Source organism: Setaria viridis, chromosome 3 (assembly GCF_005286985.2).
Source record: "Setaria viridis chromosome 3, Setaria_viridis_v4.0, whole genome shotgun sequence".
Lineage (NCBI taxonomy): Eukaryota > Viridiplantae > Streptophyta > Magnoliopsida > Poales > Poaceae > Setaria > Setaria viridis.
In genome coordinates, this window is record NC_048265.2 from 47,624,031 (window position 1) to 47,748,045 (window position 124,015).

A 124,015-nucleotide genomic window follows, 5' to 3' on the forward strand; every position below is an offset into this window, starting at 1 on the left:
CAGCAGAGAAGTCGTGACTTGATGATTGCATGGTGTGTTAAAGCTGATGTAGCATTCAATAAGTTTAATGATGAAGGCTTTGAGCCTTGGATGGAGTCATTGCAACCTGCATTTAGCTGCATAGGGTGACAAATGATTCGTAATGAATGTTATTTGGTGATCAAGACAGCTTGTGATCTTCTGCAAATAACAAGGCAGCTTGTGATCTTCTGTAAGAAAGCGGAAAGCGTGACATGTTATTTGGTGGTGAGCATCTTCTTGTTATATGTTGTGCTCATATACTCAACATTCTTATCCAAGATGGTATGAACATTTCTAGTGCTGTGATAGAGTTGATAAGAGACCTGATTAGGCCCATTAACTCATCACCATCGCGCATCCAGGATTTCAATGAGATAGCTCAAAGGGAATGTCTTGCTGGAAAGGCTGGTTTAGTCTTTGATGTTCCTAACCATTGGAACTCAACCCATGCCATGATTATAGAGGCAGTAAAGTATAAGATTGTCTTGAAGCGATATGCTAAAGCAAATCAACAACCATTTCCAACTGAAGATGAGTTTAGAAAAGTTGAGTCCATTGGTGAGTTCCTTGGAGTTTTTGAAGAAACTACCAGGACGTTCTCAGCTAATAGATATGCTACTTCCCACATGTTCCTGGATAATGTGCTTTGTATCCACCAAACTCTAAATAGTCCAAAATGGCACAAGGATCGGGTTATCACAGATTTGGCAAAAGCAACGGAGAGGAAATCTGATAAGTATTGGGATGGAAATTACAATATGGTCCTTGTTATTTGCAGCATACTTGATCCAAGAACAAAAGTTGACTTCCTACACTTCTTTTATGAGAAGGTATGCAGGAGCTTTATTGACATTGACTTGAGCAAAAATTGGACTAAAGAGTGACTTCGTAAGTATTTCAGAAAGTATGAAGATGTTATTAGACAAAATGATACAAATGTAGTATCATAAACTGGTGCGTCCAGGAGCATGGTGAACCATTCTCCAGTGCTAGCGCTTGAAAAAAGAAGACTGGAACAAGAATTTGCTAAATATAGGCATCAGAGGAGAGGGACTTGGATTGAAAAATCAGAACTTGATGCATATCTAGAAGAGCCACCAGTGAGGATAGATGAAAATTTTGAAATTTTGACTTGGTGAAAGACAAACTCCAACAAGTACCCTGTGCTGTCAACAATGGCATGCGATTTCTTAGCAATTCTACTCAGCACAGTTTCTTCTGAATCAACATTCAGCTTGAGTGGTCGGATTCTTAGTGACAGTCGAAGCTCAATGACGCTAGAAACTCTTGAAGCTTTGGTCTGCTGCAAAGATTGGTTGTATAAATATATCACTACTGAAGGTAATTTTTACTAATTGAGATTTCCTTAGTTCTTGTTTCAGTCGTATCTTTGCATCTGCACCCACCTGACATAATGATCCTTATCTGTGTGCACCCATCTTTTTGAATATTGCTTCATCTAATTCCTTTTCGATCATATAATTATCTGTCAATTAATTAGGAGTGATGCACTGCTACTGAAGAAGTGACATCCTAGTACCAAAAGTTCTTTTGTCAAGATGGATTGGATTTTTGGATTTGTGTTAATGAGTTTGTAAATTCCCACCATAATCACCTTGACTAGGTGTATAATCACAACCCTTAATTACTGTGTGCATGATTCTTATTGTAAATTTATCCTTAGCAGTACAAATTTGGTACATGTAGTATTATATTATGTTCTCACGTTGAACCCACGGTTTACCCGCATAAAATGGGGCGGGGAGGGGCGGGTTAATTAAATGGCATTTTTGGGTAGGGGCGGGTCCGCGTCGATTCCTGTTAATTGCGATGAGGGGTGGGTCCACCCCCATTAGCAGGCCTAGCTCGAGGTGCGCCCCGTTTGCCCTCCTCCCCATTGGCATGGGGAGCGGCAGGGAAGGGTACCTACCCCAGGGTCATTGGAGGCCCGAGGCAGCATGCAAGGCGTGCCCGAGGCCGTCGCAAGGGGCAGCCTTGCCTCTAGATGGGCCAAGCTTGGGCGCGGCAGCTAAAGCTTAGAATCCACAACCAAAAAATAGGAAAAAAGTACCAAATCATCCACTGCATGATCCAAAAGGTAATATTTGGACATTTGTATTTATTTCCTAATTTCTAGTACAATATCATGCTATTTTTGAATTTTATTGTATTAAAGTGGCTTTTTGTAGGTCAAGAAGTGGTTCAAATCAGCTTGAGCTCGTTCCTATGCTTAGTGAGCAAAAAATTGCTCTGGTGAAGGCAAAAGTCAAAAGGAAAAGGAAGCAACCGGAGCAATCATTTGACAGTCGAGCAATATGCACAAGAAGCAAAAAATGGGAAGACCCAGCTAGCCCTACAATGAGCACAAGAAGTAGAAGAAGAAGACTTAGCTTATGATTAGCGTATGCCTTTCTTTTGAATCAAATTTAATGTATCTGAACCTATTGTAATGTTGACTTGGTTGTGTATCCGTGAACTTGATTGTAAGGTAAGCATATGAGCCTAATGTACTATTTGAACCTATCACCTTTTTTGCACCGTTCATGCTGAAATCCAATGTACCGTTTAAATTATGTGTACCGTATGGGACATGCAATATATTACTAGAACCGGAACGTGACTGCTTGGAATTCATCATATTCCACTAGATAAAATAAGGGGCAAAAATGTCTTTTCGAGTCAGACTTAATATCAAAGGTAACATAAGTGCCAAGAAAGGAAACAATGAAAAAATTAGGTATCAATTGGGGAAGACAAAAATTTTCAATACCATATAGGAACCAAGTTTTTTTTTCCAATACTATATAGGAAATTATCTCAAAACTAATCCTATCACACCACCACACTTACCCGCAAGTTTGGCTCTTGCTCCTCGTTCTCCCATAGTCCCATGGCAAAATGCCTAATAAGCAGGATAGCATGGTACTTCGCAGGCAATCAAGGTACACGATACAAGGTATTCATACTTTTGGTTCAAAAAAGCTCATTTTGGATACATAGATTAGAAGTAAATCTGATTATCACGGATGTCTATACTTGAAACCACATTTTGGATAACTTGAGCTAACCACTTATTATGGCGCGGCCTATTCTGGGTGTACATGCTATTCATTTCGATTGATTTTGATGCTGCCATCTCTTATTAGGGTTGCCATCCACAATGGTAACATTAATTTAGATTTGGTGCGAAACAATTGATTACGCTATCATGAGAAAATATTTGAGCACTTCTACTTCGATCATGATATTAATAGTATTTAGAGTGAAACCCTCAACTACTTGATAAGAAATATTCGATACCCTGTAATGCCCCTCCTTCCGGATCAATAGAGAACTAGCCCAATGTGGACGTATTTCCTTCCATGAAAAAAAGAAAATGACCAGTGTAAGAATAGGAGGCACAAAAATAGTTTGTGGTTTACACAAAATGACATCGAATAAGAACTACTCTATCTGTCCCAAATTACTATTCGTTTTGACTTTTCTAGATATATAGTTTTTGACATACACCTAGTAATTTAGGATGGAGAAAGTACAAAAGAAGATATACCTGCAATGGAATTCTTTCAACAACCTCCACGGATACTATACTTACCATGTTGGTACAGTGCGCGTACCGTGTGTACGCCCAGCATTCTGGAAAAAGGAACGCCGCCATGACCAGCCCAACCTCTCAGGAGTCAAGTCCTCGACACGCTACAAGTCCAGCTCCATTGCTGGCTGGCTGGCTGCCACACGAGAGCTAGGTCCATGATGGCTCACCAACCTTCCAAAACCCTCTCACCTCTCAGGCACTCTCTCAGCCAACTCAGCACAAAGCCCTCCCCTGCCGCCAGCGCGGTGGACCGCGTCCACGGGCGGCCCGTGCACCCGCCCCGCCCGACCACGAAAACGAAACCAACCGGAGCCCGCCGGCGCGAAAACTCCAAAAAGGAAAAAAAAAGGGAGAGCCAAGGGAGCGAAAGGAACTCGCGCGCAGGAGGAAATGGCGCCAAGCTCGCGCGCGCCAATCTCCCGCCTTCTTCTCCCTCTATTTCCCCACCCCGCGCTCCTCCGCCCCCCCAATCCTCCCAGTCCCCCCCATCCAACCCTACCCTAGCCTACCTCGGCTCAGCCACCAGCGCCAGATCTGCCTACCCCCATGGCCTCCGACGCCTCCGCCCCCGTCCCCGTCCCCGCCGCCGCCGCAGCCGTGCCCAAGCGCCGCGGCAGCTACAACTGCGGCCGGTGCGGGCTCCCCAAGAAGGGCCACGTCTGCTCCGTCCCCGGGGCCGGCGGCAAGGCGGGGGAGGCCCCCCCGCCGCCGCCGCCGCAGCAGCAGCAGAACAAGCCCCGGCGCGCTCTGCAGTTCGACGACCCGGCGGCGGAGGGGGAGGCGGAGGCGGTGGTGGTGGTGCTGGACGCGGCGCCGGTAGCGATGGCGGCGGCGCCGCTGCTCCCGCCTCCGCCGGCGGCGGCGGGGAGGAAGAGGCCGAGGGTGGAGGCGGCGGCGGCGGTGGACGTGGAGGGGGAAGGGGAGGAGGCGGCGGACTCGGACTCTGGGTGGGTCGAGCTCGGCGCGGGGCGGCGCGCGCCCGGGGAGGTGGTGCTGGAGGTGCTGCGTCGGATGGCCCCCCGCGGCGTGGCGGCGGCGGCCGGGGTCAGCCGCGGCTGGCGGGAGTGCGCGCGACGCGTGTGGCGAGGGGCCGAGGAGGTCCGGCTCCGCGCCGCCTCCGTCAGGCCCGTCGGCGCGCTCATGGCGCGGTGCCCGTCGCTGGCGAGGCTCGTGCTCCGAATGGACAGGTGAGGAAACGGATGACCAACACGAACGATGACACTGACGGATCCGCCCGATCGGCGGCGCCTCCGAGATCGATGAGTTGATCTCCGGATGGTGCTCGCTATCCTGGATCGGGGCACATGACGGCATGGAACTTGATGCTGATAACCTTGCTCGATCGAAATGGGAGGGAGACTAACGAACGAACACGGAAATTCTCACTGAATTCACCTTAGCCTGACTGACTGAAGTAGTGGAAGTGGAATTGCTCAGTGTTCTACTGGGGTGGTTTCTGATTGCAGATGTGTGATCTGATCTGGTGCCGTGAGATCTCTCTAGATCCTTGATGGGTGCTTGGTTAGATTCTGAATACACATCGTGCAGCAAGATCAAGTCGTTAATGGAAATCTATCTATGCTTGCTGAGAGCGATCTAAGTATCGATCTGATCTGACTATATGAACTTCATTCTTGCTGGATGCGGTTTTCTTGGGGGAGTTTCTAATTCTAGCCATGGTGCTGTGAGATCCGGTTTGATCTGAGAGTAGGAAGCACAGATCTGTTAGCTCGTGTAGCTTTGATGCAGAATTAGTGCGTGGTTGATGCAGAAATGCCACTTGGCCTTTTGAGCAGCTAGGAAATAAGGCTGAAAAATCAGTAGTGACGGTAAAAGGGACCTGAATAGATTGTATGGCCAGGAGATGCAGAATTTAGTTTAGCATTAGGGACAATTTTCTTGATCTGGTGATTTAAGAGGAACTTTGCGGCTTTATGCAAATCAAGAGCATCATTTGGCAGATCTAGTATTCTATCTGTTAGGGTTGACCAAAATGCAGATGTGTGCCTGCTTGCTCGATTACAATTCAAGCAAAAGTGAAATCCTAACTTTGCTTTGGGCCTTTTGACAGTGAATAGGTAGTCTAGATCTAGTTCTTTTGGTGCTTGACTAAGCTTAGAAATTCTATGTTTCAGTCTCTTGATTGTGAGAGTTATGCTCTAACCAGTTGTTCTATGTTTCAGTCTCTTGATTGTGAGAGTTATGCTCTAAACCAGTTGTTCTATGTTTCAGTCTCTTGATTGTGAGAGTTATGCTCTAACCAGTTGTTCTATGTTTCAGTCTCTTGATTGTGAGAGTTATGCTCTAAACCAGTTGTTCTGTTTGTACATTTTTTGCAGCGATGTTGATGCCACAATGATCGCATGCGTGGCATTTTCCTGCCCTAATTTACAAACCCTGGATATTAGCATGGCTAATAGTGCAGTCAACAGGATATCTGGGTATGCTGAAAACTCCTGATACTAAATCTGTTTTGAGTTTCATCTTTCTATATATTTTGTTCTCTTGCACATAATTCTGTATGATTTGCACAGCTGCACCTTGAATGGAATATGAGAGTTTATGATTAGTATCTAGTATATACGCCTTTGCCGATGTGCAGTACCAAGCTTTGTGCTACTGCCTGGAGATATGTAATTTCAGAGTGTTGCTTCTTGTTGCTTTAAGTGTGTTTGCTGTTTATTGTCACCATAAGTCATCTGAAAAACCATCTGCATATCAGTAATGTTAAATTAACAGTTGAGGTTTGGGCGATCTAACTGACATGTGCTATTCTGTGCAGGGATGAGCTATCTAGGTTTGTTTCAGAGAAGCGATCGCTCTCAGTTCTTAAATTAGATGGCTGTAGCAGTCTCGGTTTTCTGAATATTAGCTCTTCAAGCCTTTCAACCCTTTGGCTATCAGGTCTTTGTTCCCTTACCAAAGCGGTAAGTAGAAGCACTCCTGCAATTATTGTCTGTGCAATTCTCTGATCTTATCTTGCATAAATTCATTGGGTTATTCACTTGTCAGGTCATGAACTGCCCTAATTTGAATGAGCTCTCACTGGACTTTCCCAAACAAAATAATGATTCTACCGATCTGGTTGCTCTAATGGATAGTCTGGGCCGGACCTGCCCAAACTTGAGAAACATGCACATCTCATCGATTCGCTTATGCAATGAAGCTGTGTTTGCTCTAGAGAGTGCTAATCTCAGGTACCCAAAGTTCTTAACATGTTGCCATGATCCTTGTTTTTTGAACCTATGATATATAGATCTTGATGTGACTCCAGTTTAATGACCTATTAATCCTTCTTTTTTTATCATTTCACCAGGGGCCTGTGCATGCTGTCTTTGGTTCTCGGTTCAAAAATAACAGATGCAGCTGTTGCATCTATTGTTCGTTCTTATGCAAGCTTGGAGTTGCTTGATTTAAGCGGGTAAGAACCAATGTTTGATGACCAAATGTTTGCACGACCAAACTGCTCATTTTGTATTCTGTTGGAAAGTTACTTCATGTATCTGATTTGGCATGCTTACATGTCCAGGTCTAGCATTACTGACAATGGGCTTGGGATGATCTGCAATGCATTCCCTAACACCCTAACCCGCCTCCTCATGGCTTTGTGCCCAAACATCACTTCATGTAAGCTTTCCACATAGCTGTGTTCTTTGGACTCAGTTATTTCAAAATTCATTATTTCAATGCTCGTAACAGCAAATATGCTAACTGTTCTCTGAATGTGCAGCTGGGGTCCAGGTGGCTGCAGCACAATTGCCACTCCTTCGACTCATGGACTGTGGCAGGAGCATATGTGCTAAACCCCAGCCTGAAGATGGGAGATCATACTTCGGCGATCTAACTGGGGGGATCAAATTCTGCTCTAAATTGCCTACCCAGAAAAAGCAGCAGCCTAGTTACCAGAAGCTGATCATAAAGCACAGCAGTCTGAAGAAACTCAGCCTCTGGGGCTGCTCAGCGATCGAGGTAATTGTCAAAAAGCTGTACATGATTGTTAATGCATCGTTGTTCTGGTTCATGCGTGTAGTAAAGCAGTGTGCTCATTACCACTTTCATGTGTGACAGGCCCTGTATGTGAATTGCCCGGAGCTGGTTGATCTGAACCTCAACTCCTGCACGAATCTCCACCCAGGTGCGTTCAGGATGTGATGCTCCCCTTGTTTCTTTCTTTCAGGGTTTTGAAATGCAGGCAGTAGCTGGTACAAGAAGTACCAATCAGCTGTACCAAGCATTGACATCCTTCTGAAAACCCTGTTTCAGAACGGCTCCTGATCCAGTGCCCGAAGCTGAAAGACGTGCACGTCAATGGGTGCCGTGACATGCTGATCGGCGCGATCAGGAACCAGGTCCTGAACGAGTTCGCGGCGGCAGAGCCCCGGCTGCCCTGCAAGCGGCTGGCGGATGGGTCGAAGCGCGTGCACGTCCCCCACTTCATGATAGAACAGGTAATTGTCACTCACTGCACTTGCAGAGACCCTCTGATCTGACCAAACCTTCAGCTAGAAATTCACCACCACTCTGTTTTTTCTGTCTGCAGTTGGAGGAGCAGGAGAAATGGGGCAGGCCGCGAAAGAGCCAGTGCACCGTTCACCTCACGTAGGTGGTTCAGCCAGCCGGCGATCCTCGCCGGCGGTCGTCTCCGTGGGAGAAGCAGCGTAGAGCAAGCCTCTGCCTCCCTAGACTTTGTATGTTCCATCTAGTGTGTATTCGTTGTTGTAGTACTATTATTCATGCTGTCGAATTCTCTCGCGTGTTAAACCTGTGGAGTCTGTAGAACAATAACTGTGTGCAAGCAGGCCCTGCTGTACTCTCAAACCATTTTGTCCATCCTGGACAATAATTGCTATGCTTTCCATCACCAGATTGCTTGCAATCCTGGCCTGTTTGTGTCTGAGCTAGAACAGATTTACAGTCAGGCCCTCCTAAACTGTGTTTTTTGTCAGAGTACGCGTCAGTCAATATGCTGCAAGCAAGAGGGCTAATCTGCACGGATTCAGTTCCTGCGGGAGCTTCGGTTTCTCTGTAATTGCGTTGCCAATCACCCTTCGATTCCGTCTAAAATAAAAAGAAAGGAAATTTCACACTCCGATTCGGTTTCGGCGGCGGCGCACCCTGCACGTCCTTATCAGTTGATCCTGCTAGATCGAGGGAGCCAGAGAAGGGAGGGAGCACCGGAGCAGCCATGGAGTTGCTGTCGAGTTCCATGGCGTCCACGGCGGCGCAGGCGCAGGTGCAGGAGCGGCTGCTCCGGCCGCCGTCGTGTTGCCGGCCTGGCCCTGGCGCGGCGGGTAAGAGATCTGTCGATCCCCGCCGCCATCTCTCTCGCTCCAATCCCCCTACTAGTAGGACTGTAGGGTAATTTTACTGCCTTCCGCAATCCGCCTCTGCTTCGACTTCATCCGAGGAATTTGCAAGTGTGGCCTGTGGGCTGGAATTGAACAGATTCGGAATTCCTGACATGCTGAATCCTGCAGCATTTCGACCTCTGATTTTATTGGGATTGCGTGATTGCGTCTCCTTTCTCCAAGTGCCCGTAGTACCTCCTAGCGTTCAATGCAAGTTTCTTGCTCCTAGTTGAATGTCTTCTCCTTGTGGAGTATTCCCCAAAGCTGAGCTCCGGCGCGCTTACCTTATCTTCTTTTGTGGTTGCGCCGCTTAGCTTAAAAGCATGATCTTGCTGCCTCTGCAGGCTTCGTGACTTGTAGGAGTTATGTTGTCAGAAGCAAACTGAAGATGAGGGCTGTGCCTCCAATCCGTGCCAGTTTCCAGCCTGCATTTCTTCAGCAGCCAAGCTTTCAAGACGCAAACATGAAGAAACGATATGTGAGCTGCTTTTTTTCGTCCTGTGTGCAGTTTGCTATCATGTTTGTTCATTATGCCTGACTCTAGCATTGCATTTCAGGTTCCTTGCTATCAGAGACAGAAAGCTCCACAGATCGAAGCCAGGTAAGCTGATTTTGTAATGGGGAAAAATGTTCATTGCCACTGCATTATTAGTCTACTTGTTTACTAACGTACAATGGTGGCCCTGGCCTTGCACTTTTCTTGGTGCTCTGGGGGTTTCGCTAGATGTTGTGTGAAAATCGTTCTCTCATTAGTCATTACTAATTCAGCTATAACACTAGTCATTTACGATGAAATATTGGACCACTCCAGGTGAACTGGGAAAATTTGTCGCAGCATGAAATAAAACTTAGGATTGTTAGTTTACCATTGTCTTCTGCACAATAGCATAAGTGATTCTAACTTTTGTCACAGTAGTTCAGTATCCTATTAGTTGACGGAATAGCCTCCTCACTTTTGAGTTGGTAATGCCATATTTCACCCATGTTCCTGTAGCGAATTTGATCATTTTGTTTCGATGCAGAAATTCCCAGAAGAATATGCTGAATAGCTGACTTTTCAGAAGAAGTGATATTTATAAAATGCTAGAAAATTAGCTGATGCTATGAAAAATAAATAAATGGTTTCTTTATTTTTTTTCATCAGCCCCTGCAAATTTATTCTTTTCTTTTGGACCAGTGATTCAAACTGGATCATATCTAGCAGACTAGCAATGCTTTGGACATGTCTCTGTTTCCATGATAAGCTTGCAAATTGTTTCTTGTCATTAGTTTCTTTGGTTAGGCCTGTTTTGGGGAAACTTGTCTTAAGGATTATATCGCCAATTGCTTGATCTTCTCAACTTTGATCATTAGTAGGTGAACTATACTCTTCGGTAATTAGCATACTGATCTATGTTGATTCTAAACTTGAAGGTCGATGGAGGAGGTATATGACACTTTGGCTGAACACCTTCTTTCTGTCTTGAAGAATATTGAACACCTTGACTCAAAGTAAGCCTTTTCCTATTGGTGCTGTTTTGGGACATTAATTATCAGGCAATCATGTTCTTCTATCGCAAATGTGCAACGATCAAAGCTGGTTTATGCTGTTGGTTTTGAATGTATTGGACATGTTAGTTCTTGAACATCGTCAGCCGACTTTATAATCTATTTACTATTCGCTCTTGATTTTTTTTGGGAAAATAATAAATAAGTTACAAACAAGCAATGGCTTCTGTGGTCCAACCTTTTTTTTTGGTCAGGAATAGTAAACTGTTAATTTACTTCCAATAGAATTTTATAGCCTTTTTCTGTCAGAGATCCTTCAGTCACCTAGCTTGGGAACAAATAGATCTGTTTAGCATAAGAAGAACATTAAAATAATACATTTATTTAATGGCTATTTAAAGCATAGAAAGGAGCTTTCTCATCATAGATTTTTTTGGGTCTTTTCTTTTTTTCTTTCTTATCTTTTCACCCAGTGCTACATTTGGAAATTGACATGTTAATGAATTTTTAGACATTGCTTGCGCATTTTATTAAGAAATTTTCTTTATTAATATTCTGCTAAACCACATGATTCTACCTCTCTTGGCAGATACATTGTTGGTCTAGCTGGCCCACCTGGTGCAGGCAAGTCCACAGTTGCCTCTGAAGTTGTTCGACGTGTTAATATGCTTTGGTCCCATGCAAAGGGCAGTGGAGCACTGCTTCCTACCGAGGAAATTGCTGCAATGCTTCCAATGGATGGTTTCCACCTTTATCGTGCACAGCTTGATGCAATGGAGGTTTGTTATCTTTTAGGTAACCCATGCCTGAATTTCAGTTGCTTTCTCAAATTGTTAACACTCTTGTGCCTGCAGAATCCAAAAGAAGCACATGCAAGAAGAGGAGGTGTGTAATGTTCTCTGTTTGGTCGTTTCATTGAACTTTATTTACATAAATACTAACATTATAGTTATTAATTTTAGCTCCGTGGACATTCAATCCATCACTTTTTCTGAAATGTCTACAGACCCTAAGAACAGAGGTATCTACCAACATCCTGCAATATGAGTTCTTGAGTGCACATAGTATTTGGTCTGATCCTTAACATCTTGCTTTGTAGGGTTCAGTTTATGCTCCATCATTTGATCATGGTGTTGGTGACCCAGTTGAGAACGACATATTTGTAAAGCCACAGTAAGTTAACTTCACAGACTCAAATGTGCACTCTGCTTGAGCTGTTCATACATTTGGTCAAAGGTGCTGGACACACTTTTCTAAAATATTTTCGATCAACTTAATATTAGCATCTCCTAACATTGGAGTTTATGCAATAGCCATTCTTTATCACATGATCATATTAACTACTGCTAATTTCCCATTTTACTCATGAATGGTTACGCTAAGCTCCTTGTTGTAGTTTTCTTCCCCCTGTTCCTGTGTATAGCTTCCTGTCAGATTGTACCCTGTCTGTCATGTTAATTCTTCCATGTGTAATGGCTGCATTCCTGCTGTCCTGCATAAAACCCGTCTTCCTTAAATGCTCCAGTTACTTTAAGTACAGGTGTTACACATGCTGGTTGCTAATTACCATGATTTTGGCAGGCACAAAATAGTGATTGTAGAAGGGAATTATCTATTATTGGAAGAAGATGTCTGGAGGGAAATTAGAGGCTTGTTTGACGAGAAATGGTGAGTATGCAGGATAAGTCGCACTAATACATTTCTTTTTTATCTCCCTTCGCCATCTCAAAGAAGAAGAAACAGTATTTTAGACTTTGGAATGAAAAATAGTGGATTCTAATGGCCAAAATTACGTTCTTATGTTCATTGACATTTTTTTTATACTCTTAGGTTCATTGACATTGACATTGATGTCTCCATGCAAAGAGTGCTCAAGAGACATATAGCAACAGGTCCGCCTTATTGCTTGCCGTTTCCTCCTTACCATTCCAGTATTTCCAGCTGGATTTTATTATGCATCCTATTCATTTTTTGTTTCGTTTCTCTTGCCAGGAAAAGAGCCAGATGTAGCAGCATGGCGGGTAATTTTCTTTCACATGAACCATTTGTCCTAACCACACGTACATGCATACATGAATTCAAATAAAACCTCACTGCAGTTCCTTTCAAGAAGGCTGTCTTACGTCCTTTGAACTTTTTCTTTATTTTGACTTCTGTCACCATTTGCCTGGAATTGCACGGTCATATGGTTTTTCCAGAAAAGATGTAAACACTGATACACTATCAATTTTGTCCATGCACAGTTTCTGTATATTGTTAGTTCTTATTGTCTTATTTGTCTTGTGAATCAGATCTCATACAACGACCGGCCGAATGCAGAGCTTATCATGGAATCAAGAAAGGATGCTGATCTTGTAATCAGATCGGTGGACTTCTCAAGCTAGACTCCATTTCTTTGATAGGAAATAGGATTATGGCTCTAGTAATGTTGAGATGAAGGCACCAATAGGTTCTTTCCGTGGAGAATGGAAATTCTTGTACATATAAATAAGCTGAATGTTCATTTCCAACTTTCCATGGTGATTATGTGCATGCAATAAGATATTCCTTCATGATGTACAGTCGAAGGATTATTGAATAATTTATTTGGCATTCTTTTTAACAGAACCACTCTTCAAATTTATGTCCAATATCATTTTGTTATCCTTTTATAAGAGAATGAGTTCTGTTATTGCATTGAATGAGCGAAATGTCCAGAATTACAGGCCTAAGCTAGTCACTCATCATTTCAAAATTTAACATCCGTGTTTCCACTTTATGTTTTAATTCCACCTGGGAGTAAAAATGCTTGTAGATATTAATGTTCTAATAAAATAAAACGAGGGGTAAATATTCGTTAAAATTTTAGTTTACAAATGACCATTGTTCTGAAAGTTATATTCGCAATTCCATGGTGAACACTCCATGTACAAAACATGCTGTAACCTTGGGAGACAAGTTACCAGTAGTCCATCAAAAGATGCTGCATCGATTTTCGGCAGAAAAAAAGAATGTTTATCCGTAGCTATCAACATCTGTGTAGTGGACAATTTCTTGGTACAAGCAGCAGCTCAGATTGTCTTGAAATAAAGCTGGACAAGGAGCAGGCACTTGAAAAGACTCAAAGCTGGCCTGCCATCATTGTTAGGGGACATGATCTCCAAAGCCAAATATGTTTTGCTTAATTAAACACATGCAAAAGCACCTTTAGTTGGGAGACACTCATTGCTACTAGGAAGGTGCAGCTGAAAGTTCCCAAAAATCATGGCAACAACTTCCAGCACTTCAATGCAAGGCCTCTCTCTCTCTCTCTCTCTCTCTCTCTCTCTCTCTCTCTCTCTCTCTCTCTCTCTCTCTCTCTCTCTCTCTAGAAAAACAGAGAAAACAACAGCTCAACTTTGGGCAGCAGCCAACCTTGCATTTGCATCCTTTATCATTCAGGACATGGGGCACAATGTACCAAACACTGGCATGTACAGAATAGCACTCCCAGCAGACAGCAAAAGATGCAGCCAAAGTGTGATGCCTTATAATAGTAGTGAGAAGCTGGGAAATTTTGCAGTGGTTGATGCATATGTGTACATATAAAAACACAGTGCCCCATCACTGTGCACATGCCATGCTCCTGTCTCATAGTTGGCTCAACATATAAAAACACACAGGGACAGGTATGCACAACTGTGCAATGTCTATCCACCACAAAGCAAAGCATCTCCAAATCTCTGACCATGGAATTTATCTATCCTCTTGTGATTCCATTGACACCAAGTCACCAAGATAACTAAAGAATAGCAAAAAAAGAAAGAAAGAAAGATAGGCTCATACAATACATTTTTTAACAGCTTGCAACAATTATTTGTTCCATTGACACACCATGGCAATATAATTAAACAACTTTTGGTGGACAAGATGCAAAAGGGCCCATTCATTAGAAGCAGGGTGCCTTTGCATTTTGTGCCCAAAAAGGAAAAAAAAAGAACAGGTAGAGCAAAAAGACATTGTTATAGGACAGGTACATGTTCATGGCTTCTCTCTTTTGTATATGACAAGATGAGACTTGAACACTGACTGACTGACTGGCTGGCTGACTGACTCACTGGAACTGATAGCACAGTTGACACACCAAAATGACTTCACTGATCAGGAGGTACAGGCTTGGAGAACAGGGACGAGTATGATACAGAGACGAGCAGAGCTGCAAAGCTACAGAGACTTTGGTTCTTGCATCTGGTGACCCATGTGTTCAGCTTCTGTTCTTGCATTTCTCCATGGCCCTTGGTGCTGAAAAAAAGATAACCAATGAGTTGCTGCACTGTGATTTCACCTTCCAAAGTTGCTACTAATCCCAGAACTACAAATCAAGCCAAGAAAAAGATGAAAAAAAATCAGATTAATATGCAGTACTAGGACTAACCGAGGCCAATGGCTTCTGATCCCTTCATGATCCGAAGGCGCTTGCACGATTCGACGAACATCCTGAAATGAAATGGAATTTCCAGAATAACCAGGAAGCTTAGAGGCGAACACATCACAGAATTTTCAGAACAGGGAAGAATTAATGCATGGATGGAGAAGTAGTTTAGTGCTTACTCCCATGGGACGTCGCCGACGAGCATCCAGTCGCCGTCCTTGTCCTCGTAGGTTGGCACGTACTCGGAGCCGTTGAGCAGATCCACCAGCTTGCTCTCGTTCATGCCGTTCATCCCTTGAGACCCACAGCTTCCTGAATCATCATCGCAAGACAGAAAAAAAAAGAATCACAAATTAAATACTGATGATCTGTAACTGCAACCAACTGACGAGTCTACACTTTGGACACTAAATTTTATTGCAACTATTAATGGTTTTTCAGGGAAGAGAAATCTGTGGTTGTTGCTGAGCCGCATCATAAGTGTCTATTTGATCCTTTTCTCTCTAAGATATATGCACGCCGATGAACACGTGGATTAGTTTAGACATGGAGGTCCAAGAACAGCACATGGCAATGATGGGCCAACTGCTCCTGGAGAGCTAAACTACTGAAGCGTGCACACATGATCATGAGCTACATGTACAGCAGGCAGCTAGCAGCTAGATGGCTGGAGATGAGAAGAGATTCTGGATCAATTGGTGATCTGTGTGTTGGGAGGGACAAGGGCATTATGCCAGCCAGGGCAGACACCTACCGAGGATGCAAATCATGGAGTGCACCACTGGCGAAACCACATGGTGACCACCACCGCACATGCGAATGCCAATGCAATCATACACCCAAAGTTCCAACCCAACCGTGCAAAATTATGGAGTGCATTGGTGATCATAAGTTACTTTCCTGTATGTGTAGAGTTTCATTCATGAGCCAACAACATTGTTCGCGTAGAAATAAGTAAGCTGGCGAGAAAAGGCGGGCAATACATGATACTTCAACATGTCGCATAAACAAGAAAGATTTACTTACTTTAATGTATTTTCTAGCAAAGACCATGTTATGGTTTGGTACTCTTTTTTTATGGTGAACTTTGGAAAAAAGAAGAGAAAATGAATGAATCCATGCATGATGAGTACTGATGTGGTATGTACCAATGGTGAAGGAGCTGAACATCTTCTCGAGCGCCTTGGACAGCTCCTGGTAGCTCTTGTACATCTTGAGGTCAACCTTGCGCAGGTACGGCGCGCCGTCCAAGCTCACCTTCACGAAAGCGGCGCCGCCGCTGGCTGCCGGCGAGGACTTGTCGCCGTCGGCGGCGTCCTTGCTGCCGGCGCCCTTCTCGGACTGCACGGACATGATGTTCTTCCGGAACGAGCGCACCGGCGGCCATCCAACCACCTGAGCCCTGCACGCAGCCAAATTACCAAGTGAACATCTGCTTAATTTCTGTCAAAAACAACGCTAATAACTTTGTCATGGAGGTTAAAATCTTAAAACACACACTGACACGCACTAGATTCCCAGTCCATTAATCTACTGCAAATTGCATATGCAACCGAAATATTCTCTCCCTTTTTGCCTTCTACTTTTCACTGCACCCATTTTGTTTTCTACTTTGGAGCAAACATTTACATGTGTATAGAACTATAGATCATCAGCTCATCCAGTGGTCCATGGTACTATTGGGAGGAGAGGTGTCAATTGTTTTCATGGAAAAGGGGGAACCTTTTGTAGGGGCACATGGAGTGTGTACTACCACCTTCCAATTTGCTACCTTTCTCCCTTTTAAAAAAAAATCTTAAACGTGTTCATGTAAAATTTGTACATTTAATATTTTCACATAGATGTATATAGTTCTGAAATTAATATACCGTCCTTAATCACTTTGTTACTCAACACATATATTTGAAAAATGGTAACATAAAATATATTTGAAAAATGATAATAACAAAGAAAGGGGCACGAGTCAGGCAGATCTAGAATGGTGATCCGTGAACGGTGAACCCAATGTAGCTTAGGACCATGCTGCATGGATGTATAGTCCTTGGCAGGCAATGCAAGGGCAGTATGGGCAATAAAATAACAAAAGAAAACTTTGTTTCTACCGTGCCATCAATTCTAAGCCTCGACCGATCAGGATCAACAGGCGAGTGATGTGGAAAATGATGTTGATGTGGACAAAAATGACACTGTGCCAGAAAGAGAGAGAGAGAGAGAAACTAAAGAGAGAAAGGCAGGCGTGGCTTTCTTTTATCGTGTCGGCACTAGGCGCTGTCTCCCGGTGCCCCACACGTAACATGCCGCTGTCCCTCGCTCCTAGTTCATGTCCAGCCGGTGCATCGTGTTCTTCGATCAACTATAAACAAATCTGCCCTAGATCCAGCTAGTTTTCCCCCTCTAAATTTCCATGCAAAGTTTGTGTTTTTTTGCTGTGCAAAGATCTTTAGAGTTTGCTAGCTCTTGATGCATTTTTAGAGCATCACTAGACTACTGCATGTTTTTGTTTTAGATCTCAGCAAATGGAGCATCTACTGTTTCAAAAGTTTGATTTTTGCACGATTTGTAACTATAACAAATGTCTATTATCTTTTCTCGTAAAGGTTGAAGCATTTCCTTGTTCAAGGACATGAAAAATGTTTGCATTTACGACATGGCCTTGCACGGACATATGAGACAATCATGACGGCAGAAAAAAGAGTCGTGTGATGATTCAGGCTGTTGCTTCATGTAATCCCCCAGAGAGAGTCTGGTTGACTACGAGATTATTAGCTAGGGTTAAATTTGCTCAAAAGCTAGTTAGCTCTACATCATGGCATGGAGATCGTTAAGCTAAGCATGCACGTACGGAGATCAAGCAGGGAAGAAGGAAGCTAAGCTCGAGGAGTGAGTGAGTGACACGACGTACTTGGGGGCGCGCGGCTTCTCGGCGGGGTCGGGCTGGGCGGCGGCGGTGACGACGCTGCTCTGGCTTGGGGACCTCTTCATCTTCCCGGCAGGCGAGGACTCCTCCGCCGCCGCATCGACCTCCTCGTCCTCCGCCACGACGGCCGCGGCCGCCGGCTCCAGCTTCAGCTTGAGGTCGATGGTCTCGGCGAAGCCCCTCTTGCCGGAGGCGCTCCTTGTCCCCTCGCCGTCTCCCCCTCCGCCGCCTCCGCCGCCGCCGGGCAGGCCTAGCCGGAGCTCCGTCTCCTCGAACCCCAGGTCCGCCGCCATTGTTGCCGCAGCCACCTTGCTTGCTTGCTAGTTTCTTCCTCGGCTAGCTCCCGGCTTCTTGCTTGCTGGCTGTGGCTGGCTGGCTGGCTTCTTGCTTGTTGGTTGCTTTGAGAGGGTGGTAGGAGGCTGCTTTTCAATTGCAATGTAAAGGCATGCAAATGCAATGGAAGGGAAGTAGATAAAGAGGAAGGGAGCTAACGAGGGGCCACGAGTAATAATGCCAGCAGGGTGTGGGTGTGTAGAATAATAGGGCCATCATAATGCATGGCTGCAAAATTTTGCAAATACCACCTGCAAAAAACAAAAAAATTTCTTTGTGAACCTTGTAGGGTGGTTTGTGTCTTTGTGGTGTAAGGTCACTCGTATTTTTTCCATAATATTTTTCACGAACGTGCTTTACCATGTATTGCATTAAGATAAAAAGCAATATGGCCGGCATATAACCTTAGTAGACAGAGGCTATTAAAGCAGTTATATAGTTTTTCCCTAATAAAGACGGGTAGTAGTGTATTATCTAGCAGTGCTGGATATACTTGCATGCGTGTAAAAGATGGGCTTAAGAATGTAATAAATCTTAATGGATAGGGGGCGTAGGGCAATTTCGAGAGGGGTTCTAGAGTTAGTTGCTTGTTTAGTTTACAACACGGGTTTAGGCATTTTTTTTGCGGGCATTGATGAGTATGTGTGGACCACTTTGTAAAAAAAGCAGCGATTGAGCATTACAATTTGCACTAGCATTCCCCCCCCCCCATGGTTGCGAATTCAGACCAAATAATTCCACTTCATTTTAGCCTATATCTTTTGCATTACCATCAATAAATATGATTATCCAATTTTCTCTCTCTAATATATAAAGCCGCTACTGTATTATCCATGTAAAAAAAATGTCCATTTGAATCTACTTGGTTTTTTTTTAGAGTCCAACATACACACAAAAGGAAATTATTGTTGCTTTAGACATAAAACACATTGTGAATCCACTTGTGGGTTGTGGCACATTTCTTCCTAGTTCCTAGGCATGCATATAGCTACACTATGAGCTTTATGCAGCCACAACAACCAATGAGTTCTTCTATGCTTAACCCACTTCCAATTTTTCTTCGCATCACCAGTTTTGAGCGGTGGCATAAGTCACTAAAACGCATTGATAATTTTTAATGAAGTACGGTAAAACACGTTAAAAAACCCCTAGTCATTTCTAATTTTTAAAAGAAAAATATCACCACATGCATCCATAATTCAGGTGGGAAAAATTTAGGCTTCCCAATCAGTTTGCTATTTTCTTTTTCACAGCACTGGAGCACTAAACAGTTGGATAATTGGTCGTGAGAGGGATGTGTGCAATTTGGTCCAAATCATTGCGATCCTGGGGGCATGCAGCCGCGAGAGGACATGAAAAGGGGGTCTGGTCCGGTCCAGTCACCAGCTGGAAGCCACACGCGTGAAAATGACCATGCGGTGGGGCCCAACTTACCCCGGGTGGCTTCCAATTGGCCGGCTGGTTCCACATGATTTTTTCCTTTAATTTTCTTTTAACACGCACACATAGGCATATGCATCCACTGCATGCTGCTTCTCTTTCCTTTTTGAGGGGTTGCCAAAAAGCGTCCATTCATTTTGTATGGGAATAGCACCTACACGTAGCCTTGTCAACTTGGTTAGTTCGTAAATTGTTTTGTCATTACTCCACCAAAATTTACTAGAGGTCTAAATGCACTTTCATCATCGAAATCATCAAAGTTTGTAAAATTTTATGAAACTTAAATTTTTTTGATCAAATGTTCTCTCAATGTTGGAAGATTTTAGTATTTAGAAAGATTATATGTTAAGTATGTTACACAATTGGTATTCACAAATTGCTCAATAGCTCAATGGTTTGGTTGTTACGAGATGACGGAGAGTTCACAAAGTTAAGCACAATACTTGTCGTGACCACCTACCATAAAAAGAAAGATTTCCACCATTGACCTCCTTTCACAAAAAGAAAGATTTCCACCTCCTAATTCAAAATTTATGATTTTTCTTATCAAAATTCATGAATTTTTTATCAACTTTAATTTTACAGAAATTATGAACCTTTTTCAGTTTTCACTGGCACAATGCATTAGCTTCTCTTCATTCACTAGCATTCGCCATATTTTTTGGAAAAGCCCCAACCTATTTTTATACTTTTTTTTCATTTCAAACCTATTTAATTCGCTCCCACGTGGAATTGAACATGGACCTGCTAGATGCTACTTAGATGCTCTACCCATTAAATTAGAGACCTTTCCACCGGCATTCACCCTGTTGACAGTTATATAGCAGACTATAGCCACCTTGAAATATGCTTCCAGTGCTCTTTGTACCGAGTTATTAGAGATAACATTGAACCAAAACTAAAGGGAAGAATCTAGAACTGCACTAGGCACTATTATGTCACAACGACTATTAGATGGACCGAGGGGCATGTGCCCCTCCACTTTTTGATACACACATTATTAATTAATCCTTTGTATTTTGCAACATAAAAATGCCACGAACTACAGCTATACGATGAGTGCATTCTGGGACTAATGGTGCCACAGATAGTAATGCGATGGTGCGATGGTCCATGGCACCGATGACGATGCAACCATGGTCCGTTTGTGAGAGATCAACGCCGTTCAATTTTTTAAATGTTCTCTTCAGATACTAAATATACTTAAACAAACTCTTTAATTATGTATTTGCCTTACATTTTAAAAATATTTTTAGTTGTAGACTACTGTATAGTTGGTAACGACCAATGCTAGCTATTGATTTTCTTCTCCAATTATTTCTTTTCGCAAGAACAAAGATTACCATATATTTGCAAAATGTATTTTTCCCTTGCGAAACACACTACAGAAATAGATGCTATATATATATTTTAAGTACTTCCAAAATGCTAGACAGATAGGATGAACTATGGACATGTCAATGGAAGTGTCTCTTACCGCAAAAAATAGTTCCAATAATTTATCAAATAATTTTCTAAAAATACGAACGAACGTTCATACTGAGTTAGAAACTTAAACTCGGATCAATATATTTTACTATAAAGAACCTAATCGACTAAGTTAGGCTTAATTCGCGATGTTGATGTATTTCTTAACCTTGTTTTGCTAAGATACTAGAAATAGATACGCTATGAATTGTTCTCACGGGTGGGTGGGGCCGGGTTTTCATGTACACATGTGACGATGCTCTGGCCGGTGGGCCCCCACGGACGGCGGCCATGTGAGCCTGCCGGCGTGTCCCCCGTCCTCCCCCAGCTCCGGCGCTCCAGCTTTCCTTCTCCGCTATGGCAGCGCGCACGTACGCCCACCAACGTCCGAGGCCCTGTCTCCATGCCAAGTGGACCCGAGTTCGTTACCGCCGTCCAGCCGCAAACGTGCACGAATCTCAACGTGTGATCAGACTGCCGGCGGCGGCGGAGTGCCGTCGACCACTGCGCCGCCATTGACACGCAGCTTCCATCTTCCATGCACGTACGCGTGCCTTCGTGGCGAAACGACATGGAATGAGCTGGCTCATGGGAAAATCTGTGGTAGGGTCGGTGAAATCGAAAGGAAGGAATTGTACGTGCAGGTCAGCAGCATGCACGGACCGTGCACATGCATGAGATCAAATCGAGGACACCACACGTGCGAGCTTGATGTGACACCTACACCTTTTAGTTCGTTGCTAACCCAGCTAAGCTAGTGCGTCATGCATGTGTATTAGATAGCTGATCGGCGAACTACTCGATCTGACGGCGATGGTACCTTAACCACGTACGTATACCGTACAGGACACACATATAGTATAATGTTTATTACTGAGGATTGGGTATTGCTTAGTTTTCTTACGATGATAAAACTGCCTATCCGAGTTCGAGGTTCAAGCTCTGATCGAGTTCGAGCAGCTAGCTTAATTAGCTTGGCTGCTCTAACTTGAATGTGCTACAGTGGCGCTCCCCTGGAGTGTGCCATACTCCACGTTCGACCAATCTTGTCGTCGAACGAGCGCTAGCTACTAGCTACCCAACTACAGCCCTAATTAATGACGCACATTTGTTTTATTTTTTTTAAAAATATTTTGATTCTCGTATCTCTGACTGCATGTATGTGTGTCGTTTGATGTCATTAAATCGATTTGCAGGGGCGCCCCGTTTCTTTATAGGGGCGGACGAAATTGCCACCCGTACCTATAAAATAGGGTTGTTACTGTAGCATACAGCCCGTTCCTGAAAAACCATTTGTAGGGGCAGGCCACGGAACGACCCGCCCCTTGAAATGGGGGCGATTTCCAGGGGTGGGCGATGGGGTGACCGGCCCCTTAAAATCACAATTTGCAGGGGCGGGTAATCCCATCACCATCCTGGAAATAGCCCCATTTTCAAGGGTGGGTGACGGCATCATCCGCTCTCGAAAATTATTTTTTAGGGGCGGGTGATGACGTGACCCATCCCTATAAATGGGTACAATCCTTGATGCATGAATGCGCCATGGACATCCTCAGCAGAACATTTGGCATAGTGCCTCACTGCCTTCCTGAATATGACTATGGTAGAAAATAAGCTCACAAAAATATAAACCGTAACTCACGAAATAAGTGTCATTATAAACTAACGGATAAGTCATGTCACGACTAAACATAACCACAACCAAATGATAGATCCCACATAACAGATAAGACATGTCATATTACATATGAAGTTCATAGATCACAACTCAACATAACCAAATGACAAATTCCACACAACAGAAATAGAACCAAGTTTCATTGACAAATAGCACTACTACACTATCCATTTCTTCACTTAGCATTAGCTACTCCTGAGGTAAAGATCCCAAGCATGACACCTATAATCAAGGTCACAACAGCATTAATGGCAGCCATATTGTATCCATCCCCAGCAGCCTTGTTTTTCTTGGCCACAACAGCCTTGTTTTTCTTCCCCAGAAGATGCTTCAACTCTCCCACTTCCAACTTCAGTTCATTAATATACCCTTTCATTTCTCCACACTGGATTTTCAATTCACACATCTCCATCTTCATATCACAATTTGCCAGCTTTATCTGACTTATCTCATTCAACAAACCAGTGCTTGCTGACGGTTGAGGAGGCTAAAATCCAGCACTTGATTGAGTTACTGTTGTTCCTAGAGCAGTTCTTGCCAATTGATAGTTTGGAGGCACCAAATGGGGAAATTTTTCCTTCAAATAGTTTGAGTACTGAGGCTCAAACTAGTATTAGTCACATGTTCTAGGATCTCCCTACATCAACAACACAAATGCAAGTCAACCCTATGGTTCCAACACGGTTGATTCCATGATGTTAGGGTTGCAATCTTACCTTAATGTTGTTGGGGCACTCGTAGAAGATGTATCCTCCATTGCTCCTGAGCCAAATCACCCTGATTTTGCACTTATGGCAGTCGACGAGGGGGAGTGGCATGAACTGGTTGCGGCTTGGTACCGACGATAGGCAGCTGCTCAACATGACCTTCACTTGCTTGTTCTCGATGGATGTGGAGGAGCTAGAGGACGACGAGAAGGTCGACAGCTTGCCTTGCCTCCCTTGTCCTCCTCTACGGCGGCGGAAGCTATGGCGGTGTGCGGCGACAGTGGAAGCTTGGCGTTGTGGCGGCGTTGTGCCCACGCGGAAAGAGGCGCCGTGGGAATTAGCACAAGAAGATAAATACGTTAGCCTCCATGAGTTAGCCTTCATGAGTGGGAGAATCAAGAGTACCGCAAGACCGGCCTTCGTGAGTGGCAGAAAATCATGTTGTCAATATGCACTCTAATGATGTGTATATATGGTTCTATTTCCTTATTATTATTTCGTATGCTTAAATTGAATTTACGTAACATATATTCTATGTCGATCACTATAGCTTCTTCTATTCGGTCGCACACTAGACTATTAGAGTGAAATTAGCAGAACCAAAAGTTTTAAAAACTGGCTAGCAACAGTTTCGACAAATTCAAATTCAATCGCTGATTTTTTTGACGGGAACGACATTTCACCCGCCCCTGAAGACACCGTTACTAGGAGCGGATGATGGTGTCACCCGCCTCTAGAAATGTATTTGCAGGGGCGGGTGATGGCGTCACCCGCCTCTGGAAACGGCTTTATAGGGTGGGCCTTTTACCTGCTCCTGCAAATAGTTATTTGTAGCTGCGAAAGCTAAGAGCGAGTAGCGTGCCCGCCCCTGCAAAGGCTATTTCAACCACCCGTCGAAACCGTTTTTTATAGTGTGTGCCACGTATATGCGAACTGTTAGTGTGTTAATTGGGACTTTTAATAGCAAACCTTATTATGCAAAAATATCTCCATGCAAGAGAGCGTATTCTTGGAGGAAATTAAAGGAAGCCGGAATGCTTGAACTCGTTGCCTCTGACGAACTAGGGCGGATCGAGAAGGAAAACAGGCAGGCCGGAGGTTGAAGAAGCACTTTGACCGTTGGGTTTTGAGTCTTTTGACCTTGTTGCTGGCTACAAAAATGGAGAGCGCCGAGGAAGCAAGAAATACACTACACTAGTGGTTACACAGACAGAGGCAGACCCATTATTAACCAACAACCATGCATCAATTATGGCCAACAAATTTACAACAAATCCATGGCCCATGCATGCATGTTAGCATGTACTCTACACGCCAGTGCCAGAATCAAGATTTGAGCAGTGATCAGAAGTTGAGAACAGTGAGCAGGCAGGCCGGGGGGACCATGGAAATGGCGAGAGGTTGAAGAAGTGTCGTTGCTGATCGATGAACCCGTTCATGCACCTGTCACGTACGTACGGCCACGCATCCGTGTCAGCTGAAGCTCCAGCGTGTCTCCGCCGCTGACCTGCGTGATGAGAACGACCGGTCAGTCCATGCTGGCGATGCATGCATATGCATGGGGTCTCCTGCCAGCCCATGAAGTGGCCCATCTTTTCTAGAACCTGCTGCCACTTGTTGTTGCCTCCCAGATCTCCGGTTCTGACATGCATGGCGGCACCACAAGATTTGCATTTGTCATGGGAGGCAGTACGTATTATCCAGAAAGATGTCTATATATAAATCTCATACTACATAAAGAATCGAGGCAATGTAGAGAGCTACGGAAAAACCACGGCAACTTGGCTTGTGAGGGGGAAAAAAAAATAACTGAAGCACTTGGCAAATGGGGAAATTTCCACAATTGGGCGAGAGCCTTGACAGTGGAATTGTAGAATGGAGGTGGAAGGCCTATGGGTCATCAAGTTCTTATTTTTCTTGCAACCATAAGTACGCGTGGAGCTGTTTTCCCCCGGCCGGAATTTGCAGGTCAGACGAAAGATCCAGCAGATGGGTCGATAGCTGTGTGCGCCTCGATCTACTGAAACATCTCAGCTTGGAGATTCACGCACACCATGCGTGCGCACCAGCACCAGGCACCACGTAACGCCCGCTGGCCGGCCTCAAAAGCTTGCACTACGAGCACGTACGCTGCCTGTACGTACGTGTGGGTACACACGTCCGTACAACGTGCATGTACGTCGACGATCGACACGCCCCAGCTGTGCACGGGCCTCACTCTGTCACTCACGAATGCATTCAGTCACTGTCTGGCCAAGTGCGATGAACCGTCACCGGCCGATGGACACGTAATGCGTAGGTACATCTACACCGTGATGCATGATGAGTTCGCCGGCCGGCCGGGCTTTCAATTTGTTTTAGCTGGCGTTTGAACCCGTGTCACCCGGCGCCACGGCAGGAGAGGAGGAGGCCGCGCTCAATTACTTGCTGCGAGAGGTCAGGGAAAGGCCCCGGTGCACTGCACCTGGCCACCCTCTCTGATAGTCTCACCTCTTCAATTCTCTCACCTGTCCGAAGAAAACGTACTGTAAGTCTGTAACCACGCATGCAAATGTGCGCCTGAAAAAAAAAACCTGTTAATGCATGCACGGTTCCTTCTCCCTACGCGAGTGCATGCATGCATGCGCGCGCGCGTGTGCATTGTTAATCTCGCTCTCTGCAGCCTTGCGACCTCCACATGCATGCATGCATGCCAGCGTGCAGTGAGAATGAACGCCACGTGTCGTCCGTGTACGTGCCTGAGCTAGCTGGCTCGTGGGTGCTGGTCTAGATTCTAGAAGCAGGAGTACGGTCCTGGGCCCAGCAGCCATAGTTCGATAATGGACGATCTCGGGAGTTTGCCCGCCTGCAATGGCGTACGTATACTCCATGGCAACACCGGAACCGACCCAATACACACCCGATCAAGTCTGTTAGTGTTGCGAATCGTATAGATGCATACTCTTAAATTCTCGAGATCGATGAAATCACCACTGACGTCTTGCTGTCAACCGGCACGTTGTCTACCACTGAACGAATAACGCCGGTTAAATCATGAAATAAATTCAGAAAAATGCGAGCGCCAATGTCGATCGAGGACTCGAACTCTAGTGGGAGGTTCCACCATAAGGACTCGAACCCGATCAAGTCTGTTAGTTAGCTGTGTACATTTAAAAAATTGAAATGAAATTAGAACATTCATTTCTCTTCCGTCCCTGATCTGTCACCCCTGCTGAGTTCTTGACAACATCTACTTCGATCTCAGCTTGGAGTATTTTTCCTTCACCCGCCAGAACACTTATCTTCCTTAGGCTCAAACATGGCAAACATATGTGATAGAGTTTTGGGAAAAAAACACAAAATCCGTCGACAGAAAAATATCATTTCTCAAATAATGTTTTTTCCTTCATTGTTTTATCTTTGCATTATGTCATTGTCATCTTATATCATTTTACGTACAGGTGTCATCTTATGTCATTGTCATGCTAATCTTCTCCGTGTGGTTCCAACTCAACGTCGTTCAAGTCTCCGTGCACACGGAGAACTTCTTTAATTTCCTGTACGCGTGTGTGTGGGCATCCAGCCGTGCACACACACACGCTCACCCAATGTCTCTGTCGTCGTTGTATCCTAGCTACTGCCTTTAATTTCCAAGTAATTGCGACACTTACGTGCAATCGTGCGCACTGACACTGACGCCAAGCTACAAGCTAGCTGGCTACACATAGCTAGCTGTAACAGGAGTCCAGCACTCCGTCCATCTCGACAGGAACTCCTGAACAGTACGAAAGTGCTACATATATTATCCGTCCGTTCGTTCGTATTATCTGTCCGTTCGTTCGTATGATCTAAGAGGTTTACTCCCTCTGTCCCTTTTTATCTGTCTCTAGAAAACCGTATTTCCCTCATAAATCCGCTTCCCGAGCGACAAATAATAAGGGACGGAGGGAGTAGATACTAAATAAGCAGTGGTTCGTATTCGGAACCGTACTGCATCTGAATAGTACATCTGAATCCGGATGCTCAAAGTTATGCGAATAGGATGAATATTAATGTTCGATACATCTTGACACTATTCGTATCCAAACTCGATCCGAGAAAAAAAACTATTTGCATCCGTTCATATCTGATCCATTTTCATGCGGACTCATAGCACAACATAGACGCAAGCACGAGCTACCTAGCTAGCTTATAGTATATACGATCGAGTAGCTATAGCTAGCCCTAGCCCCCCTAGCTACGTACAGTACATGTACATTCTTGCGATGTCTCACCATGCACGCTTTGCATTGCTTCCTTCTCCATAGGCCGATCGATGGATGGATAGCGACGTGCATGGACGCATCTATTGCAGATGTGCGGATGACACGATCCCGTGCATCGTTGTTGTTGGCACGTACGTGTACCACGCCCATCTTCACCTGTCGTCTAGTTCGGATCGCCGTCGTCAATGCTTTCCGATCCCAGCAGCACAGTGTGGGGGTGCGCGTGCGTTGGAGTGGCGACCATGGATCCATCGATGGATCGATCTGTACCTTTCAAGCCACTGTTCGCCATGTCTACTGGTTCAGAGTCTGTCTCAGCAGTGCCATGTTTTCGGATTACCGACCAATCTCGGATGCTTCCTTGAACTGTGTATATAGAGATCATCCGATCGGTGATACAAGTCTGTTAGTTAGGATATTGACACGGGTCTCTATAATATTATAGCCATTTTAACGACCAATATTTATAAAATATATTGTCTTAAATGAAAATAATTTCCATATGCTATGTCAAATATTTTTTAAACTGAATCTAGTAATTGTTGACGATTTATAGAGAACTTTAGATATGTATGTAGTCAAAGGATGTGAGATTTTCAAGTACACTACCATGCATTCTCCGGATGTGGGTGGTTGTTACAACACAAAGCATCGCTCTGTTACAGCACGACACAGAGCAAACCAGACCATGAAGAAAACAATTGGTTTAAGTACATGTAAGAAGGAAGACATCAAGTACATGCACGAGAAGTTTTCTAATGAGGTTTTGCACCAACACCGCTGAGCACGAATATTTAGTCGGTGCAGTGCATCATGCAACGCATATGTGTATGTGCATCAGGTCAGGTCAAGCGAGCATGCAGCGGCAGCAAACAGTCAAACATGCTGCCACCGCCCTAATTCCCCGCCTCAAAACTCGATCAAACTAAAAAGATTCTGCCACATTTTAAAACCCCCAACCCATTGTACTTAACCACTGCTAATAATCAACAATTAAGCATCATCATCATCTCTCTCTCTCTCTCTCTCTCTCTCTCTCTCTCTCTCTACACCAATGCGATCGACCTCCACTCCGGAATCCAAGAAACTTGATGATCGATGAGTGGGCGACATGGCCGGTACTTGCCATCATTATATTGATTGATCAAATACTTTTTGGCGTCTGAGGCAGAGGCTCAAAGCTCAAACCCACCTACAACAACTACAACTAGTGTGTTGTTTGGTTCAGAATCAGGCACCGGCACACTCGTTTTTTCGCCGCGAATTCGATCCAAAAAGATTCTTTGCTGGAGCATTATTCTAACTCGGTCGTCAGTGTAGGAGGTTGCAGGAACACAAGGTATCTTCTGATCGCGATAGTCAAACGGACAATGCATGCAATGGTGGTCGAAATTTCGGTGCAATTGATCTGATCATGGGGGGGTGTAGCGGTATGGCAGGGAATCCAATTTTGGTTCTACTACTGCGGCACATTTAGCTAGGGATACTGAGCATATTGTATTTGCACAGAAGACGTAATGTACGCATGTTTAAACTTATTTGAAATGGATTTGAATTGCACAGATGAGATGTAATGTAATGTAATGAAATGATCTTGGTCCAGTCCAACAAGACAAAGATGAACAATAAACTACTGGAAAGCAGACAATATTTCCAGAGTTTTCCGGGTCTGGATCGGACCACACCGTAGTATGATATCCCATCACCAGACTAAGCAGCATACACATAGTTTACCCAAAAGGAGGGGGACCATCATGCCCCTACCAGAGAGGAAAAAAAAAAGAGAGCAGCTTTATAATCTGGTGGTTAGCTAAAGGAACAGCACTACCAGCTTGCAAGCTTAACAACGCTTTCCCAAACAGTTTCCAAAGAAAATAAAAAGCATCGTTAACCGCTTAACGATGCTTTCGCGAGGTCGGGTTTCGGGCTAAACTAAACAAACCACCACTCCACTAGGCCTGCCCGCGGGCCCCACCACCAACCAAAAGAAGCAAGCAAGAGGCTCAAGAAAGGAGGAACAGGGAGTAGTGGAGAGGGATAGAGATTGGGGGGGAGATATGAGAGAGGGAGAGAGATGAGAGAGAGGGAAGGATTGAACAAGAAATGGGATAGACAAGCATGCATATGCTACTACACGCTCCATGTTACATTGTTCCTTTGCATATCCTATTGGGAGATGGCAGTATTGTATGCGCCAAAAGATGCTCCCCCGAGATCTCTCATGATAGCATGCATCCTAATCATGGCAAACCGCACACCTTGTTTACTTTGATTTGGTTCCTAATATAATTCTTTGGTGCTAGTTAATAATCATCCTTCTAGTACATGGATCCGGGTAGTGCCGCTCGCCGTCCTCGGCCCGCCCGCCCGCGCCCGGACTCTAGCTGGCTAGGGTTCTCCATTTACCACTGGCTCAGTAGCAGCATCCAGACTGCTAATAGCTCCTCAATTGAAGAAGAGGGCATGAAGGATAAGCTTCAGTGCAGTGCATTACATATTAGCTACTGATTGTTTAACGGATCGGATCCTGCGATGCAGACGAACCAGAACCCGGTAACCCGGTAGCAGTACATGGATGATGGACTAGACGTGTTGGTTGTGGCATAGGAGCGAGACCCGTGACCCGACGAATCAATCTGTGGTGTGGTGTGGGCAGTGGGTCGGCCCGGGCTGTCGCGGGTCGGCCCGGCAGGCCGCCCATGGCTGCACCCTGCCCCGCAACCACCCCAGCTGTTTCTTGAACCCTCCTCCTCCTCTGGCACGTACGTGTGCTTCACACCCCTGCCCGTGCGACCGATGTGGCCTGGCTCGCACGGCCACACGCCCCCCCGCCATGGCCGCTCCTCTATAAAGCTTCACACCACCCCCACACACGAGCCCATCTCAAGTCACAGCATCAGCTCACACAACTCAGCTTCAACGACTCATCGAGCTAGAAAAAGATAAGGGCGCAGCTCAAACAGCTTCGTCTTCATCCATCGTCGAAAGCTTGTTGGAGGAGGGAGGGAGGTTTACGGTCGAGGAGGAACTAGGAAGAGATGGAGGTCGTGGCCGCCGACGTCGACAGCTGCCTGAAGGCGACGGAGCTGAGGCTTGGCCTGCCGGGCACCGAGGAGAAGGCGCTGCCGACGCCGCCGTCGACTCCCAGAGGCAAGAAGCGCGAGGGGAACACCGGCGCCGAGGAGGCCGCCAAGAAGCGCGATAGCGAGACCGCGCCGCCGGCCGCCAAGTGAGTGACTGACCATACACGCTTCTTCTTCGTCTTCTTCTTCGGCCGGCCAGTGTTCTAACGTGCTTTGAAATTAACTCGTCGTGTGCAGGGCTCAGGTGGTGGGATGGCCGCCGGTGAGGTCCTACAGGAAGAGCTGCTTCCAGCAGTCAAGCAGCAGCGCCACCAAGACCAAGCCGGCGCCGGCGCCGGAGGAGAAGGCCCCGCCCGCCGCCGGTGCTGGCAGCGCGCTGTTTGTCAAGGTGAGCATGGACGGAGCCCCTTACCTGAGGAAGGTGGACCTCAAGATGTACAAGGGCTACCGCGAGCTCAGGGAGGCCCTGGAGGCCATGTTCCTCGGCTTCTCCGGCGGCGCCGCCGACGCACCGGCCGTCAACCCCTCCGACTTCGCCGTCACCTACGAGGACAAGGACGGCGACCTCATGCTCGTCGGAGACGTGCCCTTCGAGTAAGTGCTCTTGCAAATCGACACACCTCGCTCCTCTGTTCTCCTCCATCTGCTGCTCAGATTTCATATGCAGATGATTAAGATTTTCAAGGTATTTCGAAATTGTGTCTGATGATGTTTGGTTCTTTTGTGTCTCTGCAGCATGTTCATCAGCACCTGCAAGAGGTTGAGGATCATGAAGGGATCCGAGGCAAGAGGCCTGGGGTCAGTGAAGAACAACTGAGGTTGCAAGATGCATGTGTCTTGTGCGTGAGCAGATTCTTTTGTTCTTTTTGGGTTGGAATCTCCAAGGCATGGACAAGTGTTTTACCATGCATCTCCCCTTGTCTGGCTCGATCTTCAACTAACACAACATCATATCATGGGATGAAGAGAGGCAAAAGATTGCAACATCGAGAAGAGAAGTGGGAGCATGGAAGGAGGAGAGGGAGCTTTGTGCATCAAAGAGCATGCATGCGTGGATGTGTGGTCACTTTGTTTCTATTTTCTTCTTCTTTTTCACTACTACTAGGTGTTAGCAACACAAAAGGAGTGGAGGTTCGAGTTGACATCTCCATGTGTGTTTGTACAAAGCCAAAGATCATCACTTTTAAGTTATATCTACCAGTGCTTGGTTACTACTACTGTAAGCGCAGGGGAAAACAGGGCTGTTTTCTGTTTTCCCCTCTCTGATGAGTTTATCTATCGACAATATTTCCCTTTTGGTTGTGCAATGCAAGAACAACAGCCTTTGCTTGTTGAATGCAAGAAACCATAGATTCAGTCCATCAGTTCACTATATTCTTAATCCAATAATCCTTTCATAGACATCAATCTCAACCACAAAGTTAACCCCTTTGCTAATGTTACTAGAAGTGTGAACAAAAAAACTATGCAACTTGCAACGCAAACACGCTAGTTCTTCCTCCTCATTCAGCTAGCAACCTTTTGGGAGCATGTGCAAGGAAGATTTTACATGCTTATATGCATGCTCAAGGATGGGCAGCAGCACAAGATCCAGTCCAGTCTTGCTTCACCATTCCACTTGGCACCTGTCAAGTGGCAAAATAAGCCACCAAGTTGGCCGGCACAGCCAGAGCTGGCCGGTCAAGCCTCAAACAGAAACCCCAGCTCTGGCAAGAGCTGAATCTGGGCGCCTTGCCCTTGCACACTTGCAGCGCCCAATTCATCCAGATTTCAGCGGTAACATGCGGCTGTCCATGGCCTCGCCGACAGGGTACATGTGGCGCACATGAGCGCGACGATTGCGGCCAAGACCAGACGAGGAGGGCATCCAAGGCAGCAGCACAGAGATGAGTTGGGCCTTCCAGCTCCAGGGCGTTTTCACGGCTAGCTTGCCTAATCTTCTGGGACGCCGGTTCAGCCGGCTTGCCGGCCGGCCGGCCGGCCACCGGAGAGCATAGCGCCTGGAGATCGATGCGGTGGGCCCCCCATGACGGAGCAGCATCGGCGAAATGAATGGAGGGATGCAGGGTCCCTGTCTGCTGAAGATTTTCCTTTGCGTTTCCCCTGCAATGAGGTTGCATGATTGGGGTCAGTCAGTCAGTCTTCTGTTAGGTCCAACCAGAGCTTGGTGCTAGTGCATTCATTCATTGTGCTTCAGGGATAGTGTCTGTGTGTATGTGTGCAAGAACAGGCTGGCCTGGCTGGTTGATGCGAGAGGCTTTTCGGTCTCGATCGCCTCTATTTGTGTGTGGTGTTGCTGGGTGTGGCAAATAGGATATGTTCTGGGCGACTTGCTGACTCAGGGATGCATGGCTCTGATGAGCCTGAAGCCCTGAACTGACCATGCAACTTCTGAAGACAAAGGAAATTCAGATCCGCAGACATCTTGAAGTACTGAAGTCTACCCAACATCTCTTTTAAGTTTTTAGCGCGCTTTGTATCGTTCAAATTGATTCTACCATAAGATCAGACTAAACAACACGGGCCCTGGACCCCTGATTTCAAATCGTAACTATATATAAATGGGTAACAATAACAGGTGAAATAGCAGAAGGAATTGTTCTAGTTGAAAAGCCTTAAAAATTTGAACATTGGGGGTTATCTATAGAATACAGGTATATTTATAAGCAAATAATAGGGGACTTATAAAGAAGGAAAACATACTGTTCTGAGTACAGGGCTTGTCTTGATCAGAGTTCTCATATGTTCTCCTTGCTAAAGGATGATTTTTTACTCCCATGCTGCCATCAGAGCTTCAAGTGGCCACCATCTCCCGGCTCTTTCTTCAGTTCAGTTTCAAATTCTGTCTGAATTTACGAGTTACGGGGATGGCACATATACCAGAATAACTTGGTCACACAGAAAAATGGTAGATATATGAAGACACAATTTGAAATTGGCTGCTTTAAGAGACGGTCAGACTGCTAATCTCCAGTATATGAAACAGCACATATGCAAATTAGGAAAAAGAGCACCGTGCTTATTTCATTGCCTGCAGGATGACTAATTCGTATATGAATCCATTTGCCAATTACTAATGTCGACGTAATAGTATACTGTGTAAAAGTACAAGTTTAAAATCTAATTTGTAGGCCATGACCAAGCTATATATGGGGAAGACAAGAAACAAAGCCACAAACCTGACAACTAGCACCGCAAGATCTTTATGATCTCCCATAAAAAAATTAAATGGTACACCATTTTGTTACGATTTTGACGTGAAGTGGGTCTACTTGAAGAGCTCTTTGATAAATAGCCACTGACATGGTAAAATGTTGAACAGCAAAGACTTGCCCAACTCTAACAAATTTGCTCATGAGAAAATGAGTTTAAAACTGACTAGACTCCGTTGCGCCACCAGAATTCCATCACCAACCAAACAGAACTCCCAGTCCCAGCACAACCATTTTGGCAACCGGCTATTTTGGGCTACCGAATCAATAATATCCCAAGAGCTATATATGTGCAAGACAGAGTACAGACCATTAGACCAATTCAAAAGGTCTACATTATCTCCAAAAGGTATTCATATGGACCGTCCATAAAAAAAGGCACTAAACTTGTGGCAAACGTAGTTTTGACGCCGTGCCCAAATTTGTGATGGGCCTAACCATCTAGGTGGTTGTGCTGGGATTCCTCTAATTCTGAATATTCTAATCTGTGAATGGAAGTGAAAAGCATGGATCACCCAAAGGAGACCAACTGAAACGGGCAAGGCATGGAATTCCCATCACTGAACGCTAACGTAACCAAAGCTTTCAGCACCTAGTAGTGCAAATGTGCCCCTCCATGGATTCAATGGGCATTACGAGAACTGCATAAGAACGGGTTAAAAACAATGCAGTTGAAGAAATAAACAATTAACCATGCAATAGCTCGATCTCAAATCATCAATTCCGCATGAATTATGGTAATCGAGCACCCACCGGAATTCTAAGCCTATCTCAAATCATCAATTCACAGCTGGATCTCATACTTGTAGCATGCTTGAAATGCAACAGGATGAGCACGGAAATTCGAAACCCGGTGGATACAATCCGAGCGAGCGATCACGTGCGTGCGTACCTTCCGGAAGCCCTCATCTCCAGAGCGGACGGAAAGAGCAGCTACTTGTATCCTGCCGAAGTCGCGAGCGGCAGGCGCAACGACGCGGAGTTGGTGGCGGCTGCGGCGAGGTCGAAGGCGCCGTCGACGAGAGAGGATGCGGCGGGCAGGGGTGGAGTGGGCCTCTTAGTTTTTCGGGCTCTGTCTTGGCGGCCCAGTGAACAAATGAGAGACATCTGCGTCTGTGTAATGGCCTGCTTGGTTTGAGGCCTTCCCCGCCTTTGCAGAATTACAAGATTTGAGCTGGAAATTTGTAGTATGATATTGATGATATAGTTGATATGAATGAGTTGGGGAACAAGCCAATTAGCCACATGTATGACATGTGACACAATTTAATTGGGTATGCGTTCAATTATCGTGATGAATCTAAACCTTGAAATGCATGTCTCTCCCAAATCTTGAGTTCAATTTGGATAATAAACCGCCATGTTATTTAGAACAAATATAGCATATACAAATATGTGTGCAAATATATAATATCGTAATCTTGTAAAACATTACTAGAGTAGAATTTGGAATAGAAAAAGGTAAATGATAAAACAAAAAATAAAAACAAAAACAACCAATACGTGTTACGATCTCTTTCACAAGATAGAAACATGGCTTTTCCACAAGATAGAAACATGGTTCCTTGCCAACGCACAAAGCTCGGGTTGCTTTAAATCAAGTTTGGGTTTCCTCTCATTAAAATGAAATAAAAGAAAGTTCATTTTGGCCCACACTTGACTAAGACCCGTACAAAGTCGTGGCAACCATCTAAGCAGTAGCGTAGCCGGCGGGCATAGGGGCCAAGGCCCCCCTCCACAAGCCATGCAAATTTTCATTAAAATTTTTAAATTTTAAATAAATTTTGAAATTTTAACACCCCTATAAATAAGGTAAATTTTGGATTCCTGCATTTGCCGCTGCATCCAGATAAGACAAAATTAGTAAAACATTCTTTTTGAAAAGGAACATTATCAACAAAGGCTAATCCAACTCACCAAGTTGTCGACCCACACCGGGCATTGACGCATTGTACATTGGCGCGGTGATTTTGCCAGTCATGCATCCACAACAGGTACGCCACTAGCACGTCCGAATCCAGGATTCCTGATAAACCTAGCTACTCCGAGGCATCAGCATCACTGAAATTCCGAGGACAAATGGCAGGAGCAGATGCATGAACCCGGCCACAACAACGTCCATGGGATCTTTTGATAGCGGGATAGGGGCGGCCGACGTGTCCACGAAAATATCAGCCCTCAATCCGACCACTATTTTTCCCCACAGCGTCTCCCTGTCTGCTGTCTGCTGCTGACCTGGTAGGCTTGGTAGCCAAGAGAAAGATACGGCGGGGCCCGCGCAAAAAATCCACATTTCGTGGACCGAAACGCCCCTAGCCCCTTGGGCCCCGGCCCAGTGGCTGGCCTGCAATTATGCTACTTGGAGAATGAAATAAAGGAACTGATGTTGAGAGGTGGTCTGCTTGACTTGTCAGCCTGAAAAATCTGTGGATGAACTGGTGACTGAAAGAGGCCGTTTTAGGTGAGAGGCTGCTGAGAATGCATTTTGTCTTGTGTGGTTGTCTAAATCTAAAAGGAGGGGCATGCATAAAGCTAAGTTTGATTAAAATTTACCAAAATTCTAGACAAGTTTCGGGTTAAGGTTGTAGTTTGCTACTCTGCCAAGGTATGACAGAGACACCTCGACTTTGCAAGCCTGGAATCTGCGTACTGCTGAAAGAAGCCTTTTTAGGTGAGAGACTTTTGAGGATGCATTTGGTTGTGTGGTTCTAAAAGCAGAGCAGGGGATGAGCACAAACCTCTAGATGAAAACCTGCTTCTATCTCCTCGGATCACAGCAGATGCTTTCTCTTCCTCGACTGGTACAAAATGAGAATCAAAACCAAAGGGCATTTCCGGAAAAGTCCCACGGTGTCGCCACTCGCCCACTGGCGCCCCAGCAACGCTGCCGGTATAAACGCGGCCTCCCCTCCGGTGTCCACCATTGCTCAGGTTGCTCCCAGCTCCCTTCCTTCCCCCTCAGGCCCTCACCGAGGTACGAGGTGCGAGAAAGAAAGCGACTTTCCTCCGAGCATGGCGGGCGGCTGCGCCGAAGACGACGTGGTGGAGGTGAGCTGCGGCGGGGGCGGCCGCGACCCCGGCGCCTACGCGGCGGTGCTCAAGAGGAGGCTCGACCTGTACTGCGCCGCCGTCGCCAAATCCATGGTACGGTTTCTACTCTGCTAAAGATTGGCTCCCTTTGGTCTTCTGCTTGTGTGTTTGGCGTTTCAATTTCAGCTGTAGTCTGATTTGGAGTCAGTATGGTAGAATCTGCAAGTTCTAGCATTTCAGTTATTTCCCACCTCCGTTTCAGGGATAGGAATTTCATTGTAAATTCTAACTTTTGGGAAATCTTACAAAGAAAAATAAAATCGGTTGCTTCATTCGAGGACTTGAAAAAGATCTTAGCTTGGTTGGTCGGCATACTTGTCAACGCAATCCTACACTGTCAGTGATACGCCGGGGCCACATTAGAAATTCTCAGTAGCTTGTGGCACCTAGGAGTACTCGTAACATATGTTTTTTTTTTAAAAAAAATCCTCTGCCTATGAGAAACAGAGGAGGCACTGCGCACGCCCATTTCTTATGGCTTGTGGTGAACAATCTGACCAAGATCGGAGCACCGCCATTGTCATAGTAGATTCGTAGTACTGTGCAATGGCGAAATGCAAACGTTGCCACTTCACATGGAAACTGTATCAGATATTAGTTTCCGATCTGATCTAAAGGTAATAAAGGAGTCTTGTAGTGCTGACACTGACATGTAGGATAATAGATTTGGTCTATGGGGAATGTGCTAGGAGGGTGTCTGTCTTGGACACTCTACATACACAGCGTTGGGATATTCTGATGGAAAGTCATTTACCAAAGTTGATTGATGAGTCTGATGTGTCGGACATGAGCCGATAGGATCTTTCCTTTTGTTTCTTTTTAGATTTTTTTTAAAGAGCATGTCCTCTTTGTTTTTTCTGTCTGAAAGGGATAGGAAGCATTATATGTTTTATGAGAATGAATTTGTACATTGCTTTTCTTGAGTAAGTTATTCAGTAATTAGTACCAGAAGCAAGTCGATCGGTTTCCTTTTTTTTTCCAGAAGTATCCACTTTTATTTGGATATTGTAAAAGAACATGATGCATGCCTTTTTCTATGATCCTCAAACTCGCGCACAAATTGCACGCGTATTTCCCATTTTGGTAATATAGTTAAGGGGTGGTCTTGGCACCCTTTAATATTGACATTGCAACCAATGGTTCCTAAAAACTGCAAGCTGTGTATGTATTGTAAAGGGGTGGCCTTGGGCACCCTTTAATAATGACCATTGCAACCAATGTTTCCCCCGAACTGCAAGTTATAAATATATCATTTTTCCTTACTATGTGGGTAAGGATGTGCAGTACTAGTGGCTTTCCGGAGCTTAACAGTGATAGAAACCTCGTGTACTGGCTGCACCAAGCCCCTTGCCGCTTTGTTGCTGTGATGTTTATGTAAGTCCATTTTTTCAGGAAGCTAAATCACAAGAATCTTCGTTGGGCTACCCCAACACACAAGCTTCAAATACTTCACAATTGATTTCTCAAGCTTCCTTTGATGGTATTTATGACCTTTTCACAATTGCATACATGTCAGTCTATGAAGCAACTAGGGCAAAATGTTTATGCCAAAAGGGCCTGGCAGGAAGATTTTGGAGGCAGTAGAGCCTTAGGTTGAGGAAATGTGGTCCGCCATGAGGTCTAATGCCAAAGTGTGTTAGAAGTCGAATCCTATTCAATTCAACATTCACCCTGTTGAACATTCTAATAGAACATTAGATACCAAACTTCAGTTGTCCTAGTACACTTGATTCTCAGCCTTGGTTCAAGTACGCTGAACCATCAGCTAGAGGATAGTCTTCTGTGATAATTACATACAGAAGATGAAGATCTGATCTCACCAGAAGTTTCAGTACAATAGGTTAACTAATGCCCAAGGAATCAGAGAGGTGAGTAGAAATGTCAATTCTGGATTAGCTTTGTGGTGGGTTGACGTCCATATGGTGTTTGATTAATTGTCCCGGAGAAATGATCTTAAACTATGAGTAATGCTGGTGAGGTCAGATATAATGTTGAGACATGAATAGTCTGATCTGCTTCAGTTATACTGAACACTGACATCAACTCTGTTAGTGAGTTGCGCTGGGCATCCAACAGCAGTGTGCAGATATGCTGCATTGTGGTTTGGAAAGCATAGACCATATTGAATCATTGCCATTGTATTTTACATATCTTACTGTACTGTTTTGGTTCTTTATTTCCGCACACAGATGATGGAGATGGGGCAGACCTAGTTACAAACTCAAACATCATAGACTATGATGATTTTCGAGGCAAGCCAGCTAACAGTGGCACATCAAAGGAACAATCAGATGATGATGGCGATCTTGAGGAGAATACTGACCCTACCAATACAAAGAAGATGAGGAGGTAACATAGATTGTTGCGTTGCACAAGTTTCTTGAGGAGAATATATAGATCATGCTAAATAGAAAACATTTCTTGATTTTGTTGCAAGTGAGAGATTGATTTACCTTGTTAGAAGGCAACATACTTCCATTTTCCTGTTCCCTTCATCTACCATTCACTGCCTTTGAAGTCAGGAAGGATCCAATCACATCAAGCTCTGTCCAATTGTCCATACCCACAAAAAATTTTATAAATTGCTTTACTACTAAATTTAATCCTTATATTCATGGACAAGTTAGTAATTCAGTTCAACGTAAACGGATCCAGGAATCCCATACTTTTTTTGCAATTAGTTTCCTTTTAGTTTAAATTGGTTGCCTTTACCTTGATTCCACATGAAACCTGTCATGTATTGGAAGCTTAAAATACCACTTCGTTGATGAACTTACTCAATTAAGTTTCAATGTGATCAGAATGCTTTCAAATCGAGAATCAGCTAGGCGATCAAGAAAGAGGAAGCAAGAACACCTGACCGATCTTGAATCACAGGTTTCAAATTTGTGACAGATGAATACCCAAGTTAATATCCAACTGAAGTGAAGATAATCATGCTAATTACTACATCATTTTCTAGGTTTCCAGGTTAACATCTGAGAATGCATCTTTGCTAAAGCGCTTGGCTGATATGACTCAGAAATACAAGGATGCAACCCTTGACAATAGAAATCTTATAGTTGATGTTGAGACTATGAGGAGAAAGGTTGGTTCATCTTAACTGCATCACACATTTTTGTTATTGTTTTCTGTAAACTTGAAAGGTTGGTTCATCTTAACTGCATCACACATTTTTGTTATTGTTTGCTGTAAACTTTTAACTGCATCAATTTGCATATTATCATACTATTGTTCTCCAGAGGGAGCATTAGTTGCAGCTATTTGTACTAAGGCTCTGCACAGAGACTAGATCAATGTTTACATTTCTTTGGATGGCTAAAAGGTGGAGAGAAAGTAATATGAAATTGAACAGTTCTTTGTTTTAGATAATCTGTAGCTTCAGCTTTATTTCACAATGAGTTTTAACTGTACCACAAATAGGCACAACCGTATTTCCATTTGATTTTCTGATTTTCTACATATGAGAATATAATAATTTTGTTTCTTTCTTTTTCCTGTAGCAGTTTTATTTGAGATATTTGTTTTCTTGTATTAGTTTGATTTTTAAGAATAACAGTGTTCTCTTACAGGTGTGAGGAGTTGTAAAATGAAACAAAATATTAAAAGTGCCCATACCATGTCGCAGTGCTCCAAGTGTGTGTCCCATTAGACCTGCGGTGTTTCCCTTGTGGAAGGGCTGTTCTATCTCGAGAACATCGATACCGCACATGAGGAGTCCAAACAGGATACTACCATACAAACATTTCATAATGCTTGTGTGTGAGTATGTGCAACTCTGTATTGTTGCATCATGAGTAAAGGTGTTTTTGAATTTCAAAGTGTTCATGTTTAAGGGCTTTAACATATTCATGTAAACTAACTGCAAAATTGTCTTATCCTATAACTGTCTCAATCATGTTTTATAAAACAAAAATCTTCACGAAAATCTAAGTAATTAACAAAACCGCACATGATCATATAATAAAAGAAACATGTCTTTACAATTTTATATTGCTATCCCTTTTACATATACACTTATTTTCTATGGAACTTTATGTTTGCTAATAAGCATTGTACAAAACTCCATTGCAATAGATTTCTAGTTGAGTTACGAGTGAGCCACAACTGCCTTCATATTCCCCTACCCAAAGGCTGTAGAAATAGACATAATTGGTTTCCTTCTAATTTATTTTGATAGCAAAGTATTGTTTTCAGGTGAACATAGCAGAGGAAGCTGTCAGGAGACTAACTGGAACAACCCTCCTATTACCCACCACATCTGACAAGCCCGCGAGTAGCATGCGCTTGACTTCATGTGCATCTGATGCAGCTTCTGCTTCTGTCGCCATTGAAGACAGCATGGAACATTTTCTCCGGGCGCCATTTCAAGACAGTCAGACCAAGCTCGACCTCCCAAATGCAGAAATTCCTTTGGCCAGTGGAGAGATAGGCACCAAGCTGGCTCCTATGCGACGTGTCGCTAGCTTGGAGAACCTGCAGAAGAGGATGCATGGAGATTCATTACATTCTGAGACTGCATCAACGTTCTCATCAGATCCTGAATCTTTTGCTCATAGGTAACATGGGTTATAAAGATTGCTCTCTGATGAGCTTGCCTTTTAATGTTCTAGCGAGCTAAGTTTTGTGTTATGAAGCTTGCAGCACCCACATCTGGGTGAGATCCATACTGCGACATGTACACTATCTTAAGGTTAAAGGACATGTGTTGTGAATCGGAGGAGTAGTAACCTCGGATATATGAATACATCATACTAGATGAAATTCTGCAATATATTTACTTGCACATGGTTGTTTTTGTCACGTATGATCGCACCTAAAATGGGATACACGCCTATGATTGCTCGACCCTTTATTTACTGGATCACCAATCCAGATTAAGCTGATAAGCATCTGCTTCAGATGACTCCATGGTTAACCGTACAAATTATAAAACAAACTGTACCAGCGCGTGACCTATTTTAAAGGCTTACTTGACGACCGCGTCAGTGCAAAAAGGGTGCTCGCGGTATCTCAGAGAAGCTTGTACTATCATCATCCATCCTGTTGCCTGATGACACATTATCGCAATGGGGAAATAAGACAATTAATTATTGGAGCTTTCATTTTTGCTAAGCTAAAACGTGATACTATGAGAATAAAACGTGATACTATAACGGAATAGCACAGAAGGGATTATGAGTGACTCGTTTTGTAGATGAGAAGAGGAGAAACATATCTAGGAAAACAGAGTACAGGTTGCGACTTGCCTTCAGTCTTCAGATAGAATCTTTAGCAGTCGCATGGAATTGGAACACTGCCTCTCTAGTTCTTGTCCTTGGCAGGGACTCTGTTTATGTATGGTTGCTTCGATTCAGCCTGACTTGCTCTGCAACATTACCACATGCGCTTGTGAAGAAAACGGCACAAGTCAAGAACAACTTGACAAACTAAAACATGCATAGGGAGGGATCCATTGACCCATGACAAATTTAGTTGTGCATAAAGAATAACTCAGATAAGGCAATGAAGCATGGACTTTGACATACAAGAACATCTAGCTACCCACCCAAAATCTAGAGAGGTGGCATGCAAACATATGTACAAAAGAGAATCGTATTTTTTAATTATTGAATTCCAGATCATCAAATGAAGCCATATGCAGCTAGATGTATAATGCAGAGAAAAATTGTGGCTGTTGAGGCAAATGAACGTCAATTCTTCGAGGGTGGCAAGGTGCTGAAGTCGATCCCACTTATCAGGAGAAAAATTGTGGCTTGTGATTCGAGCAGAAAAAGGAAGAGTGGAAGATGAAAGCTGCCCAAATCCATGTACTGGCAGCACCTCATCGCTTCTGTCCAAATGCCAATACATACTTATGGGGGGATATGGCAGGAACTTCAACTTTGGGCAGTATGCTACTTCCAACCGGTGCAAATTAGGGATTAAGAACTCATGATCTTCATCACCTGACCGTGTTGTCCACCACTCATCCAAGTTCCCCAATGAGCTTAACTTAATAACTCTTAAGTTTTCGCAGCTTCCTTCCTCTCCATAGAATTCCTTTCCGATTTTCCTGATGTTGGGAATGTATTGCACAGATAATAGCCTGAGATTTTGTAGTCTCCCAAAAGGAGGGAGAGAATCACATGCTGAACTTTTGAGTTCAATGGAGATGAGATATGGAAGATAGGAGGAGATGTCAAGCATCCAGTTAGGGAAGTTCCTGTTCATATACCTATGTAGTTCAAATATTTCAAGAGTCCGGGGAGGTATAAGATTCTCCAATACCTCGGCATCTCTCTTACCCTCTGTACTATCTGGATGGTTCCAGGTAAGGATTAGCTCCCGAAGTTTTGGATTATCTCACAATTTAGCTCTCTCTGCATCTTCTGGACGCTTGACATTAAGAAGGTCTCTAATTTCTAGGCGGTGACATGTCAGTTTCCCAAGACTCACTGTACTGCTACACGATCCATAATTCACCTCGTGTACATCATATACAGTATGTACTGTCCTGTCATCCAACCCCAGAAGCCTCAAAGTGGAAGGATCGAGCTGGTGAATACTTTTTTCAGTGTTAACTTCAAACTGGGTGAGACTAGTCATTTTGGTAACGCCAGTTGGCAAGTAACGAAGACTATGCAAAGCATTCATGTACAGTACTTGAAGCTTCAGGTTACAAAATGATGAGGGGAGATCTTCCAACCTTACACAATACGATAAATGTTGGCAATAGCCAAGGTGAGTTCCTAGAACTCCTAGAACACAGCACTATCTGGAGGTAGAAGAAGGGGATGAGAGAACAGCACACACACGCACAAACACTTTGCACAGGTTCAATTGGTGCTGCTGAGCTGATTTTGAGTTGCAGCTGCTCATCTACTCTTTATAGAGCACAAAGTCAAACTAGAGTACACAATGGTACGGTGAAGCTACCAACTACACTACCAACTACTAGTACTATATATGACAGGGCATATTGCCCTACTACTCATGGCACTGCAGTGGCCACTATTGGCCAAGGAGCTTACCTGCTCCATTGATTTTCAGCAAAAGGAAGAGTGAAACAAGAGCTAAGGAATTATCCAACAATCCTTCCCCTAATTGTGATGCTCTTCAACCCCAATCTTATTCCTCAGCTCCTGGAGCCGAAGACGCCCAAGTGGCTTAGTGAGGATGTCCCCGAGCTTTCGAGCAATCTCGACATACTCGAGCTTTATGTGTCCTCCATTGACACAGTCACGGATGAAGTGGAATTTGGTGTCGATATGTTTGCTGCGGTCATGGAGGATAGGGTTCTTTGCCAATGCAATGGCGAACTTGTTATCCACCAAAAGAACCGGCATGTGGAGCTCCTCTCCCATGAGCTCCCGCAGCAGCCGCCCCAGCCAAATCCCCTGGCAGCATGCGGTGGCGGCCGCTATGTGCTCTGCCTCGTAGGTAGATAGCGTCACAACCTTCTGCTTCTAGGATTGTCAGGAAATTGGGCACTATCCGAGGAAGAAGATGATCCCTGTCGTGCTGTGCCGGCAGCATGTAGTGGCGACCGCTATGTGCTCTGACTCGCAGGTAGATAGCGCCACAACCTTCTGCTTCTAGGATTGTCAGGAAATTGGGTATAGATAGCGCCACAACCTTCTGCTTCTAGGATTGTCAGGAAATTGGGTACGATCCAAGGAAGAAGATGATCCCGTCGTGCTGCGCCACCCGTCAACATCCCCTGCCATGTCACTGTCACTGAACCCGGTCAGCTCTAGCCGTGCTCCTTCGTGCCTAGGATAGGTGATCCCATACTCAATCGTCTCGGCGATGTAGCGGAGAAGGTGCTTGATCGCGGCTTGATCTGCAAGAAAGTGAAAATGATTAAAAAAATCAATCGTATCTGCAAGCGAGCCAAACGGCAGCGCAAGCTCCCACCACGTCGCGAGGTAGCCAGGGGTTCAGGCATCAATTGGAGGCATGCAGATTTGAGGTAGGCACGCGAGAGGGAGGCAAGACTCACCTTCTCCCCCACACCCGTAGCTAGCCGAGCGCCGCTGGATGCGCATCATGAGGGCCACCTTGACATGCCGGTAGAGAGTCGCGCACAGGTGGATGGTTTGGTTGCTTGGCTTGCGAAACCAAGACGGCGAGGGTCTTTCCAGCAGAGCATTGAGTTCTGTGAGCATGCTGTATTTTGTAGAACGGAACAAAACAAAGCGAACGGCCATCACCAAACAATAGCCGAGTTTTACGCCTGCCTTGCAGAAAAGAGGACAGCAGATTCTTTATCTTCGTATCAGTAAATGTGTCTCCTAACAAATTCCATGTAAAATGGTTACTCTTTGTACAAAAATTGTCATACGTGACCACGACTGAACGTAGCTGGCTCATATCCTTGTAACCTATATTGTTAACAAAGCGTTGTTTTCAGGTAGCGAGGAAGCTGTCAGGAGACTAGCTGGCGCAACACTTCTGTTATCCACCGCATCTGAAAAGCCCGGGAGTGCCATGCTCTTGGCTTCTTGTGCATGATCTGATTCACTTCTGATGCAGATTGGAGGACCTGCAGAAGAGAATCCATGGAGGTTTAGTACATGATACCGCACCAACATTCGAATATCCTGAAGCTACTGCCGATAGGTAACATAATCTGTAAAGATAACTCTATGATGAGCAGAGTTGTAACGTTTAAAATTGCAAATCTTGACTCTTTTGCACTTCTTAGGCTTATTGATGCTAAGAAACATGAATGCACACTTCTTTAGGCTTGTGTTAACATTGGCATGGAGCTCGTTTTGCTACCTCTCTCTTTGCTATGACTAAATTTGTATCAGCAAAATAGGTTGAGACTGTAGTTGAAGATGTGCATGAACAAAAAGACATTTTTATTTGTGAAATTGTTCCTATGTAATCGCGAATATTATTTCAACTTGGATTAGGAGAAGAAGATGGATACCTAGAGGCTCATGAGTCAATTTTAGTCCGTAGCAAGAGGCACTGTCACCTCAGATACACACAAAGATAATCCTAAATGAATCTATATAACATATTTATATGGTTTCATTTTCTCACTTAACCACATGCTGCACTCATAATGGGATACACACCATCCTACGACAGGTTGATCCTTTACCGGATCACATGGATACTGGATTTGCACTTAAATCTTCGTAAATGCACAACACTGAAAAGGATAGTGAATAATTTGACTTACCTTGAGATGAAATGCCTAGAAGCCGTCAGAATCGAGTGAAGCAGAACTATGCATCTATAGTTCTTTTCATGGGAAGAGAAAGGTTCATGTATAGCCCCCTCAGCCACGCCAATCCATCTTAGGAAGATAAGAATCTGCATCAGGTTCATATATTTTGTCTAGTATCCCTATGGTGGAAAATTTTCTAATATGATACATCACTGCAATAAAGAAATAAGTAAGATTTTAAGTAGAGCTTTCATTCATTTAGCTCATGATTATTTTTCTTTTTTGAGGCATAGTAAGTGAAGTTGACAATACAGAATATGCCTCAAATAAAATAGAAGAGATTATGAAAGGCCTTTCTTACACGGGATAAGATGAGACTGAGTCACTAAGTACATATTGTGACTTGCCTTTAGTCTTCAGATGAAACCTTTAGTAGCTGCAGGGACCGAAACATTTTGCTTCCCTACTTCTTGTCGAGGCTGACTTGGTTCATATATGGTAAATTTGGGTCCGTTTGATTTGCTCTACACAACTCTTTCACTCTGCAATTCGCGCTCTGATTCCTTCAGGTCTTGTTCCAGTTGGCTCAGTGAGTCTGATTCTGATTGCGAGTCTGATTTTGGTTCGCTCAAGTTTGCTTGTGAATCACTCTAAAAATTTTGGCACCACGTATTAATCAGTTCTTGTGTTGAAAATTGCACAAGTTGAGATCAAATTAACTAAGAACTCATATTTAAGAAAGTTTGTAGATAAAACATAACTCAAATAAATCAAGAAAGCAGAGGCTTGAGATATATAAAGTATGTACTCAAAATGAGTAAATGTAACACCCCGTCCTCCAAAGCCGCACCGCCCAACCCTTTCGAGGGGCGGGCACGCGTACACATAGCACCCTGCTTACACTTTCGTCCTCGCTTCGTGTAAAAGGGTTAACCCGAAGGTGCTATAGCTGGTTGACGAAAGCTTATAAGTTGCCTCCACCCTTGCTAAACTAGCAATGTGGTACTAAACATGCGCACCTGCGCTAATGGGCCACACTGGGCCAACCAAATTGGGCCGGGTGTCACATTCACCCTCCCTCAAATAACCCGACGTCCTCGTCGGTCCAACTCACCCATGCATGGGAAAATGTCAAGGAACGTTCCCTCTAAGCGCACGACCGTACGTCCAGTGCCGGCGCAATATGCCATGCCGTGTCCCATCTCAGGCCCACACGCGCCATGCGCCATATGCCCGCACACTGACCCGTACGCGCAACCGCGAGGGTCGGCTCTGATACCATTTGTAACACCCCGTCCTCCAAAGCCGCACCGCCCAACCCTTCCGAGGGGCGGGCACACGTACACATAGCACCCTACTTACACTTTCGTCCTCGCTTCGTGTAAAAGGGTTAACCCGAAGGTGCTATGGTTGGTTGACGAAGGCTTATAAGTTGCCTCCACCCTTGCTAAACTAGCAATGTGGTACTAAACATGCGCACCTGCGCTAATTGGCCACACTGGGTCAACCAAATTTGGCCGGGTGTCACAGTAAAGAAAGAAGAGACTTGAGATATATAAAACATGTACATGTAAAAAAAAAATGTACCGGTCATGTACGCCAAAGGTATCGAAGAGAAACAATTTATTTCTTTTTTCCAATCAATGAGTTCCAAGATCAACTGAAGGCAATGTAGTTATAGATGTATAAAGCAGAGATTTACTTGGCTTTTGGGAGTTTTCTTACCTCTGATCTTTCTATGGGTTGTCCGGAAAAAAGGTAAGCTTCCAGCGGATGACCAAGTCGGACATCTGGGATGTGAGAAATCTTGTGGGCATCCTCCCCCTTGCACCTCTCAATCAGTCTTGGACAGCTCCAAATTTCCAGTGTCTTCAAGGTGGTAAGGTTCCGTATGCTTGCAGGCAAAGATGTCAAGTTGGGGCAGTCATAGATGACCAATTGTTTAAGGGTAGTGAGCTGCCCCAACCATTCCGGCAGCATCTCCAGGTTGGCTAATGACATCCTCAGATATCTGAGAGAGGGGAAGCATGGACTGGCCTCCGGGAAGGTCGAGAAGCTGCCAGAGTCCATGACCCATAGTTCCTCGAGGGTGGTAAGGTGCTGAAGCCGACCCCATTTATCATGAGAGAAATCGGTGCTCTGGATTTCAGCACGAAAAGGAAGAGTGGAAGATGAAATCCATCCAAATCCATGTACTGGCAACACCTCATCGCTGCCGTGCAATTCCCAATACATACTTTTGGGGGGACATGGCAGGAACTTCAACCTTGGGCAGGAGTGTACTTCCAAACGGTGCAGATTTGGGATTAAGAACTCGTCGTCTTCATCACCTGACCGTGTTGTCCACCACTCGTCCAAGTTCGATAAGCCTTTTAACTGAATAATTCTTAACTTTTTGCAGGTTCCTTCCTCTCCATAGAATTCCTTTCCAATTTTCCTGATGTTGGGAATGAGCTCCATATGCAATAACCTGACATTTGGCAGCCTCCCCAATGGAGGAAGAGAATCGCATGCTTCTAAACCACGGAGATGGATGGAGGTGAGATAAGGAAGATATGAGGAAATGTCAACCATCCAATTAGGGAAGTTCCTGCTCATATAGCCACGTAGTTCAAATCCCTCAAGAGTCCGAGGAGGTACAAGGTTCTCCAACACCTCTGCATCTCTCCTATTCTCTGTACCTCTTGCATCATACCAGGTAAGGATTAGCTCGCGAAGATCTGGATTATCTCGCAGCTTAGCTACCTCAGCATCTTCTGGACGCTTGACATTATGAAGGCCTTCAATTTGTAGGCGTTGGCAAGTCAACTCCCCAAGACTCACTATACTGCTACACCATCCATAATCCTCCTCCTGTACATCATGTACATTGTGTACTATCGTTTCTTGCAACTTCAGACGGCTCAAAATGCAAGGAGCCTTCATATTATTTATAAAGTAGCTTGCAGTGCTAACTTCAAATAAAGTGAGACTAGACATGTTGCCAATACCATCCGGCATGTCCCAGAGACTCTGCAACGAATTCATGTACAGTGTTTGAAGCTTCAGGTTACAAAATGTGGAAGGATGCTTTTCAAACCTTATACAATAAGATAAATTGAGATGCTTCAACTTTGACAAATCACCAAATGACTCAGGCAACGTTTTCAGCTTAGAACAACTTGATAGGTTTAGATAATGAAGCTCAGAAAGGCTACCAAAGCATTCAGGGAGTTCTTTGAGATCGTGGCAGTCTGAAAGATCTAGGTCTTTTAAATGCTTCAGTTGGCAAAAGGACTTTGGTAACACTTGTTGTTTATAGCAATCAGAAAGGTTTAAGAACTTGAGTTTGTCAAGATTTCCAAAATCTTCTGGCAGGCTTTGTAGTTGATGGCAATTTGATAGGTTTAGACGTTCTAAAGACTTGAGGCTAACACTGTTAGGTAGTTTGACTAATTTGGAACAATTTGACAAGTTTAGGAATAAGAGTTTTGGAAGGCTACCAAACTCATCAGGGAGATTTTGAAGCGCACAACAGCCAGACATGTATAGGTGCCGTAAGCTTTTAAGCTTGTGAATTGATTTAGGCAACTCTTTCAGCTTAGAACACTTCGATAGTTTGAGGAACGATAGTGTAGAGAGCTCCCCAAATGACATGGGTAACTTGTTAAGGTTGGTATTGCTAGATAGGTCCAAATAGCAAAGGTTAAGAAGGCAGCCTATACTATCAGGCAAGGTTTCAAGTTCACAGTTGGACAGAAGTAGAGTTTGCATATTTTGAAGTTTATGTAAAGATTTTGGAAGTGCTGTGATTGGCAAGCCCGTGGCATCCAAGTACCTTAGAAGCAGTAGATGTTGAATGGAGGATGGTAGCAATATGCTGCTTGGGACAGGTTTCCCGTTGATGGAACATCCACTTATGTCCAAGACACGCAAATACTTGGATTTGGAGAATGACTTATCTTGGAGTTGCAATTTACTGCACTTTGTAAAGTGGAGAGATCTAATTTTTTCTGGAAATTCTTTGAGACTAATAGACTGCTTCTGATAATTGATGAGCTGCATATGTCGGCTATAATGATTTTCAAGGTTACTCTGAGTCATTTGTTCTGAAGCATCTATAGAAATTAACTCTTTGTCAAGTATTATCTGCGCAAGATCATACACCAAGTCATGCATGGTCACTTTGATGGGAGCTTCGGCATCCCCTGGGGCACTCTGCAGACAAAACAACTTTTACTGCTAAATAGTGAAATAAAATCCATCATTATCAAATTGTATTAAACCTCGTGCAAATTCACAAATAAACAAAGAAATAATTTGTCCCATCCATCCTAATGGCTTAACTAGCTGACTCCAATTGTTGGCTTAATAGAGGCAGCCCGCTAAGCTCAAGCACCCTTATGCTAAGCATGGAAACAAATCCCAATTTGTTCTCTTACCCCACTTAGAACTTTTTCGGTTGAATGTGATTTAGAGGGATTTGAGGGCAAGTCAAAATCTCCCTCATTCCCCTTCCAATCCCCTCAATCCCTTAGGAAGGGGATTAACCAAACAAGGCCTAATGAAGTTGTTGATCCTCATCTTCCCAAAAACATGGAGACAATTCTACGTGGAACGAGGATACAAATATGCATGGCAAGTCGAGACGACCTGCACAAGTTGCTTTTGTTTACGGTTTTTCTTTCCTCTTTGGCGCAAGGTAATGTTGATTGGCAGCGTGTCGGTGGCTATAATAAAATTTTTATGGTGTGTGCCCTCTCGACATGGAGAAGGGTCAGATCACGGGAGCATAAACAAGCACAGAGATCTGTCAATGCATATGTGGCGAGGAAATGAATTAGCTTACACATGTGGTAGGCTCAGCAAGGATAGTCAGTTGCAGGCTAGCTAAGATGTTCGATGATTGGCAAAAGTTTCGATGATGACGGAGAGTTGAGCAATGAATCTGATAGTCTACGGTAAGGTGGATAGTGTGGAGATTGGCAAGTCACATCGATCATATAGGTGTATAGTGAAAGTGTGGTGTGCACACAGCGAAGCTACTAGCGCGACATGGCGTAGCATGTGAATGAGGAGACGTATCGTTCGGCAGACTAGACCTTAGGTCGGTGTTGCACCTTATTGGCAACGAGCAGATGCCATAGTAGTGTTCAGTGGTGCCATGAAAGTCAACTGTTCAATAGGTGCTTAGGAGCGACGGAATTAGGTGTTAGGCTGACATGGTCGACGTGTGGAGTAGATCATTGGTGGTCTACCTTTGATGGATAGATTTGGCCAGACAGTTCTCAAAACACACTGCACATAATTTAGAATGGCTAGCAGACAATTTACTTGGAGGGTAAGATACCATGGTGCACAACGGAGCGACCAGTGGTGACAAGCTAGTCAGAATGTGGGTAAGAGGCGATGACATGATCAGCGATGGCGACATAGGAGTGTGAAGGTTGATTTCTTCTCTATAGCATGGCAACACGCGACACAAGCTCAAGATGCAGGTTTGAATGGGAGGAGTTTGCATGCTTCCAAATTAGTAAGGTTGCTGATCAATTCAAATTGCATGTGCGGGGTTCTAAACTTTGGATCAAGGGGATGAAGAAGCTTCAAGGGCTAAAGTGGAATTAAGTATAGACTGTGATGTGGTACCGAAGTAATCTAGTTGGCCAGGGCTGCAGGAGACTACAACGTAAGAGATCAGGCATAGTATGGTAGGAAAAAGGATGAACAAGGCTAATGCGGGCACGTGTCAATTCCAATATGTGACTCACGGTTAGTTGGAGCATGGCTAATGCAGTCAGGAGTTTTGTTCCTTTTGACTCTTGTAGCATAAACTTTGATTAACTTTGTGGACGATGTTGAAATAACTTCAAATTAGAGAAAACAATTAGACACTACTGGAAACTCAAATTCCCTTGTGGTTGACAAAACCGATATGGAAATACAAAATACTGATAGGAAAAAGCACAAAACATCCCCAGTAGTGAGAAAGTTACAGATCTCATCAAAATATATAATTTTTATATAAAGTTTGTCTCAGAATATGTATGAAAAAGTATTTTTTTTAAATAAGCTAGAATTCAAATTACAAATACTGAAATAGTATTGATGCCGACACATAATTAGAGTTGGCATATGCTTAATTTTTTTTTTGACACATAGACTACTTGGGGGACTTATCCTAGGTACCTGTGCCAGTGATAACACTCGAGAGACTTATCCATGCATGCTAGCTTCTATTATAGCCAACATCGATGACCTATTCCTGCCGGCACTTGCACTGACACAGATAAGTCAACATGGGAATGTTTTTCTGGTAGTGAGTGTTAGTTAATTTTTAACCATGTACAATATTTTTTACAGTTCAAAGTTAGATTGAAGAACATGCCACCATACCACTCAATTCATAGCTATGTCCAAACAATGAACCATTCGTAATCATGGAGGTTAACAACATTCCAGCAGAGATGATTACACTAACCTGAGAAGACTTGGAAATTTGAAGAAAAGACATTCCCAACAAATAGTTGATACAATGATGGCCATCAATTGGTTGAATGTATCCAAGGGCTCTCCATTGATGGATGAGGTGGTCAATAGCAATTGCAAAGCCCTTTGGAAAAACTGCACAATATGTGAAGCACAACTTGAATTTCAACGGCATGTAGTAATAGCTCATCATCAGACGCTCCAAAGGCTCTTGTAGATTAATGTCTTCTTCCAAACCCAAAACAATCTTCTTGTCTCTTATATCTTCCCATGCCTCCGTGGACTTATATTGCGATATCAAATATCCAAGAGATCGTGCTAGTAGAGGTAGACCAGCACACTTCTTGGCGATTTGTCTTCCAATTGCTTCTAATCCACTTTGATCCTCATCTCGCCTGAATGCCATTTGTCGCATCACATTCCAACAGTCATCCTCTGATAAAAGGCTCAAATTGATCTGGTCACTCTTGCACACAGGGCGGATTATTCCTTGATCCGCTAGAGCACCAACATCCAATTTATCCACTACATGTTGCATTCGTGTAGTTAATATGATCTTGCTTCCCTTTCTACCATGTCGTAGAATTTGCTTCAATTTTTCTAAATTATCACCACCATCCTCCCACATATCGTCCAAGACAATCAGATACTTTTTTGTTAGAGAGCATAGTTTTCAATATTTCTATAATGGATTGCAGATCACCATCTTTTGGGGGGATATACCTTTCATTTGACTCATTACTAGTACTTCTATGCACTGTTGTTAAGATTATTTCACCAATTCTTTGCAGATCAAGCTTCTTAGACACATATACCCATACTCTTACATCAAAGGTTGTGGTTCTCTTGTCTGAAAAACAAGCTTGGGCCAATGTTGTCTTCCCCATGCCACCAAGTCCAACAATAGGAATGATTGAGATAACCTCCTCAGCTTCACTTTTCAATAACATCTTAATTATCTTTTCCTTTTCGGTGTCTCTTCCGACCATTCCAATGTCTATGTCCCCATTGGTGGATGCAATGGTAGCTTGATTGGTACCCAGCACAGCCCACATTGGGGTGTCTTCAGGCACCAGATGAAGGGCCTGACCCCCTTTCTCTATGTTGTTTAAAGCTTCCTTTACCTTCTTCATTTTGTGAGCTATTTTGAACCGCAGCAGGAGTGGATTGTAGGATGAGAATAATAGCTTAAACTGTAAGAGAAAAAGAAAATTCATAAGTAAAATTTAGTTTTATATATTTTTTACTATGTATTGTAGTAGTTTACAATACTCCTATGCTTATTACCTGTTAGACAAAACAAATCTGGATGCAAAGACAAACCTATTTGTGTTAGAAATAAATTATATTATGTTTGTTGGTATCTATGATATGACAAGTATAAATAGAGTAATGGCCTCCCACAACAAGGAATCAACTATTTGGTTTGCACCAAATTAAATTAACATGGACAATTAGAAAAGAAACTGATAGTGCAATCTATGTAGTATTATTACCTAAGAAACTCAACTTCAAGCTTGATACAAGTTATTCAAAAGACAAAGAATTTTATGTAAAACCTGATGTTCAACCAATTGAGAATATGTTTGTATGAAATTTTTAATAGAGCAAAAAATTCAACCTTCGAGGTAAGCTTAAACAATGCGCAATTTTAAATGCTCTTATTATGGCTAATTTAGTAGCTTCTAATTTGGGAAAGAACTGTCTGGGGAGAGGGATGTGCCCTAGCTTTGCTCTCAAGTTTGGTAAAACTATAAGCCTAGCTAGCTAGCGACTTTTGTCCATGCAAACCTGTTGATCTTAGGGATATTCTTCTAGAGAATCAATGAAGTTCACCACAACACTCTATCATTAAAATCTTGCGCTGTTCCTTATCCCTGTTTTTTTTCTAATTGCATGACTGTGTATGAACTATATCTATTTACTCGATCAACCACCAAGGTGGGTAATTTATAGCATCTTTTGATTCTTAGTTGGGAACTACTTCAGCTTGCTGTGAAAGGATGCGTCATTCGGTAGCCTCTTCAACCCCTTGCCTAGCTATCTCACTCGTGAGAGCAAGATTTTCCTTGCTTGCCACAGTGATGTCATTGTTGGTTTGTTATGAGTTGTGTGTCCAGCCCTCACCATCAAACTGTCAGAGGAGTGTTAACCTACCCGTCAAACTGTCACGTGAGTGTATACCTTGCAAGGGCTTCGATGCGGGCTAGCGGAAACTACATCAAATCTCTGGTACCTCCAAAAAAAGTTGTAGCAACGAGTTTGAAATATCTACCTCTCGCACTCTAGACTTATTTATTGCCCTTTAATTTCTTCATCTCTAGGAAGACTATCTAGTTTGAAGGATTAGAACCTACAGATGATGTAAAACTTTTGTTGCAGTAAAGTTGAAACACTAGAGAATTTTCAATAATGAGGAAATCGAAATTACAAGAATGGGGTTCATTGATATTCCTTGTATAGTAGATAATATCACACATACATAAACTGAAGCTGGTTGAGATACTGAGCAAGGAACCAGACATGAAATGTTCTTTTGACCTTGTTTTCCAAAACATGTGCCAAGATATTATGTGATGTCAAAAAAAAATTAAGTATTCTTTTCAAATTATCGAGGGATATTGTTCTCCTTCTCAATTTTGTTATCAAGTGGTCAAGGATCTTCGTATTGAATTTGGACATTTTCTGAGAGGGAGACAAATTAAAATACAAGAATCCCGAAACAATTTTTCCAAAAAAAAAACCATCAGCCAATTTATTAATAACCCTTTAAGATTGCCTCAGTTAATTTGAAAAAAATATTAGATATTTGAGAAAATGATGAAGAGTAATAACTATCGGACATTCATATTAAACACTTTAGAAAATCATGGAAATCTTATAATGATACACTTAAATGGCTTGGGATCACACTGGATAAAGCTCAGCTCTGTAACTGAGTTGCATCCTCTTGGTTTAGGGATTGTTTGAGTTTGGTAACAAGCACATTCAAATGATTCGGCTATATATAGGTGCGTGATTGGTTTGCTTTGATTAAACAAGATAATAGAAGTCTCTTGCTTCTTTGCTCTCTCGCTCTCACTCCTCTCCCAATGGTTGTGCAGTATGCCTCCATTGTGATGCTGGGGTTCAATGCCCATCCACTGATCTCCCACCGCTTATTAGGCTCTATCATGAAAGAATGGGATGTTCTCTAGCTTCTATTGGGTTTCGAATGGAGAGTATAACGGTGGATGAAAGAGGAAGATGGAAGATAGGGGTCTCCCACCGACCGCGCCACCAATGCCATTTTATATACTTGCTATTTTATCAACATGGATAGCATCTTCATATTAGATACTTGCTATTTTATACGAGTGATACATGTCATTATAGTTAGCACTATGGATAACATCTTGAAATAGTCCGGTTATAACATTATATATATATATATATATATATATATATATATATATATATATATCAACATGTAACAAAGTGTAAGGACACTGGAGTGTGATATCTAGTATTTTATAGTACCGTTTATTGCTCCCAGTGGTTCTCTCTCCACCTTATGAGCAAAGATCTTGTGTTGACTAACTTAGTCCTTCCATCTAAAAAAAAGTTATTCTAGGAATTTTAGAACGGATTAACAAAGATGTACAATTTTATTTGCCCCTATTTATTAGCGATATTTAGACCTAATTGAATGTCGTATATGTATACATGGAATATTAAATGGGATAACAATGATAATAATTGTGGGACAAATTTTGAATCACGGAATGACTTGTTTTAAGAACGGAGGGAGTAGAGCTAGCTGAGATGATTGATTAAGATGGTTAAAAGTGTGCCAGAATTAGTATGTGATTACGAACTGAGCGTAGCTCAACTGGTAAGTTTTCTTGTGGTGGAACCTGTTCAGGTTCGAGTCCTCGACTGGTGCTCATAGGGTTAGGTTACGAGCGTGTGTTCATAGAGGCAAGTGTGTGTACGTGTATGTGAGTTGTGATTCGAAAAAAAGAATCAGTATGTGATTATGGTATCTACATTTAAAGACTTGTACGTTATGCAAATTAAGAAATTTAGCTAACATAAACGATTGTAATATAGTACTACTAGGTCGTGCTCCTTTCTTTTCACCTAAAATCTATTTCGTTGCTTTTAATTTAGGGCTAGCGAGGTCTTCCTATTCAATTTATTTAAGGAACTAATTTGGCTATTTGCATTCCTATGGGTCCACCCTCACTTTGGTGGAAAAAAGAGAGTATTAAAGTTTAACATCAGTACCTTGGATTGGCTCTTCTTAATGAGTTCAATAGCCTCGAACTCATCCAGCAAGTCCTCAACGTCGTAGGCAGCGGACTTGAAATCCTTCATCAGAACTTGAACGATCTCTCGTCCTCTCCGTCCTTCATCCTGGCTCGCCCTCCGGTCGGCATCACGCATCAGTGCTTTCATCTTGACCATGGTCCAACTCAAGGCGTCCACATCGTCCTTGAAGCTCCACATCAGGGTGGCCTCGTCCCAGACAAGCCCGGCAAGCTTGCCGGCGATCAGCTCGGCAACGGCAGTTGCCATCTTGCGGCCGCTGCCAACCAGATGCACTCACAATGGATGCAGGATGGTGGTGGCCGCTGCAGTTTGTGTGGGCGCTTGTTCGGTGGAAGACTGGTGTTCTTGATCTCAATTTCCCGCGCGTCCTGCATATGTATGTAAGGTTGTCTTTTCCACCTGGGAACGGCTTCGCATCGATACCTTGAGTGGAGTGCATTACACTGCAGCACTTGAATCTTCATCAGTACGCTAAATCATGGGAAGCAGCAAGCATAATTAGATCCTTGGGCAAAGTATAGATTATAGTGCACTTTAAGGAAAAGAAGGGATCGTGGTTTTCTGATGGCTTGTGCCGGAGTCCAAGATCGATCCTCCCTATCTATATATGCACACTTTGAAAAGACGAGGGAATCAAGAAAGCTCCAGTCTTTTTAGAAGGCTAAAGTGAACCTGCCCTGCACAGCAAGGCTACGCCAAGAACCAAGAGAAACAAATTATCTAAAGCTCAAATGTATCGCAATAATGATCTGCCAGACGATAGCTGCAGAGGCATTTCATCGAACAGGAGCTGGGCGACCCAAGCGACCCATTCTCGCAAGCTCGCAGCGGGTTCATGCAATAGGACGAGACGGCAGATTCCAGACAGGCCGGGACATGCGAGAGGCCGCCGCCGGAAGGTCAAGAGTCGAGACCCACGTCCAATTGGCCGCCGCGGCTGGCGGGCGCCGGGGACAGTTAACGTGCGCACATGAGTGATGAGTCGAACAGTTTCATCAGGAGACGTGTAACACCTAATTTTCATCATTTGTGAGTTAACAAAAATTAATTAGAATTTCTCTAGAATTTTTTTGAGTTCATTTAAGGCCTTATGGTTTCTTTGTGAATTTATTAGGCATTAATTTTTTTTTCTAAAATTAACTTAATGAACCATAGGTTTACGTGTGTTGCATTCATGTTGGTTGCATTTCTTATTCCTTGAGTGTGGAAAAGTTTAAAATTGCATTTAGACGATGATTAGGTTCCTCTCGAGATTACTCTAACTGATATGCAACTTCTCCTCTTCTTTCCAATACCTTGAATGGGCCAATGTAGCGAGGTGCAACTTGCCTTTGACCTTGAATCTCCGTAATCCTCTTATAGGTGACACCTTCAAATATAAATAATCACCTACTTCAACGGTCAATTCCCTACAACGGGTATCAGCATAGCTCTTTTTCCTTGATCGTGCAGTTCTCAAATTATGTGTGTTGCATTCATGCTGGTTGCACTTCTTATTCCTTGAGTGTGAAAAACTTTAAAATTGCATTCAGACGATGATTAGGTTTCACTGTGATTTTTTCCAGATTTTTCCCAAATTTATTCTCATTTTCCTAGAGCTTAATCTAATTTTTGGATGGTTCTACAAGTCCTTCCAGGAGCTCCAAGTATTTTATTTGGATTCCTCGTTTCTCAAATCATTACCAGGAATTTTCCTGAATTTTTTGAAATTTTCGGAGTAGTTTTTTGATTTAATTACGATTTCCGGATTTTCTGGAATTGTTTTCCAATCCGAAATTAATTTCCAAAATTATAAAAGGAGGAAAATAAATCTGAACTCCAACCGGCCTATAAATACTTTCCGGTGATGTTCTTGAGGTCCTCTTTCCGATCTTTACAGGGTGTAGTTATATAGTGATCTTTTCAGGATGAATCTTGAAAAAATAGGGAATGCTTTCATAAAAATCCGGAGGAATGAGATCATAATTGCAGCAAAAACTCTTTCGGTTGGAAGAATATTGGCGCGGGACCTGTGACAAAAGAAGAGAATTTTGGAACATAATATTATACATTTATACTCCAAAATTGGGAGGCATATGGTTACGCTGGTTTTTTACCGGAGTCAACCATCGTGGATAAGGTTCTATAGCTGATGAAGGAGAGAGAAAGAGACCGTTGGTAACTTTACGTTGACCAAGACCAGCCACAATTGACAAGGGTTATAGAAGCCGATAGAAGACTTGATAGGGCTAGTCCTATGCAAATCGACTCCACCAAATAAAGGAAAATATGGATATTTATATTTAGTAGTTTTTAGAAATAGTTGTAATAGTTCATGTCGTATTCGACTAGGATTTTAGCTTGCTCCAAGTATAAATATAAACTCATCTGCCTTGTAATGAATAATGATCAATCAATTAATACAACCTTTTGCCTACCACTTAGCGTGCTGACGTCAAGGGCCCGACGGTTAGCAATATGTGGGGCAGGAGTAAAGATAAACATATATAAAGTAGTAAAAACATGCAAGATCTACCAACCGATACAATCTAATAACTGTGAACATTTAAACAAGGCAAGGGAGCCGATGAAGGCAACCTAACCAGATCTAAGGCGTTCGATAACTGTGAGTGCTTAGGAACAACCAAAGAGCCGATAAAGACAACCTAGATAGATCTAAGCAAACTCGATAACTATTAGCAACCGTCGAAGACAAGCAGAATATTAGACAAAGCCTAGAAATTTCTACTTACAATCTAAGATAACTTGATAACTAGCTACACAACTGAATATTAGAATATAAGACTTAACTTAGAAAGTTATGATAGAGGCTGTAATGACTGGGTGATGGTACTTGCAAGCTTACTTGACATTGAAGCTGATGCAGCTGTGCGGGCAGGAAGGAACTCGACGAATCTACTCAACTCCTACTCCTAGGATTTTTGCGGCATGGCGCCAAAAGGTTGCATTGATTGATTGATCATTGCTCGTTACAAGGCTCACGGGTTAATATTTATACCCTGGAGCAACCTAAAATCCTAGTCAAATACGACATGAACTATTACAGCTATTTCTAAAAACTACTAAAGATAAATCTCAACGTTTTCCCTTATTTGGTGGAGTCGATTTCGCCTCGGACTGAGCCCATCAAGTCTTCTACCGGCTTGTGGAACCCTGGTCAACTACGGCTGGTCTTGGTCAACGCGAAGTTACCGACAGTCTCTTTCTATCTCCTTCATCTGCTATAGAACCTTATCCACAGCGGTTGAATCTGATCAAAAACCGGCGTCAGCAGTAGTAGTTATGTTAGGCTATGGCCCTGTTTGGCATGGCTCCACTCCACAACTCCTGCGACTCCAGTAAATAATCCAGCCAAACACCTCAACTCCGAAACTCCATGGAGCTGCCAACTCCATGGAGCTGTAGTGCAAATAGGGGTGGAGTTTTGGAGCACCTCTTTTGCTGCTACAAAACCCCCTCTTTTGAACCTCCTCGTGGAGTTGGTGGGTAATTACCCACCAATGCCACTGATTACACAAAAAAAACGATTCGTTCTTTTCTGTTTCTCCCCCACCCGCGCCTCTGTTTCTCCCCCACCCGCGCCTCCGTTTCTTGCCGCGCCGCCCGCGCCTCCGTTTCTTGCCGCGCCGCCCGCTAGGTTTCCGGCGACCCTAGCCCCGCCGCTGCCCTACCTCCGCCGGCGGCTGGAGGCCCACCGCCGCCCGCCCTAGCCCCTTCGCCGGCCCCATTTCCCCGCCTGCCCGTCAAGCTCCGTCGTCCACCACTTTTCCGCGGTCACCCGCGCGCCACAGCCGCCCTACCCGCCGCCGGTGGCCGGAGGCCCGCCGCCGCCCGCTCTAGCCCCTTCGTCGGCCCCTTTCCCCGCCCTAGCCCCTTCGCCGGCCCCCTTTACCCGCCCGCCTGCCGAGCCCTGCCGTCTGCCGCTGGCGCGCAGTCACCCGCGCGCCACAGCCGCCCAACCCCCCGCCGGCGACCGAAGGCCCACCACCGCCGTCAAAAGAGATCCACTGACGGCCGCCTAAGCTCCGCCGTCCTCCACATCAGGAGGAGATCCCCGCTGTCCGCCCGCTCAGGAGGAGTTCCGCCAGCCACAGGTATGGCAGAATTTTTTTTTTCATTAACTGAAAATCATGTCAAACCAATGTAGAACTCGGTCGTGTTATTGGAATTGGAGTACACATTTGATTGTGCCTTTGCATCAGGAGTTTCGCCGCCATCCACCTCTACTGTGAAGTGCAATTTTTATAAGCACGAGTGAATCCTGAGAAAGTAAGGTATAGTAGTGCTAATAGTAGCATATATTTGCAGATTTGGCATTTAATTCATGCAAGAATACAAGTATCTATGGAGATCTTCACAACCAGTACATTAATTTTTTTTGTACAATTCAATGCCACAGCTAGAGATAGACATGTATGGTCTGCTGTAGCTAAAAAGATGCCATTTTATTAAGTGCTGGAAAACGACGATCTAGAGAAAGAGAGGTTCATAAAGTAGTGCTACTATCTGTATATCTTTATAGGTACGGCATTCAGTTCATGCAAATAAATATGCATATATCAGCAAGATTTTGTAAGCCAACCATCACATTCGATTTTTTCCCCTACAATTCATTGACATACACGGTCTGCTATATTGCTATAGCTAGGCTGATGTCCTTTAAGTGCTGAAAATAGGATTCATAGAGTAGTGCTATTATTTGAATACATTCACAAGCCTAATATTCGATTCACTCAAATAAAGAAACGTATATCTATGAAGAGTTTGCAAACCAAACCATTATGTTCATTTTTTATACACAATTCATTACCGATTTTCCACTGCTACAGATAGAAATAAATGAATGGTCTGCTATATAGCTACAGTATATTTGTCATAATAATGTCAAGTGCATGGTAAAATGAATGGTCTGCTATATAGCTACACTATATTCGAAGGTGATTGATTATGATTATGCTTGTGGGTTGTGCAAGGGCTGGGGACTGGCGCCGTGATCCTGTTCGCATTGAGCGGGAAGCACTCGCGCGTGCTGGTGTTCAGCGAGGATCTCTTCTTCATATACCTGCTGCCACCGATCATATTTATGCAGGGTATGGTGTTTATGCTGCGATTGTTTCCTCTGTGCCCATAAACGAAAATAAGATAGAAAGAGCACAGCAATTAATAAGAAGTTGAGTTGGGAGACATACTGGTGGTTGAGGAAACTGTGGTACATTGTTTTTTTTTTTTGTGATTTATATCTGTTTCCGGTTGCTTCACTCACATGTTTGATCACAGGAAATACATATACAATGGGTTAAAGGATTGGTGCATAAGCGAGAAGCTGAGGCTAGAATAAAAGAGATTGAAGCGGAGAAGAGTAAACCATTTGCTCGAACAAGGTACTCGGCAGATGGTGCCACTTGTGTTTTTCTCAATTCTTTCTATTTTTCTCAATTCTTTGTGTAATTATGTGTGTTTCTGTCCACTGATAACTGATAAATGAGGCTTGATATGTAGCTATCCTATCCTTTCTAGAGTTCAATGATATACTCGAGTGATGTGTGTATGAAATTGATATACTCTATTGCTGTGTGTAAGAAATTGATATACTCTATTGTTGTGTGTGTATGAAATTGATATACTCGAGGTCTTCTAATATGAAATTTGTGAGTTCGATAGATGCCTGAAATTGATTGGAATTCGGAGAACACTCGAGTGCTGTGTGTGTTGTTTGCCGAACAAGTTGAAAAAGGAAATCGACCAAACACACACTTGAATGCACTTGGTTATGCTGAGGTTGAGAAGGGGTTCAAGGAAAGGACTAGAATTGTGGCTACCAAGGGTCAAATCAAGAACAAATGGGACAAGTTGAAGGAAGATTTCAAAGCATGGAAGAAACTAATGCTAAGGCAAACAGGGACTGGTTGGGATCCTATAAAGAAGACTATTGCTATGGATGATGAATGGTGGAAAAAAGCTAGAGCTGTAAGTTGGTTAAAAAATTTTGTTATATTTTTTTGCATATGTCAAACTTGTTGGTAATACTTATAATAATATTATGTGCTTATTTCAGGACATTCCGGGTTGTGGCAAGTTCAAAAAGAAGGGCCTTGAGAATGAAGATGAATTAGCCAAGTGTTTTGCTGACATTACTACTATTGGTATTGATCATTGGTCTTCTCATGTTGTGAATGTTGAAGCAACCGAAAATGTTGATGTGACACAAGATGAGGCAACCAATTTTGAGCCAGAAGGTGATGATTTCATTCCTGAAACACAAGAGAAGGATATTGGTATTTCTCCTTCACCTGCGAGTGGCAAGAGACTGGCAAGGCCTGTTGACAGGAGTGGTAAAAAAGCGAAGTCTGGAAATGCACTCCTAATTCAAGAAGCAGTAACAAGTATGACAAGTTCAGCCAATGAATATGTTTCGAAGAGACATGAAAAATATTCTATTGAGGAAGTGATGGAGGTTGTGGTTGCTTGTGGGGCCGGCTATGATAGCAATGAACATTACATGGCGTCTGAACTGTTTGTGAAGAAGGAGCAAAGGGAGATGTTCATGACCTTGCCTACTAATGAGATTAGGTTCAATTGGCTTAGGAGGAAGTACAATGATAAATATGAAAAATAGAAATTGGCTTAGTGAGAGTGATGTCATTTGTGTATGCTACTATTTTATTTTTGTCGCATGTGTGGTACATTTTATTTTATTGCATTTTATTTATGTATGACAGTTGTATCTTACATTTCATTTATGTCAATGTTCACAGATGTCTTCAAGTGAGTCTGATGAATCTAGTGATTCTGATGGTGAATATTTCTTTAAAATGGTTGAGAGCTGTGGTAAGCTAGCACAAAGTTATCATGACTCATATATGGATAAGGCGCCGTCGAGATTTATGTTTTCACAACAAAGTGGAATGGGATGGCTGATGGAGACGGTAAACACTCCAGGGGAGTGCCATCGAATGCTTCGGATGAATGAGGTTATTTTTCAGGATCTTCATGATGTGTTGGTTGAGAGGTACGGATTAAAACGATCCAAGCACGTGAATACTTATGAAATGTTGGCCATTTTCCTATTCACATGTGGTGGGTGTGAGTCAAATAGAAGAGGATAAAATAAGTTCAAACACTCAGGTGAAACCATTAGTAAAAAATTTCATGAAGTTCTAAATTGTGTGGTTGCCATGGCACAAGATTTCTTGAGACCAACAGATCCTAATTTTCGCAATGTGCACAAGAGGATTAGGAATGACAAGAGAGCATACCCACAATTTAAGGATTGCATTGGTGCACTTGATGGAACCCATATTCGTGTGTATTTATCACCTGAAGAACAAGTGAGATATATTGGTAAGACTGGAATTGCAACTCAAAATGTGCTTGCTGTTTGTGATTTTGATATGCGCTTCACCTATGTGGCTGCGGGTCAACCGGGATCTTTGCATGACACTAGTGTATTGTACCATGCATTGGAAGCAGATGTAAATGTCTTCCCACATCCTCCTCAAGGTAAAGATTTTTCCTTATGTTCCTTTTCATATTTGTATGCACAAACTTATCTTATTTTACATATGTGTAGGAAAGTACTATGTTGTAGATGCGGGCTATCCTAATCGTCCGGGGTATCTGGCTCCATACAAGGGTGAAAGGTACCACTTACCCGAGTGGCATCGAGGTATGGAACCAAATACTCCAAAAGAGAAGTTCAACCGTATACACTCATCTGTTCGTAATGTTATTGAGCGATCATTTGGAGTATTAAAAATGAAATGGCAAATCCTTTACAAGATGCCCGGTTATTCAATGGTCACACAAAAGAAGATTGTTGCTGTTACTATGGTTCTACACAATTTCATACGTGAACATGCTAGCGTTGATGTGGACTTTGCTAATTTTGATAGAGATCCTACCTACATGCCTACTATTCCGGAAAGATACAACAAGTATGCCGTGTCTCAACATGCCTCCGATGGATCAACTTCGGAATCAAGCTTTGTGACTATGGACACCTTTCGTGATAGTATGGCTACATCAATTGCCCTAACATGGAATTAGTGCAATGATTATTGTAACGACCTTATTTTGGAACTATGAATTTATTTCAAAATTTTAAATTTTTGGAACATGTAATTTATTATTATTTTGGACTTCAATGCATGTACTTTCATTTTATATTTGTGATAAGTAGTTCAAGTCGAACCAGGGGCAAGAAAGACAATCTACCCTCAAACTCCTCTTTTCTGGAGCTAGGGACACCCTCCCAGCCAAACACCCTCACTAGACAACTCCAACTCCACCCAGAGCTGGCTCCACCGGGAGTTCTGGAGTGGAGCAGCTCCATCCAGAGTTGGAGTCATGCCAAACAGGGCCTATATAACACATAGAACGAATGGTGTTGTGATGATATAACCTATAGATGTGCTAATGGACCATTTTCTTGCCGTGCCGTGCCACCCGTCGTGCCAAGATTCACGCCCCTCATATTCGTGCCGTGCCAGCATAGCCCAAAATTTATCATGTCGTGCTTATACTTTGGGCCATACTATAATGTCATGCTTCGAGGGACCTACAAATAGCACGACCGCTGCACAAGCATGCCAGCATAAGCTTGAGCGGCGGCCATGACGGTGGTGGCCGTCAAAGTCACAACCCTTAGCTGAGGCGGTGGCAGGCCGGTCTGCCCATGTAGCTATGTTTCTTTTCCGTTGACGATCTTATTTTTTCACAAAATATATAGAAAATAGACACGTACACGTGCACAAACCTGACCCTATAAAAATACACGCATGCAAATATATCATATGAGCATATCCCAGAAGCGGAACAGGCAGATCTTAATATTAACGAAGTTATCATAAGCATCAACAGCACACCGCTCCTATCACTGAAAAAATATATTGCTAACTTCTAAAGAAATATAAAAGTCCGAGCACTCGTGCTGGAGCTAGGGACTCGAACCGTTTCACCGCGCGAAAGTAACCTAACCAAATGAGTTGTACTTTAGTAATTTGAAAAGAAAACTATTAGGCAGCGTTAATGCACACCAATAATCTGCGCCGAGAAGAACTGAACACCTGCAAATAAACGACCAACTGATCGGCAATGAAGCGGCAGCGGCGGCTAGGTTTTCGTCCCTTGTGCTGCTGCTCGCTCGCTGGAGCGACTAGATGCATGGCCATAGAAGCCGGACAACCACTTGCATAACCTGGCCCCATGCTCGCCCAAGTTGCGTGTATGGTTTATCTCTACTGTTCCTTGTTCAACGCTCCCATCATACAGCTGGTGTACAAAACTTCCGCTGGAAACATTGGCGCCAGTACTACGACCCATTAATTGTGGCAGCCACTGATTTTAGTTGGCATCATCGATCTTGGACGTGCAAATGGATATCGATCAAATGCAAGATCTTCAGCTACGGGCGAGAGCTACGTTCAAGCAAACCAGCAAAAACCTGGAACAGTGCCGCCTGCATGCATGATAATGCAAGGACTAAATAATAATGACTAGTTATTTAATCCTTTAAAATGAAAACAAGATGTATCTCGTTACTACTATGAGCTTAATTTGCAAAGAATGCACAAGGCGTGGCCTGAGAGATAGTCCATCCGTCCCAAATTGCCGGTTGTTTTAGCATTTTTATATTCATAGCTAGTATTTAGACATAATATACATCTAGCTATGAACCTAGAAATGCAAGAATAACCTATAATTTAGGACGGATGGATTAATTTTTTAACCTTAATAATAAATCCAAATCCTTACCCCCGCAAAAGGAATCCCACATCCGTGAGTGTCTGCTTGACAAAGATTATGCATTCAACTAGGCCCAACCCAGCCCGTTAAAGTGCTTTGTCATTGTAGCGCCCTCAGTTGTGCGTAATTAGGCCCGCCCAAAGGCATGAGTTGCCTATTGGAGTGTGTCGTCCTTGGATAAGCTCCCATCAATTTTTTGCTGCTTATTTCAGTCTCTGATTACATTAAGGGTGAGTGTGGTGTAAGTTAGGACTTCGTTTTACCTTGTTTGACTATGTGTCTAATAGTTTAGTAGTTTATCAACATCCAAGCTTGAATCTGGGGCGGGACACTGCAAGGTGGGTAGTTTATCCGGGGCATCCTCTAGCTACTTCAAAAGATGCTGGTAGTTTAAAAGACACTGGGAAAATGGCATTTATATAGTTGGTATCTTCATGGAGAATGAACAGTGTAAATGGATTCAGTTAAACAATCGGTTTGTACAGGCAACTCTCTAGGTTTGTTATACTAACCGTAGTACAATAGATGAACAAAGTATAAAGTCCTCTCGTGATATGCTATCAAGGCATCATATATTTCACATTATCTCTTGTGGAATTAAAATGATGCCATTGATAGCATTGTATGTCACAGTAATGGTGACGAAAGGGACTGTTTGCACATTCAAGAGGCATAATAATAATATATACACAAACAAGATACAATATGTTATAGCAAACAAGACTTGTACAAACACTACTAGCAACCATTTAAGATCCAAACAATAAACCTAGAGGCCTTTTATTTTGTAGGACGCCACAGCCTCAAATGCACAAGGTCATGCATACTTGTATAGTGCGTGAATGATTAAAGACCATGTCGATATCCAAAGCGTGAGGATAATATAGAGGTGGCCGTTATACTTATATGCCTTTTATGGCAATATACGTAGATTGAACATATATAGCAAGTTAATAGGCTCGTCCAGCCTTCTTAACGAAGGCCAGATCACCGTACGGCATGAAGTGGCACACCGGCGAGCCACCGGGGCGGGTGTTCAGTATCTCGAAAGCCGGGTGCGCCGGGTTCCAGCTGGAGGTGTCGACGTGGCAGAACGCCAGCATGGAAGCCGCCGGCCGGCCGCCGCCGCGGAGGCCGCTAAGCGAGACCACGTAGGCTCTGTACCCCATCGTCCCTGCAATGTGGCACTGGTAGACGGCGTACGGGAACGGCACCTTGTGGCAGGACACGTAGCGTTCGCCGTCCAGCGGGGCGACACCCTGGACCACGTACGGCTGACGTGGCAGCCCCCCGCGGGGGAGCTCCGACGTGGCCGCCCACACGCCCTGCTGGCCGCCGTCGTTGACAACGGTGCCAAGCATGTCCATGGCGCTACGCACGGTGCTCTCCAGGGACGTGGTGCAGGACTTGACCTCGCCCGCGACAGGCGGCTCCTGGCACCTGCTCAGGGTGTCCCTCACCTGGGTTGCCTCGGCGGAGCCCGCCGGGATGTTGAAGGTGGCGAGGACGTCGCCTAGGTTTCCGAAGGGGACCTTCTCGGCGACGCCGTGGGGGAGGATAGCTGTCTCTGCCTCCGCCGGGAAGGAGAGCGTCATGGCGCTGCCAGGACGCAGCTGCGCCTCGTGGAAGAAGATGCCGGTCTCCGCGACGGTCAGTGGATTGCAAGCGGAGTTGAACATTATGCATACACTGATACTGGGCGGTGCAGAGTAGTGCTCCACAAGTGGCGAGTGGTCAATGCCTTCAGGTTCAGGAAAACAAATTATTAGAGCAATGATGATTAGGGAAATTTTTTTCATGTCCTTTTGTCAACACATGGCGACCAATTACAATACGTCAATATACCATTCTTGACAAGATCTGCAATGGCGTCTGGCATCGTCGTGCCCGGGAGGGCCTTCTGCCAGAACTGTGCCGCCAGAGTGTTAGTGGTGGCAGGGTGACCGAGCACCACGGCGGCGCCGGCGGAAACCACCACAATCAGGAGGAGTGTTGATGGATGCATGCTTGAATTTGGTATTGGTCGTCTTGGCTTGTTCTAAGCTCTGGTTGCGTGGTTCTTGGCTCCGGATCGTCTGGTATAAATAGCCCTTGCTGTTCCTCTGAGTAGGTGGCCCCACAAGACCAAGGCTTGCACCATGTGATATTCTTCTATTTTCGTTTATCCTCTGCATTGGTTGAAGATGTTTATTTTTTTATCCTTGAAAGATTTCAAGAAATAATTACGACAGCATCTATCTAATTTAGTAATACTTTATTTCTTCCTTGACCAGTATATATGCGTTATTGGGAGACCAAGAAGTAATTTAATGAGTATATAGTACAGGGATAAAACAAATGGTACTCACAAGATTTCGCCGTATAGCACAAGATGAGTATATGGTAAGGGATTGTCCATTTTCAGTTCTGTTTAAACTACTTTGTTTTCTTCTTCTTTTTTCTCCAATCCTAAAAACATGGTATGGGTTATAGGTTCCAACCTGGGAGGACAATTTCCACCGAAGGAACATGAGCAACTAATCTACGCTTGGTTCATAGATCACTTTATCTCCGAATGGGCTGTTATTCCAGACAAAATTTTAATTTGAAGAGAATAAGCATACACACATATAACATCTTTTCTTATTTTTTTTGTCTTTAGGTGTTCTCAACTATATATATATAGAGTTTCAACATCCAAAACTATATTGAGATATAAAATTTGATTGAGAAAAGGACAATGCAATACCATCGGCTTAGACAAAAACATAATTTAGAAAGGACACCTATCCTGCCCATTATCTCCTAATGTGCAAAGAAAGCAATTATTATTCCAATTCTTACTATCACAGCAATGATGAAAGCACGCACGTAACATCACACACACTCAGCACGAACCTAACACTATGGATATATTTTTTACACGAATATAACACTAGATATGTTTTTAATAGAAAGCTCATATTTGCACCTTGACTGAAAAAGTGGCTTTGTAATATTATAGTTTGTCTAGGTGTCATAATAAAGGTAATAGAGAATAAAACTAGTGGACAGAATTGGTTAGAGTACTACTCAGAGGAATAGATACCTCATATGCTTTTTCTTTAGAAAAAGGAACATATGCCCCATAATAGCCTTTTTTATGGGCAATTTGGTGCACTCGCAATGATCTAATATTTTAGAAAAAACGGTTTTACCTCATTATGCAGGCTACCTTCAGGGGGACGTATTGGTTGCGCCTTTGGGCACTGTTGCAGCGTGAGGACACATAAGATACCGTCAGTTTGGCAAGCAGGGCATTGGAGATTGTTGCTTTGGATATTTTTGGTAAGAATGGATGGAGAAGCAATAATATATTTTGCTTTTAATTTTATCTCCTGATTTTTGTGTGCTCTTTTTCCCTTATTTTTCATAAGCTGAGCGCAGCTGCGAGTTTGTAAAACCAGAACGTTGTGTGCTCTTTTGCGTAGGAAGGAACACTTCCATTTTCTAAAGCTAGTTAGTAGGTACAGTACCTTTTGCAATATCCTTTAGCTTAGTGAGGCTGATCTCATTTCTGAAATGAGAAGGCAGGGTTTCGTAAAAAAGGGGGAAGGGAAAGAAAGAGAGAGAAGGCAGGGCACCAGCCATTTTGCCTAAAAAGAGTATGACCATAGCCGTTGTTTGTTACCTGCGCATGCATGTATTCTGCTACTATAATATGATACCACAAATATAAACCCAGTTAAAATTGTTGCAAGTCAAAACCTCGTAAACTTTGATCATCTGCGCTGAAGCAGTTTCAGTGACCCAAGTGAGTGCTGCTTCGCACCTCTGCTACAAAAATACTACTATGCATGGTTGGAAAGAAAAGCAATGTAAGTGCTGAAAAAGAAAATGGAACTTTAAAAGAAAAGAATTAGGAGAAACAACCCTTGAAAAAAGAAAGGCAATAAAAGTTATAGTTGAAGAAAGTAGGCAAAGTCCTCAACGGAGGCTGCATATTTGTCGTGACATGCCATTCATAAAGATAAGCAAGATACTCCCCTATTCGTATTCATGATCAATGGTGAATCTGCCTTATAGCACCAGGATCGACTGTGTTGAAGTATAAATGAACCGTCTTCATTTCCCTATAAATTAAATTTTTTCTTTGAAATAATTAATTGTTCGGTGCATGCAATTCAATATAGCATACCAAGATTAGAGATCTCGAGTTTGAATATTGGCACGATAAATAAAATAATTGCAACCAACTCATATTTCCATGTTGAGACCCGAGGGAGCATGAATTGACTATTTTCGCGTATCAGCTTAAGTTTTTTTTTATTGAACGGGTGAGTGCATGCAACTTAATAAATAGACCTGATGAAATGTGTTAAACCCAATAGGAAAATATTGTTCATCTATATGGCTGACACAGTTATCTAATGGAGCTGCCTCAATGTTTTCCCTTTCTGACTGTGCCCATGTGACCATTTCTCATGAAATTTCTGCATTGCAATCAGGGTTTCACATTTCTCTTGTCTGAACTCTCAATATACTTGCTCCTTCCCTGACCTCCTGTTCATAAAAATTGTAGGTTTGTAAAAGCAATATGTTGCTAAAAGAAGTTTGTAAATGCAAACCGCAAAGTGCATAGACTTCAGGAGGAGCATCTTCAGACCGTAGCTAATTACTTGCTGCTACGAATTCAGCAAGGACAGAATAGTCGACCGATACGACATCATGATGGGCGCATCTGTTCCTTAATTTTTGTTAATAGGACCAGTTGATCCTGCACTTTGTGGTATATGCATGGAGCATGTTCCAACAGAAAGTGAGGATAGTAATGGAGCATGGTCAAGCGCAGATACGCTAGTTTAATTGAAATGAAAAGAGATAAAGGAGAGGACACCGTGTTTTTGGATTTTCGCTAGAATAGAACATGCAGGCAGTTTGGCCCATATAGGTTTCATGGAAGTGTGCTACTTACTCCAGGCCAGCCCGTTAGTTCTTCTGTTGGGGATCGCGGAAGCTGCATATGTGTCACCTCCAAGGCTCCGAACATCGATGGAGTAGACGAAGGTTTGGTGGTAGTCGGAGGTGTTTAGTGATTCCTTTTCAGCCATAGCCTTCGATTACACTTATCGTGGACCTTGGGGACTTGAACCACCTTCACTCGGCAACCAAATTGATCAGTTGAGGAGGCTGTTGAGACACGAAATGATCAAGGAACGGGACCTGGAGGACTTGTAGCGCTCATCGCCTTCTCGTGTGGCCACGACTATATATGCAACAGATGATGGCCTTGAGCAATAAGGTTATCGATGAGATCCCTGATGGTGTGAAACGCCGCCGAGCTGGGCGTGTGCAAGGTACTCGTGAACACGGTGCCCACGAAGGGCTGCAAGCAGTTGCGAATCTCGATGAGCAACTATGCCCATTGCGACAGCCTCGTCAACACGCACAACACGGCTCTCACAAAGAATCTGAATGCACGCATATATATTCAATTAATTACATGTATGCATGACCACCCTCGGTCAAAATTAAACCTCCTGATTAATAAATTTTGGCCGCAATTACGTACACGCCGTGATGTGCCGCTCCAGTACTGGAAAAGGCAACCAAAAGGAAAGAAATCAATCAGCAGAATACGGCGGTGTCGACTGAAAAATGAAAACACATATTGTGGATATGCTTAATGGTCGGATGACGGAGCGTTGGACAGGGAGGAGGATGGCAAAGGCAAAGTGCAGTGCAGCCTGTGTCCTCCCAACCCGGAGCTAGCGTTTCTTCTACTAGGACTACATGCAACCCACATGTACAAGCCGGATGGAAGGCCGTCATGGATCGGAACAGCCCATCCTTAGATTTCTTAGTGAGTGCTCTGAAATATTGTGAGGGCGGTACTCTAGTCTATTGTATTCATGCATGGGGCCATGCATGCATGGGAATTTATATAGATAGTTATTTGAAAAAGGATGAACATAAGCCACATTCCCTTGTTATTTCTGCACACCAAATTAAGATCACATAGGATGTGGATCGTGAGGGATAGTGGTTCTTAATTAGGTTCCTTAATTAGCTTGTTCTTCCATGCATCACCGAATTATCAAGGGTGTGGTGTGGTATGCTTCTCTATCCTTTGTTGACGACATGAAGCCCAAGTTTCGGTGACTACGTGCGTGTGATCGAGTCGACGACGACTTTGTCGGGATGGCGGTTGGCCCGTCCTACGTATCGCTCGGCGGTGGAGGAATGCAGTGCGGGTGGCAGCGGATGCTGGCAGTGTTGTGTTGTTGTGGCGGCCGATGGTGGGTCTTTTGAGTTGTAGAGTTTGTGGTGGTTGAGTGGTGCGCGGCACTGAGCAGTGTTGCAGTGTGGGGATGTTGCATTAATTAGTTGTAATGTTGTTGTTTCTGTGCTCAATCTTGTTGTTCTTCTTCTGTTTAATATAATCACAGCTCTCCTATCTAGCTAGTATGAGGTCGCAAAATGTGAGGGTAATTATCAAGCATGTTATGTTTGGACAGCACCAATGTTGGGGGAACATGTAAAAGCACTAATTATTATACATCCATACTAGGTATCTCTATAAATCACCAGTTTTCACCTTAAGCTTACAATTAAGGCAAGCTGAGCTCTCCCATGGCTGACAGTGGGTGTTTGTACTCTGAAAAATGAGAAGAGTTCTGAGCATGCCTTCAGGCACTTGAAGTCTAAACATTCTTTTATGTATAGCGGAATAGCAGTTTGCAACCACAAGTGATCCAAGGCTTTAACTTCATAATTTATTCACAGTGTGCATGGAAGCCTTCTGACGTTACACGAGGATGGCAGTTGTACTAGTACATACTCATAACTGTTGTGGAAGCAGCTGCAGCTTGTCTTCTTGATCAACACAAACTACTGTAGTAATTTAAAAAGAAACACAGAAAGAATGGTAGTTCGAGAGTCTAAATGATCAACAATGATCTTGATCTTTAATGCTTTTTTAGCTGTATGGGAGGAAGTTTGATCGAACCTACCAAATTTATAAAATAAAGGAGAAGTGCATGAAAGGCAGTGTATAGCATTGAACAAAATGCATGAAAACGGGGAAATATGGCATGCCCATCATATGTCATGCATGAAGCTTGGCATGCCCATCATATATCATAGATGAACTTGGAATCCTATATAAAGAGCAGAGTAAGTATTTATCCAATTCAAGTATTAGCCTCAAATCCACATGAATGCTGTAAATTTTGTCATGTGGTACTGAATACTTATACCATCTCTACGGTATACTACACAATATGTCACAGTGAGAAACTGGAGGAAAACAAATCAAATGAGCTTGTGAAGTGTGAGGAAAATTAACCCATCAGCTTGCTTTCGGAACTCAGAGTATGAGCAGAACATTTAGGGTGCGTTTGGGAGCCTGGGCTGCCTCAGCCGGGCACGTGAGCCAGGCTCCAACCAGACGGGCTAGGTCCATGAGGTGCAGAGATGTTAATTGGCAAATCTACAACCCATGGTGCTGGCTGGGCTGGGAGGTGGGCCCTCCCTAACAAACCCAAACTGCCATCTAAAGATGGCGTTTGGTAGCGGGAGAGGTTCCCTCATCACGCGCAGGCGCTGGTGAAGGTTACCCCTCCTCCTCAGGCACCCAGAAACATACTGAACAAATGATGTACACTTAAATTGAATTAATTCACAACTAAATAGGGATGTCAACGGTACAAATGTAAACCAGATTTACATGGGAACGTATTTACATCAACTTCATAAGGTAATTAGCATCCAACATAATATAATTAGGGCCTTTCTTGCATTACAGTTGCAAGTAAAATGGAGCAGGGAGGACAATAGTCACTAGCAGAAGCCAACATGGATCAAGAGAGCAAGGAGAACCACAATGACAACAAATTTAATATCAAAGCATGAGCACCAAGCCATGAATCTACAATGTGAACAAGAAATTGGTCAGGATTGAGAAAAAAATGGGAACCAATTTATCAGAATTGCATAAAACCAAGTAATCATCACCTCACAATGGCTCAGGCTCTAAATAAGCAGAAGAACATGAGAAGGTTCCCATATGCCTTAGCAGCCAATAACATCCCCAAGCCTCATTGCCACCAAGGAAAAGCATTAACATGGGCAACAGAAGTAAACTCAAGTTAGGAAAATCAGATAAGAGTGAACAAAAGCCTCAGACATAACCCATTTGATCAGTCATCATCGGCAAATAACTGATGCATGGCTCAGATCAAGTGTAGTACTTGCCTAAGAAATAGGATAAAGGTAGGAGTTGCCTCCTAGGCAGTCAGAGGAACCCTTAATCGCATCACTAGGAGCTAACATCTGCTAGGGTCCTAAGGGGTGCGTTTGGTAGCCGGTGTGAGCATCGTCATCATCATCGCAATCCACAGAAACAAGACTAGTGTAAAGCAAATGAAGAAGGCAGCAACATAAGAGACAAGTGGGTTCTTCTTTAGGCTCAGCTCAGGTGCCGATGCACGCACCAAGGAGCTGCCTAATAGTGAGGCAATTGAGGCAAGGTATACCTTGTTTGCCTCAGTATGTAGGCAGCATCTTGCGGCATGCATGCTACCACCTTTACATCATCGCCACTCGAAATCATATAAGGCATCAGAGAGGGTTGCTTGTGTCCTACTAAAAGGTCATACTCGCCAAGCTCGAGTGGATGTTCATCATATCACCATACAGCAACTTAATCAAGGTCCACATCAAGCTTGGGGAATACAACCTAAGCTCAACACTCGCGACCCTTTCATCATCCGCATACATAATTGAGAAATTCAAATCAGAAGACAAGAAAAACAGAGGCCTCACACATGGAAATCAGATGCATCACCTTTCTCTCATCATGCCTCAAACACTAGCATTGTGCCAACTGCATTTGGATAAGAAAAACCACAAGGTTAAAAGAGGAATGTGATGGGTATGAGCATCCCCTAAGCTCATCATCCCCAAATATGCAAATAAGAATTCACAACAGCCAACATGAATGCCTTAGTACAAGTGCATCACAGGCATGAAAATATGTATGTTGAGCCTCAGATTACTAGTGAAATCTCCAATTTCCATACAGACAGGTGGACTCAAAAGTGGTAGTAGAAGAGCAAAAAGAAAGAGTAGAACAGAGGTAATTAAGCTGAAAAGACACCAAACAAAGAACAGACCAAAAGATAGGAAATCAACAGAGGTAACAAGGAAGAACATGATCACAAGTTAAATAGCAAAATAAAGAATAGGAGGAACATGTCAACATGGCAAATAAGGAGGTAAAGAACAGCAACAGAATGCAAACCAATAAAAACTTAAGACTAAAGCAGAACAGCAACATGTCCACATGGCAAAATACTTAAGTAAAGCAAACTTGCATGTAATGTAAACAGGCATACATGGCATCACATCACAAGCATCACAGGTATAGCAGTACTAGATCCATCATATTACAATACTTACCATGCAGTTTCTTAGCAAATAGTTAGTACCAAAGTTCTTAACCTTGCCATGCTGCCATAAAACTTAATTAGTACATGTGAATCAAAAACCACCACAAAAGGATAGGTGCAAGTGAGGCTACACCGTAACAGGTCAGACCTACGTATACAGAGATATGTGAAAAAAGAAGAGAGTGGTCAGGGATGGAGACATGCTTAACTGTTTTCCTTGAGCTAGAAGGCACCAGCAGCTACCACATGGTCATTAGTAGTGCTTTCCCAGCTAGGTCCTGAGCCAGAGGGTGTGGTGGCTATCGCCCATCTTGACAAATGCATTGCCCTAGGACTTGTTGTATAGGAGATGGTTAAAAGTAACGATGAGGGCCTCCTCGGAGAAGCCAGGGGTCAGCATGTCATGTTGGTAAGGACAAGTACCTCCTCCTCGGACATAGCAGCCCTGTTCCTCTTGCTTCCAGCGCAACATGCAAAGGCCTTTGAACCCTCTCCAGAGGCAACAGCCTTAGTGACTATCTTCTGATCCACCTGCTGCTCAATCAAAGTCAGGTCTACCAGCTGCTGCTTGTCCACCTTCTTCTCTGTTGTCCCCCCAAACCCAGAGAACACCCCTAGCGCCTCTCCAGAACCCATAGCCCAGCGTCCTGTTGCCATGCCCCCTCCAAAGATGATTTCCATCTATGCGTAGAGCTCACTAGGCTTGTTGAGCAGCTCAACGTCTTAGGATGATCCTACAAAACAGATAGCAAAAAATAACAATTGACAGCAGTTAGCAAATGAAATTTATGACAAGTACTGACAAAAAAATAATTTATGATGAAACCACTCACCTTGCAATGGCCTAGGTAGTACTCCTTCTCAAGAATTATGCTACATGTGTCACTATCCCAGAGAGCACCACTGAGGTCCCTGAGGTTGCACACCCTACCCGACCTCTGCCGCCACTTACGCAGGTGGTTGTACACCTGAGTGGCAGTGACATGCTCCCCAGCCCAGTCCCGCAGGGCCTTGGCCACCTTTTTCACATGAACCTCCTTGAATCCCTTCTCATGCCTCACACCAGTGCCAATCAGCTCACACATGTGCCGCAGCACAAACCCGGAGGTGGCAGCGGTCCACCTTATACAAGGACAAGGAAGACCTCCACCAGCACCACCCCCTGTCCAAGACCACCACCACCAGCAGCACCAGCACCACCCCCAGCCCCTGAGCACCACCACCACCACCCCCCAGGGCCTGAGCAATAGCACCAAGAGCACCAGCACCACCAGCAGCACCCATAGCAGGAACACTAGCACCCACACCACACCACCAACACCCTGACCCAAGCCAGATGCAGCTCCAACAACAACCTGACCAGCACTGCCAACCCAGCAGTAGTAGAACCAAAGAACATGTCCTCCTCAGCCATTGGCCTAGGTAACCAATAGCACAGATGGAAATTGCGACAATTAATTATAGCACACATGATGGGTTATGTCATTCCAGCCCTTTATTTCCCAAGGAAACATTAAATTTGCAGATTCGAGGATGTAAACAACAGCAGATGTAGAGTAAAACAGCAGTGGAAGCAAATGTTCAGGAAATAACAGCCAACTAGAAACATGAAAAGCAAGATGAAAGCAAATAATATTTAGTACAATATTTGTCTCAGCTAGTTGCCGCATTCATCACATCACTGCCACACCATGGTTCCTTACAGTTCCACTACACCACACAGGAAACTAAACCCTAGATGACCCCTTGTTCTGCCATATAGCCAAAGCCCACTCATCCCTCTAAATAGCCCAGGCACGTGCTTCCTGTGACATTGCAGCTTGTGTGAGTGCAGGCTGTGATTGTGTAGGAGGTGGTGAGAAATCCTCACCTGAACAACTTCGTCTACCCCGAAACCCAAAATCCAGTTATGCAGAATGCAACAAGCAATTACAACTTTAACTTGTGAGGGATATGGATGATAAGTCTTATTATCTAGCATGCGAAATCTGCACTTAAGTGCCCCAAAAGCCCTCTCAATTGTGGTGCGGAGGGATGAGTGCCTAAGGTTGAAGAGTTCCTTAGCGTTGCTTGGAGATCTCCTACCCTTAGAACAGTAATGGAACTTAAGACTTCCTATGGTCTGGCATAATACAATAGGATGGGCAATACAGGGATCATAGTCACGGCTGCTACAAAATTAGCCTCCCGGTGGCTCCTCCTAAACATCATCGACAAAGAAAGAAACCTCTCATCCAATTGAGTAGACACCAGAGGGATCATAGCCCATGCTGCTAGTGGAACTAGCCATCCATAGGCTCCTCCACAATATCATGGAGCAGATAAACTCCAAATCCAGTTGAACAGGTCCATCAGGGATCACAGCCATGGGTGCTACTCAAGGTAGCCTTCCAGAGGCTCCTCCTCAACAACATCCAACACATCAAATTAAAAAATGCCAAAACGTATCATCATGACGGCTGCTACAGAAAGATAGCCTCCCAAAGGCTCAGTGCACATAACATAACTTGCAATAGGGACACATTCATGCCAACAACTCCACATCCACACATTATCTACAGAAAACATGTTAACAGATGATATAAACTTCACCAAATTGAACAACAGGTGCAACAGATCATTAATAAGTGAATGTATGAACTGTAAATAACAAGAAACATGAGAGATCTACAAGTACACATGCATATCCGATGAGAACACCAATCTAAGTGTGAAAGGAAACCCTATCGTCAGTTCAGTTTCCCCAGAACCCAACCCGCACCACCGGCATGTACATCACCAACTAATTAACCAAAATAGATCGAAGAATAATACGAACAGATCGTAAATAAGTTCATGTAACAACACAGCATGAAAGATGTACAAGTACATATGCATATCCGGCGAGAATACCCAACTAATCGCGCAAGAAAACCCTAGGCAAACAACCCCTTCCCTAGAACCCTACCCGTGGCAGATGTAGTCCATTTCCAGGAAACAAAACTCAACAGATCGAATAACAATACAAAAGATCCATCGGAGGAGCCCAAATCCCATCACCTAAATAGAGGAAATGACATCTTAAGTAGATGAGGGGAGCAGATCCGGGACTTACCTCGGCAAAGACGAAGATGACCGTCATGGGGAAGATGAGGAAGTAGCGTGTGCCAGCGGAGGACCCGAGGGACGACTCGAACAATAAGTAGACGAGGCAGATCCGCTCGGTAAAGCGGAAGAAGTAGATCACGACCGGGACGAAGAGGTTGATGTACTAGTTGGGGATGAAGAGGAAGTAGATCTGCTCAGTGACGAAGACAAAGCACGGATCCAGGGTTGGTTGGTGGACCCTGAGGTCGCTGGTGAAGAAGACCCCACGTTCGCTAGTGAAGGCGACCACGGGCACCTCTAGATCAGCCGCCCCGCCACCAGCCGCACCGTCGCCTCTGCCCTAACTCGTCAGGATGAGGGGAGAGGAGTGGAGGAGTCGAGTGGGAACGAGAGAGAGGAGAGCGGAGGAGTCGCGAGTGGAGGCGGCACATCTGGAGCAGGAGAGGGCAGGCAGCCGGGAAACCTCCACTATATATTGGCGGGAGGTAACCCTAGCCGGCCCAAAAACTGGTGCCAAGGCCCGCTCGTCTCCCGTCTTTCCCTCCGCGTACGCAAGTAGGCACCCGCGCCAACCTGCAAGGTGAGAAACGGCCGAAATTGGCGTTCCTCGCGGTGCAGCCTCGCAGGCCGCATTTGCACCTAGCGGACCTGGCCCATGACCCTCTCCAGCCTACCGAACAGGGCCGGTTGCATCCCGCAGGCTTGGCTGAAGGCTCGTCCAGCCTACCAAACGCACCCTTAGGTACTAATTATTACACACTCATTTGGGTTCAATCCACGAACCATCTATGCTCTGCCACAATATGAAGTTTGTTTTTGCCTGGTGTTTACAGAGAAGTGAACTATCATCTTTTTTCAAAAAAACAACATACTCAGTGTGGTACTGAATATGATGTTTTGTGCCTAATGTTTGCATCTCAGGAGGATCCATCTTCACTCTCGGCAGCCAGATCGAGCAGTTCAGGAGGCTGTTGAGGCACCGAATGGTCGAGGAAAATGTAGATACACCATTGTGCAAAGACCTCTTGTACTGGTGCTTATGTAATCATCGATTATTTCTATTCCAAGCTTAGAGATTAGATTAGAAAGATCATGTTTTTTGTGCTCAATACATGCATGGACTAGTTCAATATAGTTTTCTTTATTTTGGATGTTGAGAAATGCAGCTTATGTGAAGGAAAACCACCGCCAATAACATAAATGTGTGAATGAAAGGCCTTGTGTAGGATTGAATAAAATGCATGAGAAGGGGGGAAATATGGCATGCCCATCATGTATCATACATGAGTTTGGATTTTGGAATTCATATATAAAGACAGGAGTAAGTACTTGTCCAATTCAAGTAGCAGCCTCAAGTCCATGATTAATGTAATTCTTGTCACAGTAAATACTTATGCCATCTTTAGGAAAGGCTGTACAATGTCACAGTGAGAAACTGGAGGAAAACAAATCAAATGAGCTTGTGAAATGCGAGGGAAATTAACCCATCAGCTTCCTTTTGGAACTCAGAGTACCAAAGGAACATTTAGGTACTAATTATTATACACTCATTTGACGTCAATTCCCAAGAGGTCTTGGCTGTCGCAATATATATGAAGTTATTTTTTTGACTGGTGTGTACAGAGAAGTGGACTCTTATTTTTCACACACAAAAACATAGTTACTGTGGTACTAAATACGATGTTTGCATGGTGTTTGCATCCCAGGAAGAGCCACAGCCACCTTCAGTCGGGAGGCAGGTCGATCAGCTAAGGAGGCTGGTGAGACAAGGAATAATCGAGGAATGGGACTTGGACGACTTGTAGCACTCATAGCGCGGCCGTGACTATGCAAGCGTCTCCATGGTGACAACCTTCGACGACATGAGTACTAATTATGCATATTCATGATTTCTTTGATGAGTTCTTTTACGGTGCACAATACTATCAGGTGGTAGTATAGAGTATAAGTCCTTTTTTGGTATGGGTAAAATTGGAATTAGCGCGGCTATATTATTAGGAGATTTTTTTTTCACGTGTCGTTCTCCGGTTCTCCCCACGCACCGCTATCTCCCTACGCACGGCCTCCCTAGGCGCCGCCAGTCCCACGCGCCGCCATCTCCCCGGGTATGGCCGCCCATCGTGCCGCGCCGCGCCGCGCCGCCACCGCCGGCTCGCCGTCCCGCCCCTGCCCGCAAGCCGCGCCTCCACCGCCGGCACACCGCCCCGCCGGTCGCGCCCCGCCGCCACCGCTGGCACGCCGCCCCACCCCTGCCCGCATGCCATGCCTCCACCACTGGCACGCCGCCCCGCCGATCGTGCCCCCCTCGCGCCGCCCGTTGTGCCGGTTTGAAGAGAGGAGATCGCAAGTAGTTAGATGAATGCCTTTTATCACCAGGGAGCTGCATCGGCATGGTTATCCTGTTAGTGATCTCCAGTACCGAAACTGAAGCAAAAGCACTAGTAGATTAGTTGGAGATTCAGAACGTGAGACTCAATGCTCACCATATGGCTTGTCATGACAATTTTTTTTCCAATTTTGCCAATAACGTTATCTTTTGGCATCCCATAAAAAGTAGTTATATCTCGATATTAGTTTTCTTGTGATGCTGTCATTTGTTGCAACATCAATATGCTTTTATTTTCAGAATCCTTATCAGATTTAGTTTCTTCCTTTGTTTCTTGACAAATTTTATCGGATGATTGCAGCTGTGGATAGCTTTATGTGTTGGTACGAACAGCAGTGCATGGTTGGGTACTGCTGCTCTTGTGACCAACATGAGGCATTTCCCTCTCAGCCGAGGCACTGTTGCTGGTCAAGGGTTATGTTGCTGTTAGTGCTGCTGTATGGATTCCAGTTTTGTAATTTGTTCTGCAATATTAATGATGCTAAAAAACTCAAGCATCTGTTCATATCTTGAAGACGTGCAGAAGCCTGAAGGGCTTCAGTTAGATACAATTTAACTTTTGTGTGGTAGTTCCCCTCTTTTGCTAGACGAAAATTAAAACTTTACTGGTTTGTTTACTGGGAAAGGAATATCTCCAACGTTAGGAGAACAAGCTTCTGATTCTTTCATACAAGATAGACAATGGATCGCAGAGAGTATTATCACTATTTTGAGGCCAGGACCAACCCCTTATAAAGTTTTGCAACAATCGTGATCACTTGTGTTGCCTCAACGCCACAAAGCACAGGCATGGCGGATGTGCTCCCTTGGACAAGCTGGTGCTATCCTGGTGACATAACGGCCCTTGGACAAGCTGGTGCTATCCTGGTGACATAAGGGCCAAATTAGACGACATGGATACCCGGGATTGTACTCGACTATGTTCACTGATGATGTTGGTGTCAATCATGTCATGGTGCAAAGCAACTCCATGTCATGGCTAATGGTTAGCATCACTGATGATGATGGCGGCCACACCTAGCACAGCCTCGCTTTCTCCCGGCCTAACCATCATCACAGACACTGAACATCAGAATATTACCACATGAAGCAGACACCAGTTTCAGAAGCAAAATACTACACAGGATAGACACCAACATTTGCAGATCGTCTGGCATGTTTTTCTTTTATTCATTCCCCCTTTCTGGGTAACTGAATTTGATAAAACAAATGAAGGAAGAATCAACTGTTATTACATTTGACACTAGTGTTACAAGTAAAAGTTACAACACTGCCTCCTCCTCATATCCTTCCATGTCGGAGCTTCTTTCCTCTTGGCACAAATGTGAGCATCTCAAATGAAAAACTGAAACAAAGCAGCAGCCACTGGCTGCATCCAATGAGTGGCTCCTCCTCCCTCCGAGTATTTCAACTGGAGGGAGGATTTCAACTCCTGAGCCTTGCACAAACGACACTGCTACAAAGTGAACATCCTCAAGCAATTGCAGCAATCGTTTGTGTGTGATAAATAGCGAGGCACTAATTAAGACGCCTTGAGGACGCTGCAGAGTGAATTGTACGCGTTCACGCAGAGCATTAAACTTCTCCTCGACCACGGCCTGCGCACCGCAAGGTAAACATGTGGCATATCTGTGTTATTATCTGTGCCTTTGCATATTTATTTGCTAACAGACAATGTAGATGCTCAGTAACTGCATCCAGCTTCTGCTAGGAAGGCCCTGTTTGGGAAGGGGGTGTTAAAGTTTAACACCCCACTTTTAACACTTTTTAACACTTTCCTATCCAAACACTTGTGTTAAAAGTGGGGTGTTAAAGTTTAACACCCCATTTTTCATGAACACATGGAGGGGGTGTTAAAACTTGTTAAAGGTATTAAAAGTGGTCTCCTGGTCCACTTTTTCCCAGGTTACCTCTTCTCTCTCCTCTCCTCTCTCTCCTCCCTACCACCAACTCCGGCCTCCTCCTCCTGCTCATCCTCTCCGCCTGGCCGGATCCGCCACGCCGCCCTCCTCCCTCCTCCGCCGCACCGCCCTCCCCCCTCCTCCATCGCGTCGTCACGGATCCGACCAGATCCGCCGCGTCCTCCCCCCTCCTCCCCGGATCCGCCCGACCTCGCTGCCTCCGCTCGGCACCGCCGCCAACGCCGGCCACGCCGCCTCCGCCCAGCACCGTCGGCCTCCTCCTCCTCCTCTTGGCGCTGACGCCATCCTCGTCCACCTCCTCCTCGTCCCGCTTCTCTGCCGCCTCCCCGTCGCCGCTGGCAGCGTAGGCAGGGCCTCGTCCACCGGACTAGCGCGCGTGGGGAGGGAGGTGACGTAGGCTGTGTCGTCTTCGCCCTCACCCGCCACCGCCGTCGCAGATCTGGAGGAGCGGGGAAGGAGCGGCTGCCTCGGCTGCGTCATCTTCCTCCGCGGGGAGGTCGCAGACGCCGCCCGCGTGGCGCGCATCCTCGCCCGCCTTGGCCACCTCCTCCGCGGGTACCCCGCCGCAGGCATCTCGCATGCCCCGCCGCCTCTGCCGTGTCCTACGCCCGGCCCACCACGGCCATGGCCACCGCCGCTGCCACCACCCAACGGAGGGCGCTGGGCGTTCGACCTCTCTGCCGCAGTAGCGGCCGCGGGGAGAGGGCAGGCTCTAACGGCGTCCGACGAGGGAGGCGGCATGACGTCGTCGTCCAAGGAGGACATCTAGGGTGGCGCGTCCGGGTCAGCAGCAGTCGTCACCGCGGTGGCTGCGGGTGGTACTGCGGGGGAGCAGAGCAGGAAGGGTGGAGCATCGCAATGTGCTTAATTTTTGCAGATTAGGCAAATTAGGCAGAGGGGTATTTGGCTGCCATTGAGAGGAGTAATGAGGGGCAAAGTTGTCAATTACAACCTAAGGTATTAAAGTTTAACAGATCATCCAAACACCCCAATGTGTTAAAGTTTAACACCTCATTTGAGGGTGTTAAAGTTTAACACCTGTTAAACTTTAACACCCCCTTCCCAAACAGGACCTAAATTTTAGAAAAAAACTGAATTGGATACACACCTGAGAAGACCCCGGGTGCTTGTCAGGGTGCCACCGCAGAGCAAATGCTCGGAAACTGCACGCATCATCTAGATGCTGCCACCGGTGACGCACACAGTGCGCGCCTCCACGCCGGCGGCCTCCTCGGAATGGGACGCGCGCTTCACCATGGTGCCGCCAGATCTCCAAGCGCCGAAGCCCATGCCGCCGTGGAGCAGCAGCGCGGCGAGCATCTCCTCCACCGTGTAGTCGTCGTCGCCCGCCGGAGTCGGCGCCACTGCCCCTCCTCGGAATGGGACGTGCGTTTCGCCGCGGCGCTGCCAGATCTCCAAGCACCGAAGCCCCGCGCCGCCGTGGAGCAGTAGCGCGGCGAGCATCTCCTCCAACGTGGAGTCACCGCCACCCGCCGCGTTGTCGCCGCCGCCTGTCGACGCGGAGTCGGCGCCTCCGCCCGCCGCTGCCCCTGTGCAACCCTAGGGACCGGAAATGATGAACCCTAGCGACCGATTGGAATGAGAAGAGAATAAAAAGGAAATAAGATGATAATTAAGAAAGAATTGATCTATTTCAACAATACCATTTTAGATCTTTCCAATTATACCCCTATACTACCCATACTACTCATGCATACTACTTATACTACAGTTTAAGATTTTAATAGTATAGAATTAATCCAACCGTCAGATCCTTACATACGAGTCCTTTTCGAACAATGGTATATGGTAGTATTGTGCACCATAAAAACCTCTTCTTTGATAGATCTACTCAATATTGTCACTGACAATAGATATGATCGGCTATTCTGATGATGCTAATGTACATTGTTTCTGTTGCTCGCATTCATTCAGTATATAATCACATATCATCAATGCAACAGATGATGCCCTCAAGCGAGAAGGTAAATGACTAGATCGCTGACGGCTACAGGATCTCGGCGTGTCCAAGGTGCTCATGAACTCGGTGCCCAACAACCAATTAAGTGTAGTGCTAGCAGAATACATAACAGTTTATTCGAGCATGTTCACAAACTTGAGCATGCATGATACAGCATTGAAGGACATGTACCAGACACTTGCGACACATATGACATAACAGCTGATTGAAACAGACAACCAAACACCATCACTATCGTGCTTATTTATTCTGACAACCAAACACCCTGAAACAACGCACACATGGTCAGATCTGTGATACGGCATGTGATGTACCATGTGTTGCTGCCCAAACCAGCAAACCATGTGTAGATGGCATGCATTCCATGGTGGTGGTTGCACGTAGCTAGCGACCTAGGCTTTGGCCGCCTTCTTGCCGAACACGAGATTGGCAGACGGCATGAAGTGGCACGCCGGCGCGTCGCCGGGGTGAGTGTGCAGTATCTCGAAGGCGCCGCCGTGTGAGGAGGTGGCGCCGCCCACGCCGAGCATGTCCATGGCGCTCCGAGCATGTCCATTTGTTGGATCATTATTTAAAAGATGCATTTGTTGCGGCGACGTACGTGATACGATAATGATTGTATATTTCTCTTACTTTTGGATACGAGGAACTGGAACGATGTGTGGTCGGGATAGGCTCCGCGGCCGCTTGTACATCTGGCACTGCATTTCTGGTCATATAATGAACCGAGGAACGTTAAGAAAAACTAGGGTCTTGGGAGGTTTTCCATAACTGTTTCAACAGCGCAACGTGTCTTATGCTACAGCCATAATCTGCATTAATCGATCCCCAAATGTTGTTTCAACAAATGCTTCAATCTATTGTGCTGAAACTACTATATACCGTTTCTCATGGAATTCTTGCTCGTGGGTTTTTGGATCAAACTGCAGTGGGTGGGCCCTAATGCAGAGGCATGATCCTCCTCTGCAGTGAGCACCCTGCAGAGGATATGATGAATCCATCCAACATTCTCTGCTACATAGATATTTCAGCTTGAATACAGCCTGCACTCAGTTAAGCCCATATAGCTTTCATGAAAGTGTACTTACTCCAGCCCAGCCCGCCCGGTGTTGTCACTGTAATTAAGCCCAGAACCAGATTCCTATAGAAAAGGCCTCCAATTATGCACTCCACTCTCTTCAGAACAGTGATCGGATTTTCTCTTATTTTCCAATTCACTCAGATCTCAAATTTCTCCTCCCTCGACACAATTTCCTGAGGGAGTCGTGGTGCTTCAGTAGTCGGTAGTTCAGTAGTCAGTGGTTTTGTAAAGTCGTTTTTTCATTTTCGTGTTTGGTCTTTTGTTTCGTTTTTCCCCTTCTAATAAAAATTCGGCAAAACTCTCGCCGTCCGTTCAAAAAAAACTGTTGAAATCACCTGACAGCGTGCAAAGAACCGTCAGAATATATGTTTGTGGCATACTGCAAGATGCAGGAAACTCAGAGCTAAGTTGTTGCATACAAGGGAGCACTTCTCTGCCTCATTTACGTTTATAGAGAGTTGGTCCCAAGTTACAGCTACTTCTATATTCTGTCTTTGTCTTGCAAAGTAACCTTTAGCTTCTTGCTTGCTGCTACTAATTCAGAAAGCACAGATTTGCCAATAACAGATATCGCGATGTGCTCAGCTGTTCCTTTGTGGATATGACAAGTTGATGCTGCACTTTCTGAAGCAGCATCTGGGTATAACATTTTTCTTCTACGCTTCCGACGAAAAGTGAGGAGGAATGGAGATGGAGATAGGATAGTTTAGTTGAAGAGATATAAAGGTGAGGACACCGTGTTTTGGATTGTTCTAGCCTCTAGGACTATCTTTTGTTCCTTTCTCCACAACACTGCACTGCTCGATAAGCACAAATCCCAGTTGATACGGCCATGATTTTTTTTTATATATCCTTTCTGGATATGCTTGTAGCTACTGATCCATAACCCTTTCTAGTAGAATTTCACAACCTTAGTGGAGTGTTCCCATTTGCCATGAAACTTATCTCTAGCTGAAGGCCACATGGTACTGTCAACTGTGCTGGTGAGTGGTGACAGTGAAACTTGGAAGCCTTTGCTGCATTTTTGAATCAACTGATGTTCATGTCACGCGGATTATTCTCTAACCAGAAGATGCACCATGTTTGCGTTGATTCAGATCAGTCCCTGAGATTTCCTTCCGCCATCCCAGGGACCCCCGCAACCACACGAGAAGAAGGCAGGAGATGGCAGCGGCGGCCATGGAGCTCTCGGCGCCACTGCAAAGAGTAGTAACATAACATCCAGGATTATAATAATATTTCCAATTCGTTAGCAGCAACGTTTCTTTCACCAATCCTATGTTCCTAACAGCTAGCTGCTGATGACAGAAAGATGAGATTTTTCGCATGAGGAAGGGTTCACGATAATGAACAGCAGACAGCAGAGAAGATTATGGAGATCTACGACGTACATACTCTTATCTTTTCTTGGATCCATGGTCAGAGAGATCTCAGGAAGAAGGATACTGGAGGAATATGACAAGGATGGGGTCATGCGGTGAAATGCAAAGGACACTCTGATCAAAATTCTGGTGATGGACAACCCATCAGGCCATCACTACAAATTGAAGGTGAAAATTCACACGATTTCTCAACATACCCAGAAAAAAGGGGTTCTAGCACCACCCTTTCACTACAAATTCAAGCTTAAGTCAAATCCTGGTTTCGCTTTCACCACTTCACAGATCACTGGGGTTGGAACTTTGAATGGCCAAGCCAGTGCAGAGAAAGAGCAAGCACTGGTGCCTTGAACCAATCGCGAGATGAGCTGAATTTCTAGGCTGCCTGCTGGCTTCGTCGGTACTGGCTTGTTTATTTCCTGATGTCCAGGTAAGGGTACGTAGTTTCGCCATTGAAAGTAACAGATCTTGCGAAGATGAAATATACAGATATCCAGTGAGTGGCCTTCGTGGTGTACAACGTTATCAACTGACAGGTCAGTTACTTGTCTACACCCCTGAAACCAACGGTTGCAATGAACACAGGTCTCCCTCTCACTTTGTTTAGGTACCGTATCTTTGAGGCTGGAGATGCTGGATTCCCTCGAGATTTTGATTGGTTGACGTAGTTTCTAGTGGTTCAGAAATGACGAATTTTTCAATAATACTCCGTGCTTTCCATTAATATATGATTGTTTTAGAAAGCATGAATATTATCTGTATTCGTCCTGGAGTGGAACGGTAGATGTAGATCATCTATGTCCTTCTTTTTTCTACCATTCAAGTTTTATGGAAGGATGCAGTGCGCAATTCCATACGTCATAAATGAAACAGTTATATTGCAGCAAAAGATTCTATTGAATGACTGCAGCATTTTTTTATATGAATGGTAAAATTATATTTACAAGGGGTTATTGCAGCAAGAAAACAATGCAACTTCAACAGAATATGCAGTTTAAATCACCTGATAGTACCTCAAAAATGTCTTCAAAAAAGTTGTATCTGATGATTAACAAGCTGCAAAGTGCAGGACATCCATACAAATCTGTTGAATTCAGGGGAGCATTGCCCTGCATCATTGCATGATCTGTTATGACTTACGACTTTTTCTTTCTCTCCTGCGAAGTAACCTTCAGCTTCTTATGTTGCTAGTCAGCAAGCACAGAATCTTCGATAAGGTATCATGATGTGAGCAACTGTTATATGAATATGACACACTGTTCTTGCACGTTTTGGAGCATCTGGAGGATAACTTATTCTTCTATGCTTCCAATGAGGAAGGAGGAGCATGGTCACTCAGATGGGCTAGTTTAGGTGAAGCGATAAAGGAGAGGACACCGTGTTTTGGATTGTTCTAGGACTGATTGTATTAGTTTTCTTCACTATAATGTGATGTTTGATAGGCACAAATCCTAGTTGATATAGGTTTTTTTTTCCTTTCAGATATACTTAGATCACACTGTGACTGTTTTTGTCTTTTTATGCTTTGATAGACACAAATCTTAGTTGATATATCTAAGAGGTTGTTATTCATGCAGATACTTATCTAAAATCCTTTCTTTTACCAAAGTTGATTGAAATGCGCTCCTGTTATCAGGGGACTTATCTGTGAATTAAGGTCATGTTCATGTATTCTTTTTTTTTGAAGTGGTTGTTCATGTGTTCTTTGGGGAACAGGTGACTTGGAAGCCTTTGCTTGCAATCCAGGAACCTTCACGTGGAACTTTGTGTTCTTGCAATTTGTGCATTATTCCGATCTTTGTCTATACGTGCATCCTGTTTTTCTCTTCCCATGGCCTAACCGCCTTAGTCAATACTGATTTCACTTTCACCGCTTTACAGATTTATGGTTTAGAACCTAGAAAATAACAAAAACTCAGACATAGTTCAGAGGACGTGCATCGGTGTCTTGAACCAATTTGGTGAGCTGAATTTGTAAGCTACCTTCCTTGTCAGTACCAGTTTGTTCATTCTATGATTACCAGGTCAAGACACATAGTTTTGCAGCTGAGAGCAACTGCTCCTCAAGGCGCAGAAATTCGGTGAGTGGCAAAACTCAATCAGTTGAATTTAGGCCAGAATTGTCTGCATTATGACATGACTATTTCCCTTCATCAGTGATCACTGAGTATTAGTAAATAGTAACAGCAACTGACATTGGCTTTGAGATTGTCACCCTCTTGAAAGGTTTGCATAATTGCGAGTTGATTCTGTTCACATCTGTCGTCGCCTCCATGGAATGCTATGATGTCAATATAACACCCTTAAAAAGAACGGTTGCCAGGAACTCAAGCCTCCCTCTCACACTTTATTTAGGATAGGCTGATAGCATATCCTCCAGGCTGCAGCTAGCATTCAACTAAAAGCCTCATTGGCTGGAAGAAGATGCCAGGAACACAAGCCTCATTGGTACACATGTTACTCTAGAAAAGGAAATAAAAATTGTCACATAATTCATAGGCATTTTCTGTGGTCCGTCAAAGTCTGAACCAGACATGGGCCCTGAATAGATGAATCTGACCCTGAAGTCTGAACATCCTTTTTTGTGCCAGCATGCTGCAAGACTGCAACGACGAACCTCAAGTGAGCCAAACAGGTCACTGTATAGTGTGCTCAGGTTGTGGATGGAACTCTTCCGATTGGTTGATGAGGATGGCAGTTATATCTTGTCTGCTTCCTGAAAAGAAAGGTACGTAGTAGTTAAGGTTCAGGAGATCAACAATGATCTTGATCTTTGCTTTTTGAAGTGTATGGGAGCCAGCTTGATCGAAGCTATAAAACGTTTGTTTGATTGGAACTTTTTCTGGAAGTAAGTAGTGTTACACCTTTTCCAAGTAATGTTGCTCATGTAATGATCAGTTGTAACTTCAAATTCAAGCTGAGAGAAGATGGTGTGTGACAATAAAAAGAGCATACTTTGTGTACCAGAGGAGACCAGTTGTCCACTTCAAAACATTTTTCTTTACTGTCTTCTTTTTGTCATGTTGCGGCTCACAGCTCACTGTATCTGTTGAAAATGCAATTCCAGTCGGCAATTTCAGCCAGCAGACAGAAATTGCAAGGAACAAAAGACAAATGAGGACTGCATGAAACGAGGTGCTTAGGTTTGTGAAAGTCATGAAGGATTCAAGAAATGTATGAGGAGGGGGAAATAATGGCATGACCATCACTTCATACATGAGCTTGAGCTAGTCCTATATAACGAGAGTAATTCAGCACCAACTAGGAAATCAGCCTCATTTTGCGTCTTTATATGTAGTTTTGACTCCTTATGCAACGTTACGCGATCAGGATTCAGGAGGGTACAACCTGTAGTCTACATAATGAGAAATTAGAGGAAAACAAATCATATGTGATTGCAAAATGTGAGAATAATTAGCCAAGGAGCTTATTCTTGGACAACACAATGGCGAGGGAGCATGCCGGCGCTAATTATCACACATCCATTCAAGGTGCGGTTTATGATTCCCACTTCAGTATGTTTAACTTATCATTGTTAACCTGAAACAAACAACACACCTCGATTTCTTGCATGGCTAACTGTGATGCCTGGTGCTTCAGACGCAACGGCGATTGTACTCTAGCAAATAAAGAGTGTTTTGTTATTTCGTCATGCACCTGAAGTCAGAACATTGTTTTATGTAATGGAATAGCATTGTTTTCAACGAGTAGTGAGTCAAACAATTAAATTTAAAGTTTCTTCGGATTGTGCATGGAACTCTTCTGACGGATACTACACGAGGATGGAAGTTATACTCGCAGATACTCATACTGCTGCAGAAGTGGCTGCAGCTTGTCTCCTTGTTCAACAGAAAGCGCTGTATTAATTTTCAAAAAGAAAAACATAGAAGGGTAGTAATAGTGTCTAGATGACCAAAAATGTGCTTAATCTTTAATGCTTTTCTACGTGTATGTGACACAGCTTGATCAAACATATATTCTTAAAATAAAAGTTTAGAGCTTATTGTGTCCTCCCACTGATAAACATATCCAATTTTTAAACGGACCAGGCAGGAGAGCTGCCAATTATATTAAAAAGAAGATGAAGCCTAGATTGGAGAAACAACAAATGGAAAAAAATAACACAAACATCGGAGGTTGGATTGATTTATCAACACATGCCGCACTACTTCAACGCACTCAAATCAACTCAAAAACACATTAGCCGGTTGGATTGGGATATCAACGCGGCCGCACCACTCCACTCGACAAACGACAGCAGAACCCAAAACCTTACCACGGCACCCACCAATATTCTCTCGCTCAAGTAGTCACCGAAACTTCCAGGTGTGGCCCCGTGTCAACAGGGAACCGAGAGAAACAAATCGCACCGCATCGAGAAGGCCACCGCCATGCAGGACCCAACGCCGTGGTGCCCTGCAACACCACACTCCACTCGACAGAGTGATACCACCAGATCCGGACCTCTTGAAGGCTGCCTCGCAGTCGCCACCGCGAAAAACACAAATGCGCGGGGGCCTCGCCACTCCCGCCGTTGGACTCTACTCGTCGCCTCAAGAATCACCGCGCGCGGGGCCTCGCCACGTCCACCACAGTACTCCAAGTCACAGATCTGTTTCTTATGTTGCCATCAGAATGATGGGCAATATTGCCCCGCTTCCCAAGATCTCCATCAAATAGCCAAACCACCACCGTAGATTGACTTCACCTCATTGCTTCACCCGCGTATATAGCCTCCGCCGCCATGCTAGCATGCCAAGGAAGTCGCTTGCGCCGTCTTCTGACGATGTACCACACCGGAGCAACCCAGCAAGGCTGAGCAACCCACCACAGTCCACTGCAAGTCTAGTCGTCCCACGATATCGTTACTGCAAGCGCCGTCCTTCGACGCAGTCCCATGCAGCACTGACAGCCACCAAGCAATGCTAGCCGCCACGATCTGCTGCAAGCAGCCAAATCGACACCCATGCGACAACCTTGGCCGCCACCATAACTGCAATCACCTCCACGTGAGTTCGGCAACCCCCGTCAAGCTTACCATCCTGCACTAAGCTGCCTTGTCACGCTGCCAGCCCATCACGGCGGAACCGTCGCCACCAGCTGCAGCCTCCCATGACCAACGGCGTCACCAGCAATGCCACAGGCTAAGGTGGGTCTCTAGAGACGACGCCTCCAAGGAGGAGACGACGCTAATGGTGCCACCATCACTCATCCAGAATCTGGATAGGGTTTTCACCCAGAGAACCCCATGCAACAAAGATGGGCTCCAAGATGACACCTCCAATGAGGAGAACGACGCCCTAGGGTGCCGTTGCCATCACCACCAGCAGGATCGTCGGCAGAGGCTTTCGCCCGGAGAATCCCATCCCTATCTGCATGCTCACAACACGGCAAACCTAGGACTGCAGCCACGGAAGGCCACCCGGGGGCGGCGCCACCACCGTGCCTCCTCATGCCACCGCTCTGCTATCTCGCTCCCTCGCGCTGCCTCCTCCTAGCCGCACCTCCGCCGCGCACCCTCACGCCCAGCAGCCCGCACGTGATGTCGACGTGCTGCCATGAACGCGCCTCCGCGGTCCGTGTTGGCAGCCTTCCGTGTGCCTCAGCGCCACCACTATGCCTCCTCATACCGCGCACCAACTCCACGAAGCGCTGGCCCGCCGCCGCTCAGCCTCGTTGGCCCACGATGGCCCCCCACCGTGCGGCATCGTCGTCGGTCGCCACCACAGTGAGGCCTCGTCACCTTGTGCTGGCCACCGCCGCGCATGGCCACGCACGGCCTCCATGCCCCACGGCGGGCCTCCACCGCGCGCGGCCACACGTCTCGCACCGGCCGTCGACCTCCGCGTCTAAGGGACGCCACACCAGGCTGCTGCCACACCAACACCAGGAGAAGTCCCAGCAGGCGACGGATACGTCATTGAGGGCTCCGGATCCAGCAGCGGAGGCCCCAGATCCTCTCCGATCGCCGGCGCCGCGCATCGAACCGTCGTGGCCACCACGTCCCTCGCAGCTCCGGAGCGCTGCCGCCTTGGTCCGCTGCACTGCAGCCACCATCACCTCTGTGCCCGCTCACCCAGGGTGCGCGGCCACGGATCCGGCCGAGGCAGAGCCGGATCCGTGGCTACCCACCAGCACCGCGGCAAAGACCACCCGTGCCGGCGAGCACCGCAGGTGCCCGAGACGTCCGCGTCCACCGTGAATCATCTAAGGCACGGGAAGAAGGCTGCGCCACCGTCATGGCAAGCCGCACGGGCTTCCTGAGGCCCGCTCGATAGGCAGTGCAACGAAGGGGAGCGGGTGGGGAGGAGAGGGCGGCGCTAGGGTTTGGCCGCCTGAGCCGCCCGCCCAACATATCCAATTTGGGGTTAAAAAAAGACATCCAATTTGGGAATCATTGGAAAGTAAAAGTGTAGCATTTTGCAAATCACTCTTGAGGTAGTGTAACTTCTAATCCAAGCTTTGACAAAAGCTAGAAAGAGCATGTTTTTTATCCTCAATACATGCATGGAGTATTAATCCAATATCATTTATTATTCGTTTTCTTTATTTTGGGTGTCAAGAAATGCAATTTAAGTGAACAAAAAAGACTGCCAACAACACAAAATGCATGAGAAGAGGAATTTATATGTAAGGCAGTGTGCATCTCTATCAGAGACTGGAAATCCATGAAGGGTCGAATAAACACATGAGAAGGGAAAAACCATGCATGCGGAATCCTATGTCACTGTGGTACTGATCGAATACTTTTGCCATCTTTAAAGTAGACTATACAGTATTAGCCTATTAGGTGAGGAATCGGAGGAAAACAAACTAAATGAATACCTTTGGAATTCAGAATGCTGGAGGAACATTTTGATCTCAATGTACTAGCAGTCCACCTTGCCGCGATATATATGAAGTTCCACTGCCTAATGCTTACAGAGATGTGAATTCTCTACTTTTCATAGAACAAATCAAAGTCGATGTTTTCTTGGAAAGCTGACAATACAAGTTAATTTTCCTAAAATGGAGACATTAGCATTTAATTCCATTTTTTCGTTCACTTTTCACGACAACATCTTTTAAGGTGCGCCATATATAATTTCCAAATATTAATATATTCACTACAAATATAACATTTTGCTCATATATTGATCACCACATACATCAGAACAAGAAATATCTCTACAGCACCATATAATTCTAAGAAAATATTAACTAACCACACTAACATATTATGCATAGCTACATACACACCTTCAGGCTGCAGAAGAACAAAAAAGAGAATGTGCTTTACAAGCAGCCCTCTGGTCTTGTCAGAAATCTTGGCAACTATGCCAACCCCTAGCTACATCTCCTAGCTCGTGCCTCAGCTCCTCCCACCCGAACGGTTTGCCCTCGTCGTCGCCGTCGCCGTCGGCCACCTCGAGGCGCAGCTCGACGAGCATCAGCGGCGGCGCCACCTCCGACATCTCAACTGTCATCGCGGCCAGGCCTGAGCCTGACAGGCCTCCGAGCGGCAGGCACTCGAGCCCTTTCTTCCCCACCACGACGTACCCGAGCTTCCCGCCGGCGCGGCCGAGCTGCTCCAGCGTCTGCTCCGGCGATGCCGTGGTCATGAACCTCTTCTCCCGGTTCCTCTTGTCGAACAGGCCGGACAGGTCGAGCCCCGGCGACATGGAGATGATGTCGAAGGCGTTCATCGCCGGCGCCCGGAACGCCAGCGCGCGCTCCGGCTGGCCGTTGAGCAGCCCGCCGAGCTGCGAGTCGACGCTGAGCGAGCGCTTGAACCACGGGTGCGCCGCCAGCGCCTCGACGGCGACGCGGGTCGCCGGGTTCGGGTCGAGCAGGCGGTTGATCAGGCGGCGAGCCGCCGGCGACACCCACTCCGGGAACTCGTACTCCCGGCGGTGCGCCTTCCGGCACATGTCGGCGATGTTGGAGTCGTCGAAAGGGAGTTGGCCAGCGAGGAGGACGAAGAGGATGACGCCGCAGGACCACGCGTCGGTCTTGGCGCCGTCGTAGGCCTTGCGGCGGAGCACCTCGGGCGCGGCGTACGCCGGCGTGCCGCAGGCGGTGTGGAGGCGGCCGTCGTCGCGGAGCGAGTCCGGGAGCGCGGAGAGGCCGAAGTCGGAGACCTTGAGGCTGCCGTCGCCGTCGAGGAGGACATTCTGCGGCTTGACGTCGCGGTGCGCGACGCCGCGCGCGTGGCAGTAGGAGAGCGCGGCGACAAGCTGCACGAACACGCGCCGCGCGGCGTGCTCCGGCAGGCGCCGCCGCGGGAGCGCGGCGAGCCTGGAGAGGAGGTCCCCGCCCGGCGCGAGCTCCATGACGAGGTAGATCCGGGACCGCGTGGCGAGGACCTCGTGGAGGCGGAGCACGTTGGGGTGGCGCAGGCGGCGCATGGCGGTGACCTCGCGGAGCACGCGCGGCGCCATGCCCGCCGTGCCCATGACCTCGGCCTTGTCGAGCACCTTCACCGCCACGGGCTCGCCGCCGGCGACGGGGCGCGCGAGGTAGACCTTGGCGAACGTGCCGCGACCCAGCAGGCGGCCCAGCTCGTACTTGCCGAGCAGGCTCTTGCTCTGCTTCTTGCTCCCCTTGCTCTTGCTGTCCATGGCGTCCATGCGCGACGACAGCAACAGCGAGGCAAGAGCACCGCAAGGTTGGAGCACAGTTTAGTGCGACGGCGATGAGTACGGCGACGGCATTAGGTGAAGCTGTTGTGTTGGTGCCTTTTTATATGGGTGAGTTGGCTGTGCAACTTGCCATTTTTTTTGGTTTTTTGTTAATTATTAGATCGAATAGCTTGGGTTTGATTAACCATGGTTAGTATTTGTGGGTTGGCATGTAGTTTTAGTGATTATTGTTGAGCGCATGCCTTCATGCACCAAGCGGTTCATCAACAAACTCATGTTTTTTTGCAATGATTTCAATAGTGGGCTATAGCAGTGTTATACGGGCTATAGCGGCTCCGAAGAGCCACCACACTGCAATAGAGATAGCGGGTTACAGTGATGCTATTAGCAACACGAGAAAGTTGTCATTAAATCATATGTAGCCCACTATTCAAAATACTGATATTCTGACATTCACTTCACATGTGAGAGTTTGCCTAGTCTTAGGATGTGTGGAACATAAGTACTTTTAAATTTTTCAAAAAAAATACTAGCCAAGAACCAAATTCGACCATCTTGGCTTTGATAAGAAGTGAGTTGTCTGCCCTCAAACATTTCAAAAAAAAAAGCTTAAGTAATGACGACAAGTGGACTAGTAAATACTTCAAAAGTTACGTGTGGAGTATTGTGTGTTTTGAAATAGCCATTTTACAGTCCTTGGGAGCACGGGTAAAATCAGTCGTTCTAGACAGATCGGAAAAGATGACGAAGGTTATCTGATCGAGTAAGATCTGTTCATATTTTAAAAAGTATTGCGGCCATGCAATCTTGTGGCTAAAAGTTGTAGTTTGAGATTTGAGTATAACAAATTCCACACACTTATTAGATGATTTATCGTGAACTTCTCTGCATTTGATTCAGGACATATAACTATGACAACCAACCAACTTGCTCTTTGGGAAAGGCTAGGGTTCATATATGAAATGATGTATTCAGATATGATGTTCGAGTAAGGTAAATTTCTTTTGCAGTACATGGTGCAAAGCTTCTAAATTTCACCTCGAATTTGTAGCTTTGGTGAGGGGGCACTGAGCTCTCATAGTGGTTTCGGCATATAGCTACTGGCCCCTGCTAGTCTTGAGGGCCATTCAAGCTAGGCAGTTGCTGCTGGGGCCATTTTAACTGGTGTTGGCCCTTTTAAAGGCAGACATATTCCAACGCTGATATGCTGAGACGAGAAAGCATCTACGCCACCTTTTCCTAAAACTAAAGGGAACAACGATATCAATGGATTACATCGCCTTGCTTCTCTTTAAAAAAAAATCCTATACTCCATCTTGAATATTCCCTCCAATCACAAATAACTAAGCAAAGACATAACTCTTATATAGTTCAGTTCTTTACTTCTTTTATAACTTGGCTATAAACTATAGTTAAAATTTATAATGCAACCAAATGATAAGACCTCTGCTTGCATTGGTACAGATGATCATATATGAGCATGGGAGTTTTATAATGTAAACAACAAAAAAGGAGAGATCAAAGTTGGTAAGAATGCATAGATCCATGATATGAATTAATTTGATAGAAAAAGCATGCAAGTTGATCTCTTGTTCACTCAAAGTAGGATTATTTTACACCTTTTTGCGTTCATAAACTTGATCGTACTAAGCCTAAAAAACTTGTTCATAGTAAGAAAAGTTTTCTCATGCGAACATCATATTGAATAACAATTCCAAATAACTGAAAAAAATAATCTCATAGGTATTCATGATGCTGCGATTTTTGGCGTGCCATACATCTTGAAGGCAGTTGGTTAGAACATCTCCAAAGATTAGTGGGCCATGTCAAGTTGGTCATGTCTTATTGTCTTCATCATATATGGTCTCTAGCTAGTTCATCAACCTAGTATTGCATCATTTTGTTTCGTAGAGAAAAAACCGAGCTAGGCAATACTCGCCGTCCTCTCATTGGCAGCATCCATTTTGGCTTAGCTTTGGGCACTTGCTTTCCCTTCCATCAAATGGAGAGTGTTAACAATGTTGTATTGAAGAAAAACAAAAGCATATGGGGAAGAGGAACTATACGTCTATTAAATAATGCTACAGATTGGCATATCTGCACCTTAGATTAAACTATACCACAAACAAAAAGTCCATAGTTAAACTAAGATTAAAGCACTATATCTCCTCTCTTCAGCGTTTACACATGCCCAAATTTTACGAACTAATATACCACTTTACAAAATAATGTGCTGCACGTACAGGCATAAATTTTAATGCAGAACTAGATAAGATGGCCACTAGCGTCTCCATATACTTGCAAAATAATGTCCTTAATCACTGGTTCACTGCCATTACACTGTTAGTTAATAGTTATACTTGCATGCTCCAGATCTTAAGGATAAGATCAGAGTACAAAACTGAGACTCGATTAATTAAGTTATTTGCAAATTGCCATATGCCCTTATCATAAACAAATATCATACCTGATAGAAAAGTAAGTGTACACCACACTGCTTTGTCTTTAGCATCTAGAATTGAAGCTAGCTAGCTATACATTTGGATCTCACTCTTTTGCGTGTGATCTGCCCTTCGCTCCAGACATTAGGGCCCATACTTTGGACAGCATTAGTCATAATTGGCCACGTCTTGTTGTTCCAACTATGGTGTGGAAGAGAAAGTTGATTGGTGATAAAGTAGATGAGATATTTTCAGGTAAGGCATCTACCAATGCTTGTTTTCTTACCAATGGATGCTTAGTGCCTAGTTCAACATTTGTAATTTATGTGTATGTATTCCCCAGCTTGATCGGCATGGCAAGTAAAGTATTCGAGTGTTGATTGGCCCGTATCAAAGTTTGGGCAAAACTATGATAACTTTTTGTTGCTTTCTCAGTGGATGTATCTCTGCACCCATAGTGGTGACTTTCTCAGTTTGATCACCTAACATGTTTCGTTCTTCTAAAATAAGGTGAGATATAAACATGAAGTTTTGACAGCAATATATCTTTTTTTTTTGGAAATATATTAACGCTTGAAGTTCTCAAATGCTCTTGGATGACCTTACATTGATACTCAAAAGAGTGAAACCAGGTCCAAGCTAGTTATGAACTTCTGAACAAACATGGACAAGTCATCTATTGTCAATTTCTCGACATTGACTTTGCTTTCAAGCAAGACCACCAAATATGTCAAATTCATATACTGAGTCACATTCCTCTTTTCAGTCATGGATCCTGAGGTCACAAACTTTATTTGGCACAATTGAATACCACATGCCCTACCTTCATTCAGAATTCAATAAAAGAAATGCACACCTTGTCTTTGTCTTTAGCCACTGAAATCAGCGTGGAATCCTTCAGATTTCCCCATCCACATGTTTGCCTCTTGAATCTATTGGCAGCACTTGAGTTCTCAGCAACCCTGAGACAAACAAGAAACCTTGATGCTGTCAACTTCCACGCCTTGTGATTGGTGGGCCCACCACCCTCTCCACCAGCCACCGCTGTCCACATGTTCCAGGGACGTGGGCCCGGCGTGACAAGAAGGGTGGGCCCGCCGATGCCACTACGGCAGATTTAGATTCCTGAGGGGCCACTGGCTGTGAAGAATAGGATTTTCTTTGGCTGAAGAACAAGAGAGTCTGGCCCCAAACCCAACTCACCTCACCCCAGTAGGAAAACTATTTCAGGTTGCCGCCACAGAGGGTTTGGTTATGGGTGCAGGTCACACGTTGTTGTCCTTGGAAAGTATATTAGGGCAAGTGGTCCTAATCGAAGAAGGTTGGCTTGCTGTCCGAAATGCAGTTCATCATCATCGATCAGTTGGCTTGATATTGTTGGTGATATGTTAGTTTGGCATGAGTTTATGTATAATCTGAAGCTATGTCCCTCCTCTGAAATGAACTCATCTCATGGCCATTGTTCTTCTATACTCGTACTGCTAAAAGGAAATTCTCTTCTGGCCCCGGATGAGGTCAGAATTTCGGTTTAAAAAGTGAGGTCCAATCGTTCCAAGGATTTTGGCAAAATAGAACACTTCATCATAGACTATATACACTGTTTCTCAACTCACACTCACAGCAAGATTAACACACAGCTAGTGAGCATGCGTGAGATGAAATCTGCAAGGATTACATGTGACGCGTGCTAACAAGCTCAACTTGGTTTACAAGTACGTAGCCATCAGCAAATGGAAACCTATCAACTTGCTGTCCAGGAGCAGTTAGTTCTTCGTCTTCCTCTAGCTGATGCAGAGAATAAACCAACGGACGGACGACAATAATCCAGATGCTGGGATCTCATATCAGTATTGTATAAATGGTTTATGCTGTGTCCGTCAACTTGGCGACGCAGATCGTCCGGCCTGGCCCGTCCGGTCCCCGATCGGCCGCCGTGAACGGGAGATCTAGGATTAGATCTCGGTTCGCTGTCGACGGTCTTCCATTATTCGCCAGTCACTGTTCAGACTTCAGAGCGATGTCTGGCGACAGCGACGGCGACGACGATGACATTTGGTAGCAGCGACTAGCCTAGATATTGACTTGGCGAACATCGTCTTCCAACAAGCTGATTGAGCGTTTTAAGTTATTGTGTGGTTGTTGTTCAATGGTGATTGGCGGCAGAAAGATCAGTGCAGATACTAGCTGACAACAAGCTTTGGTTGTTTCAGCATTGAGTTCAGAGTTTGCAGAGACAATAAGGTGCAAATTGAAGTCAAGCTGAAAGCCCTGAAACTTGGAACAGTATTCCTTTACAGATAAAATAACACCTATCTCCTAGAAAATCTAGTAGCTGATATGCAAAAGAAGTATAAAATGCAAAAGAGGTATAAAAAAAATATGACAGTGAACTGTCAGTGGCTGTCGCTGTTAGTTGTTCCCGACGACGATTCTGTGCACTAATAAGCTGCGTGGCCCATTGGGACTGTACACTCGGCGTCGTCGGCAGCATGCGGCCGGCGATAATGGAGCTAGAGCGTAGCTGCGCCTGCACAGTGCTGGCATGCTAGGCCGGCGACGAGGACAGGCTAGAGTTATACAGTATGGTGATGACGATCGATCTCCTAGCTAGGAGGTAGGGTAGGCGAGGGACAGCCGGGGCACGGTGAGTCTCCGGTGAGTGACGACGGCGCGCGGCGGACGGCGTGACGTCACCGGCTCACCGTTGCGCGACGTTGCAGAACCCGCCGGTTGGTGTTTCTGGCAGGGCGTTTGGTGGGCCCAAGTGGAGGCCCAAACATCTGAGCCCAACTTCTGCGATGGCCGGCCCGTCGAGAGATTTTGGCCCACAATGATGTCCCCGGCGGTGAGCTAGCAGCCCTGTGGCCGCCGGCAAGCGATGGCTTCGTGCCTTCGTGAAGCGCGCGGCGCGGCGGAGGAGAGCGCAGACCGCCGGTTGGTGTTTCCTGCCTCAGGCGCAGCTAGCTGACAAGCTGTGCTTGTTTCAGCTTTTCTGAATCATTCAGAGTTTGCCACGGACCTAGCTCACAGATAGTTTCAAGGGGACGTTTAGATACTAGGTGCTAAACTTGATGCTAAATTTGAGTAGTGTCACATTGAATGTTTGGATGCTAATTAAAAGGATTAAACATTAGCTAATTATAAAACTAATTGTAGAACCCCTGTGCTAATTCGGGAGACGAATCTATTAAGCTTAATTAATTCATCTTAGCAAATGGTTACTGTAGCACCACATTGTCAAATCATGGACTAATTAGGCTTAATGGATTCGTCTCGCGAATTAGACTCCATCTGTTCAATTAGTTTTGTAATTAGTATATATTTAATACTCCTAATTAGCATCCAAATATCCGATATGACAGGTGCTAAACTTATCCAAACTGGGCCCTAATTGAAGTCAAGCTGAAACTGTTACAGTGAACTGACTGTACCAGGGAATTCAGCTCAGGAGACTGTACAAGCCAGACTGCCAGTAACATCCGTTTGTGATCGCTGCGTGGCCCAATGGGATCGTACATCCGGCGTCGACACGGCGGCATGCTATGCCGCCGACGGTAAAGACTGTGTGACTTGTGAGTGTGTGGCTGCAGTGCAGCTCGTGATAGACGACGAGGAAGACGATGCATCTAGGAGATGGGCAAGGGACGGACAGCCGGAGCACGGCGAACGCCGTCCCCCGCGGCGTGGAGGTACTACAGTGCGTGGCGGACGGAGAGACGTACGTCACCGCGGCGCGACACGAAGAACTTGCCGTTCGCCGACTGCTTGCTGGCCTGGTGCTACATATGTGCCATTGTCACGTGTGATCTGAAGCTGTATAATGTATTATGCCGCCGCCTGCCGGAGGAGCGTGCGCGACAGATATGACGGGTCGGATCCATTGTCGGGAGCGCCGCGTGTACTCCGGCGACCTGTGGCTCGTGAGCGTGCTCCGATCACGCGTGCGGCGTGCCGCTAGCGCCAGCCGATCGATCCGACCCGTCATATCTGTCGCGTTCCTTGGCATAATACAAATCAATGTGAAATCAGCGATGGATGATCCGTTGTCACGTGTGATATGAAGCTAGAGCCCGATCCACAACACAAGAGATCCGCCCCCACCTCTTTACGGAATGCACCTTTGTGAGGACAATTTGGGCAGAGATGGCTACATGGACAGGATGTGCAAGCTTATCCCCGAATGCCTGGGGAGGACACAACTCCATCCATAATTGGTGGATAGCCTTAGGGACCGCTAGCATGGCACATAAAAAAGACTTGTGGAGTCTTATTATTCTGGTCCTATGGGAGATTTGAATGGAAAGAAACATCAAAACTTTCAAACATAAAGCGCGAACAGCGCAGCGGGTATGCGAGAAGATTAAAGATCAAGTATCTATGTGGATTGCAGCGGGAACTAAGCATTTAGCGGCTTTCATTTCAGCGGTGTGAATTTTGTAGTATACCAGTGGAGTCTCCGTGATTCTCCACAAGGATGTAAAGTGTGTACAGTGTACAGTTTTTTTTACTTCGCCCATCAGGCATCCCTCTTTTTTAATATAGCAGCAGCTTTCCTGCTGGCTCGTTAAAAAAAAAGCTAGAGCCCGATACGATCCAAGTGCTAGTTTGTTTGTGCCATCACCCCCTCTTTTAGTTGGGCTACATATACATCACTTGGCTGATGTAATGAGAGATGATAAGGAAGAGATAACTTAGGTAATAACCTGCTGTCGTTTATTTATAACAAGGCTCGCGCTTCACTGTCTTAATGATGGTCGGTGGGAGGACACGGTGGGTATGGGAGAAATGCAAACCCTAACTATATGTGCATATTGGATTACCATGTCGATAAATCTATCTGTCAATGTAGCATCAAGCCTGCGCTCCGTGATTCTGCCTATGTACAGCCCCGGGTCTCAATATAATGCAAACAAATGACATTGAAAAGCCCAATACGCATGACAACCTCTTATATTTTAGAGTAAATTGCATCCAGAAGACAGCTACTTGTTATATTATATTACTTTAGTCCAATAGGATGTAAGCGTGCAAATAGATGCATACATACGTAGGAGATTATGTGCGTAAAAATGGCCAACATCTCCACGTCATGTACTGTTGTCAGTTTGTCCATGAACCCGTCCATCGAGCATATTTTGGACCGTATAAGATCCTATGTGATAACTTGATCAATCCGTTTGCACATTTTACAATTTGTTTGACTAAAGTGACACGGTATAATTTTGTATGGAGGGTGTAATTTATTTTATATTTATCCAACACCATGGAAAGCTAATTCATTAGTAAAACATTTGCAACAAAATATTCAATGTTTTGCATGTGCACCTTTGTAGAAACCTAATTGTATTGTAGAGATATTCTAACTGTTAAACTTTACATTTCCAATTATACTAATGAAACATATTGGTAAAGCCGAAAACCATATTTTTCATGAAGCAATTACAAAACTTTGGATGAATGGTACCTGCACAATACTTGTGGATCTTATCTTCCAACTTGAATCCACTAACCAGATTTAATATCTTGATCCATTCACAGTCGCCAACCCACTTTGTTGCATATATGACACCGACATTGAAGCATTTTGTACATCATTAATTGTATTATTTACGGGAACAATTTATAGCATAATAGAGAGTTTAATATTTTCCTGAGCCTGGTACCTTTTTTCTTTACTATTTATTTTTAATTTCTATATGAACAAAATGTTAGAAGTAGAGGATATCTCCAAATGTAATCCGGGTCCAGGTTGTTGGACTCGATTAGCTTAGGTTGTAAGCTTTCAGGAGTTGATAAGATATGGTTCGGTTGGTAGAGATAGAGTATGACTCAAATGTATCCAATAGATTCACAACTAAACCTAATCTACAACTACCTGCAGATGTAATCTCTTTGGATGTGCTTTATGCACCATATATATTAACACGTACTGTGGCAATTCCGGAATAGGCAACCACGTTCCTTCCACTTTACATGGTATCAGAGCATCTTCTTCCAAATACATCTAGAGTTAGCCTCCTTCAACCCATGGCATCGTCCTCATCCACCACGCCGGTAGCCTTGGGCCATCCTGTCTTGGAGAAGCTCAACCGAGACAACTTTCTGCTTTGGAAGGCAGATCCTTCCCCCTGTGCATGGTGCCCAACTTCGGTGTATCTTGGATGGCTCTACTCCAGCACCATGCCCAACTTCGGGGTATCTTGGACGGCTCTACTCCGGCGCCTCTGAAGATGATTGAGGTGGAGTAGGCAGAAAAGAAGACCACTGTCGCCAATCCGGAGTATGACGCCTGGCTGGCAAAAGACCAGCAAATGTTGGGCCATCTGCTCAACTCCATGACCAAGGACATCCTGGTTCATGTGCTCTCCCTGGAGTCTTCAGAAGAAGTATGGAGCAAGCTTGGAAGAATATTTGCTGCTAACACCAAGGCGCGGGTTTCAAATCTACGTAGGCAACTTGCCAACCTCAAGAAGGGAAGCATGACCACGGCCGCCTACTTCAACAAGATGACAAGCATCAGGGATGAACTTGCCGCTGTGGGTAAGGCCGTCGACAATGAAGAGATCCTACAATTCATCATGAATGGCCTCGACTTTGATTACAATCCACTTGTTTCCTCTATCCTTGGCTGTGCTAATTCCATATCATTGAGTGATCTGTACTCTCAACTAGTGGCATATGACATGCGGTTTGAGATGTATCAGGAGAATTCAGGAGGAGGGGCGCATTATCAGTCGTCCGCAAATGCTACAGGACGTGGACGTACACCTTCTCGTGGGCGCACGGGAAACAATCGTGGTGGACGAGGTCGTGGCCATGGTGGTCCATCATGCGGTGGTAACAGCAACAGCAATCCTACCTCCTTCTCCAAGCAAGGCGGACCAAGCTCCATACCCATCTGCCAAATCTACAAGAAAGCGGGACATGAAGCCCCGTCATGCTGGTACCGCTATGATGAGGATGAAGGTCAGCAAAACAGCAAGACTACAAGCGCAGCTACAATGGGATATGGTGTTGATACTAACTAGTATGTGGACAGCGGAGCAACTGATCACATCACCAGTGAGCTAGACAAGATGACTGTTCGTGATCGCTACAACGATCGTGATCAAGTACAAACTGCAAGCAGAGTAGGTATGAAAATCAAAAACATTGGGCGCACTACCCTACATACGCCTGTTAGAAATTTGCATCTTGATAATATCCTCCATGTTCCTAGTGCACACAAAAATCTTGTTTTTGTTCATCACTTAACTTCCGACAATAATGGTTTCCTTGAATTTCATCCCAATTATTTTCTTATCAAGGATTAGGGAACGAAACAAGTACTCCATAAAGGTAGATGCAAAGGAGGTTTGTATCCTCTTGTGTCGAAGGAATCAGGAGGGGATCCAAGGAAGCAAGTCTATGGTGTCAATAAGCCATCGTCCTCTAGATGGCATAGTCATCTAGGTCATCCATCGTTTTCTATAGTTGATCTGTGTGCTTCGAGATAATAATCTTCCTTTCATTAGTGATAAAAACATTGAGTCCATGTGTGATTCCTGTCAAAAGGCTAAAAGTCATCAGCTACCATATAGCATCTCAAACACTATTTCAAGTGCGCCCCTTGCTCCCATTTTCTCTGACATCTGGGGCCCAGCACCCCTTTTTGTCGGGCGCAATTCATACTATGTTAGCTTTAGCGATGACTTCAGCAAGTACACATGGATATATCTCTTGAAAAGGAAATCAGATGTATTTTAGGTGTTTCACAATTTCCAAAATTTGGTAGAAAGAAATTTTGACAGAAAAATCATCTCTATGCAAACAGACTAGGAAGGAGAATATGAAAAGCTTAGTTCTTTCTTTGACAAAATTGGGATCTCTCATAGAGTTTCTTGCCCACACGCTCGTCAACAAAATGGATCTGCCGAATGAAAACACCGCCACATTGTTGAGGTCGGATTACCTCTCATTGCTCATGCCTCTATGCCTTTAAAGTTCAGGGATGAAGCCTTTCCCACATCTACATACCTCATCAATCTTCTTCCTAGCAAGGTTATTAACTTTCAAACCCCTATTTAGCGCCTGCTCCATGAAACACCAGATTATACTTCCCTTCGCACCTTTGGCTGTGTGGTTTGGCCAAACTTGCGGACATACAATACTAGGAAGCTTGCCTTTCGCTCTATCAGATGTGTTTTTCTTAGCTATAGCTCCATGCACAAGGGATTCAAGTGCTTACAACCCTCTTCTAGTCGGGTCTACATCTCCCAGGACGTCGTTTTTGATGAAACAGTCTTCCCATTCACTACTCTCTATCCCAATGCAGGAGCTCTTTTCCGTAAAGAAATTCTACTGTTACCTTTGCATCTTACTAATTCAGGGGTTTTTGGTAGTTCTAACCCTTTGTTTGCTGACGTTTCATCTGAGCATGGTGTTGAACAGGAAATTTCTGGAGAAAACAGGAGCCAAAATGGTGATCAGATGGGCCTGGCACCTCCGAATCTTTTGGTCGCTGGAAATCCAGGCGGGCGATCCCAAGCTGATATGCCTGCTGCGCCGCCACATGGACTAGGCGTCCTTTTGCCACTCGCACCAGCCTCGGGTTCCCAGGTGGATTCGATAACCCCGACTGCCTCCATCGGGACTTTGACATGTGGGGGGGGGGTGCTCGCCGCACCGCCGACAGCACCTGGCGTGGCGCTTCCTACATCGAACGAGTCCCCGCCACCTGGCTTGCCTGCTACACCGGTCTCCTAGGTGGACACGGCTGCACTGGCAGGATCTTCTACACCACCTCCTAGATCTAGTGTGCCGGCGCCATCCTTCACTACTACAGGCGCTGGCGCTACACCTGATGTTTCTGATGTAGCGGTGCAAAGAGCGAGGACAAGATTGCAGAGCGGCATAGTCAAGCCCAAGAAAGTTTATGATGGCATGATCAGGTATGGAAACTTTTCTTCTACGGGAGAACTAGAAAGTGTTCAAGAAGCACTGAGTAATTCCAAGTGGAGAAAAGCTATGGAAGATGAATATACAGCATTACTTCGGAATCAAACATGGCATCTTGTAGCACGCCAAGAAGGGAAGAATTTAATTGATTGCAAATGGGTATACAAGATTAAAAAGAAGGCAGATGGGATGATTGATAGATACAAAGCTCGATTGGTGGCAAAGGGTTTTAAACAGCGATATAGTATTGATTATGAGGATACATTCAGTCCTGTTGTGAAGATTGCCACTGTCAGACTTGTGCTATCTGTTGCAGTATCTCGAGGATGGTGCTTGGGGTAGCTAGATGTGCAGAATGCATTTTTGCATGGTGTTCTGGAAGAAGAGGTTTATATGAGACAGTCGCCAGGCTTCGAGAGTGCTAGTGCACCGAATCATGTGTGCAAACTTGACAAGGCTATTTATGGGCTAAAGCAGGCACCAAGAGCCTGGTACTCGCGGCTTAGTTCAAAGTTGTTGAATCTTGAGTTTAAAACTTCAAAGTTTGACACCTCTCTCTTTATTTATAGAAAAGGGCATATAACAAGCTTTATGTTGATTTATGTTGATGGTATCATAGTTACCAGCTCCTCACATGAAGCTATTGCAGCACTGTTGCAAGATCTCAAAAAGGACTTTGCACTAAAGGATCTCGGAGAGTTACATTATTTTCTGGGGATTGAAGTGAAGAAATAAAAAGATGGGATTCATCTGTCGCAAGGGAAGTATGTAGAAGATGTCTTAGCTCGTGTTGGTATGGTAAATTGCAAACCAGCTCCTACACCTCTCTCTACTATTGAAAAATTATCATGTCATGAGGGTGTGGCGCTAGGATCAGAGGACAGTACTCGGTATAGGAGTATTGTTGGTGCTCTTCAATATCTTACTCTCACAAGACTTGATCTTTCTTATTCAGTCAATAAAGTTTGTCAATTCTTGCACTCCTACCTCCATACATTGGACTGCTATTAAAAGAATTTTGAGGTATGTTAAGTATACTTCAGAAGTTGGATTAAAAATTCAGAAGTCAAGCTCATTCCTTGTCAGTGCTTTCTCTGATGCTAATTGGGTTCGCCATATTCTTTGGAGAAAATCTTGTCTCGTGGAGTGCAAGAAGACAAGCGAATGTCTCGCGATCGAGTACCGAAGCATAATATAAGTCAATGGCAAATGCTACGGCAAAAGTAATATGGTTACAGTCCTTACTAGCAGAACTTGGCGTGCATCTTCAAGAACCGCCGGTCGTCTTTCATGCGAGAGCCAAGCATATTAAAATAGACTTTCACTTTGTTTGTGAACTCGTATGACTAATAAGCGGCTGCAGGTCAGGTTCATTCCAACATGAGATCAAGTGGTGGATGGATTTACAAAAGCACTTCCTGCTCGGAAGCTGGAAAATTTCAGAAACAATCTGAATCTTCAAGTTAGCAGAAGCTTCGATTGAAATGGGCTGTTAGAAGTAGAGGATATCTCCTAATGTAATTCGGGTCTAGGTTGTTGGACTTGGTTAGCTTAGGTTGTAAGCTTTCAGGAGTTGATAAGATATGGTTCGGTTGGTAGAGATAGAGTAGGACTCAAATGTATCCAATAGATTTACAACTAAACCTAATCTACAACTACCTGCAGATGTAATTTCTTTGGAGGTGCTTTATGCGCCATATATATTAACACGCACCGTGACAATGTCGGGATAGACAACCACGTTCCTTCCACTTTACGCAAAACGGTTCAAGCACACATGTCCGCCCAACGGGCCAAGGAGATACAGGGACGACGCTTCTAGCTAGCTTCGGTGACATCCTATCACACTCGTGTCACGAGAAGGGGCAGGCTGCGGGTCTCTGCTACGCTCCATGTATCATCTGTACACTACTCTTCTTCTCACCTTGAGAGAGGGCATGGTTCCAACGCCTCATATATATTCTAAAAAAATTGCAAACATTATGGGATGCTTCTTCTTGTTTGGTAATTTGTCCCTGCCATTGTTCTCTCTTTCGGTTGGGCGACTTATACATCACTTAGATGACACTGATGATATGTACAAGAATGAGAGATGGAGAGAAACAAGGGGCAACTTAGGGGACGTGCCCTTTATTTATAGCCAGCAGGGTCATGATTCAGTGACTAATGGGTGGTTGGTGGTAGGTGTAGGAGAAATACAAACCTGACTATGGGTGCATCAAGCCTGTCTCATGATTCTTTCCTACTTGCTGCTCCATATATATGGATTCAGATGTGAACAAACGCGTGTTGATGGGAAACCATTATGTTAGCTTCGTAGGTGCATGGTCACTGCTCTTTCTCTCCCCAGCAACTATGAGCATATGTGATCATATATATCCACAATAATATCCTGTAGTAGCTATAATCAAAAGGTGTGCTGAACTTCGCACACTTGCCATTGCATTCATGTATTCAAATGTCAGAAATATCCTTAGCGGCTAACAATTCATTCATACAGTGTAGTGCAAAAGGCATCACAAGCAAGGTTCCCATCACTTGGATTCAAGGGAATACTTGTACAATAATAACTAGATTGCATAATTGGATGTCCATAGATGGGCTATTTAGTTTGTTCCCAAGCCTGGTTCCTTTACTACTTTAAATTGTTATTTGGGGAAAAAAGATAAAATTAAATTCTGGTAAGAGTTGGGGCGATCGGACTTAAAGTTGCTGTGCTCAGAGAATGGAGGGACAAAATTGCCTTTACAATAATAACATATATGTGACATAACCGATGGCTCTAATGGTGATATATTTTGATGGAGATAACGGAATGAAAACTTAAACTAGTGTCTAGTGGCACACATTACAATTTCTGACGGCACAAAAGGAATTTACAAACTTGTGCCCCTCCCATGCATACTCAAAATATCCGGCCGGCAATAATGTACCCGGACCTTTTTGCGTATCCAATTCGAGACCAAAGACTCGTGAACAGCCCTGAGCCGTCACGAACGGATGTAAGCGATAAACGAAAATATGGATGGCCGGCGTGAACTAGAGACGGTCGTGGAGACTGGCACAAGCACAACATATTTATTTATAGAAACCGCCTAGCTATCTATAATCTATACTCCCTCCGTCCTAAATTTTTAGCTTTTCTAGATACAAATTCTTTTTATATGGATCTAGATGCATGTATGTATGTCTAAATACGTAGCAAAAACTATGTATGTACCAAAATCAAAATGAATAGTAATTTAGGATGGAGGGAGTAGCATTTTACAAAATGGTTCTGCTATGCATACGAGGATACTGCTATTGTACCAACGGTTTTAAACAAGTTGTACTATCGAGAGAGCAACCTACGACGAACCAATTTCTTGCCTGATACTGTGATACATGATTATTGCAGCATACATGTCGCACGTGTCTATGCATGGAGCTACTGCCCAATGCAAGGTTACGTTTTGTGCTGGCTTTTGCACCTTGGCACCCATGCAGAGAACTTGCTGCCTTTACAAGGATCGATAACCTACATTCTACGATACACCGTACATAAAGATCATCGGAGGAGGAAACGTGTAAAAGTTGAACTCTTCCACGTGGTCACATTTCTCACGCCTTCCGCTTCCTAACATCGGGACTTTCTCTTCACATTAAGTTGATCGTCTAGCTTCGGGGCTCCATCCACAATCCGAGATGGACGTCAGCCTCGAGGGGCTTGCTTCGTTGAGCCTTGTCGAGAGCTCATAACCTCGCATAGTTCTTTCCCAAGTACTATTCCTGAGTAAAGAGTAAAAAGGTAAAAACTCGGCGTCCGGAACTAACTCTGAACACTCGAGGATTAGCTCAATTGGAGTTTAGCCATCACTGTTGTCGATTACTAGCCTCGGGTCCTTCCAATAGTAGAAGTGTTGCAAGGGTACGAGTTTTACTTTTAGAGGTGTCTCCATAGGACGTGCGAGGTTAAAGGAGTTCCGTTTCTTTTACAGCCGACACATAACTTGCGAGGCTAATCTTGAGCCCTGCTGACAAGGTTCGAGGTTAACTGAGTTTTGCTTTTTGGTTAGAAACTTGCGAGGCTAGAAGCACTTCACGCTTGTTTACTCTTGATGTAAAACTTGCGAGGTTACGGGGTTTTTATTCTACATACGGCGCTCGAGGGTGCTTAGGTTTTGGTGATCCCCAACAGTAGCTCCTCATGGGCGGGGGTCGACTCCGACAGGCCAAACCTGCGACTAAGGATCGCTAGCTTCTATCAAAAATGTCACCCTCGAGCGTCGGAGGAGAAATGAGCCAACGGTAACTTTTGATGCCTATCGTGTAATTTTTTAATTGATTGCTGCTTCGACTTCGGTTCGAGGTTTGAGGCATCTGTTTGTACCTGTTAACTCCCCTATAAAAGGTGGGGCTGGCTATCCTCGCATTTTGCTGAAAGATTGCCCGTTGTTGTTTAGCGCTTTGAGATTCACGCTTTCTTGGCTCCTTGCATCGATCTCTTTAGCTTTGAAGGTATTATTCTTGCCCTTTTCTTTCATTCTTTTTTACCTTTTGCTCTCTTGCTTGCTGTTTTGATTTACTTTTTACCTTTTGTTCAGCTGGCTCGAATTATGCAAACTGTGAGATTAATGACCCGTGAAAAGCTAGCAGAGCAAGCAAGGTTGCGTGGGGACGCTCCCAAGCAACAGGAGGTCCACAAGGATTCTTAAAATCAGGAGGATCGCGAGGGTTCTCATCCTCTGGAGTTGTCTTTTGATACTGACGGTGGAGAGGATCCGACTAACATCGAGGCTGATCCTTCGGAGCTCATGGCCGACAAGGACACTTTCGCGCCAACTCTCCGCTTCGGCTGTTCGTTGGTTTCCCAAAATACCATAGAGTTTTATGTCAGCAAAGGCTATTTTCCCAAGGACGTTGCATGGCCTCCCGGCGAAGAGCTTGTGCCGAAACACAATCCTGGCAAGGTTGTGGTCTTTAGGGATTTTTTCACTGCCAGCCTACGGTTTCCATGTGACAAGATGTTGCCTCAGATTCTGGATAGGTATGAGGCTAAGCTTCACCAGCTTATGCCTAATGCCTTTGTGATGCTTTCTAAGTTTTATTGGGTATATCGCACTTTGGTGGCGTTGTTGATGTTGATGGTTTGGCGAGACTCTTCAAGCTTCATATTCAGAAAAAGAGAGTTCAGTTTGACGATGAGGAAGAGGCTTTTGAGACTCAATTTGGTTGTTGTATGTTCACGACCTGTAGGAAAAATGAGAGTAAGAAAATTTGTAGAGTCGAGCTCTCTATAGCCTAGAAGAATAGGTGGGACGATGATTGGCTTGACTACTGATTTTACATCTAGGTAAATATGTCTGAGGCTTCTGGTTATAGTCAGCCGTTGTACCTGTTCTTCAGTTCAATGTCTCCTTTGAATATTACATCTATTCCTACTTTATTGAGAACTAAGGTTTTTCGGGCTTGCAAGGATACTTTTGTTCTTGCTTGTTTCAGCTGTTGCCGGATGGAACTTAGTTGAAGAATTTTTGGCTGCGGATATTTGACCTCTTTCTGGAGGGTGGGCGCCAAAGGATATTTGGCTCTTGAGATCTTAGCAGCGGACCCACCATTAGAGTCTGGTGGGATGGCTAGTCCTGACCCCGACAAATTTGCCTCACGGGAAGGGATAAGATAGGGATCCTTGCCAGACTCCATGTACCATCTGCATATGCATGCAGCACTTGAGGAGGGTACGTAGCATCTGGCCTCTCGGAACCATAGGACAAGGAACATGGTTCCATATGCCTCCTATACCGAACAAATGCAAACATTATTTGCATCGTGCCTCGCCATTTCCAAGTGCTTGTTTCTCTCCGCCATCGCCCCCTCTTTCAATTGGGCTACATCATCACTTGGCTGATGTAATGAGAGATGATGAGAAACAAGAGGTAACTTTGGTAACGTGTCGTTTATTTAAACAAGAATCGCTTCACTGTCTTCATCGATGATGGTTGGTGGGAGGATGGTGGAATAATAATGCAAACCTTAACTATATGTGAATAATATCCGGATCCATTCACAGTGGCCAACCCACTTTGTTGCATGCATGCATGACACCAACATTGAAGCATTTCATTATTGATTGGATTATTTATAGGAACAGTGTATATATAGCATGATAGAGAGGTTAATACGTTCCTGATCCTGCTGTTCTTTACTAGTTGTTTTTAATTTCTTTATATATATGAAAAGAACGGTCAAATCAAAGTTTGGTTAAAAATAGTTGTGTTGTGCATATCACGTGCATGTTTCCTCATGCATGTTTCAAGCACACACGTATGTCCATGTCGATCCAGCGAGGGGGCTTCTAGCTTCGGTGACGTCCTATCATGTGCCCTTAATTACTTTGACATGCCAGAGCAACACACTGGATTAACCTTCACTCCAGGCCGGCCGGGATCAGCTGCCCACCACCCAGATGAAGCTTTCAAGGCCGCCCCTAGAGTCATCAGAGACCACAGGCTGTGGGTCTCTGCCAGACTCCAACCGTACCAAGTGTACATGCATTGGGCCTTCGTAGAGGAGTATGATTACATCAAATGGATGGCCGCTGGGACCTGCTGAACATGGCGTTCCTAAGGGACAAGGTGGAAGGCAATGTAGTACGAGTGAGAGTGACCAACAAAAATATATGGATGGCCACTGCAGAGCGAGCAAGCTGACGATGGCAATGGCCGGCCGGCAGAGGAGGCGGGCGCGGCGTACACGAGACGATCGCCAGGGTGATGATCAACGACCGCGAGATGCCCAAGGGAAGAGTCGAAGAGATGGAGCTACGAAGGCCCCTAGCGTCAGCTGGGATCCCCGGAAAAGCAGCGATACATCCTGATCCTGTCGTCAGCTGGTCTTGGCACCGACGGATCTGCTTCCCGAGATGGGACTATCCATAATCCATGGATCATTGCCAGTCTTCATATACATCATGTCTACGTGCATGGAGCGCTTCAGGAGGGTATGTTCCAGATGCCTCCAATTCCCATCAAATGCAAACATTGCAACATGCTTCCATTTTTCAAGTGGTATAGTCTCTCTGCTGTTGCTCCCTCTTTCAGTTTCAGTTGGCCTACAGAGATCCTGTTTGGATACGGGGTGCTAAAGTTTAGCACTTTGGACTGTTTGGATATTATGCTAAAGTTTAGCATCTTTGGTGGAAAATGACAATATTGCCCCTCATTTACTCCTCTTAAATTGCAGCGGAGGAGAGAGATCGGGGGCAATGGTGGAAAAAAGTGAAGAGGGGACCACTTTTAGCACTATTAGCACCCTTTAGTACCCCTTAGGTGTGCTAATGAAAAAGGATGTGCTAAACTTTAGCACACATGTTTGGATACTAAGTGCTAAAAGGATGCTAAAAGTTGGGTGCTAAAGTTTAGCACCCGTATCAAGCAGGGCCATTATTCCTATTACCCACCGCTCCATATGGATCTCGATGCAAACAAACATGCGGAGGGGCCTTAATATGCGTGCATGCATATTTTGAAAATCCCACTGTTCTTGCTCAGTGAACGGCGATATATTTTGATCGAGATAACATAAGTGGCACATCAGGAAAATTTAAGCCAGCGGCACATAAGGAACATTACAATTTCCCATAGCACAAACCGAATTTACTCAATAAACCTCTGGCCCCCACCCATGCATGTTTTTAGTACTTATGTCCGGCCGGGCAATGTACGTACGTCGATAGATGGAGCCAGAGTTTTGAATTTCGGTTTGGGATCTTTTTCGTTTACCATCGAGATTACCAAAATTCGTGAAATTTCATCAATTTTTTTTAGAATCTTAACCAAAATATATAATTTTCTAAAGTTTTTAGATCGAAACAAATGATTAGCATGGATTATGGCCATACATCTATTAAAGCACAAACAACCAAAAAATATGAATCTAGAATAATATATTCACAATAAAGCACATGAATAGGTATAATCACCACCAAATTACTGGAATTCATGAAATTTCGCTGAAATTTTACCAAAATTTGAAACCTTGGATGGAGCTACTACTCCTCTCGGTGATGCGCCCCATGAAACCTTACTTATGCACTTCTATGGTTGGCTGCCCTGGCATGCAGCATACTAACACCGCCCATCACTGCAGGGCCGGGCACAAGGGGGTGGAACTAGAGGTGGTAATAGATCATGGTCCTCATGCCTTCTTCACAATCCATATATATGGTCCGGTCTTTATTGAACTCGATCCTTAAATTTGCTAGACTAAATTTGAGAGTGCTTTACCATCCTAGGTGGAACCTCTAATTTTCTCTCTCCACAAGCCTACTACAGCTCATCAAACACAGCAATAGCTGACCCAAACTAGGCATGGCGCACTCTAGAAGACCTAAGGCTGAAGCGTGAATGATTTTCTCATGCGGGGCCGGTTCGCCTTCGTCTCAGTGTGTTCTGATTAGAGCGACTTGGCGGCCGAGGTGCACGGCATCGCAGGCTCATAGCGATCGAGTTCTCCTTGGTCGCGTGGACGGTCGATGGTGAAGTTCTCATAGCGGCAAGAGCACAGGGGCCAGGACGCTGGACTGTTGGATTCTGGAACTTTAATTTGGATGCACTGCAGCCCAGTGCACCTCGAGGCTCGCCCTTTGCATCATGCATCACTGAGACGAAGCTACGAATAACACCCCTAGAGTCTGGTCTCTGGTGGGATCCCAGGGAATCGAAGCAGCGAGAAACATATGCTGCCATCGGCCGGTCTTGACACGTCTTTGCTAGTCTCTGTGTACCAAGTGTCCATCGACCACGGCAGAAGGTCTAGCAGGCCTCTGAAAACACAAGCGATGGTACGCATCCTTGCAGCACGACAAGGGACATGGTTCCAGATGCCTCGTATTCCTAATAATACGGCATCACTCTTCCATTTCCGTGCTATATTCATTTTTTCTCTATCGTTGCCCTTTCTCAGTTGGACTACATATGTACACATGTACATCTCATTGGGCTGGTATCGTGAGAGACAATGAGAAATGAGATATAACTTAGGGGAGGTGCCATTTACTTATAAAAAAAAGGCAAGGAAGCCTAACTCGGTCGAGGGTGTGGATGTATGCCTAGAGCAAGCCCTAGACCATCCAAGTTCAAGTACCCGTCAAGATGGATTTTGGTGTCTAATTTCTTCTAATAATATAAAGCCACCTAGTTCCTTCTAGTTTAATCTAGTTTTTTATTTTATTAACAAAAGTTGTGCTTGAGGTGGTCGGCGAGTGCGGGAGCAATGGAGACCCTAAATCTGTGTGTGCATTCTGGATTACCCATATCTGTCCATCCAAATGGCATCCGGCATCTCCAATGATTCTTCCTACCCAACACTCCATAGGAATTTCAATTCAAACAAATCATGCTGATAAATACACAACATCACACTCACTGCACCTTGGTTAGATCTCATTAGTCAACTACAGTAGTAGTAGTATTCCATCTTCTTCTTTTTTAAAAAAGAAAAGAAAATTCATATCTAGAGTTAATGTGCACAGATTGCTACTCGAAGTTTTACTTACCTCATTTTTTCACATTTGCAAGTTACATAACTAACACCTATTCAGGCAAAACGCACGCACGCAATGAGCTTAATTACTTGTTGCTTTGGAACATTGCTTCGTTCACTGCGTTTCTGATCATTAATACTTTATGTTAGTCCTGCGAGGCATATTCTATTAAGTATATATGTTGCGCATCGCTTCGATCGGTTGTCATTTTCAATAGGTAAAACAAATGGGGTTTGTTTCAATGGTCTTCATTACAAATAATATTATCTCTGTGTGCTGTGTTCATCAGTGTAGCTAGCTATTGTAACCAATATCCAATTCCAAGTAACATTGGGAATATAGCCCTCTATTTGTCTCCATTGTGCAAGCAGCATTGGAGTTACAGGTAGACATCGTTTCTCTAGAATCATCTGGCACTTGCATACACTTTGACAAAGTTTGTTCTCTTCATTGATATATCAACCAAAATCTATGGCGTTACACCACAACCATTGATCAAAATGGCCACCACCCCAGAGGAACTTTTCGTGGAGGGTCTCAAGAAGTCACCACAGTCACCATCTGTCTTCCTTGACGTGTTTTCGCCGAAGCCTGATGACAGAAGTGAGGGTTGCCACCATGTCCCTAGTGACATGGTGCTCTCCTACATCTCACGCATGCTCATGGAGGATGACATTGATGATAAGCCTTCTGATCACCCTGCGCTACTCCAGGTGCAGCAACCCTTTGCTCAAATCCTCTCCTCCCCTTCATTTGGCTCTAATCATGGTGACACAGAAGGAGCCAATGATTTGTTGCAAGATAGCAGTGGTGATGAGAGGACACTCCACCTGGCCTTATCCAAGAGTACATATGCTGTGGGGGCGTTCTTGAAGGGCATGAAAGAGGCCAATATGCTCTTGCCCATAGCTAATAATGGCTTCAGAAGGGATGAGCTGGTGAATCAAATGGTCAGGGAAAGCAGTAATCATAGTGGGGCCAAGAAGAGGTATGCTAGCGATGACCATATAGAGGAGGAGGAGGCAAGAAGGACCAGCAAATCTCTGATGATGATCAAGGAGCCTAAGGATATTTGTGCCCATGAGATGTTAGAGGATATGATGTTACGTGGCACTGAGACATTCATCATCAGATGCATGGAGAAGCTTCGCATTGCCATGGCCAATGAGGCAGAGAAGAGCACCAGGAAGGGCAGTACAAATGCGGTGGCGAACGTAGTCGACATACGCACAACGTTGATCCTCTGTGCGCAGGCGGTGGCGGCAAACGACGACATGACAGCGAGTAAGCTACTGAAGCAGATCAAGCAACATGCATCAGAAACTGGGGATGTCACACAACGGCTAGCTCAATGTTTTGCAAGGGGGCTGGAGGCACGGCTAGAAGGCATGGGGAGCCAGGTTAGGCAGCTGCGCATGGCGGATCGCCTAGAGTTGCTCGAGGCGTGCAACCTCCTCACGGCTGCCTGGAGCTTCAACAGGGTGGTGCTCCTTTTTTCCACAATGACCATCTTGCAGGCCATGGTGGGGAAGGGAAGGCTACACATTGTTGACTATGGTATGCGTTACGGGTTCCATTGGGCTGACTTGCTCCGCTTGCTGGCGAGCAGAGAAGGCGGCCCGCCAAAGGTGAAGATCACCACCATAGGCCATCCAAATCTCAGGCCACGTTCAAAAGAGCAAATTGAGGAGACAGGGTACCGTCTCAGCAAGTGTGCCCATGAGTTTGGCGTGCCATTCAATTTCTATGCTATTAGGAAGAAGTGGGAGGAAGTTTCCATCAAGGACTTGAACACGGATGCGGGTGAGGTGCTCATCGTGAACGACCTCATGAATTTCAACACATTGATGGATGAGAGCATATTCTTTGATGACCCATGCCCCAAAGATATCGTCTTGCATAACATAAGGAAGATGAGGCCAGCTGTCTTCATCCAGAGCATTGTGAATAGTTCGTATGGTCCCTCCTACTTGTCGCGATTTCGAGAGGTGGTGTTCTATTTCACGGCAATATTTGACATTCTTGATGCAACCATCCCACGGGATAGTAAGTTGCGAGTGGTGCTAGAGCAAGATTTATTTGGACGTTCTGTACTAAATGCCATTGCCTGCGAGGGTACAGACCTGATGGAGCGCCCTGAGAAGTATAAACAGTGGCATGCGAGAAACCAGAGGGCGGGCCTGAGGCAGCTGCCACTGAAACCATCCATTGTTAACGTATTGAAGGACAAGGTCATGAGGTGCTACCATAGGGACTTTTTGATTTGTGAAGATGGCCAATGGCTACTGCAAGGGTGGATGGGACGCATCCTTTTTGCCCAGTCGACATGGGTAGCAGACGACACCTCTTAGGAATTACTAAGGGCTGGGGTTACGACTGTCTATGAAGAAAGATTATGTTTTGTTATGTCTTGCCCATTGGTCATGATTTCGATGAGTTCATGCAATTCGTACCTCAGAAGGAAAATGGGTTGTTTAATTAGTGATTCAGTATCTCTCATCCTGTGGATTATTACATATGTTTCTTTAGCTGCCAATTGCTCATGTACATGTTAGGATGTTCACTTTTGGCCGTGAACTCTGAAAAGAAATAAAAACGATCATAGTTAACAAGGTTTTTCCAATATGGTGGTGCTCTTCTGAAGTGATTGTTCATGTGAATCCACTGAGCTCAATGAAACTGGTGTTGCACAAGCTATTCAGAGTTGATGAATTTGTTTCTTGAAGCTGCGTGCATATATTTTCCATATGCTTTAATTTATTTTCTTTTTCTCCTTAAAGTTTCCCCATTCAGAAATCAAAACAAAATAATGTGGACACTGACAAATGGAAGCTAGATGCCTATTTCAAGCCTTTGCTTTTATCACTATATATGTATGTTTCTGATCACAAACCGATGGCATCACACCTAATAAGACAGACATTAAAATGGACAGGCCTATGACAGTTGCCACTAAAACCAAAGATTGAGTGCAAGGTGACTTACGGACAAGGGGTGAAGACGTACCACCTTGGCGAATGATCTCTGGGGACGGATGCATGGGAAATGGCTCCTAAATAAAAGGATGAATTGTTTCAGCAGCACGGAAAACTTGCCAAGCAACTTATCGGATCAACATGACTCTGACTAGAAATTAAAGTAAAGAGAAGCATGTAGCATGCCCAAAAGTATTCAACTATGCCGTCAGATAGTTCAGAAAATTGGCAAGTTGTATTAGGTGCTAAATAGTTAAAATTATTCACAACTTGAAAAGGACTTGCCAAAAGCTTTGCAAGTTAAAGTAAAATATATGATTCGATAAGCTACGAACCAGCAATTTCTTTTTCTTGTGGTGGTGGTGGTTTGTGCTATGCCATGCATGTGACCCCCAATTAATTGGCTATGGCCTCATAGTAGATCCATGGAACAATGTATTAGGCAATTAATAGTCCTATATAGCTGATCCATATTGGCTATATTCACCCCCCTCATTGGGGCACGTGGTGTTTTCCCCTAAACCTATCTCTCTACATGGTATCACCAGACTGGGATCAATCTATCCCGGGACTTTCCTTCCGCTCCACCTCTCTCTAGCGCGCCTAAACCCTAGGCGTCCCACCTCCTATGCGGCGGCTCCCCACCCCCCTGCGCCGGCGCACCTCCCCCCCCCCCCCCCCCCCACCCCTCCCTCCCATGGCCAACGACTCCTCTGCCGAGTCCTCCTTATCCAACGGCGGCCTCCTGCCCTCCAGCGACGCCACCACCCTAGTGGGCAGTTCTGGCGCCCCTCTTGTGCCGCCTCCTGGTGGCTCTGGCACCCCTCCTGTGCCGCCTCCTGGCGCCGGCGATGGCGCCCCTCCTGTGCCACCCCTTGGCGGCGACCTCCTCCTCTACCAGGCACCACCGGCCATCATCCACCCCTACGCCACGATCTCTGTCAAAGCTCACGTCCCCATGACATTGACGATGAAGACCTCCAGCTACTCCAAGTGGGCTTTCTTCTTCAAGTCCATGTGCGACAAGTTCGGCCTCAAGTCGCATATCGATGGCACCATGGCGCCCTGTCCTGACGACCCTGATTGGGATCAAGTGGACTGCTGCGTCCGCTCCTGGATCTTTAGCTCTGTCAACAACTCCGTCCTCGACCTCGCCATGGAGCAGACTGCCCGGGCCCTCTGGCTCACTATTGAAGGCCTCTTCCGCACTAACAAGCAATCCTGGGCGATCTTCCTCAGCCACGACTTCCACTCCATGACCCAGGGCGACTCCTCCATCTCAGAGTACTGCCAGCGCATGAAGAACCTCGCCGACGCCCTCCGTGACATCGGTCACCCCATTCAGGATTCCCAGGTGGTCCTGAATCTCCTCCGTGGCCTCAACCCGCGCTACTCCAACACCGTCGATGACATCGCCAACTCCACCATCGGCTTCATGTCCTTAACCCAAGCGCATGACATGCTCACCTTGAAGGAGCTCCGCCTCGCCAATGAGGAGAAGATCTCCAACTCCACGGCCCTCCTCACCAGAACCTCCTCATCGTCATTGTCCTTTGACTCTACGGGCGGGTGTCGCCCACTGTCTGGCCCTATCCAGATTGGTGGCAGCCGTGGCGGTGGCAAGAAAAGGTGGCAGAAGAAGGACGACGGCAGCTTCCAGGCGCCCCCTGGTGGCGGCAGCGGCCCCCCATGGCCCACTGACATGTGGTTCTGCTTCAGCCCTGGGGTCGGCTCCTATGGCACTCTGGGCCACCAGCAGGCTGGCGGCCAATACCCAACGGGCGGTGGGAGCTTGTGTGCCTCTACCCCCAGCCTCCCCGGCCCTCCTCTGTAGGCCCACACGGCCTACACCCCTGTCTAGGCATCTCCCAAGGTGCCAACCTAGGACCAGGCCGGGCTGGTTGCTGCATTGAACCAGATGGCATTGCAGAACGGCAACTGGGTGGTCGACTCTGGTGCCTCCAGCCACATGTCGTCTTCGGATAGCATTCTTCTTTCCCGCCTTCCTCCCTCTTACTCCTACATTACAGTCGGCAATGGTCAAACCCTTTCCGTCACATGCTGTGGCAACTCCACCCTCACCACCCCCATCTTCCACTTTCGCATAAACAATGTTCTTGTTATTCCCTCTTATCCGTAACCTGATTTGTATTTGTTAGTTTACTAAGGATAATAACTGCACCATAGAGTTTGACCCTTTTGGTTTTTCTGTCAAGGATTTCCAACCAGACGCGTGATTCTTCGCTGCAATAACGCCGACGATCTTTACACCATGCCTCCAGCAGCTAGCTTTGCAACGCCCTACGCCGGCCTCGCCATCTCCTCCAGTCCGTGACATCTTCATCTTGGTCATCCTGGTCTGCGGCCCGGTTGTGTGCTTGCCACCCCAGGCTACTTTGTCTCAGCTCAGATTGGGCGGGTCTGTGGCCGAGCCGCGGCACTCACCAGCCGGCGAGCCGTCTCCACCCACTGGGCTGCACCAGCGGCTCTTGCCTCCTCTACGGCGCAACTTCCACCTTGTCTACCGCCATGCTCCTGTTCCTACGCTGTTTCCACTTGCGCAGGTTCCTGCATCGCCGGCGCCCCCTGCACCGCCGGCTCCTACGCCACCGGCGCCCCCCTACGCTGCCTGCTCACCACCCCGTCACTCGCTCGCCAACCGGGACCATCCAGCGGGTGCAGTACAGGAATCTCTTGGCCACAACTTCCTCGACCTCGCCCTCACCCATTCCGGTGAACTACCGCAGCGGTCTGGCTGATACAAACTGGCGTGCGGCCATGGCCAATGAGTTCCAGGCGCTCCTCGACAACAACACCTGGCATCTCGTTCCGCGGCCCTCTAGCACCAATGTTGTGACGGGCAAGTGGATCTTCAAACATAAGTTCCACGCCGATGGATCTCTTGCTCATCACAAGGCGTGTTGGGTGGTTTGCAGCTTCTCCCAGCGACACAACATCGACTACGACGAGACGTTCAGCCCGGTTGTCAAACCAGTGATGATACGGACCGTCCTCAGCATCGCCACTTCCCGTACCTAGGCAATTCACCAGCTGGATGTGAAGAACGCCTTTCTTCATGACCATCTCGAGGAGACATTCTACTGCGAGCAGCCTCCCAGCTTCATCAACCCCCCCCCCCCCTGACCATGTTTGTCTGTTGCAGAAATTGTTGTATGGCCTAAAGCATGCACCTCGGGCTTGGTACCGGTGGTTCACCTCCTTCCTCAAACAGCTTGGTTTCTTTGCCTCGACCTCGGACACCTCCCTCTTTGTTTACAAGGAGGGTACAAGCCTCGCCGACTTGCTCCTCTACGTTGACGACATCGTCCTCACCTCCTCATCTTCAATGCTTCTCCAGCATATCATGGCTTGCCTTCACTCCGAGTTTGCCATGATGGATCTTGGTGATCTTCATCACTTCCTCGGCATCTCCATCACGCGCTCCCCCGACGGCCTATTCCTGTCCCAGCGACAGTACGCCCAAGACCTCCTCCAACGTGCCGGCATGACTGAGTGTCACTCTACAGTGACTCCTGTTGACACTCATGCCAAGCTCTCAGTGACAGACGG

At 45.0% G+C, this 124,015-nt stretch overlaps 9 protein-coding genes, 2 long non-coding RNA genes, 1 other non-coding gene and 1 pseudogene across 17 annotated transcripts; 8 read left to right on the plus strand and 5 right to left on the minus strand.

The window, feature by feature from the left end:
- Window positions 1-3,977: 3,977 nt before the first annotated feature.
- On the plus strand, window positions 3,978-9,440 carry LOC117848248 (F-box/LRR-repeat protein 17). Of its 2 annotated transcripts, XR_011897918.1 has the most exons (11): window positions 3,978-4,803; window positions 5,956-6,057; window positions 6,399-6,543; window positions 6,629-6,813; window positions 6,933-7,037; window positions 7,146-7,243; window positions 7,347-7,585; window positions 7,685-7,751; window positions 7,880-8,064; window positions 8,157-8,304; window positions 9,309-9,440. XR_011897918.1 is itself a non-coding variant. In XM_034729583.2 (10 exons), the coding sequence occupies exons 1-10, from the start codon at window positions 4,163-4,165 to the stop codon at window positions 8,217-8,219; spliced, it is 1,830 nt and encodes a 609-aa protein (XP_034585474.1). In that variant the 5' UTR covers window positions 3,978-4,162; the 3' UTR covers window positions 8,220-8,477. The 2 variants fall into 2 exon arrangements, 1 of the variants encoding a protein (XP_034585474.1); XM_034729583.2 differs by lacking the exon at window positions 9,309-9,440 and having other exon boundaries at window positions 8,157-8,477.
- LOC117848249 (putative uridine kinase C227.14) lies at window positions 8,616-13,082 on the plus strand. The gene is made up of 12 exons (XM_034729585.2): window positions 8,616-8,907; window positions 9,309-9,442; window positions 9,522-9,565; window positions 10,378-10,455; window positions 11,042-11,231; window positions 11,307-11,337; window positions 11,415-11,473; window positions 11,552-11,625; window positions 12,034-12,120; window positions 12,283-12,344; window positions 12,445-12,473; window positions 12,744-13,082. Exons 1-12 carry the CDS (start codon window positions 8,802-8,804, stop codon window positions 12,834-12,836), a joined length of 987 nt encoding a protein of 328 aa, XP_034585476.1. The 5' UTR covers window positions 8,616-8,801; the 3' UTR covers window positions 12,837-13,082.
- A 1,163-nt stretch (window positions 13,083-14,245) lies between these two features.
- Window positions 14,246-18,258, minus strand: LOC117848250 (auxin-responsive protein IAA30). Its single transcript, XM_034729587.2, has 5 exons — window positions 17,745-18,258; window positions 15,991-16,244; window positions 15,022-15,154; window positions 14,846-14,907; window positions 14,246-14,712 (listed from the first exon to the last, which is right to left on the minus strand). The coding sequence occupies exons 1-5, from the start codon at window positions 18,050-18,052 to the stop codon at window positions 14,675-14,677; spliced, it is 795 nt and encodes a 264-aa protein (XP_034585478.1). The 5' UTR covers window positions 18,053-18,258; the 3' UTR covers window positions 14,246-14,674.
- A 12,134-nt stretch (window positions 18,259-30,392) lies between these two features.
- Window positions 30,393-31,922, plus strand: LOC117850956 (auxin-responsive protein IAA31). Its single transcript, XM_034732846.2, has 3 exons — window positions 30,393-30,857; window positions 30,949-31,305; window positions 31,447-31,922. The coding sequence occupies exons 1-3, from the start codon at window positions 30,667-30,669 to the stop codon at window positions 31,526-31,528; spliced, it is 630 nt and encodes a 209-aa protein (XP_034588737.1). The 5' UTR covers window positions 30,393-30,666; the 3' UTR covers window positions 31,529-31,922.
- A 141-nt stretch (window positions 31,923-32,063) lies between these two features.
- On the minus strand, window positions 32,064-35,056 carry LOC117850957 (uncharacterized). The gene is made up of 3 exons (XR_004639410.2): window positions 34,816-35,056; window positions 33,415-33,557; window positions 32,064-32,814 (listed from the first exon to the last, which is right to left on the minus strand). It is a non-coding gene; the product is annotated as an uncharacterized lncRNA (long non-coding RNA).
- A 1,596-nt stretch (window positions 35,057-36,652) lies between these two features.
- On the plus strand, window positions 36,653-41,801 carry LOC117848291 (light-inducible protein CPRF2). 3 transcript variants are annotated; one of them, XM_034729636.2, is made up of 6 exons: window positions 36,933-37,067; window positions 38,406-38,493; window positions 39,203-39,362; window positions 39,815-39,890; window positions 39,976-40,101; window positions 41,211-41,801. In XM_034729636.2, the coding sequence occupies exons 1-6, from the start codon at window positions 36,936-36,938 to the stop codon at window positions 41,574-41,576; spliced, it is 948 nt and encodes a 315-aa protein (XP_034585527.1). In that variant the 5' UTR covers window positions 36,933-36,935; the 3' UTR covers window positions 41,577-41,801. The 3 variants fall into 3 exon arrangements, with proteins under 3 accessions (XP_034585526.1, XP_034585528.1, XP_034585527.1); XM_034729635.2 differs by lacking the exon at window positions 38,406-38,493 and having other exon boundaries at window positions 36,653-37,067; XM_034729637.2 differs by lacking the exons at window positions 38,406-38,493; window positions 41,211-41,801 and adding an exon at window positions 40,586-40,908 and having other exon boundaries at window positions 36,653-37,067.
- A 3,435-nt stretch (window positions 41,802-45,236) lies between these two features.
- Window positions 45,237-57,455, minus strand: LOC117851042 (putative disease resistance protein RGA4; annotated as a pseudogene).
- A 5,164-nt stretch (window positions 57,456-62,619) lies between these two features.
- On the plus strand, window positions 62,620-63,727 carry LOC117850696 (L10-interacting MYB domain-containing protein-like). The gene is made up of 3 exons (XM_034732554.1): window positions 62,620-62,833; window positions 62,909-62,925; window positions 63,014-63,727. The coding sequence occupies exons 1-3, from the start codon at window positions 62,620-62,622 to the stop codon at window positions 63,572-63,574; spliced, it is 792 nt and encodes a 263-aa protein (XP_034588445.1). The 3' UTR covers window positions 63,575-63,727.
- A 3,629-nt stretch (window positions 63,728-67,356) lies between these two features.
- Window positions 67,357-68,773, minus strand: LOC117847602 (BURP domain-containing protein 13). The gene is made up of 2 exons (XM_034728829.2): window positions 68,548-68,773; window positions 67,357-68,443 (listed from the first exon to the last, which is right to left on the minus strand). The coding sequence occupies exons 1-2, from the start codon at window positions 68,705-68,707 to the stop codon at window positions 67,653-67,655; spliced, it is 951 nt and encodes a 316-aa protein (XP_034584720.1). The 5' UTR covers window positions 68,708-68,773; the 3' UTR covers window positions 67,357-67,652.
- An 18,486-nt stretch (window positions 68,774-87,259) lies between these two features.
- On the plus strand, window positions 87,260-90,921 carry LOC117847987 (uncharacterized). 3 transcript variants are annotated; one of them, XR_004638753.2, is made up of 4 exons: window positions 87,292-87,552; window positions 87,667-88,119; window positions 88,234-90,029; window positions 90,540-90,921. It is a non-coding gene; the product is annotated as an uncharacterized lncRNA (long non-coding RNA). The 3 variants fall into 3 exon arrangements; XR_004638754.2 differs by having other exon boundaries at window positions 87,297-87,552; window positions 87,667-87,775; window positions 87,878-88,119; window positions 88,234-90,921; XR_004638755.2 differs by having other exon boundaries at window positions 87,260-87,552; window positions 88,234-90,921.
- Window positions 90,922-95,029: 4,108 nt separating this feature from the next.
- On the minus strand, window positions 95,030-96,658 carry LOC117847506 (CBL-interacting protein kinase 4). Its single transcript, XM_034728721.2, has one exon. It carries the CDS (start codon window positions 96,555-96,557, stop codon window positions 95,247-95,249), a length of 1,311 nt encoding a protein of 436 aa, XP_034584612.1. The 5' UTR covers window positions 96,558-96,658; the 3' UTR covers window positions 95,030-95,246.
- Window positions 96,659-105,555: 8,897 nt separating this feature from the next.
- On the plus strand, window positions 105,556-105,694 carry LOC117851141 (small nucleolar RNA Z247). Its single transcript, XR_004639498.1, has one exon. It is a non-coding gene; the product is annotated as a small nucleolar RNA Z247 (small nucleolar RNA).
- A 12,276-nt stretch (window positions 105,695-117,970) lies between these two features.
- LOC117849371 (scarecrow-like protein 34) lies at window positions 117,971-119,821 on the plus strand. The gene has a single exon (XM_034730912.1). The coding sequence runs from the start codon at window positions 117,971-117,973 to the stop codon at window positions 119,819-119,821; it is 1,851 nt and encodes a 616-aa protein (XP_034586803.1).
- The last annotated feature ends 4,194 nt before the right edge of the window (window positions 119,822-124,015 follow it).

Coding starts and splice junctions, on each gene's coding strand:
- LOC117848250 (XM_034729587.2), bottom strand. CDS start 18,052: ATGGCGGCGGACCTGGGGTTCGAGGAGACGGAGCTCCGGCTAGGCCTG. Junction 16,245..17,744: donor GAGAAGCCGCGCGCCCCCAA/GTACGTCGTGTC, acceptor GGCTGCGTGCAG/GGCTCAGGTGGTTGGATGGC. Junction 14,908..15,021: donor GTCGGCGACGTCCCATGGGA/GTAAGCACTAAA, acceptor ATTTCATTTCAG/GATGTTCGTCGAATCGTGCA.
- LOC117850696 (XM_034732554.1), top strand. CDS start 62,620: ATGCCTGAAATTGATTGGAATTCGGAGAACACTCGAGTGCTGTGTGTG.
- LOC117847602 (XM_034728829.2), bottom strand. CDS start 68,707: ATGCATCCATCAACACTCCTCCTGATTGTGGTGGTTTCCGCCGGCGCC. Junction 68,444..68,547: donor TGCAGATCTTGTCAAGAATG/GTATATTGACGT, acceptor CTGAACCTGAAG/GCATTGACCACTCGCCACTT.
- LOC117848291 (XM_034729635.2), top strand. CDS start 36,668: ATGAAAACCTGCTTCTATCTCCTCGGATCACAGCAGATGCTTTCTCTT. Junction 37,068..39,202: donor CCGCCGTCGCCAAATCCATG/GTACGGTTTCTA, acceptor TTCCGCACACAG/ATGATGGAGATGGGGCAGAC. Junction 39,363..39,814: donor AATACAAAGAAGATGAGGAG/GTAACATAGATT, acceptor CAATGTGATCAG/AATGCTTTCAAATCGAGAAT.
- LOC117849371 (XM_034730912.1), top strand. CDS start 117,971: ATGGCCACCACCCCAGAGGAACTTTTCGTGGAGGGTCTCAAGAAGTCA.
- LOC117848249 (XM_034729585.2), top strand. CDS start 8,802: ATGGAGTTGCTGTCGAGTTCCATGGCGTCCACGGCGGCGCAGGCGCAG. Junction 8,908..9,308: donor GCCTGGCCCTGGCGCGGCGG/GTAAGAGATCTG, acceptor CTGCCTCTGCAG/GCTTCGTGACTTGTAGGAGT. Junction 12,345..12,444: donor CAAGAGACATATAGCAACAG/GTCCGCCTTATT, acceptor TTCTCTTGCCAG/GAAAAGAGCCAGATGTAGCA.
- LOC117847506 (XM_034728721.2), bottom strand. CDS start 96,557: ATGGACGCCATGGACAGCAAGAGCAAGGGGAGCAAGAAGCAGAGCAAG.
- LOC117850956 (XM_034732846.2), top strand. CDS start 30,667: ATGGAGGTCGTGGCCGCCGACGTCGACAGCTGCCTGAAGGCGACGGAG. Junction 30,858..30,948: donor ACCGCGCCGCCGGCCGCCAA/GTGAGTGACTGA, acceptor CGTCGTGTGCAG/GGCTCAGGTGGTGGGATGGC. Junction 31,306..31,446: donor GTCGGAGACGTGCCCTTCGA/GTAAGTGCTCTT, acceptor GTGTCTCTGCAG/CATGTTCATCAGCACCTGCA.
- LOC117848248 (XM_034729583.2), top strand. CDS start 4,163: ATGGCCTCCGACGCCTCCGCCCCCGTCCCCGTCCCCGCCGCCGCCGCA. Junction 4,804..5,955: donor CTCGTGCTCCGAATGGACAG/GTGAGGAAACGG, acceptor CATTTTTTGCAG/CGATGTTGATGCCACAATGA. Junction 7,586..7,684: donor GGGGCTGCTCAGCGATCGAG/GTAATTGTCAAA, acceptor CATGTGTGACAG/GCCCTGTATGTGAATTGCCC.